This window comes from Anas acuta, chromosome 7 (assembly GCF_963932015.1).
Source record: "Anas acuta chromosome 7, bAnaAcu1.1, whole genome shotgun sequence".
Classification (NCBI taxonomy): Eukaryota; Metazoa; Chordata; class Aves; order Anseriformes; family Anatidae; genus Anas; species Anas acuta.
Window position 1 is genome coordinate 29,233,448 of NC_088985.1, and position 144,179 is coordinate 29,377,626.

Below are 144,179 nucleotides of genomic sequence, written 5' to 3' on the forward strand. Positions count from 1 at the left end.
CACTGTGTCTGGATGCCTCATCCACTGTGGGAACAAACTTCACCTCTAGCCATGTCCAACCATGAGAGGAAAGCAGAGGAAAGCAATGCAAAGGTCCAGGTTGTGTCTTGGTGACAGTGGGGTAGTGCCATGGCAGAAGTGGGACCTGGATATTGGTCTTCTTGCTGCCTCACCATTCCCTGCCATTCTGACCTACCGCTCATCAAAGCATTTCCTCAGACATGCACTTCTCTCCCAGCTTCTTTTGTCAGAGTTTTGACAATCCGCTTGGATATTTGTGTCCATGAGTCTTTAGCAAAAGTAAAATCCAAAGAGGAATGACCATTTTGGTGGCCATTCTCCTCCTCCCCTGCCTTCACAGCCTCCTCCTTTCCTTCTCTCCATGTCTTTGTTCACAGGAGCTGCGATTCTCTGCAGTCTGAACAATTTCACATTCTCCCTGTCAGTCCCTGCTCTTCCCACCAGTGCCTCAAAGACAAAATACTTCTGTCTCATGATCTTGAGTACTACCAGCTGGTAGACAAAGATGCACAGAGCTCGTTGTGGACAATACCTCTTGTTTATTAAAGTACCTCTGTGTCATCTTCTGAACATAAGGAATGTCTAGGGAGTTTTCTGGGTTTTAAGCTCAGGAATGGAATTTATAAGAGAGGAATAAAAATAAAGAAATCTCACTGTATTTCTGATAATTGTGCACGCTCTGCTTCACCATAGTCTGTCACCCCATTTTAAACCCTATTAGATAGAAAAAAGGACATTATATATCAACTATAGAAGATGTAATTCTTTATCCATTGCATGTTCCGTATTCTCAGAGTACTTTATTTGGACCAAGATGGCTCAAAGTCTGGGATAAGTGTAGGAATGTACAACAATAGCAAAAATCTTGCTTACTGGATCAGTTTAGCCATGGATTTTTTGTGGGAAGGTATTTTTAAGCCAAAAGGTTAGGCTAGATCCCATTCCCTGGAAATGTATAAACTTCACTGGGGGGTTTCTAAGGGACAGGCAGTAGCTCACTTCTGTTGTGCTTTCCTTATTCACTGCAAAACCTTTTTTTTTTTTTTTTTTTTTTTTTTGAAATAATTGAGGAATAATCATAAGTTGTTAATAATGCTTTTGACAAGTTTGTTAACTGCAGTTAAAAATTAGAAAGTCTGACTTATAGTGGTATGTTTATGCTGTGGCCCCAAATTAGATACATGAGAAGCATTGCCCATCTCTCTGAATCCAGTTGCAGGACTGGGGCCTGTCCCTGGATATGACCATAAAGCTGTCAACATTTTTTGTCTTTAGAAAAACTACTTTGTTATTTGACTTGAATTTAAGCCTTCCTAGGGTACCACAGTGGACCAAAATTGGCTTAATTCCACAATCTACCAAACTTCTGTTAAAGCAGCGTGGCTCAGGGATATATTAGACATAAATTACTATTTTCCTTTGCTCCATCAACAAAATGTAGCTAATGAGGCTTCTATCAGGATTATCAAAAACGCATCTAGATTGTGTTGGCATTAATATTTTATTTTGCTGTCAATATGCAACAAAAGATGTCATCCCAAATTCACGATGTGATTCAGCATGATAAAAATTGATTCCTTGGTTGCCACAGATAATTTCTCAGTAAAGAAATAGACCAGTGGATTTTCTTGCAGGTAGCTGAAATTCCACTTTCATCCCAAGTTCATTCAGTTGAATTTGCCTTTTGTTAAAGATGTTAAAAATCATGATGTCTCATGTCAGTAATGATAATGAAGGGGAAGATTGGCTTTAATGACATTAGAAGAGTCATTATGTTTAATTTATTGCTAATTAATGCTGCCAGCTTTCATATGCTTTGTCTAGCTGTCATGTGCTTGTTATATGCCTTTTTTTTTTTTTAATGTGTGTACACATCCCTCCCCATTCATTCATTTTTATTCTGACGATTTACACAGCTTTCTCTCCTCTAGGTTTCCTCCACACATGGTCCCGCCACACCATAGTTTACATACAACTGGAATCCCTCATCCGGCCATAGTCACACCAACAGTCAAACAAGAATCTTCCCAGAGCGACGTCGGCTCACTCCACAGCTCGTAAGTTTTTGCTTCTTGCGTGTTGCTTTTAGAACACCCAAAGTAGCAGCTTTGCAAGTGTAGCTTTGGAAAGGCTTGGGTTTGTGCGAATGTTTTTGCTGTAGAATATATAAATGTATATATTTTTTTAACATTTTAAGCATTTCAGTTCCCAGAGATGATGGGGTGTGATTATTTCCTCCACCATCACGCTCACAAGCCCTCCCCATAAAGCAAGAACCCATTTTCTGGCCATTTCTTTCTGAGGTTATTCAAGGGGCTGAGGATGTACTTGGTGATATTACATAAACATGAGACTGTTTTTTTTAATAATGCTGTTACAACTGTTCTCATGTAGCAGCTAGGGTAAAGACTCTAGAGAACCTTCTGTTCCTCTTTCTAGAGACTAATTTCTGAGGATTAATGTTAAGGGATTGAGGGGATTAATTTAATAAATTCACAAGAGTTCTCACTGTGAGGATTTTGTCTGTTGTATCTTTACCCTTCAGAAAACATCAGGACTCCAAAAAAGAAGAAGAGAAAAAGAAGCCACACATAAAGAAACCTCTTAATGCATTTATGTTGTATATGAAGGAAATGAGAGCAAAAGTTGTAGCAGAATGCACATTGAAAGAGAGCGCAGCCATCAACCAAATCCTCGGTCGGAGGGTAGGTAACAAGGGAGAAGCACAAACAGGGACTGACCCTCGGTAGGATTCGGACCGCTTGCAGAGAGAGGGAGTTGTGTCCTTCTGAATCGGTGTGTTTTCCTCTTATTTTGGTAATGGAAAGGGAAGTACTGTGTGTTCACAGAATCCAGCTATACCAAAGGCCTTTTTTTGGTTTGGTTTTCACAGACACTTTTTGCTGGTGGGGTCATTCATGGGGAGTGGGGAAAGTTAATTAGTAGCAGTATTATTTCAGTGTTATTTCCATGACTGGGAGATGGAGAAATCTCAGATTTCTTGTTTTGTTCAACAAATGGGCAGGAAAGTAAATGGGGGAGAGGGAGGTCTTTGGGAAGTGTGGTACAAGTATCATAAACTGTGCAAGCTGGAGGAAAAGAGGGGATGCTGGTGGAGAGGGGAAAGGGAGAACCTCTAAATCTGTAACTGAAATCTGACTTAGGACAAGTGCTCCAGCTTCTGGGTCCTCTCCCCTGTTCTTTGCTTTTGTTTAGTTTTCCTAATTGTCTCATCAGGAAAATGAAAGGGCTGAATGAATAGAAGCAATTAGTTTTGACTCGGCTGAGTTAACTGGAGTTATAATCTGGAGTTATACATAAAATATGAATGTCAGTGTGCCTGATCATCTGTTTTATCTATTTGTTTGGGAAAATCAATTCTAGCTGTATTTATGTATAAATAACATATTCTGCTGTTAACACACTTAAAAAACAACCAATCAACCAAACAAAACCCACACCACACTTGTGTTTTTTATTTTGTCTTTTTCTCTTTTCTTCACCTCAGTGGCATGCGTTATCCAGAGAAGAACAAGCGAAATACTATGAACTAGCAAGAAAGGAACGACAGCTTCATATGCAGCTGTACCCGGGCTGGTCCGCACGGGATAACTATGTAGGTTCCTATGTAGGTGGAAATTTTTTTAGTAGTAGAGCTTGTAGAAATGTATATGTGACCTGCTGAACTACGACCACACATTGCACACAAGCACTACTTGGAAAGCGTGCCTCAGGATCCCAATCTGGTAACAACAACGGACGCTTCCCTCTCTCTGATACTAAAACTATTGGGGATAATTCACAGCCCTCCACTTGGAAGAGGCTTCCTGGCTGGGTCTGGTAAAAGGTTAGAATTGGGGCATGACAGTAGAACTCTGTGAAGAAACTCTTTCCTTCACTTTTACTGGCATCTGGAGATGCTATTTGGCTTGCTGGTCATTTTAAATTTTATTTCATATATAGAAAAAAAAAATAAAATTCCCCTAGCATGGCTCCTCTCCTTTCCACCAAAAATATGAATAATTAGTGTCTTGTGCTTATCTGTGTGAGAGTATAGTGGAAAGTGGAAGAATGACTTATCCTAGCTTCAGAGAAGGACTGGCAAAACCAAAAGCATGACTTGTTTGAAAGTCTTACTCTCAAGTGGGGTTAAATGAATTATTCCACGCTCTACTGTTGTATATTTCGATTGTGTTCTGCTTTTTCATGGCCATATAATCTTTTTTTTTTTTCCCCTCATCTTTTTTTGAAGAGTATTTTGGAGTTTGTGATCAATTCATGGAGTGTTCTTAAGACTGATTCCCTCATCCACCTTTCAGAAAGCCCATTTTGTAGCTAGAAGTAGTAGAATTTTCTGTCTGTTAAAAATGTAAGGCCAGCATTGTAACCACTTACTGGTAGTATATAACCTCTTCTTCCATGAAGGGTAAGCAGTGCATCTGGTAATAAGTGTTTACAAGCCTAAACCTGTACATTTTTGACATATTTGTAGACTGGGGAGAACTCTAAACCCTCCTTAATAGGATTATAGCAACATCTTTTTTTTTTTTTTTTTTTTAACCACCTAAAGCGTTCAAGTTATCTGATTCTAGAATAAACCTTGCTCCCTACCTTGCAGATAGACTTCCATGCAGGTCTGGGGACAAGTATCTGTAAATTTGATGTTAGTTACGTATAGTGATACACGTTTTGTTTTTGCTGAAGTCTGTCTCTTCCATCATTGCCATCATCGCTGCCTATTTTACCATAAATACCATTTTGCCTAAGTCACATGAACCATGTGCTTTCTGTATGGCAGTGTTTACCTCTTTGAGCATTTGTGCTTTCACATGTATGTGTGTGAAACCAGGTCTCAGTCTGCAGCAAAGCCTAGAGCAGCAGCATCTCTCTGTGCTCTTCCAGCATTTCAGCAGTAGAGAATACTCATACACATGCTCACTTACTTAGCTACATTTCCTTAAGGACATTTTTTTGAAATACTTCTGTCTTTCTCGATCGTCTTTTCTTTCTGTTGGGCTCTGCCTTGCTCCCTCCTTTGCTTGTCGCTGGAGGTGTAGTGGTGTGTGTTCCTCAGAGACAGAGGAAACCTCTTTAAGCCCACCGAGGCACTGCTCCTGCTAAGAACACGTTTCCTTTCTTTTCGTTATAGTATGGCCTGAGACTGTCAGACCATAGGCTTGAGGTAGTTCCTCGGCACTGTGCAGTATTGTCATCTTGGGTGTTCAAAAGAGAGTTACAGGCTCGACTGAGGCTTCGGGAATGCTCATTCTGCGCGGTGACTGTGCCACTGACAGATGGGCATGTACAAAGCCTGAAGTGCTTAGGACCTTTACTTTTGTCCTCACCGTGTGAGCACTGAGAAACCCTTTCTTCTCGAGCTAAAAAGGACAGGATGAGAAAGCCGACGCTTTCCCAGCGGCTTGATGCTGTACCCCCAGGTGACCTTCAGGGGGAACCTTCCTGCCTGAGGAGAGCGCAGCAGCTTTGCATCACACGATTGCATCATCTGCAGGATTTTTTTTTTCCCCTCTCCCATCCGTTCAGAGCTCTCCAAGTTCCCCACCTCCCTCAGCATTTCATAGCGCCTTAAGACCTTCACACATCTAGAACGGGAGCGTGTTTGGGGTGCTTGAAATGGTTAAATCGTTAGGCATTTCCCATTAGGCATGAGGATGGGGCCAGCTGTAGCCCATGTCTTCAGAAATAGGAGCTCTGCATTCAAGAAATGCAGCTTTCAGCCTGCTCTTAAATAAGAGAAGAGGATTCAGTGAATCCCCTGTGGCTTGCTGGTGTCACAAGGCGCGCTCGTTCTTCCTGAGATCTAATAGGAGATGTTAAGCAGCGCTGAGTGCTGGACTCAGGTATATGTAAGGGTCTAGTCACTTTGCCTGCTGGTTGTCTGGAAAATTAGTACCAAAGAACTCTGCAGTCTTGTCAAAACCCATGTTGCTTTGGCCCTGTCGAGAGAGCTGCCAAAACATTTAGCAAGTATGTACATCCACATTTCCTTGCAGCCTTAGAATTTGTATAGGATGATGATGAGAAATGTTACAGACCATCTGCTCCTGTCTTAGGAGGGCAATCTGAAGCACAGACAAAACTGTCTTCTGCCGAGTGCTTGAAGAACTGCTGCTGTAATTCTTTCTTTAAGTCCACATATTAATTTAGCTATGCAATATCTTCTCTCAGTGCAAAAATTGAACAAGAGACCATGGTAGTTTTTCCCTATAAGCTTTGCAAAGAACATCAGAGAAGTCAGTGGGACCTTTTTCAGTTCTTTGTTAGGAAAGCGTGTGTTGAAGAGGAACCAAAAATTCCTGGTTCCTGGCTGACATTCCCGTATATCAGTCATTTTTAATAGATTGCTCCCTGAAGGGGTTATAGTATGTAAATACCTGGCTTGAAGAAGTCTGTAAAGGGCTGATGGCTCCTGACCTGTGTCCTGGCTGGCCATCAAGTGAAAAAGTGATGAGGTCTCAAGTTAGACCGGCCCTTCAATCCTCAAATGCACTGAGAAATGAATCAAGATGGCCACAAGATGCAGTCTGTTAATTATGCAAGTGGCCTCCTTGAGATTAAATAGAAATCAGGCTTACAATCCTTAGGCAATTGTCTGGTTTCAGTTACATTGTAAAGCTGGAAAAATTCACTGACTTTCACAGAATTACTGTCAATTTAGATTAATGTAGATGGAGCAGAGCCCGAGCCCCTTGTATTTCTGTGTGTTGTATGGACTTCAGGATCCATGTTTTCCCCTATTTTATTCTCAGGATTTTTAGGAGCAGTGCTTGTCTGTCTTGTCTTCCTGTCTTGTTCGACTAATGGGTGCTGTAGCAATTAACCCAGAGCTTTCAATATCTCCCCAAATGGCCTCAGACGTGTCCAAAATGTTTTTTCAGCAGCATTCAGGCTGCAGGATTATGTGCATGTTGCTTGAAAGACATTTAAAATCAACAGTGCACACTGCTTTTTCCATCACAAGAAGGCTTTCTCAGACAGGGCTGTACTTATCACAGCCTGGACAGCAGGGGGGCAGTTTACAAGCAAGGGGGAGCGAGTACAGAAGCCCCACGCCAGACAGCTGGCTTTTGGGGAGGAGAAACAAGACAACAACAGATCAGAATCCAGCATTCACACTGAGGGAATTTCTTACTGATATGTATCAGAGCGAGCCAAATGTTACAGTGGATGTGCCAAGCTGAAGCCGATCTTAACCCTGTAGTTGGGAGCCAGACCAACCTACTGAGAAGTTCGCTATGTGGGAGAACCCTTTGGCTTCCCCACAGATACGTCCAGCCCTTCAAAAGTGCTCTGAGATTCCTTCTTCCAAGACGTGTTTGTTCCCTCTTGCCCACAAGGGACTGCTGGTCTGGTGTCTGTTCACCAACTTCTCCTACCACCACATCTTCAAAAGCAGGAATCCCCACGCTGCTCACAGTCAACATTGCTGGCCCCAAAGTTGTTGCTTTTAGTAGCTGGCGAGCTATAAAAACAAAATGACTCTATCATCTTGCACTGGCCTTTTTGTACTCTGCAGACTCTGTAGTTCAGTGTTAGAAGAATTTTCTTAGAAAACAACTTCTCTTTTGAGCCATGCTTATCACTTTATAACTCCTCTTAGAAGACGGTTGTTGGGTTTCCCTAGAACTCAGGCTGGAGCTCCTGGTTGTGTCCTCTCCAAACTGAGGAGCGACCAGCTCCTGCTTACCCGACCTCGTCTGTTCCCTTCCTCCCTCCAGTTAGAGGCTGTGACAAATCACATCATCTCCTTGGGCAGTATTTGGAAAATAGACACAGTTTAGCAAAATACTGCTTGTTTTCTTTGCGCTCAAGCAAAATGTGGAAAGGGTCTTGGTTATATCTGTGTTTTTTCCTTTTCTTGGCCTTGTTCCCTAGGCTGTGAGTGCACTTACAGACCTGCAGGTTAGGTGTTGCTCATTATCACAGCTCCCTTGTCTGCTTTAACAGTCAACACTGGGTGCCAGGGCACTCCGAGGGCTCACTCTCACCTCACCCATGCATCCCCCATCTTTCAGTCTCCTCTGTTCCCATTTCTTCCCCACCCCGCCTCACACATACGGGGCCGCAAGTAACTTGTGAAACTTCCAGGTGCAGGATTGTGTGTGTCAAATGCGTGCCGTCATTACAATCTCATCTCAAAAGGAGCATCTTGCAAGCCTGCCAGCACCCCCTCCAGCTGCTCGTGGCTTTGGGGTGGGTGTTGGTATGGAGTGGGGGGCAGGCAGAGCCGTCCCCATGGCACAAGCATCCCCTTGGGACCCCTTGGCCCCGCTAGGATGGGGGGAGTGGGCTCAGCTCCTGGTGTCCTCCGGCCCCATCCCTATCGCTCTGTGCCGCCTCGCAGGATATGTGGCTTTGTCTCGGCTTGGTTTTAATCCTTCTCCTTTGTGTGTGTGTCATGCAGGGCAAGAAGAAGAAGAGGAAAAGGGATAAGCAACCAGGAGAGACCAACGGTAAGTAAAAATAAGTCTAAATATCTCGCTTAGTGGAAGTGTGGCAGTCCCGGTATGACGCTCCTAGGTTCGGGGGAGGTGGGCTCGAGTCTCCTGGCCTCACGGGGAGCCGGTCCCTATAGCAGGCAGCCTTTTTTTTAATGCACTCTAGTTATTTACACATTACTGCCCTTCTAAAACTAGTAACCAAGCCATTGCATGTAAGAGCCTCTTGTGACGTTAGCCAAATTTATTCCTAGTAATTACCCAGCCTTTAACTGCAGATCCATAGTGGTAATGCCTATGCTGTTGTTGATAAAGTTGTCTGCTTATTTTGCGCATATGTGTGTGCGTGTACGTACGTATGTATGTGTTTGGTATTAATTTGGGCTGTACCTGTATGTTCTGATGCATGCCTTACAGTGGTAAATCGCACCCATTTTAAATTAAGGAGGTTTGCCATTCTATATAGGAAATTAGAAATACTGCATAGGCAATCTCATAGTCAATTTTGAAGAAGCCCTGACTTAATTTTTTTGAAGCCTTTGTATAATTTGTTCTTTTTTTTCAGAACACAGCGAATGTTTCCTAAATCCTTGCCTTTCACTTCCTCCGATTACAGGTGCTAACGTCATTTTGAGTCATTTAAAATAGTTTATAAACTGCTTTTTAATTTTTTTTTCCTGCCATTATAGACTTTAACATTAAACACTTATGACATTAAGAAAAAAATACCATCCACACGTTTTTATATTTATTATCTATTTATCTTTATTATATGTTTGATAGTATTTTTTTAATTTTGTTTTCATCTTTTTGTAACAATTGCTATTAAAACGTAATACAGTAAAATAACGCAAGAGTTGTACTAACTGTGCAAATTGAATATGCAGTATTTCTTTAAAGAGACTGATAAAGAATGGAAGCAAGTCAGTAATGAACCTCCTTAATCTAATGGCATTTTTCATGGCTCCCACTAAGTCTTCTCACATTAGCATGCGTACGCATTTTTTTTATTATTATTTTAGTTTTGATTTTTTTTTTTTGCCTTTCTGCTCAAGCCTATTCATTGCAATTCACTAGCTCTACTAACTCAGCACCTTGCCATGCTTTACGTTTTATTTTCTGGCTGATACTAACATGCTCATTTCGCAATCTGCTTATTCTTATCCATTCTTTTAAATACAAATTAATAGAAAGAAATAAATTGAATGTTATTCCAAAAGCTGCATTATCCCAGGAGATATAATTTCCTTTTTTTTTTCTTTTTTTTCTCTTTTTTTATTTATTTTTATTTTGTATCTGAGTTGAAGAAAAAAGCATGTTCAGGATCTAACTTCCATACTCAGCTTCTTTTCTTCCTTTTTTCCCCTCTCAAAAAAGAGAATAAAAAAAAAAACAACCCAAATAAATCTCGCCTGAAACATCCTGTTAGACCAGCCACAATGACTTTCCTCTACCTGCTCTTTTAAAAGGGAAAGAAACAGTCCTTTATAAAGGGATACTGCAGCTTTAATTGCAACAGCTAATTTCAAGAGTTGAATAAAAATGTGATTATCACTTTTTTAACTTTTAAATCAAAAGTCAATATTTTGCAATTAATAACGAGGACATTGATTTTTATTCCCTTTTTTATTTTTATTTTTTCCTTATTTTTATCTTTCTCTTTTTTCTCCCCTTTTCTCTCTCTTTCTCTCTCTCTCTCTCCCCCTCTCCCCTTTCTTTTTCCTCTCCCCCTTTTCTGCTCGCTTTTCTTGAACTCATTCAGACCTGAGCGCTCCTAAGAAATGCCGAGCGCGCTTTGGCCTTGATCAACAGAATAACTGGTGCGGCCCCTGCAGGTGTGTATAGTTTTCCCAGACTCGCTATGGCTGATTTGCAGCTGGTTTATTTGGTACTTTCCCCTTTTTTTCCTGCCTTGTTGCTTTGTAGCTCTGTGTTGTGATCTAGAAGACACAAGGGAGTGGGACACTGCCATGAGTTATCGTCTCTCTGAAAAGGTTTTGCTTATTTTTTTTCGTTGGTTTTTCTTTTTTTTTTTTTTCCTTCCTCTTTGCTGCTGCTAGCCAAAAACCCACTGTAAAACAGCATCAGCCTTAAGCCTCTCTGATCCCTGGCTCAAACACAGCCCTGCCCTCCCGGCCTCCAATCCAGGAAAGTCACATTTTCGTGAGGCGCCCCCAAAGCCCTCGGTAGCGTGGCACCGAGTGCGGTGCCGACACCGGACACACGCACAGCGGTGTCGGAGATTTTTGGTTTTGTTTTGGCTCATTGTCAAAGTCCTGTTTATTCGTGCCCTTGGTATGAGGGGAGATTACCAAATAAAACGGAGGTGATTAAAACCTAAACGTAGCTGTAGCTAAGATTACACAGTCCAAATGAGCTCTATCCACCATTGTGTTGTATTTTTTGTGTTTACCTTATGCTAACAGATGCAAATACTCCAAAGAAGTGTCGGGCATTGTTCGGGCTTGACCGACAGAGTTTATGGTGCAAACCATGCAGGTATAATACTACCCATTAGGCCTTTGGGGAAATAAAAGCAATCTGTCCTCTTAGTGCATTTGTGTGATTTTATTTTTTTAATCTTTTTTCCCCACTCCCCACCTTTCTCTCTCCCACAGCATCAATTGCTAATAATCTTTGATCCTTGGAATTTCTTGCTAATTTAATGCCATTTTCTCTCTTTCTTTACCAATAACCTCTCCCTGGTGGTAGAACTGGGAACAAGAAAACTTGAAGTGCTTTTAGCTGGCAGTTGGTTTTGTCGTTGTTTTTTTTTTTTTTCCCTCCAGATTGTCAGCAAAAAAGATTTAGCTGGACATCTATATTTTGTCTTTTGTTTGGGTCTATGTCCACTGCCTCCAAAGGCTGTTCTGGGATCTGCAGCACTAGTATTTTTCAAATGATTATAGATATAAAAGCCAGTGTTTACAGCTTATATTGTAACACTTTTTTGGTGTTATTTGCAAAATTAAATCCCTACCTATGGGTTTATATGCCTTGGTAAGGCTTATATAGATAACACTTTTTTAAATGATCTGATGTCTTTATTTTTTTCTCCCTGAAATTATTTTTTTTTCTAAATTTTATCCCAGCATGTGAGCTGTAAACTCTTGAGCTCTAGAAAAAACTAATTCCAACTTTAGTAGGACAGTTTCCAGCATTAAAAGGAGGTGAAAGACATCAGAGAGCCCAAATTTCGACAGCCCATGTTCTACTGGAGTTTAATTTCATGTATAACTCAGTACATGCTTCTTTCTTGGTGGAGGGATACCGAGTAGTTCTTTTCTCATTCCTTTTTCCTTATATGATCGCATTTGGTTAAATTTGTTGTTTCTTTGTTCTGATACAAGCAGTCTTTGAATTTGGAATATTATGATGGTAGGTATTTCAACCCAAACCACACTCTATGTGTAGTGATTCCTCTCCCACATTTTCCCCTCTTACTCATGCCAGTCCCATGTGCTTCATCTCATTTAGAATGTAGATCAGATGTTCATCATATTTTGTGTATGCACGCAGTCTTGTTTGTGCTTAGTGTCGAGGAAAACATGAACCAGGGGTGGTACTGTATGTCAAAATACAAGATAAGGCACCAAAAACGTCCCATTTGAGTAATGCTAGTACTGGGTGTCGGGGTTGAGGTGTTAGATACCAGTATATATGTTAAATGGGTTTTGAAAGTTGTGGTTTCTTAAAGCTTAAGGAAAGGAAGGAAGAAGAGTTCAGACCAGAAAAGCTGAGTAAGCACTTTCCCTGTGTCAGGAGACTTATGCTGACTGAAGGCTTAAACGCCAATGCAGTGTTTAATTGGGCTTTATTCTGTGGTTAATTTACTACATGCTCTCAACAGATATTTGTGTAGTCTAGAGATACAATATCTGAAGCGTGGTAGGCTCAGTATGCCAAGCACTAGAATGGGGGCACATCTTGTTTGTGTTGCTTTATCTTTCCCTAGCAGTTTAAGGAAACGTCAGGCTTTTAAAACTACATTTTATCAGCAAGGGGACTTTTCCTGCAGTCTGTGCAGCACTTAGGTTACTCACCAAGCATAAACCCTCTCTTAACTTATGCCAGGTTTTGATCAGAAATCTTTGCTGCGCAATAGAGACCACTCCTTTAGATCTATTTCAGAATTAGTTAAGAGCAGTGCAGCACCTTTCAGCGGTGTAGTTGACAACTGGAGGCCTACCAATATAGCTTTTTTTGGTTTGTTTTGTTTTCTTGTTGTTTTAATGCATGGAGGCATTTTGTTACTGGGTAGATTTTAGAGCATTTCTTTCCTAGCTGTGGTCCTAACCATTAAAACATTGCATTTGATAGCATGGTAGTTTTTGTAGCGCATCCTAGGAAGGTGCAAAAGATGTGCAGTTTGCTAGTACAACAGAAACTGAGACATCTTTGCCCACAGCACACAAATAAACCCTTGTCGTCATCTGTGGCTTTCACTCATGGCAATTGCAGCATTATTGGCTTTTCTGATGCTGTCCTGGGGCTAGCTGCAACAGCAGCATGAGCTGGATCAGCTCTGTAGGTGTGTGCCATACCGATACAGTGGGTGACACTTTCAGAGTGGCACTCAAGTGAATAATCCTCCCCATGTGCTTCTAAGAGGGGATAGGTAGCACTTTTGTTTCTGCTTTAAAGATAGCGAAACTGAGGCACAAAATGTTCCCCAAATGGTGACTTACCCCTTTCACCAGGGTTGCCTGAAGCCATTTGCTTCTGGTAAAATTTGGCTTGCAGATTTTGGGGTTTTACCCATCTATTTATTCTGGCGCACCTAACCCTGTCCCATGCATGACCACATGGTGGGAATGGCACAGGCTGGGGATGGAGAAGTGTCCTCTCTGGAACCATCAAGATTTAAGTAAATGGCTTTTCAGACCAAAAGTGGCCACTATTTAAGAGTTTAACATAAAAAAAAAAAAAAAAAAAAAAAAAAAAGAAACAGAGGAAACATTCTGCTACCTTAATCCTAGTCAAAGGAAAATTATTTAAGGTAACAAACCAGTGTTTTTAGCTCTAAAAGAGTTGTTAACTCTGCAAACTCAGAAAGACAGCTCTGTGGTAACCTGATTTAAGTCTGCTTTGCCATGGGAAACCCCTTCTTTCAGGCCACAGAACTTAAAACAGTATTAGCAAAATCATTCTTAATTTTTGGCATACCAGATTCAAATTGCCTCCAGTGAAATAATTAACTGCCTTGTAGGTGCAGAGCAACCCAGCTGAATAACTTCTGGACCACCGTCAATGAGGTGGGCAGAGTTTGGGTCTCTGCTTGCAAATTATTTTAATTAGGGGGAGAAGGGGGAGATGACAAGCCCTGCAGTCTCCAAATTGTGAAAACCCACCTTTCCCCACAGGTGTTATCAGAGAAATTTGAGAACACCAGTGCTCAGCTTTGCCACTGGCAGCTGTACAGAAAGTCCCACCATGAATTTGGGGTCTGGCAGCATTGCACAGTTGAGGCTAGGAAGTGGTGAGGCAGAGGCAAGGAGCAGCAGAACTGTCCTTAGCCAAGTGCCAGAGGCTTCCCGCGCTGTTTGTTGATGGTAGAAGAATTAACAGGTTCTGTTTTGAGCCCACCAAGTTAATTTTTTTTCTTCTGTCTTTTAACGTTGCTCTAATAAAGCATGGTTTACAGCCTTCACTTGCTGTCTTCTATCTTTCTTCCTTTCTTTCTTTTTAACATTTAAGTTGCATGGATGTCTTTAGTTTTTTAGCATGTATTGATCTGCAGGCTAACGTGGTTATAACTCTAATAGCCCTAACCCCTTACCTTGCCATGGGGAGCGTGGAGCAGAGCCCCAGGCTGTTCCCCGATTCACTGGAGGAAGGGATGTCACAGCACTGATCCCCACTGCAGTAGGTGGAGAGATGGGGTGCTGGGGGAGCTCTTCCCTTCCTGACCATGGGAGATGAGATATCCCAGGCTCCAGCTGGTTAGATTTCCCCTGCAGTCTAGAAACATCTAGCCCTACTGCCTAGACAGAGGACCTTGGATTCATCCAAGTCAAATGCAGTCCCCATCCAGAGGGGAGCAAGTTGGCTACCAGAGACGGAGTTAGGGCACCTGAACGAGTGGGGAATTTCACCCAGCAATGTTCAGCTTCTGCGCCACACTCGGGCGCTTCTCCTGATGGAGTGGCTGAGCTAACATGAGGCATCCCCGACGGGGAGAGCAACATATTCCCTCGCATCAGCGGGTTTGTGCAGCCTGGCCGAGTGTCCAGAGTTTCTGCGGCAGAGCTGCTTTAGCCAGACGTGGTCAAGGACCCGGGGCTGTGTGGCAGTGGTCAGCACTTCCCATGGCAAGCATGCTTGTGAGTAGGAGGGCTGGAGAGCTGTCATTAGGAGGGTCAAGGTGGCCACTGAACGTCGTTTTGCCAGATGCTGTGGTTGTTTGCCTCATTATTTCTGTCCTGCTGCTAGAATTGTCTTGCATACACTTGGCAAGAGAGATGGTGTGAAACTGTCATCTGTTTTCATTGCTCCTTTACATTGTTAAGTGGACAGAGGGAGGAGAAAAGATCTCTGTCGGGTCACTTACTCATTTATTTGAAGATGAACGGCTCTTATGAGGCTCGTATTTCCCGGTATGAAATAAGTGCCATGTTGCTCCTCATCCTTGTGCCTGTCGTCGTGCTCTTCACCTACTGAAATTGGATCCCACTCTGAAGCTCCATGGATGGCCTCTCAGAGGAAAATTCCCCAAAACGCAGACAAGCAGCTTCCCAAATCTACCACTCTCCCTTGAAACAAAAAGTAAAACTGAGTCAATTTAAAGCCACAACCTGCAGGCCATACAACCAGTTATTCTTGTTATTTTGGATCATACTCTATTTATCCTGTTCTTTTTCTGTTTTGTTTTTGTTTTTGTTTTTTTCTTTCCTCTTCTGTTCGTTTTGTTTGTTCGTTTTGTTTTTATTTCCCCTCTCTCGTTCTCTCTATTATATACTCCTCCTGTCTGACTCTGACGTTTCTGGATTTGGTGTGGTTCCTAACAGAGGAGAAAGCAATGAGCAGTAGTTTGCAGCCGGCCTTGCCTCCCGGGGCAGAGCACCGTAAGAGACGCCAGGTGACGCAGGTGTAGAGATAGCCCCGCTGAGGTGGACAGCGCTGGGGGACGATCAACACACCCAGAATTCTTATTTTCTAAGGATATATACATAAATATTATTATTTTATTTTTTTCGTGAGGAAAGTAGAGTCTATAGATCAGCACAGTGGGCTCAGAAACCCCGTACCCGATTTTATTAGCCTGAAAGTAAATAAGTAGGGAAAGGAGGCGGCCTGCAGAGGAGGGGGACGAAGAGGCACTGGGCGATCCCTCAGCAGATGGTTAGCCCAGGGGGTCCCCGAGCGGATGGGGTGCCAAGGACGCCCCGGCAGCCCCCCAGGACGGCACGTAGGGCTGGGGCGCAGGCGCTCAGAGCCCCGCGAGCTGCCTGGTGGCTCTTTGCTCTAGCAAACTGTCTCCGTCTGCATCCCTGCCCTTCACTCACAGAGCGCTCTCTCCCTGTTTCTAGGAGAAAAAAAAAGTGCGTTCGCTACATACAAGGTGAAGGCAGCTGCGTCAGCCCACCCTCTTCAGATGGAAGCTTACTAGACTCTCCTCCGTCCTCCCCCGCCATGCTCGCCTCCCCCTCCAGAGACTCGAAACCACAGACTGAACAAACGCAACCCCTCTCGCTCTCCTTGAAGCCCGACCCGCTGGCGCACCTGGTCATGATGCCGCCGCCATCCTCGCTCGTCCTCGCCGAGAGCGCTGCGAGCAAGCCCGGCGCCCTGCCTGCCGCCAGCTGCCCCAACGGGGCCCTGGACCACGCGCCGGCCGCCCTCCCGCCGGCCGCCCCCCTCGCGCAGCCCTCCACCTCCTCCCTGCACCCCCACAGCTCGCTGCCAGGGCCGCAGCCCCAGCCGCTCTCCCTCGTAACCAAGTCCTTAGAATAGCTTTAGCCTCTGTCGCCCTTTCGGTTTCCTTCGGGGGGGTTGGATTCTGTTGGGAATTCTTTTTTTTTTTTTTTTCTTTCCATTTTTTTCTCTTTTTTTTTTTTTTTTTGCTTTCCTTCTCCTCCTCGTCGTCGTCTCCGCCGTTCGTCGTCGTTTCTCGGTTTCATTTCCAGTTCGTGCCACGTGGCTACATTAGTTGATGTTTTATCGAGTTCATTGGTCAATATTTGACCCATTCTTATTTCAATTTCTCCTTTTTAAATATGTAGATGAGAAAAGCCTCATGATTCTGCCAAAATTTTTATCAACAGCTGTTTAAAGTCTTTGTAGCGTTTAAAAAATATATATATATACATAATTGTTATGTAGTTCCAATAGCTTAGTTTTAAAGACTGATTTTAAAAATTTAAAAAAAAAAAAAAAAAAAAAGAAGCAATTTTGAAGCAGCCCTTGCCGGAGGCATTGGTTCTTTATTATTTGTATTAAATACGAGCTTGCGAACCAATCATTTTACATCTGGTTTTTAAACCTTTAAGGGCACAGTGAATGCAGTGCCGCTACTACTTCTTTTTTTTTTCTTCCTCGTGTGAAACAACCTTTATTGTGATGTTACTTGTTATTGTTTAAATGTACAGAAACAAAGGGTTAAAAAAAAATGTGTTAATATACCTTGTTCCATGGTGTTGTTCTTTTTGGGGGAGGGAACGCTACTCAACAATTAAAAGTATCACAACGCTATTGGACCAGTAGTATTTATTGCTTTAGAAATTGCTTGTTGTATCTGTATGTTGTCCCTTTTTAAATGTTTTTTTCCTCTTTTTTTTTTTTCTCAAAACATTGTATAAAGTTTTTTTCCCTTAGTGTAAGCATCTTATATATAACAACTCATTTGTACAAGGTTTTTAAGTTTATATATAAATGTGTATATATATATTTTTTCTGGGAATTTTGTTTTTTTGATTTCCTTTCGTGATTTTTGTTTTTTTTTTTTTTTTTCTGTATGAAACACAGTTGCCACCAAATGGACATTTGCAGATGCATTTTTCAAGGATCAATAGTGTAAAAAAAAATTGCTTTAAAAGCCATTACACGTGAAAAGACTTGAAAATTTAGCAAGGGAATTTTTAGCAACGCTGTTTGAAAAATAGCAAGGTCCAAGTGTCTCCCGTTCAGAACTGCAGCTGGATCCCCTGCGCCATTAGGACTGTAGGCTGTGTGCAAAATTTTTATGTGCCAAAATTCTCAGTGACTTTTAACTTTCTCCCGACAACTTTTATTATTTTTTTTAATGCTGTAATTTTTTTGTTCATCATGTTTTGCTGTGATGTTACATAGGTAGATATGTATGTAGTTTTAATGTCACCTATAACAGACGTGTTTGGTAGCAGATTGTCCGGAAAGCATTTAAAATGAAGAGGTATAAACCCTTAAGGGCCAAATTCTGTATATTAGATTATTCATAAAAGGAAAATCAGACTGCCACTTTTATGTACACTTACTACATACAGGTAGGTAGCAAACTTAAAACAAAAAAAAAACTAGGCATGTTGATGTTGCAAAAAACGCTGTATAAAGCTGAAAAATTGTTCATCTGTTCATTCAGTGCCATTGTAGTTGACATGAAGCGATTGTAAAACTGTCTCAGATTTTTCTCTGGTTTATTAAGATGCTAACTATAACATTTTTTGTGAATACTTTGAATGTTTCCTAACAGTTGTGATGTTACTGTTCCGTTTTATGCTCTTATTCCGATTTTCATTTTTAATGGTTTGGAAGCCATTTTTTGTAATGAATAAATGTTCATGCTGTACAGTATCTGTAGCATGCAGTTCTGGATTAATAAAAGCAACTTAGTATGTGCAGAGAACGACTTGTCAACTCATTTATGCGTTGACTGCATTTTATTCGGGCCAAAACAATTGACAGCCCGAGTGGAAAATTCCCTTGAAAAGCTGCTGCGAAAGCTGTGGTGACTCCCCAGCAGCTCAGCTCCGCTTGCACGAACAGCTCTGCCTCTCTCAACTTGTCCTGCTGCTGCCTCGCTGCAGCCGGGCACCCGTAAATCCACACTGCACGAGCCCTCTCCCCTCTCAGTAAGCTTTCGCATGAGCAGCAGCAGTTGAAAATGACTTTTATTTCAAGCAAATTGCACACGATTTGGCAAAAGGCAAAGAGCATGTGAGCTAAAGTGACGTCCTCCTGCCGTGACCCTGACTAGGGGACAGGGGACAAGGGCTGATGAGGACTTGTATTTTAAAGAAAGCCTGGTGATCCCACAGCAGGGCTGGTGCACTACAAAGGTCAGGCAGGAAAGCTTAGGTAACCCGGACCAGTCAGAGTCCTTGTGCTGGTCTCAGGGTTTGAGGATTTGTCCTCCTGGACAGATCTGAGCACATTTCTGCATTTATTTTTTCTTATGCAATGAGCTCTTGCAGCACAGATTGCTCTCAACACTGAACAGCCAGCAACCCCCAAACCACGCAGCATCCCCCAAACGCAGTAGTGCCCACAGATGCTGCACAATGAGAGTGAACACGCATGCCTCTGAGTATGTTATAAAACGGTTGGTTTGCTTGGTTGTTTTTGTTGTCTTTCTTTTTTTTTTTTTTGGACTGGGGACTTTGGCTTCATGATTTCCAGGAATCTCTCACAAGTGGATGTCACCATGGCCCCCAGTCATGGAAAATCTCAGCCGTAGTAATTTCTACAATGGCACTCAAGGGCAACTGAATGCAAAAGTCTGCCAACAGGCACGCTGTGCCGCCGCGCTCGAGTGTTGCTCTTGTAGTGTTGCTTTTCTTCAGCCGGTCTTGATGAGCTCTGCGGGAAGGGTAAGTATCCCTCCTCATATGGGCAAAGGGAGGCACTCCACAATATGGGAAAATCAGAGCAGTGAAGTGATTTTCTGCAAGGACCTGGGAGCGGGGCCGTGTCAGGCCATGTCCCGGTGCTGAGACCCTTCACCCTCTGTCCCCAGAGCAGCTGCAGGGGCTGGGTGCTGTGGCTGGGTGCTCCTGATGGGCAGAGGGAAGCCGGTCGGTTCTTCCCGAGGCAGAGGAGAGGGGAGCCACTTGGATGCTGGTGCTTTGGCTCCACTGGTGAAACCAAAACTGGACACAGAGTGATTGTACCTAGCAGGAGGGGCAAGGACGTACCAGGTGAAGTACTTCATGCTTAAACAGAATACTGAGTACTTTAAATTCCAGCAAGTCTTTATTATTATTATTTTTAAGGACTAGTCTCCAAAGCCAGCAGCATGTACATAAACCTGCAGGAGGTCCCAGGGTCCCCCCTGCCCACCGCTCAGGGCTCACACGCGGTGCAGGGGCAACGGGGCTGCCATGAGGTAAAGGATGTCGCTGGAAAGCCCTCGTACATTCGGAAATGAGGACGATGCTAAATCTTGCTGTTCTTGGTAGCCAGGAAATTGAACACGATGCTCAAATTACTCTCCCAGTACTTAAGGTTTCTGGGGAATATTTTTTTTCTTCTCCTAAACGTTTTGACTCTCCCTAGAACATGGCCATCCATCAGCCAGACACATGTGCTGCGTCTCTGCTGGGGATAACTGCTCTCTTCTAACGTAAAACATAGCGCTCCAGGGAGATCTTTGAATACCAGGATTCAAAGGAGACACCATCAAGGTATGATTCATGTGTTCAGCAAAACGGTGTGTTCTTTGCTCACTGCTTTATTAGCTAGCCTTTGGAAAGCAGAAACCAAAAACATCGTTCCTGGACAAATCGGTTTTCCGTCTGCACGTGCAGCGAGAGGCACTTGGTCAAAAGATGCACTGAGCAGAGCTCATGGGTCGGTGGGTAACTCACGCTGGAAGCCCTTGTGTGTGGAAAACAAGTGCATGTTCTTGGGAAAGGAACCAGTTGGGTTTCCAGCAGGTTGTGCCTTGGCTGTGTCCCTCGAGGGCCGTATGCCTCCAGAATTGCCTCCAAATTCCCCTGCACCCAAGCTGGGTTAGGGCTCCTGGGACAGAGTGGGGCCAGGGCTGGCTGCAGGGACATGGCCCCATCACCCCGCTGCCCCCAGACCCCCAGCAGCCTCCAGAGCAGCTCAGTGGCAAGCTGGCACGCTCTGTCCTTGCACGAGCTGCCACAGGACAGCATGGGGCCCTGCATACAGTAGGTAATTCACTGGAGCTATTGCTTCCATCTGTTTTTATGGGATAAGGCAAGGAAGCAAGTCAATGTATTTCATGTTTGGGAGACATTTATTTTCCATTAGCTTTGTAAATCTCATTTTTCACTTAGTGCATGGAATTTTAAAAAGTTTGAGCAATTGCTGACTCAATAAACCAGTGCCACATGGTTTTAAGCTTTGCTTAAAGGAAAGAAAGAAAGAAAAAAAAAAGGAAAGGGAAAAAAAGAGCAATCTACAGAGACCTATTCATTTCATTAGGCGGAAAAAAGATGTAAGGAGAATTCACAGTAAAATAGCTGCATGGGCCATTGCAACAATCACGAAAGCAAGCAATAACAATAACAAAAATGAATGCACGTGACAGCACCAGACAGCTGTGTCCTGCATACACCTAGGGATGCTTTACCACCTAAGAGTCTGCATAAAGACTTTGGATGCTGTGTTGGGAGATGCTGCAGCTGAAGAGCAGACTCAGAACTCGACAAACGCTGAGAGCTTCCATGGTCTGTGGTAGGAAGGAGAAAGCTCTCGGAGCCTTGAATATGCCAACATGCCCAGCGATTGTAGCAATTGCTGGATAATGAAAAGGGTGGACAGGTATTTTGGCATTCATTTTTAGATGTTCTTGGAAAACATCTTGAGACTTCTAAGGCAGACCAGCTACAACTGAATCCATCCCAGCAGCCCGTCATTGTTAATAATGTCACCAGCCCATTTTATGACTCTCAGAGGGCAGGACTCTGCCAGCCACTGAACTGATTTTCTCCAGGGATCAATTTAAAATATCGACTAATCGCTTGCACCCATGTTTGAGGAGTTGTGCTTTTTCTGAGGTTGGAATTGCATTTAATTCATCGGAGGTGCTAGCCTGGACCTCTAAGGTGGTGGAGATCATGAAGTCATGCTGTCTGTCCATCTGTTTGACCCTCGCCTGGTAACTCTTGAATCCTCTGGCATTTTGAACTAGATTTGACAGAAGCAGTCAAACTCTGGGAGATGATAAAGTCCCTGTGAGTTCCAGGGAAATCTCTGCCGGCACTGAGAAGAGAGGCTTTCCAGATCCACTGCTGAAGAACAGGCAGGGAGAGCTCAGCTGTTATCCATTCTCTCTGGCAGCGTCCAGATGGCTAATTATCACACGTCTACTTCTGGACCAGCATCTGCGCTCTCCTGCCCAGCTGGCAGGCCAAGAAGATTAGGAGACATGGAGAGTGTTGGGGTGCTGGAGGGAACAAGGGACACGGGAGAGAGTTAAGGGTATAGGGAAAACTGGAAATACTGCAGCTGGAAGATGCGATATTATGTAAGATTGCAGTGGGAAAGCGAGGGGAGGGGAAGGACAATGGGGAGATAGGAGGCACATCTGCAGGACACCAGGCCTTGCTAATGTTACTGCTCACAGAGCAAAGCCGCTCTGGAAAAATAGAAGCAATGATGTTACCAGCTCCTCGTATCCTTGCTTCACACTCATTGCTTACACGTGTTCCCCGAGAAGCACGGTGCCATTCAGGAGGTCCTTCCTGGCTGGAGTTCTGGCTGGGCAGGCTGCAATGTCCCTGGAAAAGTCTGCAGGGTAAGAAGGGCTCGAGGTGTTTCCATGGCCCTGTAATGGTAACAACAGAGTTGTGTCCATGTAGCAAAATGGCTTTTTCTTTTTTTCTTTTTTTTTAAAAAAAAAAAAAAAGAAGAAGAAGAGAAAAAATATTGTTTTCTTACTTGCAAACAAGCTCATTTGTAGTAGCTGGTTCCCAGGCGTTAGTAAACACTCCAGTTTTAATCTTCCTCAGAAAACCTCTCCTTTGCTCCTTTATTTTGTGTTCCCTTTTGAATATGCTGCTGGGGTATTTTTGGATCTAACTATATCTTTTTAATCTGTTCCCCTCTCCCAGCCCCCGCTGCCTCCCTGCCTGCTCCTCCTTCAAACTTATATAATGGCACATTATACAAAATAGCTAAGCAGGTGGTATTTTTAAAGACAGTGAGTGAGCATTTTTTTGGCCTAAATTTGGAAAGAAACAGATGGATTTTAAGACTCTGCTTTTTCTATGAATAGTAACCGTTGTTCTCCACTGCCTTAAACACCAGTTTCAAGACCACCTCCAGCAACCAATCAGCACTCTGTTATTTAATTATAACAAAATTCTTAGCTCTGTCTGCTGCTGCATGGGCAAGTGGGGGGCACTGGATCAACTTCTGGAGCCAGGCAGACTTGCCAACAATAATTTTCCTTTTCCCAGAGGGCCTAGGGGGCCTGGAGCGGGTTCCAAGTTCCTCCTAAACTGGCTGTTCAGTTTGGGCTCCCTGACAGAGTGCTTGAAAAGGGTTATAGAAAGGCAGATAAATGCACTTCTTGTTGCAAGCTTCCCTGACAAGCCAGGCCTCCAGAACAGTGATCTCATTCCTGCCTCATTATTAGTGGTGCCAGATTTTTTCCATTAACAGGTAATTGAGTCGAAACTAAAATAAGCAAAGTTTGTTTTATCCAGTGCGTTTTCTTGCTTGCTTGTGAAAGAAAAACACTTTAGAGAGGAGTTTGCTTTTAATGTTCATGGCAATGTATTTACATCTTAGAGATTCCTCCCTGCTCTAGTGTAATTAACCTGACTGGTCTTTTTGTTATTCCTGTTTTGATTTTAAAGCACAGACATTGGTGAGGATTAATTCTTCTTCTAATGGTTTGAGCTTCTCGGGAGCAGCAGGGCTGAATCTCACTCTCCGTGCAGGGCCACAGTTGTGCCCCCAGGGAGAGGCAGGAGGAGTAGCACGACCAAACGGGTGCTGCTGTGCACTACTGCCAGGCTCACAGGGAGCTTTCCCTTCCACAGAGGCTGTGGGGAGGCTGCCAGTACCAGCCAGTGTCTTCTCACCTGCCTGTGAAATGCTCGTGGTCTTGCTGAAGATCTAATGGAGGTCTGCATGTGGTTACGAGAGCAGAAGGGATGAGTGCAATGGCTGGGCCACACATGCTCCTGCTGCGGTGATGTTGCTGTAGATGAGGAGGGAAACTTCCCACCTGCCCAGGGTGTCAGCGTGCAGGGATTGCCCCGCTGCCTGCCTCCAAGCCAGGGCAGTGGCAGCAGCGTCCCAGCCAGAAAACCTGAGCAGGTTCTCAGCCAGAAGCTTCAGACTTCCCTTGGCAGCTGTCGGGCCTCCTCCTCCTCCTCCATTTCAGGAGAGCTGGGTGAAAGGCAATGCCCTCCAGAGCAACACGCGAAAGGTGACAAGTGTGTCCTGCAGGGAAATTACTTCCAGCATGGATGTCATCCCATTTTCCGAGGCTTGTCCTCCTCCTCTGGCCCTGCATTGCCCTAAGCCACTCTACCCACTGAGCAGGGAGCTCCCAGCAGCGATGCCCAGAAGTTGAGCTGTTTTTGGGCCTATGTTGGGCAGCTGCTGTCGTGTGGTCAGCTCTGACCCTGCAGGGCAGGGAACGCAGGGCCTCTTGTCCTCACCCCCTGCCTGTGTCCTGCAGCAAGTTAAGCACAGGGAGACTTTGCATCATTTCAGCTACCAGTTTAACAGGAAGCAGTTAATGGTGCTGACTAGCAGACAGCTCCGTGTTTGCACATTTGCTCTTTTGCAACTGTTTAGGGCTATTCATGGTGCCAGGCGCCTACTCCACCTTTGTGAAAGAAGCCGTGTTCATGGTGAGGCTACACTGTGAGTGCTTTCCCTGCAGACTGACATCTCTACAGGAACCATTTTGCTGTGTGCCCTCTTCTCCAGACCAGAGCGATGGGAGCCCAGCTGGGCTGAGGCTGAGGGACGCCTGGCGAGGACGGGAGGATGCTGAGAGCAGGACAGAGCTGAGGCCCCACAGATGGGGCAGAAGAAGTGGGGGAGCATGACAGCAGTGCCACGTGCTTCATGCGGCCTCAGCCTCCATCCCCTGGGCTCTAGAGGCCAATTACCAATTCACAGCCTGTTTCAGCACAAACAGGACCTTCAAAGAGTCGTGAGCCTTTCTGTTTTATATATATATTTTTTTATGCCCTACTAAAAAAAATAAAAGCAGAGAGACCCATTCTTTAAGGTCAAGTACATAATTGTTTCTAGCAGGAATTTCAAACATTGTCTCTTCCTCTGGGCAGGTATCACGGGGTCAATTACCCTGACTGCCCGATGACAGACTGAGACGCAAGAACCCCCATCTGCACTTGAACAGATCCTGTCAAAAGAAGAATTAAAAGGTGTTTTTTTGCTTTGTTTTGTTTTGTTTAAGTGCAGAACTTTGGGGGGTTTCCAGTTGCAGAATTTAGGTGGCTTTCATCTCCTGGATGCTGAGGCTTCTCTGGCAGCAAGGCTGCAGGAGGCATCGGGCAGGTGACACAGGAGCTGTGGCCAGGCCATAGCCCTTGTGTGGGCTGAGGAGGAGGGTCTGCGTGGGCAGGACGTACTGTGGACAAAACAGCATACAAGAAAATGCTTGGCAATGGCTGAAACAAGCAAACGTGAAGCAAGATGCCCAAATTACATTCCTGTCAGCCTGTGATGTGCATTGAAGTCCCTCAGTTTACCTGGCTCTAAAATGGCTGTAAAAAAGACGCAGTCATGAGGCGTGCTGACTTGCACAGTTCTTACTCACCATAATAAGCATGCTCAGAGCTTGCACATCAGATACAGTGTTGTCACAGCGGCAGGAGGTGACATTCCCTCTTCAGTCACCCGTTCCAATGTATTAGCTTCCCACTGCATTCTCTGGGGTTCTCCTCATTGCACCAACGATGTGCCTTATTTCCCTGTTCACTGCATGAATTTTGCTCAAGCAGCCAAGTGGCTTGCTTTTGTAAACTTCTTCCCTTTGTGAGAAGTGACAAAGAATTTGGATTACTGAAAAACCACTGAACAAAGTGGCTTCACATGAAATTCTTTTCTTTTAGGAGATTATCTTTATCTTTTCCCTATCCTCTTTAAATTTTTAAGTCAATACAAATTAGCACTCAGAGCGGATATCACTCAGGTCTAGGATACAATTTACTTTCTGGGCTGCAAGTGCAGATTGCTGTCTGATATCCAATTTTTCATCCTCCAGCATGGACAAGCAGCAGCAGGGCCGCTCCCTTGGGCATCCCATCTGAGGAGGAAGGCTGGTTTGCAGCAAGCCCTGGATTCCTTTCATTCCAGAGGAAAAGGAGTCAGTGTAAACTGCCTTACCTTTGACTCTAAAACTGAAGCCAAAACAATCAGTAGATACTACGACAAAAGCTACAGTGATCCTATTTTATTTTAATCTATAAGACACACTTAGTACATCTTATGTACTGCATGCAATAACAATATTTTTTTATGTCAGAGAAGGCAAAAGAGTATGAGTATAAATAATTATGTACATTAGTTGCATTTTAAAGTGCTCAGGTTTCCCTGTTTCCTGTAAGTCTTTTGGATTTGGTCCAACCTAAAAATCATATTTATCCAAAACTTAAATATTTTGGGGGGATGTTTTTTCTTCAGACTATACCTTTCTTTTTTTAGCGGCGATGTTGTTCTGGCTAGTTTTCTTTACTCTAGCAGAGGTGACTCCGCAGCACATTTCTTTTGACAAAAACACACAAAACCAACACGGATCAGTTAACACAGATGACATCTTTAAACTTGAATACATTTTTTCACTATAAACGCCACCAGTCAACTTTCGTGTAGGTAGGTTTCCATTGTTAGTTGTCAAAGTCTTCTTGAGTGGATTTCCCACTGTGTCACTTTTGTGTGAGTCAAATCAAGATTATAGGTAACAGAGAAGAAAAAGAAAAAGAAGAGAAGGTTAGACCCTCATTTTAGAGTTTAAGAAAAATCTACCAGCAGGTTGCAGTTCGAGTTGGTAATATACATGAAAGGGGGAGTCCAAGCCGTGTCACAGGTATCACTATATTAGGCTTTCAGGAAAAAGCATACAAAACACATATTGTAGCGGTCACACACAGAGACATAAATTTAGGAACAAGATCTGCCTTAGCTTGAACATAGTCAGCTCTGATAATAAGGAACAATGGACAGAAGCTATTATGAAACGAAACCCAGGTGCCTGAATTGAGGGAGCTTTTAGTTGAGTTCTCCTGGAATAAAAAAAAGTCTAACTTTTTTCACAGATGTATGTTGTCCTAATTTTTCTTCTGTTCTCACTTTGGAAGGGAGCTGATTTTATTTGTGATCTGATTAATGAGCATGATTAACATGTTCCATGCTGAAATTTCCTGGAGTAACTTTTAAACAAGATTTTTTGTTTCATCTTTTCATTGCCATTTTGAGTGTGCAAGGAAAATATGGTAAGATATCTCCTGTATCATATCCATGGAGTACTAGTCAGGACAGATTGCAGATGATTTGTAATAGTTCAGGTAGTTCCTAGTCTTGCACAAATGGTGTAAGAATGCTATATAAGTGTGATCCTCATTAATTCACTTAGTGAGTTTATCAGAAACATTCTCAAGGAGAAAAAGACAGTGAATATCTCAACCTGTGCAGAAGCTTGATTTATTTTTTTATTGCCAAAAAATCACTTGTTTGACAGTTTGTCTTGACATGTACGGGATGTCAATAGGCTGGTGAGTGGTGTCAAAGGAAGCTGAAAGACTGGGAGGACAGAAACCTGCAGCTGAATTTGAAGAGTCCCCCATGGACATAAGAAGGATGGAGGAAAAGTCCAGGTTGTTGTTGGTACCTGAATGATGTCAGACCTCTGGCTGTGGAATTTGCTGGTAAATTTGACTTTTCTGCCAGAAGGAGTATGGGTACATTGTATGTTTGAGAGATACGTTCATATGTCTTTCATCATGAAGATCAGCTTTCCTCCTTGCTAAGGTAATTTTCTCATATGCTATCCAATTTCTAACTGCTAGAGGTAAAACTGCTGATTGAGAGAAAAATTTACACCAGACCTTACCATGGGCCATTGGCATGCAACAGAAACCACTACACCTGGGCCTTAAAGTAAGCATGGTGGGTCTGTACCCTACGGCATCCCCAGAGTTTTGTCTAAGGGACTGGCCATTATGGGAGCCTGTCTTAGGGACTGAGTTGTGCAGAGTGGTGTCTTCTTGATTTGAAGGAGCAATCGGGATATCTGGGGAAGGAACACAAGGCTGAACTAGCCATGAATATGGGTCAAACCAGGCTTCTCTGCCCCACAGAATCAATGACAATTACTAGAGTTGCATCAAAATTTTAGTCAGCAAGAGGTTAATAGAATTAAGAAGGAATATTTTGGCCTACTGTGCAAAACATACAAATATTCAAGGGTGTTTGCACTCAGACATTTGGCTGGACCTCTATAAAGATACAAGAAGCAGCCAAACATATGTTCTGCTGTTCTAGGCTTTGATTCTTAATCATGTTCTGTGCTTGTGTTCAGAGGTTTGCTTTGGGACCATCTCCAGTGTGAGAAAATATGACGGAAAAATCAAACACAGAGGTTATGCATAGCAGCGCGGTGTTTGTATCTGAAGGGGAGCTTTTGTAAGCACTAACATTATTCTTCTTTTGACAGTAGTTGCACATTTTCACTTGGTTTATCTTAACTGGGAATAACCCCTAAGACAGGATGTCTCCGGGCACTTCAGACAAGTGCTTTTTGAAGGCAAAGGAAATAATATTACAGGGCTGTGCCTCACATCTCTTCAACTGCTAACAATTCTATAAATACCACTGCCGAGTGCAGTATGTGTCCATGGCTGGGCTCAAGTGTGGCTGCAGTGCCTGGCTCATAGCACAGGAATATTCTCTTGATCTAGGAGAATGTTCCCCGGCCTTACTAATGCTTGGCTCCCGACACAGACTTGACCAGATCTGACAGTCCATATAAGAAGCATTGGCTGGACTTGTAAACTAGGCACGGTGTCATGGGACAGAAAAAGTCAGATACCAGGTGTCACAAGTTTATGGAGTGAACTCTGAGAGATTGACGGTTTTTAACACTTTAAAATACCATCATGGAGAAAGTCAGTCAACATAAGGGGAAAAAAAGCATAAAAGTTAACCAAGAAGACCACTGTCTAATTCTAAAATGCACTTCACCTCCTTCATACTTTTTTGCACTTTGGTAATTAAGTAATTACAAAGGAACGTACTTCACTGTGTATATCTAATACCTGATGTATATTAGCAAGGGAAAAGACATGAAGCCAGAGGAAATATTTCAGTAACTAGAGGTCAGGCTGTAGTTTCCTGAAAAAATAGAAACTCAGTTTCATTTCTTCCAATCAGTCTTGTCATCTCTTCTTCCTCACATGTGCAACTTAATTTTTAAATGCATATTTTTGTCCTACAATTGCTGGGGCATGTGGCAGGTGTGAAAACCTGATCTCCCAGCTGTTGAAGTCAATAGATTCTGATTAAAGTTCACGTTGCATTGGGCTCTGAATGGTCCTTTCCATGGAAAATGTCACAAATATTGGTCCGGAACTTATAAAAGGAAAATGAGACTGAATTTAGAAAACACACCAACAGAGAACATTAAGAGTAGAAGAGTGGTAACAGGAAGAACATCATCCACTGCTGGCCAAACTGCAGGATAATTAAACCAGAAATAGCATGGGGCAAGAAAGAAGCCAATTAATTCCATCGCATGGATGTCATCTAGCAGTCCAAGACAAGAAGGAAGTACTGTATAAAGTGGAGATGAGCATGGCAGTCTGCCAATCTATCACAATCTTCTTTTATTTAAGATGCTTATTAGTATCTTATATTTTGAATTAAATATTTATAGTTCTGTTAGTAGCACGGGGGGAAGGGGACTATACCAGAGGTTAGTCTGTACTAGAAGCTGTTGACTGATGTAAATTAGATCACTGAAACTTGGGATGTTCATGCCTGAAGTCTTGCCATCATTTGTATTTTGGGGCTACAGGCTGGGGTGATATCTATGCTACCTCTGGGCACATTGCTCTCCGCTCCAACAATGTGTGTACCTCTTGCTTACCTGCAAGATTTTTGGCCATATCAACTGTCTGGGGCTTTAGCAAGTCTTTCACATGATTCTGTGTTGTAACCTTCATGGTTGGCAAGCCATTGTTGTTATTCCCATTCTCCCACATATTCCCATTCTCCTGCAGTTTTTAAAGGACTTGCCCAAGGACATACAGAGAATCAGTGCCAGCTTTGTGAATATACAGCCCCACCATTCTTATTAGATTCCATGAAAGATGAGAATAGGGCCTTTGATGCTTTCAGTAAGTGCTGAAGCCTTTTCCAATGTTATGAAAGGTCATTAGAGAAGAGCCGGGGGCCCAAATTCAACAGCTACACATGGGAATAGTCCTTGGGATGCAGAACTGGCCCAGGAGAAAATGTGAAAACAGAAGTGATTTATATTGAAGTGTGGGTTATGAAGACAGCAATGACCACTGAAAGACACACAGCAATAACTCAGAACAACCTCTCTCTGGCACACTCTGCTGTGCCATCTTTTTAACCCTGGAGGAGGAGACTGGGAAGAGAGATATAGAGCAGCTCTGTGGGACTGATATGTATGAACGAATCCGACTTCTATCTAGGTGCTTCTGCGGTTCTCATCAGCCCCTTTCAAGGTGTAAGGGAAACCATCTTGGTCCGCTGTGATCTGCTCCCTGGGATACAGATAGCAGGACAAAGCAGTCATTCTCTTTTTCTCCCATGGTAAGTGGTCTCTGCCCTTTTGATATTAAATATATGGGGTCTTTCCAGAAGGGTAGTGCAAAATGTCAAAGAGATAATGTATTTAAGCATTCCTCTGGTTTGCAACCATTTTATACCCACCACACAAAGACATAGAAGGCTTCTCACTCATTTCTCTGCACTCATGCTGCCATTGTGGGACCAGAAGATAATGAGATGAATAGGAAGCATTTCCACAGCATGAGCAATGTAGGAACATCATTATTAATGTTCTTACAAAATATCCCATCTCTACATGATGTCTACATATCTGAGATACAGCCCTCCGCCAGATATAAAAAACCATGACCATCCAACAGTGATCTGTTACTTAATGGAAAGTCTGCTCAAATTTCAGATTAAATTGCATTTATTATTTATGTCTCAAGTACAGAGTATGTCCACTGAGTATGTCTTCCCCTTATAGTGCTAGAGGATTAGTAGTTTCCATTTAAACAGGCAAATATAGACCCAGAAGGATGTTGAATAAGTCTATATTCAACATCCAAACACTGTAAAAATCCTTTGAAGTCAGTGCAAAAATTACAGCCAAGTAACCTCTAAATATACAGAGGTTCATGCAGCTGGGGCCAGCTACTTACAGCCTTGCTCACAATTAGTAGTCCCTTTCCCTCTGGCTTTGATAAAACTCCTGGTGGGTTTAAGGGAGCACTCCTGCTGGGTGAGTGTGCCAGCCTGAGGGCAGAATCTGTGAAGGTGGGGTCAAAGATCCCAGGGGTACAGTTAAATGTGTTGGAGGCAGAGCTTGCAAGGACGGTTGCGGGGGCATTACCTGTAGGTAAATGTCACACTGGATAATAATATTTTGGTTCTGGTCATCCTTCTCTCTTTGCACATTGACCACAAGCAGGGAGTGGTTTTCAAATGTAACCTTGAGGTGACATTTTAGAGGTTAATTCCTGACATTTGGGATCTGTGTCTTGTTCACAAGAGGCTCATTGCATGTGCTCACTGCTCAGCAGGCCATGTGTGGCTTCTCTTGACCTTGCTTGGTCTGGATGCATGCCACCAAGTAGGAATAGGTACCCAGAGCACCACGAATCTCACTGGCACAATGAATCTAGGTGCTGGAATAACTCATTGACAAGACATCCCCTCCTGCATTTTGATCTATCTGACACGTTTGTTTTTCTTTCTTTCTTTTTTTTGTTTTTTTTTCTTTCTAAACCTTGTAGCATTGCAGTTTATCTTCTCACAATAACTCATCCATATTCATATTTGCTGTAGTAGATGTTTTAATTGCTTTCCCTAAAGCTGCACCTACAAGTACACAGTGGAACAGATGGTTGAAAGAGCTAGGAATTTTCTTGATATTTTATGGGTTGGACAACAACCACAACCTGATCCAACAAATTTTCTTGTTCTCAAACATTTTGCTGTCAATACACTCCTCAAGAATGTACTCAGAGTTGTTTGGGGACATGGAAAAATATTTACCTCAGCCTTCCACAATTTATTACTTATTGTTTGAAAAAGTTGCTTCTTTTCTGTGCCAACATTTATCATCCTGGGAAAAATACTGGAATATAGCAGTGATATTAAACAATAATATGCTCTTTGCTGGGATAAAATAATATTGCTGGGCCACTGCAGAGGAAGCCAAAAACCACATGTGGAATGGTTCCCTTGGAAGGGCAAAAAGTCTCAAAGTTTGTTAGCAAATAATTTAGCTAGTGGTGCAGACATCAAATGGCATCGGCAGCACTTGCAAAGCTATTCTGCGTTTGCATTCCCCCTGGAGTGCAGGGGCACAAAGATACTGTAATGGAGGTTAGAACCATAATAATAAGATTTCCTCATCAGAAAGAAATAAAATAAAAAATAATAATAATAAAATAAAACAAAACAAAACAACAGAAGGGTTAGGGTAAAAAAGGACAGACAGACTGTGAGTCTTTCAGCAACTCATGTTAATTTAGCTTCTGTTTGCATGACCCTGAATTAGAGGCTGTCTTAATTCCTGAACTGGAGGCAGCACCTCAGAGGTCTTTTTTCCTTCCTCTCTCTGCCTGCAGAAGGAGAGGCTGCCATCACTCTTCTCCAGTCTTTCTTAGCTGGTATCACTGGTAGAGCGTTTCTTGCACACAAGTACATTTTCCTTGTTCCCACAAAACAATTTAATATTTTCTCTCATAAGCTTATGTTTGGTGAAGATTTCCCATACAAAACTGCACAGCTACAAATGCAACATTCTTTAAATATTTCCTTAAAATCCCTTCTTTGCTGATCGACCTATGAAACACTTGTTAAGAGCTGCACAGCGTGCTTGCATAGTAAAATGAATGTCCTCAAGGACTTCCCCACCATGTGGTTGTGCCTGCCTGCTACCTCTAGTTGTAGGGCACACAGTAAACTTAGGGGAGGAGAAACCATCTTGATTTTATGCTGGTGGCAGAGGGCCATTGAAGCTTCCTCCATAATCCATGAATCAGGTGAACGCAATAATGCAGCTAGTCTGAGAGGTGCCGTGAGTCACCGCTCTCGTCTGAATGGACTTCAGCTTGCTCAGTGGGGCACTAGGAGCTCTGTGTTCCTCAGCACCCCAACATGTTGTTGACACCTCCCCAAAGGGTCAGCTGCAGCAGGGTGCTCTGTGGGGACTTCTCTGCTGCCCCTAGAGCACATGGCCAAAGAACAAATACAAACTTTACTTTCCTTCTGATCTGCGCAAAGCGGCAAAAGGGGGAAACAGACCAGCGCTGTGCTCAGAAGCAGGAGGAGCAGAATTAGGACAGATGAGTAAGGTGAAAAGGATGGAGTGATTCTCTAAAAATATTAATAACTACTAATAAAGGCACATTTGAATGACGAGTTTTGTTGTGAAGGATCCAAAGAGCCCTGCGTGCGCTGGAATTGTCCTCTCCCACCTCTGAAGTGCTCCCACCTGAAGGGCAGGGTGCCCCAGTTTCTTGACAGTGCGCTCTGGACTCAACACAAGGCGTGAAACAAATCTTTGAACCCTGGGTGCTTTGCCCGATGCCTGTTCCTTTATTAGAAGCCCAGAAGCCAGCATGGAATAAGCAGGGTAGCAGTACAGCGCGGCACATTTTTATAGCAAGGCCAAATCTTTATTATGCTTCTTGGCCCAGTTTAGTGGAGAACACTGCTGGGCCTGATTTCAGTTTTGATATCATACACCGAGGCTGCAGACCCTTAAGAGTACAAGCTGGAGAAAAGAACATAGAAAATGTTAGGAATGAGAAAAGGCCATTCAACACATTGATGCTTGTCTCTTGTAATACAGCGTTTCCCCCAGGATAGCATCTAATTGCTTCTTGAACGAGCCCACTGTCTTTGCCTCAACAACCTTGCCCAGTAGGCCATTCCAAACATTTATTATTCTTTGAGTGACAAAGCACTTCCTTATGTCTCCTCTGAATTTGTTTTTTGAACTTCCATTTATGCCCCCGATCCTGTCATCTATGCAGTATCAAAAGTAGTAACATGCATTGATATTATCCATTCAGCTAAGATTTTTGTATACTTCAGTTAGACCCCCCTTAAGTGTCTTTTTATTTTTTTTTTAAAGTTGAATAGATTGAGGGTTTTTTTCACCTTTCAGTAACTTCTACAATTTTATCCTGGAACCAAGTTGAGAAAAAAATATTTGTTAAAGCCTGACTTACATTAGACTGCACTGAATGGATGTATAAAGTCTACTATAGAAACACATTTCAGTAAGTTTTTTTTTTTCCCCTCTTTTGGAGACTAAACTATCATTCAGTTTCCCTGATTCTTGTGTCTGGTTATTTTGACAAAAGTTAACTGAGAAGAGTGTAAGAATAAAAAGCTTGATATGAAATTTGGAAAAAGCTGATAATCCAAATTTTTCCATTTATGCTGTGGGCTTTCGACCCCCCTTTTCTCCTTCTCCAAGTAGTGTTGCTTTTCAAGACTTTTTTTTTATCATATGGGATTTTCCATGTGATGATGCTTTGCAGAATCTCTGTTAAGAAATGTCAAAAATCATCTGTGATCTCCCCCAAAGCCACAGAAATAGTCACAGTTTCAGACCTCATCCGCTGTCACAAAGGAGGTGAATAGTTCATTACCTTTTTGGATGAAATTCTACAGCATGTGTTATGCAGGAGGCCAGAACTGATGATCTAATGGTCCCTCCTGGCCCTAAAAAATATCTGTAAATAATGATTATGGATGAAACATATATGCCCTGCACAAAGTCAAAAACAGCACGCTTTGGGTGGGAACAAGAAATTAAAGAAAGGAATTTTGCCTTAGCCCCATCCCAGAAGCTGGACAAACAGCTACGAGCATTACCCTGACTGCAGCAGTGGCTGTTTATTCATTGTCTCTCCATTTTTTATTTTGTATGTTTTTGTTATAATAACAATGCGAGGTTTTTTAGTCATCTGTAAATCTTTTCGTTTTCTCTGAATTCCTTCCCAATGCATTTCTAGGAATGTGGGATCCGAGTAAAATGGGCAGATTGTCTCTGCAGCGCGTGGCTGAGCTGAGAGTATTTCCTCATGGGCTCCTTACAGATGTAAACACATGCTTTCCACAGCTTCACTGAGTTTTAGATCTGATAAATTAGTATCAGGACTAATTAGCTTAGGCAGAGCACTAATATCATTTATAGTTTGGAATTGAGTTTATGTAGGATCACCTTGTGTAGTTCCTGCACAGGTCTGCACTGTGGGATCGAGGTACGCTGCTGGATGCATCACAGTCAAGCAAGTAATTCTCCTGTCACCTGGCTGGGACTGTAGCTGTCAGTCAGCCTCACGCCAACTGTGCATTGGACTATACCTCATCATCTGGGGGTAATGAGCAAGTCAGCCCCATAGCTCTCAGGAAATTATTTGTGCTATTATACGACCAGGGAGAGAAAACTGACGTATGAGATGATAATTATTAGGATCACGCTTCAGTTCTCTGAAAAATCTGTACAATATTTGTTTTGCTCCAGGCCCTGGGAATCTCCCATGATTTGTCAAAAAATAATTGTTGGTAGTACAATAACTTTGGTATTCAATTCCCTAAGTGTCCCAGGATATATGCAATCTGGAAAGCTGGTTTGTTTATACTCATATTTTCTCTGTATTCCCTTACCCATTCTTTGTCATTATCTTTATTTTTACAGGTTTATTTTTCTCCAGTGTTTTCTAGTTGTTCAAACTTCATGTTTGTGTATTTATTTAAAGACAGATTTCAAAAGAGTTCAGTCTCATGGTTTACTGCAGGATAGAACTTCTCGCTAGTACTCCTCTCCCCTGGTATTTTTGTGAATGCTCTTGTTCTCCCTACCCATCTATCTAGCGCTAACCTCGTTGGTCTCTTTGATACTCATGTCTGTTGCTCACAGACCCCAGAGTCCTGTTTTAGAATCACAGGCCCCTTATATTCAGCACATTTTTGGACATTTTCTGCTGCTTGTTCCACACTTTTTTTTATTTTTTTTTCCTGGAGGAATTCTGATACTTCTCAAACTGAGGCGTTTTTAGAAGACCCCCAACATTTTTCTGCACAGATAGATTTACATTTTCTTGCCTAGGAGGGCTTCATGCCTACCCTATGTAATGCTGCTGCTGGGAGCCAAGGGCCTGGAAAATAATACCCAATGACCACATGCCATCTATAAGAGAAGCTACCTATATGTAAGATACCTTTTGCTGTGGTAAGTATACATCTGCTGAGGCTTCCCTGCTCTACAAGTCTCAGATGGCTGCTTAGGTCTGCCCCAGGGCTCTTTGCTCTGGAAATCGTTACCAGAGGAATGTGACTGTCAACAATGTTCAGTCAGAAGCTAGGCTCAAGGCCTTACGAAGCTCTTTGCATGGACATTCACTGGCTTTAATCTGGGCCTCGGGTACCTAGATGAAAACCTCTTTGCTCTTCAGTAGCTTTTCAGCCAAAAGCCCCCTCAGAACTGGATGAGGCCCTCAGCAGGTGAACCTGCAATGCAAAGGACAGCTGCTGTGTCCCTGGGATAAGGATAAGAACATCTCTAGGAGGACGGAGACTGTGATAACTCCATGTCCTGGTGGAGGAGATGAGAAAAGGGCTGTAAGGCTTTCGTTATCTTTGGCACATGTTTCCCTCCATTCTGTCCAGTGTTTCAGATTGTTAGGACTGCTTGTCCTGTTGGACCTACCAAATATAACTAGAGCATTCACTGGATTTAAACATTTTCAAGTGTTTACAACCACATCTCCTCCCTGGGGGAATCTCTGAACTGCGCTGCTTGCCTTATTGTCTTTGGCTGGGTCTTTAGAGTTCCTGAATTTATGCGCTTAAAAATCAATGAGCCTTGGTTAGACAAGAACCCAAACACTGTGACTTCTCATTTGGGTGACTCCACTCCTAGGATTTCACAGGGATTACGAGAGATATAAATAAACCTCAGCTTTGTAGTCCTCAGAGTTTCTATCAAAGTTTTATGTCGATTTGAAGTTGTAGGCCAGACACGCCACGTGAATCACACTTGAAACCGTAGTTTTTATGTAGCAAAGTCACAGAAGATATTTAAATATTAATCGAATTGTAAGTGAGCTTTCTTCAGCCTTCTCCAGCCAATGAGAGCTCATGACAAAGAAGTCTGTGGTAATGAAAAGCCTGTTTGTATAAATATTATCTCTCAGCTCCGGGCTCTTTTGCACTGTGTAGATCTCATGCACTGTGCTCCCAAGAGCAGCTGGGTGGCAACCGCAGGCGGGCAGACACATCCACAGCCAGACCTGTCCTCACCATGCATTGGGCTGCATGAATGCAAGCTTTCACTTCCCCTGGACTTCAGAGCTCCCCAAAGACCCGTCCAGGCTCTTTGAAAGTGAAATGAGCAGATTTGGGACCTTTGCTTAAAATACAACCTGGACATACCTAATGGAGCATACTGGGGCACCCTCACTTGGCTGTGGGCCACATGGCCAAAGCCCTCGCCACGGGTTCCCTCTCTGCTGTGGTATTTTGTCTTGAGGTGAAGCAACAAGTTTTTTTCCTTTTCCTTTGAAAGAATTATAAAAGAGGCAGGGAGAGATGGAAGACACAACCAACATCTTTAGTCCCAGAAACCAGGGAATTAAAAAAAAAAAAAAAAAAAGAGAGAGAGACAGAGAGAGACAGAGAAGGAGAGGGAGAAAGGGAAGAGAAATAACTTTGTCTCTCAACAGTCAAGGGAATAGGTGATGTGCCATCTCCTTCTCAGTATAAAGAGGATGTGTGGGAAGGGGGAGATGACAGATGATATATCAAAGGAAATGAATTGCAGTATTAAGATCCTGACGTTGCTTTGTCAAATTTGCAGGTGATTATTGTATAGCTCTCTGCAGCTTCTCTCAGTGATGGAAATGTTCTTCAGATCCTCAAGACATAGTACTACCGGCAAAAGCAACAGCTCTTCAGAGAGGTGCTTGCCTGAAGTACCAGAAGGCTTCTTCTTCTATCACTGTTAACCCATTCTGTATGTTTTCTATGTACTGAAGATATACTTTTGTCTCCTGATTGGCATTAAAATTAGAAACCTGAAATGGAGTGGGAATCTCTGAGGTAAAAATTAGTTCAAATTGATAATTTTCCTTGTGCTGTGATGATTCTTCACTTCAGAACTGTTGTTGTGATATCAAAACCCAAGGATAACTCCTATAACATAAATCAGTAAAAATAAGGCAGGCATGCTGGAGGAAGGCTTGACCAGTGGTCCACTGAATTAGGTCAGATGTGATCCCAAAACACAAATTAAGACAATGGCTAAGTTTTTACTGATAGGATTCATGAGCAAACCCTTTGACAATAGCCACTTTCACAGGTAGTTTCAAATTTGATAGATTTGAAAGCTGAAGGTTTTGCTGTGATGGGACAGCAAAGAAGGAGCTTGGCATGGTCAATGGTGTCAGAGCAGGCAGGAAAGTTTTCTGCCCGTGTAGAAAGGATACTGATGAGTGAAAGAGAAAGAATGCATTCTTAGACAGGAAACTCATATTCCAAAATATTGTGACCAAAAAAAAAAAAAAAAAAAAAAAAAAAAAAAAAGACCCCCAGTCCACAATGATTTAAAAAACAAAAACCTCACAAAACAACTCTTCAGGGAATTGTTTCAGTTTTTTGTTCAGTCCTCAGAAATCAAGTCAACCTTTCATTTATTTTTCTGTTTGATCATTTTTTTTCTTTCTCTTCTTCTACCTTCTACCTTTTCAGTGACCAAGGAAATATAGGGACTGATAGAAGAAGAGAGGAAAGGGACAAAAACAAGACAAACAAGTAATAATAATAATTTTAAAAAGGTAAATATTTCCAGGAGCTCTGACCATATTCCATGTCCTTTGGTATGGAAATGCCTTCAGTGTGCTTTGTGGGCTTTATGCCTTGTTTTTGAATGTTGGTAGAAATGGTTCATGGAGAACTGCTGGGCAAGCTGACATATCCTGTTGGTGAGAAAACCTGCATCGGTAAGGATTCATACTCAGAAATTCTTCGTCATCATTTTTTTTTTTTTTTTAATATGATCAGCTGATCAAATAAAGATATAAATGTCTTACAGATTAGGCATCTGTTATATCCTTATTCCATATTAGATACGCTATCCCAGATCCTCTGAGGTATCCTCAGACTTTCAGCTCCTAAAAATCAGTGCTTTGTCATGGTAGATAAAGTGAAAATACATGAAAAAATAATAATAAAAAATAAAAAAATAAAAAAAATTAAAAAAATCAAATGCCTGTGTCCAGTGTGACCTAACCCTCTCTGGGGTTGGGTGGGAGGACTGGAGGGAGGAGAATTTCTTGCTAACCAGTTTAAAGTGGTTCCCAAACACTGAAACACAGAACTCTAAAGGAAATTTATAACAACCTTACTCTCTTGGCTTTTCCCCGATCCTTATTGTTCATCATTCATGGCTTTAAAATGGTAAAAGAAAGAGAGAGATGTAAGTGGAAAACAAAATCAAATAAAAACAAACCTCTTAAAAACAAACTCAGATCCAAGAGATCACTCTTGCTGTCCGAATCAGGAAAATTCACACCTCATTGCCGTCAATGGGAATTCCAGACAAGGCATATCCAAATGGGAACAAAGTTACTTGAATGAAAAATTCAACCATCCTCCTTCCTCTGCCTCCTCTGTCGGCTGCCAGAACTGGCACACAGAAAGAGACCTCTTTGGCCTCATCATGTTTGAAGTGAAAGTTTTGGGTGAATACTGAAAGTCACTCACAGTCCCAGGGGGATGGTGAGCCATTTTTTCCTCTCTCCCCTCTTTGTAGTTTACTCTCCCCTATATACATTTTTCTTCTTATCGCAGCTTTTCTGATCACAGTATCAGAGTGACTTTACCACCATCACCTCCTTATTGTGAACCAGCCCATCCCTTGGAGGCACAGAGCCATTGTGGAAGTGGTAAGTCATTTGTTTTGTTCAATGGGTTTCTTGTTATGCATGCATGCAAAGCCCCTTTTATCTCACATTTAAATTTGTGTTTTCCCTCTTATGATTGGTTTTGCGACATCAAAAAGCTTTCAGCATCTTCAAAAATCAAGAAGAACAAACTCTTACAAAAATAAAATAAAAATAAAAAGAAATCCTTCCTAATACACCCAGCATTTCAGTGAAGCTTTAGAAACGAACAGATTCACATGGGATACTGGCTACTAACAACTATGGAAATAAGCCTGATTTTTTGATCTCTAGGCCCAAACATTATTCATATTTTTTTCCTTAGCCTCAAACAATGTCTTAGATAGCCCAGGTAAAAGCAAGCCAGAAACAAAACAACATCATAGAGGAATTGCTTTATGCAGATACTTTCAGCTACGCTACACAACTCACATTGTCTTTGAACCCAGTGTGATGAGAGAATGATTTGAGACTCCAGGGACGACTCCTGGATATGTTTTTACTTCAGCATATTGTAGTGAGACAGAAGTCTTTGGCTTAAGAAATGTGTTCAGCAATCTTCTGCATTTGGGGCGTTTTATTATTATTGCTATCGCTCTAATAACACTTTGGACATCGTTGAGAGCTGAGGTCAGGGAGCAGGCACACTGCACATATGAGGTTATGCAGACCCTCTTTAACCTTTCAGAAAAAAGGTTTGTCCACGCTTAATGGGAGGCTGAGAGCAGGAGTGTGAAAGTCTGGTGCTATCTACCCTCCTCAAAGCTAGAAGTGGCTATAACCTTTAGGCTGCTTTTCAGAAAAGGACCTATGTGTATCCTTTGATTTTCAGTCACCTGCCTGCTTTTTTAAGAACACTCATATCATATCTTTCTTAATTGATCTTTTTAGGAATTGGAAAGCATTTGCATAAGTACCTAAAATAAATTGAAATATTGTACTTCAATATAAGTTGTTGTTGCAAGTTGTTTGGGAAACTACGTCATCAGCTGCTTGGGGCATACTTTTATGTTTCTGTCTTGTTTCTTTGGCCCTGCCTTCCGGGCAGTCTGGCTCTCTAAGCCATAGTGGATAAGTGATGGAGGCTGGGAGATGTCTGCTTTTACCAAAATGTTATTTAGTGTGGAAAAAACAGAACCATGTCTTGCTGAAAATTTTCTGTTGGCGTCACATCGTTGGCCAAAATGGAGCAAAAATTGGGCGGGTCAGATTTAAGCATTAGTATGATCTTAATCTATAGAAAAGACCTGGAGTATAGAGGCTACTATCCTACATTTTTATAACAATCATTTGTCTTGGATTTTTCTTGGTACAGGGGACTTTCCCTGCCGCCCTGAGGTGAGAACTGTGGCAGGAGTGGGGAGCCAGGTTCACAGCTGTTTGTATGACCCTCCTGTACCTCTCACCATTTGACCCAACACGTGTGTTGCAGCTCACAAACACACAAGACACGAAGTCCGAAGCAGAGGTGTGACCTAAATTCAGCACTGTGCACCAGCCGTCCCATTTTTGATGAATTGTTCACCATATCCAAGACATCCACAGAAAAATAGAAGTCTCTGCACTAATCAACACCATCATTGGGCGTTAATTCCAATGCAAAGGTTTAAATTGACATGTAGGCTTTGTTACCCCTGCTATGTATGAATGCTGTTGGGAATCTGGACCCAGAGCCACATTCAGCGCCTAATTCTGGTCAAGATGTCTCCTTCTAGCTTCCCAGTGAAATTGTTTCCTTTCTCAACTATTTTGTGAATGTGGACTTATGTGTATTATTAATCTTGGACAAGGATTTTGGGTGCAGTGGGAGGCTTTCCACTGCCTTGAATGGAAGCAGGATCAAGCCTTTCATGCCCTATTAAAAAGGTGATTTGAGGCCATTTCTGGTAAAGGAAGGAGGAAGGAGGTCTTGTAGCAGGGCATGAAACCTTCTCCTTCCAGCCCCACACTCACTGCTGCCCTTGGATTTTAGGGGATTTTCATTCTGGCAAATGCATTTTATGAACCTGATGTACACTTAGCTAGAACAATCCCACACTGGGATCTAATTTCAGACCTACAAAGGTTGATTTATCCTTTTTCAGGCTATGTACTCATTTGAACTAAAATTACCCTGCTGCCAGCCTCCTTGATAGCAATTACATCTAAAGAGAGAGAACCACTGAACTTCATGTATTGGTAATGGTCTTTCCGTCTATATTTTTCCTTGGGGATAAAGTTGTATGGGAAAATTAGACACATTAGTCCAGGAAAAATAGTGAACAAAAATACATATTTTATACTTTTAAAAAGTATCCTCATGCTACCAATTAGAGACATTATTTAATGCAGGTATTTTAGCATTATGGTGCAAGTCTTTATATAAAGAAGAACAAAACCATTTCTGATAGTTATTTAAGGGCATCCTAAATACACTCAAGAATAGTACATTTTAATTTTCAATAATGCCAGCAGACTCGAGCATTCAGATTTTAGCATAACCAGCAGGAAAACTGTTTGATGTTTTAATTATGTCCCAGAAAATGCTGAATGTGTTATAAAAGAAATCTGAAGAGGGGAGGGGGGAAAAAAAAGGTTTTTATTACTGCTCAAGAGGAAGGACGTTTTACAACATAGCATTAAAAATGTAAAATGGAATAAAAAAGAACTTGGATAGTCAAAACTTTGTCTGAAACAAAGTAGGCCAGAGAAGCAAAATAATCTGTCTGTTAGAAGCAGTCGGCAGTGAGGAGGGGAGGGAAACATTTACATAGATAGGGCTGATGGAAAGGAAAAGCCTTAAAATAACCCCAAAGTCTTTTAAATTATGTTTAAGACTAGCCAGAACCATTCCCAACAAGGTATCTCGGAGGATTTCAGAGTTCCTGATTAATGTGGTGACCTACTGCTCTCTGATGCAATGCGTTCAAAACCCAGCTGGGTATTCGCAGTCGGGATGAGGCTGCTGGGACTTCCTGGGGCTCCATCCTGCTGGCACCAGGGTCAGTCTCCGCAGCAAGACTCAGGAAAGGTGTCCCCAAGGGAGGGGGAAAGCGAGAACCTGAATCATTCGCAATGAACTGAACCAGATGTACAAAGCTCCAGTAATTTAAGCAGCGATAGGAAGTGGAAAGGAAAAAAAAAATTACCGTGGTTTAACTCTTCCTTCCCTTAGCAGGTGTCGGAGCAGGCTGAGGGGGGACAGCATGGGGCTGGGACATGGGCTGTGAAGTCCCACCGTGCCACCCGGTGTCTGCAGTGCAGGGAGAGGTGCGAGGGGCTGGAGCCACAGTAGGAGGGGGAAGCTCCACAGGTCAGGGGCTGTAGAGCCCCAAAGCCTCTATTCCTCTCGTCACACCTGTGCCGAGTACTGCACATGTCACCATTCCTCACTCAGTTTAAGTCATTCCTGGCACTCGACTCTTTCACCATTCTGCTGTCCTTAAAAAAGCGACATCTCCAATTTGGTGCAGGTACATAATTTAGGCTGTGTCAATAGACTTGTTTCTCTTAAAACGGGCTCTTAAATAACTATCCAAGAGATGTTTACCTTTATTAAAACAAAACAAAATAAAACACATCAATAACTAATTTTGGATATGTATATTTATAACCATATACATACACAATTAACATGAAAGTGGGGTCCATGATTCTGCTTGATATATACACATCTTATAGTCACTGATGATTTAAAAAAAAAAAAAAAAAAAAAACAGCACAAAGCTTTCTGTGGCTATGGCTTGTTTAAAATATTTTTTTTTAATGATAAAATCATAAATTATGTATCTATTTTTTTAATTTTTTTTAAGTGAACTACTCTTTTATTATGTTGTTGATAATGTCAAAATGATAAAAGAATTTGGAGTCAGATGTCAATGAAACAGTGTTGTGAATCCTCCTTCAGCTGCTTGGCGTTTCAAAATGTTCAGTGTCAAGCCTGGGTGTTGTGATAGATGTTTCTTATTTAACATTATGGCTCTCAGAGTTCTCTATTTTGTTATTTGGTACCTTGGCTGTTTGCTTAAACTCCGTATGCAAATACTAAGCTCAAATACAAAGCTGGAGTGTTAAGATGGAAGAGCTAAAATTCCAAGATTAAAATGGGAGATGAATGTTTCCTGTAAATGTGTATAAATAGGTGTCCTTAGTCTGATTTTTAAAGGATGTTTAGCAATGATTTAAATAAACAAACAAACAAATAAATAAATAAACATTGTAAAGAAAATGTTCCAAAGTACTTTAAAAAGCATGTATGGCAGAAAAGCCTTTCTACAGCTGTAAATGAGCTGCGGTCTGACGCCCACAGCAAAAGTACTTGTTAGCAGAGCAGCTAAGCCCCAAGTGATGCCGTTTGGATCGTTTCCCCTTATAACACATCCCTCTCCTATCTGATGATAGCCTGAGCAAGCTGCAGAGGGTCTGTATTCCTGGTAGCACCTCAGAGCAGAGGCACAAGGGAGGCGAAGGCTCTTCCTCAAGGCCGGGCAGAGGCTCTGTGCCCAGCACCATCTCCTGCTCCCTCTCTCGCTGCAGAGCTGCTGCTCGGGGCCAACGCAGACATGGACACCTTCAGCTGCAGCTCTCAGGTACCCAAACCATCCTGCAGCGTGAAACATCAGGGTGCCGGCTTTTTTCCCCACCTTCTGCATGGTGGCGGCACTTGTTGCCAAGCTAGCAGCTGGCATTGTTATTCGAGCCTGTAAACTTTCACCTTGGGAATAGCATTTCTGTGCCTGCGTCAAGGCTGAAAGTCTGAGAGTTCAGGGAGAAAAAACTTGTTTGACAAGCAAAGCTTTTTTTGATAAAAAAAAAAAAAAAAAAAGGAGGAGGAGGGGGAAAAAAAAAATAAAGCTCCGAACTCTTGGGAATAGGTGAAAGCGACAGAGGCTGGAGACAAAGATGAGAAGTGATCCTTAACGTGCGAGCATCGGAGGCTGCTCGGAGAGCGCTCGGCAGCACTGCGGGTGCTGCTGCCCACCCCACAGAGGAGAAAATCAAAAACCTGTCAGCCACCGAGTGTGGTGGTGGGCGGGGGGCGTCAGCGAGGAAGCTAGACGATGGGAATGCTTTAGGTGAAATTGCATACCGCAGCCCTTTTGCTTCTTTCCTCTGCTTGGAGTTGCCTCCGGTGGCGATCGGAGAGTTGTGTTAACCCACCGACTGCGGCAGGGGTGGCGGGGGTGCACCCAGCGAGGCTCAGCGAGCCCCAGCTGCCAGGCACGGAAAGCAGCTGCAAATCAGAGGTCACTTGCAGACTGCTTCTCAGTTTCTGTGTTTTTCACCTTTTTTGCTTTGCGGGCCGTGAAGTGTTTTCCAGAGGAGTGGGTCCCTTTTGAAATGCACATTCTTGAATCGCTGCACAGCATAAATGGACTTGTTTTTCTTAGCCACCTCTCACAGACACCTTAGAAGTAGACCACAGAGCTCCCTAGAGGTCTGCAGACCCCCAGGTTGAAAAACTAGCACTCTAATGTTAATCCTTTCAGCTGTCCAGTCCAGGAAATGTGATTATTTTGCAATGGAGAGAGCAGAGACAAAGAAAGGTGATGCCAGAAAGCAAGAATTGTGAAAACACTGCTGTGATCCAGGAGCAGAGCAGCCACTGGAAGAGAGGGCTGGTTTTCCCAAGTGTCTTTCAGATGCTATCGAAATGACTCCCAAAGTGTTCTCCTTTCATTAGGTGTCTAAATTCACATCCATAGGTGCTAAGTGCTCACAGATCCCTCTGAACCCAGAGCGATGCATGCCTGCTCACCACCTATGAAATCAGACCATTTTTGTGATGTTTCTTTGGCGACAGACCTGTTTGAAGCAGCAGTCATGCCTAGGTCACGGAGGGAGTCAGTGTCAAGTTTTGGACAAGATACCAAGTTTTTGGAGCCCTGATTACTGCCCATAAACACTAGGAGCATGTCACCAGCTGCTCTCCTGGGATTCTTATCCCTTAAAGAAGAGCACACTTTGAGCACTTTGATTCCTGCAGATACGTTCAAATTACAGTTGGCATTCACAGATTTGTAGATTTTTGAGGCCAGGAGTGCATCTTTTTTTTCCCCACCCAATCTCCCCTGTATTCAGCCCAATAACTTGCACCTGACAAAAGTGTAGCTTTTGTTTGATTAAAGCACATCTGCCAGAAAAGCATTCAGACCTGATTTGAAGACATCAGGAGAGAGAAAATCTACCTCTTCCCTTGGTGGTTCATTCTAGTGGCTAATCACCTTCAATGTTAAATATTTGTGCCATTCTTGCTAGATTAAAGAGCATTTCAGTACGTGGCATTCCTATGAGATAATGCTTGCAATGAAATAACCTTTTAATCTTCTTTTTGATAAATTAAACAGTGTGAGATCTTTAGGTTTCTCACTGTCAAACATTATCTACAGTCAGTAAATCATTTCTGTGGCTCTTTTCTGAGCCTTCTCCAATTTTGTAATGTCTTTCTTTAACATGACAACCAGATCCCATAGTCTAGTATATGCTCGCCTGGGGTATAGTCTCTAGCCTGAATTCTCTTTGCTATGAGGGTGGGAAGCATCTCACCTGAGCTTAGCCAAAATAAAAGCTTGGCATCTAAAAGTTAGGCATCTAATAGTGTTAGGCATCTTCTAGGCTCCCTCAGTAGTCATCAGAGACGGATGGACACTTCTGAAGAGTTTGCCCATTTGTACAATGTTGCTCTGGGCTATATCAGGGCACCCTCTCTTTGAATTCATCCCACTTTCCCAAGTCTCAGTGTGCTGCCTGTGCCACCCTCACAGCAGCACTCTCTTTTGTCCCTCTGTCGGGCTCTGTTCTCACGTACTTGTTATCAGCAAAGACTTTAGAGAGCAGACCAGGAGGGTTTTCGATGAGAAAGTTCCCGAAAACAATTTGTGGTGTTGTAGACATAATTTTTATTGAGACTAATTCACAGTTATGCAGCTAATGATGTTTACAAACTGAATCCACTGAAGAAAACATCAGCTAGTTGTACACCAGTACTACTTGCTGCTAAATTTTGTTAGGGAAAAATCCCATTCAGTGATGGCTCTCTGTTGACAATTGTCTTTTGGAGATCTGCCAAGTAGCCAGCTCTTCACCCATTCATCCTGTGCCTTATCAGTATTGCAAATGCCATTTTTTCAATTGAAATCATATGTGAATTAAACTTAACAGCAATTCCATAATTATCTTGCTTAAGAAATTCATTATAAAGTACCTCTAATCTTCATTTGCATTTTTCTGTCTTTTTTCTTCTCCCTTCCAATTTATTTGTGATTAATTGGCTCTTTTGAGCCAACTACATATGTTATTTGCTTGGACTATCCTTTTTGTATCATTGGAATACTATAGGTGTCTAGTGACCACCATCTTTTGTGCCTGTAACTAATTAACTCCTGGCAGTCAGGAATGATGTAGTGTATCTACCTTTCTCATTAAAGGATTTATCCTCTACAATTCTCTCTCTCTCTCTCTTTTTTTTTTTTCTTTTTTTTTTTTTTTCTTCTTTTTTCCCCTCTCTCTGTCTTATTTTGTCAAGAGATCCAAGCAATACTTTGTTTACTGGCTGCATGAGACCTCCAGCATGTGCCTCCCAAACTGAGGAACCCCTAACAGTGCAGGCTTTCCCACTGATGTATTCCAGACAGGTCTTAAGGAGTAGCACAATCTCTTTTCTGGTTTGATTTAGTGGTCTACAAAGCCTCCTACCACTACCACCTCCTGAGCTTTCTGGGTCAGCTCAGTGATCGAAGAGTCACTCAAAGTCCTGGGGTTCAGTCTAAGCTCTCAATAACTAGAAAACTAGATAATGGTGTTTTTAATGTTCAGTGCCATACCTCACCTCTTTTACCTCATCTGTTGTTCCCAAAAAGGATGAGATGGCTCCAGGAAACAGCATCACAAAGTTAGCAGCATGAAGTGGATGATGAGATGGTGTCATTCCCAGAAAGACTTCTGCTGTTGGTATCTCGTGAAGCATCTTGACAGTGTGATGGCATCCCACAGCTCCTTGTGCTTCTTCAGGTAAGTGTGCAGTGTACCCACAGGGCAGCCAAATCATAGGATCAGAGGAGTTAAAGACAGGCAAGATCTGTCAGATCACAGAGCACATGCCCTTGCCAGTGAGTGCTGTCGTCCCTGATACAGCACGCGTCAGATCTCAGATACTACAATTGATCTCAGTCAAAAGGCCAAAGGGAGTTGGATGTATTTTTTTGTATCTGATATCTAATATGCACAACTGTTCAGAAAGCCTTCTGTTATGTGCTGGTGGATGGAAACCTGAGTTCAACTCTTGAGTCTGGTCATTATCCGGCCCCGACTAGTAGCAAGTCCATGTTTGCTCCAAATGGGGAGAAAATGTCACCAAGCAGTCCAATTTCTCCCAGGATGGACTTTCTCACAGGGTGAAGATGGGTAGGGGCTCTGGAAAGGTATAGTTCTGTGTGAGCTAAGCTACAGCTCACCTCCATTTCCCCCTGCTGCAGCTCGTTTGGTCAGAGCACAGCCCTCCACAAGGCTACATTGGGGGTGATGTCCAAAGCCTCATTTGTCTGGGCTGGGGGGTGTCTGGAGCCAGGGCTGCACTGGCTGATCAGGCTCCAGCATCTCCAACCTGCTAACTCTGGGGTCAGCAGCCTGCCAGATGTGCAGCTGAAGTGCTGTCATGTTGTCGTGCTATGCCAATGTAGCAGGACACATGCGTTCAGCTCTGGAAACACCATAACAACCCAGTCCTGAAAGTAATGCTTCATGTGGCTTGCTTCTCCTGTCTCCTCTCAATGCATTTTTTGGCATATAAATTTAATCTGGAGGGATGATTGTGACCAGATATTTTTCCTCTCCATCACTGGGATTGATTTAGGACCTACTCATGTCTGCTTAGCAGGTCCTTATCTCCACTGAATCGGCAATACTTCAGGTGAGACAGGCTTCTTGAAGAGCAAACTTTGCTTCATGTGACTACAAACCAGCCTTATGAAGCATGGTCTGTTCATTTATGGGCCAGCAGAAATACTTTGTGACCACAGGTACTGGTCAGAGCACTGGACTTCTCTGCCCCAGCTTGCAGCACAGCTGCTGTTTGGAACTGTTTGGAGTGACTTGTCCATCAGGAATGAGGACAGACACCCTTCAACAGCCAGTTTTGAGGAACTAGCAAATCAGGAAGAAAAAAACAAAAACAAAAAACAAACAAACAAAAAATCCACAGGGCTTAAGGTACAGAACTTGTCCCTCTGATCTGGGGGGGTGAATTTGGAAGGGTTTCTCCCCCAGCCTGAAATCCATTGAGCTGAGCAACCCCTGGCAATCATTGCAAAGTATGGAGGTTTAAGCTGCCTTCTCTTTACCTGTGCTAGGCCTGATTGTTTCTCCCTTTTGCCCCATATTATTTACTGTACAATTCTATTAGGATTGCTTTTTCTTGCTGCATCCAAGATACTGCAGTCTATCACTTGAGCTATTCACATGACATTTCATCCTTTCTTAGGAAGACAATCGTGTCTTCAATCAAAGACCTCTTGACAAAAGGAAATAGGAGCAAGAACTTGAGATGGCATAATGCAGCAAAGTGCTTTCTGTACACCTGCACAATACAACTCAATCTGCCATTACTTTCAAAATTATGCTGAAAGATTCCTCTTGTTTACACTTTTTTTGTGTGCCCCGACCCATTGCTCATTTGACCTTGAGGTTCCCTTCATTCCTCCTTCCCCCCACCCTCTCCTTGCCCTCTTCCCCCGCCTACACCTCCAGCAGTTATTATTTCCTTTGTTGGTTGCAGTTTGTATAATTATCTTGCAGCAGTCAACAAGCAAACATTTATTTAGCCTGATTTCACACCAAAGACACCAAGTGCAACAATCAGGCCCGTGTAAGTATTACAGGTGCTTTGTCAAACAGAATTTAGTAACTCATTTTTGGACATCCTCTTTTGGGCAATGATGAAAGGTTTTCTGTGGACTGAGGTTTCTTTATGCAGTGAATAAAAGGACATATTGGAGGGGAAAAAAAATCCTTAAAAGTCAAGGGTATGATGGGAATGACAGTGCAGTACTGGAGTTCCAGCAAGATCTGCAGCTGATTTCAGTTGAGTCACGTTGTCCTCTGAGAGGGTGCTGGATAGATTCCCAGTAGGAGGCCCAGGGAGACAGGAATTATTTCCTTCCTATGCAGAGGTAGCTCCCACAGGGTGGGTGGAAGTCATGCTGTGTTATTGACATTCCCCTCCTCAGGTTGCTCCTGTTACTGATCTTGCTTTGGGTTTTGCTGAGGAACATGCTGAGGCTTCATTTGCTATGTCCCAGCCGCCACAGCTCTGTTTTGGACTGTGCTGATTCTTCCATTTATTTCCCAGTGTGGTAAGTTTTTGCTTTCTCAGACTGCCCTGTGACAATTTACTTCCAATACTAATAAAAATCTACTTAATTTATCATTACTCTGCATATCAACAATATTTCAGGTACCCTTTTAGCAGCCCTTATACTAGTGTTTCTGTACTTTGAACTTTTCACTACATTAGTGCCATCCCACGGACAGTTTCTTCATCCTTTTCACAAAAGAAAAGCATAACAGAATTTAGTCAATCTCTCCCTCCATGCCTGTGCGTATAGGCACCACCTAGGCATGAAATCACCGTTATTAATAATGCAATGCAATTATCCCTTGGCTGTGATAGAAGGAGGCACTGGCTGGTTTTGTCTTGAGGTCTGGACAGGCTTTGACACGGCCAGTCCTTGGAAAGGGTTCACCCCAGCTTCCCTGGGAGATGTTAAAAGATATTAACTGGTAGAGGCCTCACAAGACCTCAAGACCTTCCTGTGCAGGGTGTTGTACAGGCAGGTCTGTTTTGTGAACGTGCAGCTTGGAAGACGGGGAGGCCTCGCGGCCTGTCACACAGTAGGGGTGGTGAGCGATCCAGCTGGGGCAAAGCACTTCTACAGCAGAAATTAGGCTGGCACGGGTGGTGAGGGATTTAAAAGCACGTTAGGAATTCAGATCCCTTTGTTGTTTAGGAGCCTGATGTAGCTTCAAACGTTGCAAAATTACTGCAGAACTAGGGCTGTGATGCGGGCAGATAACAGGCCTTCCCACTTTGTGGTAAATAGTACCTCCCCACCTTTTTCCTTCTGCTCCCTGTTTTGCAATTAATGCTGCTTCTTTTCAGTGAGAAGTTGTAAATTATGAGAACTATGTTTACCTAGCAGCAGGTAGTGCCTCTTCATCATTCACCAGGTCAAAAAGAAGAAGGTTACCCAATACTAATCAGAGGGAAACTGGGGTTTCAGTGCTAAAAAAGGTAAGCACCAACTTATTCTCTTAGTGTCTCTAAAACATTAGAAATCACCTGTTCTTTAAACAAAACATTTTTAGACCTGCTGTATGAAAAAGTAGAAAATGAGCTTAAGCTTGTCAGAAGCACTTCTTGCTGACCTTATGTGCTAACACGGCAATAATGAAGGATCAGCTTTTTGATACAACACACAACATTTCAATGTGGGTTCACAGAGATTTTTCTCACATTATGTTATTTCAAGCACTTAACCTGAAATTTCCTAGTGTTCAGTGCTGCCACTGTGCTGGTTTTCTTAGTCTGCTGAATCCCCTGCGTGACCAGGGGTAGCACTGATCCCAGTGTTTAGATGGAAACTTCAAATAACCTACAATTTTCAGTATCCTGTATGGTGAAATCTGTTCCAACTCACACAGTAATCAAGGTCAAGCCTGTTCAGTCACAGCTATTGGGAATATGGTAGAAGATTTATCAGCCCTGTTCACCCCTGATGATTGCCATAATCAGTGCTCCATATTTAATCTCAGGTGGTAATCTATGGCAGGAATTGTTCTCACAGTCAGAAAACAAAAGAAGAGGACGTGGTAACTGTGTCCACTAAAAATCTGAAGTAACTTTTGATTTACAGGACAGTTTTGTTCTTATCCATCACTTCTGTGTATATTCCTGTTCAATATAACCTGTGATTTTATAGGACATTCTTTCTACCTCAGAGACATTTGCATTTTGATAGTGAAACCAAGTCGTTTGTATACATGCACTATTTCTAAGACTGCATAGTCCCCTACAGTCTTTAATAGCTGCTACATGAGTGAATCACTAACGATGATATCCCTGTTTGAATGCAAAATCTGGCTACTGACATTTCCTCTGGCTTTGTGAGCACTGGTAAACCTGTGCTCTGTAAATTCACTGGAGTTATTTGGGCTGTGTTGATATGCACCAGTGGAGGACCTGACTCACTCTCTGGTGGCTGGAGTGTGAGCAATTCGTATCTTTTGCGTTAACGATCCTGGACTTTTATTCCTCCTTTCTTTCCTCTCACTTTTTTGGATATGCCACCTATAATGCCACCTCTTTCTCTGCGATCCACCGAATGCCACAGCACTTTGGATATACCTCCCTGGTATATACGTTTTGCTCCAGGTGGATGTACTATAGATCATTTCAAGAGACAGTTCACAGCATAATCAGGAAATCAGAGGATTTTTTTTTTCTTTCTCCGTCTTTGCTTCCGTAGCTAATTGTTTTTCTCTCTTTAAACTTACCCATAGACTTACATTGTCTCACCTCGGACTTGGGAGCCAGCATAAAAAGAGCTTACCCACCAGGTGGCATTTTCTCACAAGTGTCCAGCCCTAATTCTAACATGAACACTTTGTACATATAATTATAAAACTGAGGGCCACTAAAGTGCACCTGTAGAGCAGAAACTTGACTGTTCTCGATTCTGTTCTAATTATTGAGCCTTAGAGCAAAAACTAGGTTTCAAAGAAAACTTTCTGTACAGGCCTCAATAGAGTTAAAGGAGAAACATTTTAAGTTGATGAGCTGACACTTGTAGAAGCAAATATATTAAATAAATCATGATTCGTTTTGGGGCTAAATCTGACTTACATCAACTCTGGAAAAACTAGATCCTAATGAGTGACAGTTTGGTGTTTTCTGTCACTTCCTACAGTAATGGCCCCAAGCTGACACTGCTCTGTGGGAGTCTAATACTTCTGAACAAAAGTTTTTTTGGAGTGAGATAGACAAGGTAGAAATCCCAAGGTGACTGGAAGGAATGTCTAATGACTGGAAAGACATATTTACTGGCAGACTGTATGTAAGCTGTGACAGTTGACAGGGCTTGATTGTAATAAATATAGTTGATGAAGAGAAGCCTGACAGGTGAGGACAGAGAGAGAAAAAGAGTCAAAAGATCTGCATTGGCTGAACCCTATTAATGGTAAGTTGGTAACAAAGCCCAGAGTCATAAAAGAAAACAGATATCGCAAACTGATGTCTAAACACTGAAATGTGTAGGACTTCCAGGTTGCTGTAACAAGCTCTGATTTGTTGACCTTTCTTCTAGCTATTTTACAAGAGGTGTTTTTAGTTGTATTTCACACCAGCAGCAGGCAGGCACCTGACATTTTTAAATATCATGTATGATTAATCATGTAACAGAATAAACCCTGATCAAGGTCAAAATTATTGCTTCGATCTATAACTTTCATTGCTTTGATCAGGGGATTTGATGTTGGAAAATGTGCCTCCATATGCTGTGGAGGAAGTAATCTTTCTGGCGATCTGTTCTGCTCAAAACAAAATGAATTCCTGTAAAGGAAATTAAGCAACATAAAACCTGAAAATACTTCTTTAAATGCACAGGCTCACCACACATACGCACACACACACACACAGATGGAGTGATTGACCCTGAAAATGGAAACAACTCTGGCATATTAAATCATGACACTTTATAACTGACTGGTCAGAGTTTCAACAATAGGATTTCCAATGAGCTCTGCACTTTCTTCCCCCAGGCAAATGTCACACACTGAAACTAAACAGGATCTTTTTTTTCTTGTTCATCCCGACGTGCTGTTTTCTGTGCCCAAGATACGAATCTGTATTCGAGAATGCCTTAACCCTTTGGAAGGACAACCCTTCTTCTTCATGCCCCAGGAGGGAGGAGGGAGCTTTGTGGCAGTCGTGGGGGACGTCGCGCCTGCGTTGGCTCTGGGGTCATTCTGCACACTTACTGCACTCCCATGGCAAAAGGAAAGAAAGGAGAAAAACTGTCATAAGGGAGTATCTGGAGGAAAGCACTCAGGAATTGCACAAACTTAATGTAAAGGTTAATAAAGAGGAACATCCTATGTTGAGAATATCAAATGAAAGTTCCTCTAAACTCTGGAAATGGGCCCATTCAACAGCAAAGTCACAGTTAGCTTGCTTTCATCACTGCATAAACAGAGGTGAAAATTCCTTCACTTTCTTGCTTGTATGAAACACAGAAGTGTTGGTAAAATATTTAGACAACTTAAATATTGAGACAACTTTTCTTCTTAAAAGTTGCTGTTATTTTGAACAGCAACTCCTTCCCTCCCCACCAAATGCCACAGTCTCTTCAAGTCGCGCTGCCACTAAATGGGTTGCGGGGAGTGCCAAGAAAAAAACAACAAATGAGACCATATAGGCACACAACAAAGGCTCACAGAGTAGCACAATGCTTACGTGTCAATCACGTCGATGCTCCCTCTTTGCCGGCTGCTTGTCTCCCACAAGGCAGTGGATGCTGCCACTCTGCTTCTCAGAGCTGCCTCTCTGGAATCGCTGTGTCTCGTCAGCACCGGACTGTCAGCCTAATTGGCACATACACACACTTTATACACTCCTCTACTTGCCAGTGACTGCTTACACACACATGCACACTGTGTAGGTAGACATGAGTGTGTCCTTTCATACAGAAAGTTATTCGCACAATTACACTTACTGTTTATGGATTGATACCTACCAATATCCACGTATTTTGTATATTGGAATATTTGTATACAGTTGCATACCTGGACACACACACCCCTCACTTACTGTCCTGCCTGAATTTTCTATTAACTTGGCAAAGTTAGTCTATAATTATTATTTACTTCAGTGGAGGTCCTTTATGCCCAGACAGAAGGCAGGGCACCATTTAATTTAAATACAATGAATACATGTAAGTACATGTATGTTTTAATGAAAACATGCAGAGTTTCTGCTCTTCAGCCCAGCCCCATGCAGCCTGAATTCCATGTGAGCAAATTTCTTATTTACTGAAGCCTTGAGCCAGACAACAGGAAGCACGAGACAAAGGAGGTGGCATTTAAGCTATGATGTGACCCTTTTCTTTTTGTATGTTTGTGTATTTGTGTATGTATTTTTCACATTCCTTTGGTTTGACCTTTTGCAGAGACGTTACCACAACTTTGGGCTGATGAGAACATGCAAACTGTCTTCATGCAAAAATCAGCGTGTTAGAGCCAATGTATGTGGCTGTAGATTTCTTGACTGTGCTTTATCATCTTTTTTAGGTGAAGTCAGTTCCTTGTCAAAAAGATGTAAGTAGAGGACAAAGCAGGAACAAAAGTCTTCATAGAGTGTAACTTTTTTTGTATGGAAACTTGGCTGAAGTCAATGTGACTTTGACCATTGCCTGCACCACAGTCAGGCTTTCATTTCAGTATTGCTGGAAAGGTAAGGACACTAGTGGATGGCTTTTTGCTACTTTTTTTAATGTGAATATAAGATCAATGCAGGACACTATTTTTTTAAGTTTCATGGTCTAATCAAAATACTGTTAAAAGTAAAAACTGAAGCTGAATGTCAGAGAAAACTGTCTGAGGTGAAATTTATGAGGAAAGAGAATATTCTCCTCCAGGAAGCTGTGGATACTTTGTAGAGAGAACTGCCACTGCTGAGCCAGGGTTAATCTTGCATTAGTAGGAATTTTTAATAGAAGTTGTATAATAGTTCTGCCCCACATTTTGCATTTCTGAATCCACATTGGTTTTTGAAAGCTTCTGAGAAACAAGTTTCCCAGGAGGGTAATAATCTTCAATCCATCACATATAGTACAAGGACCCTAATAATGGTTCTGCAGTCTGTGAGTCTCACTTGAGATAAAACTTTTCTGAGCCCACACCTGAGACAAGACTGTTGAAAAGAGCAAAACCAACCTGATCTTGTGATTTCCAAAGCCTGAAGCAGGCTAGGTCCTGCATCACGGTGAGAACCATTTAAAAAAGTCTAAGCAAGCAGGATATGAAGGAGGATTTTTGATAACTCTTCTATGTAACCTTTGTTATGCACACTTGATCTGGTCCCAAATGAGGATAAGCACTCTGCTAGAAAAGAGGCATAGCTTTCCAGGTTTTGCATATTTTTTTTTCTGCAGAAATTGCTTGGTGTGTTCAGATGTTCTCCTTCAGTTTAGACCATCCCTGTAATTATTTTACAAGGTGAAAAAGAACAAACAAAAAGTCCCTTTTGTATCATGACTATAGAATTCATAATAACTCACACTATAGCTACAACTAGACGCACAGCTATGCATGACCCCAAACATAACATTAGGGACTAGCTAGTTGTGCTGACATAAGGTTTACAATTGTATTTAAGTTGTTAAGAGAAAAAAAGTGTTTTGGTTGTCACAGTAGGTGGAGGTTAATGCCCATAACTTCAGCTACAAAACTCCTGTTTTGCCTTTTGCTATTTGTTCATAAAAGCTTGACAAGTGCATGGACCCTCATTATATACCTTGTTGTTGTAATAACAGTGTGAGAACACCCTGCAAGTGCTTTGCTCCAGAGGAAGCTTCTGTGAGAAAGTGAATGAAATACATGATGCTGTACTTTAAACCGACACTATGAGAGCTATGTTTGGGGTCTGATTTGTCAGCTGCTCATCAGTACAGCCATAGTGTTGAATACAGAGGAAAGGAAGAAATAGAAAAATCATGGGAGCAGGAATAGTTTGCCTTTTTTCTTTTTTTTTTTTTCCCAGTATAGATGTGCTGAAGCAAATGTAGTTTCACCAAGGGGAAGTTTGCCCTGTTGTGTTCCAGGCTTCTCGTTTAGGTTGATTACATGGCAACACAGAATTGATTTCTTGAGCTTAGGACAGTTGGCAAACTTGACTAGACTTAAAATGAACCTCTTTGATTCTGTCTACAAAATTAGAGTAGATTTGATAAAGTAAAGATGTATCCTTTGAAGTATTCCCTATCAACATAAGTGCTAAGAACACTTGAGCGAAGGAATTTTAACAGTTTTGAAAAGAGTAGCAAAGGAACATCAATAAGGATTGCAGCTAAGGGCATGCCCACAAGGCACTATACTAACTGCATCTATCCTGCAGGCAATAAGCAATTGCTAAAGATTCCAGACTTTTTAAAGTTCATAGTTCATCTCATAAAAACTTTACATGTAACTTATGATAGGATTTTGCTGGGTAGGTTTGGCTTTCAATACCTGACTCCAAGAGGAAGGGTTTGTAAGTTGATCTGCATATAATGACATGAAGGAGGCTTTTTTTTTTTTTTTTTAAGCAAATGTTGATTGATGACAGGTCAATCCTGAAAGGTGTAAAGTATGCTCATGTCCTGTTATATCAGTCACATAAGCTATGCTTCTTCCAGGCACTCTGGCACACAAGGAAGAACACCATCCCAAATGCTTTGTTTATTCAAGCCCACATCATGAAGGGGAGCAGGGCTGTCCTTCACACCATAAATGTGTCGTGGGTGCTAGATATGAGGTGCCCATGGTACTGTAAATTCTTTTTCCTTGAGCAGGGAAACAATATGAAGGCCAACCAACAACTGAGTGGTAATTTTGGTTAGAACAGATACCTATTTGGCAACTCTGATTCCACTGGCCCATTAACATCAACACTACTACTGCTGTGGATAGCACTTGTGTTGGGCAGCTCATTGAGGCCTAGCAAATTTACCATTAGCAATGCAGAGCACTAGGGGAGGAATGAAAAGATCTGGACAGAAATGCAAAGGAAACCAAAATGGAAGTTTTGAGCAGCAAAGAAGATCTGAGTTACAGACGCTTGGAAATGAGTCACAAAATGAGTTGGATGTTTAATTTGGGAAGTAAAGGAGATTTAATTAAAAAGCTTTTACTTTTCTATGTGGATTTCATTCTGGTGGTACTTGATAGAATTCAGTGTGACCACAGTAAAACAGTGGCAACCACAGCAATGACAATTCGGATTCCTAAGCATGACCATGCTACTGTGGCTTAAGGAACTACCACGTGTCAGCTGAGCTGTGACATGTGTGTGTCCTTATCTGGCCACAAACATGAGTCAGTGTAAACCTCCTTCAGTGAAATTTAAGCAAACACCTTTCAGCTCATGCTTGCAATGGTTGAACAGCACGTACAGTTAGTTGCTGGTACTCAGCTGGTGAGTAGAAAGGATTCATTAGGTTGCAGTAATTCAGAAATGTCTGACTCCTTAAATTAAAAATGAGAGAAATGTGTGTGTGATGTTTTAGATCACCTAGCACATTTTCCTAAGTCATGTGGTTCCCAAATTCCGTTTGCAGTTCTTCCCCAAATTTGCTGTGAAGGTATTACTTCTACAGTGGTGCAGAAAGTAAAAGAATTAAGAGTGGCTGTGAACAGAGAGAAGCTGAAATGGATTCAAGAGTAGCAAAGCGTGAACAACTGTTCTCGCCATGAGCCTGATCCAAAGGCAAGGGACTCACCAGGGTAGTTTTCTCTGTTGACTTCAAGAAGTTTGGAATAATACCCAGTTTCCCATGGTTTAATGAAGAAAATGTAGGCTACAAAAACACTCTTTGTTCTGACTTAATTTTTCCTAGATGTCATTATAATAGGTGCTTTATAAATACCCACAATAATAATTAATAATATAAATTAATATTTTTTGACCTTTATGATTTTTCTACATGAAACTCGACTTTGCTCAATACCGAAGTTTTGCCACTGATTAGGTATCACTCTGAATTCATTGAAAGCTAATAAAAACTGGCTGATTAAACAACCCTAGGCAACACATCTTAAACAGTTATTAAACAATCATTATAGATAGAAACATCTACAACTGGCTTCTGTTGAAATGCCGCTTATTATTATATAATCCTTTTTCAAGTCAAAATGAATGCATAATTAAAGCACAAAGCAAACAGTTTGAAAGTTCTGAGCTGGCTGTGCAAAGCTATAATGCATCAACGAACCTCTAAATTAGTGCTTGAAACAGTGGATGATTGATGTACAGCAGAAAAAGTAACTGAGGAAGAAGTATGGATCGATGGGCATAGTCAAATTTAGAACTTCTGAAATCATCTCATGTAAAGCCCTACAGAAAACCATCGCCTTTGCAGCTTTAACCCAGAGACACTCCTCTGGGGTCAAGAAGAAAAGTTGAATGCACACTTCTAGTGTGTCATATTGCCATGGTAGATACTGTCTTTTGTGAACAGTCACATTAAAAGTTTGTAGCTGAAGACATACAAACTTTGAAATTAATTTGATTTGGGACTAAAACACTGAATTGACCCTTACATAATAACATTTCTGCTTTTAACAGACTCTTTAATGACAATTCATAAGAAACTCTCCAGATAAATAAGGATACATTCTGATCTTTATTGTACCAGTATAAATTTGGAGCAACTTCAATGAAACTAGCAGAATTGCTCTGGGTTTACTAATAGTGTAAATGAGAACAGAATGAAAACCAGAGACTAGGAAGACTTAAGCCAACGACTCAGCTTTCTGAATTGAGAAGTTTGCTTATTAAATTTATAGTACAAAACCTCTGTCTCCTACCCTCTTTGTAATAACATCTTTCTTAATAGTTCTGACTTAATCTGCATGAAATATACAGCATGAAATAAATGGTCAGGATGTTTAAGTTTCCACCCTGTACCACCTGCAAGTTACAGGCCAGATCCATTTGCTTGATTGAGGCAACGTAAGAGTCATTACCACATAGGTCAGCCGATTTTCCCCCCTTAAACACCTGCAAATGCAAGTCACCTGGGAGTTTGAACCTATTAAGGTTCTTATAATTGAAACAAGGGCAAAATAGTTTGTAAAATGGTACATGAACAGAAAGATGAGAGAGAGGGAGAGAGAAAGAGAAAGACACTCTGGTTGGATGACAGGAAATCATATAACCATATTTGCAACTGAGCTTTGGGAGCATGGTCTTTGTAATGGGGTTAGCTAATCTAGATAGTAATAAGGATAGGAAAGTCAGCAATCATAATCATATTTAATGGATTCCAGATGGAGAAATATAATTGTTCTCATTATCATTGTGAAAACTCCAAGGAAATACAATCCCAAGATACTTTACCTTGACAAGCAACCAGGAACAATATCGACATCAAGTCATGGGTTTTGTAGGTAGAGTTGTCAGTTATTTCCTTTTTGTAGCATTCCCTTCTAATGTAATGGTTTGATTAACCTAAGACATTTTGATGTGAGTATAAAAGCAATGTTAATGGAATGCCTGCTTAATTGACTGTGCATCCCTATACTATATGATGTGGTGACTTACTAAACACATTGTGGAGCTAAAAACCAAAACAAACCAAAACAAAAGCCTTGTATATCATGAGACTTTTTCTTTGTAATGTGGTTAAAATGAAATACGACTGTAAGTATAGGCCTTTTTGGGTGCAGCTGTTCTTTTTGTTTGGCTTGATAATTGGAACCAGTCCCATGGGCCTATTTGATGTTATCTCTTGTTTAAAACTAAACTGTCAAAGCTTATCCCCCCTGTGTACTCAACAGGGAGTAGTTCTGGGGAAACTTTCTTCTTAAGTATTTTTAACCCCTCCTCCCCGCACGCATTCCCTAAACTGAACCGGGGCAGTCATGAAATGATGTCTTCACAGGAACACTTGTACAGCCAAATATTTCTTTGTGGAAAATTGAGCCTTTTCATGTTATATAGCTTTGTAAGAGGGGCCTAAAACAAAATGATCCCATGGCAGAAGTCAGATGATCAGGGTGTGCTCTCTTAGCTTTATAACCACTTGCTGTATCTACAAAGGGTGTCCTGCACAGCATCCCCCTGGCATGAGAGGAGCTCAGGGTGTGAGGCAGAGACGCAGATGTCTCCCACAATATGAAACAATTTTTGATCCAGCAACAGAATAACTGTGTTTCCACGCAAGAATGACTTTAATGTGCCTGATCCCAAGCTAATGCATTCAGGCAGTGTTGCACTGTGGAGAACTACCAGTTGGGGTGACATTACCTCAGAGATTTATATAAGGGTAGGCATGCCCTGCACTTCATATTATTTAGATGTAACTTTAGAATATTAAGATTTGCTTCAGGAGAGATTAGATTCTGAGTTTTGGTTTAGCCCTGAATGGCAGATGGTAGCAAGGAGCATGCCTGCTGCAGCCAGGCGAGGAGACATTTTACTTTTGCTTTACACTGTTCATTTTATTTTGCAGTTTCTGACTTTACTAATGCAGAATTGAGACTACTCAACTGTGTGATCTCAGAACAGATAAAACACAAGAGAATGGTGTAAGGTTGTGCCAGGGGAGGTTCAGACTGAAAATTAAGAAAAATTTCTTTACCATGAGCGTGATCAAACACTGGAACAAGCTTCCTAGAGAGATGGTTGATGCCCCCATGCCTGTCAGTGTTCAAGGGGCACTTTGATAATGCCCTCAATAACATGCTTTAATTTTTGCTTGAAGTGACGGGGCAATTGGGTTACATGATCTTTGAAGGTCCCTTCCAACTGATCCATCCCATCCCATCCCATCCCATCCCATCCCATCCCATCCCATCCCATCCCAATCAACTGCAACTAAAATAGAGTTCTTCTGGTCATAGGACCAGTTCACCCTGTTTCCATTACATAAAAAAATAAATACATATTTTTTTAAAATAGACCTTCTTCTAGATATGACAAAGTTGTCAGTACAAACAAACAAACAAACAACAAACAGTTTTGAGAGAAAAGAATCACTGACAGGTGGCAGAATCATCTCCACTATTTTGGAAAAACAAAAGAGGGTCACAATTTGCTCGCTTGCTGAGACAGTGATAATCAGACACATTAGTACAGATAGTGGAACTGCCTTTCCTTTCCCAAAAACAAGCTTTATCCCATGTTCTCTCAGAACATAAGCACTGCAAAGACCTGAGACACAAGGTAATGGACTGATGCACAGCACAGGAGGCTTTCCCATGTTTCTTGTGGCTCTTGCATGTTCTGTGTCATGAATTGTTTTTTGTTTGTTTGTTTTGTTTTGTTTTGTTTTGAATGGCTTAATAAGAGAATAAGAGAACCTTTCAGTTATTAACCATAGCTCAATTATGTAGGTTATTCACGGTCACACTATTTTTGTAAAAGAATAGCATGCTGAAGTATTGGTTTCTCCTCCAGATGCCATGTCTACACTGTAGAGATGTGGCAGTGGCCTGCTATGATTGCAAGTTGTGTGCTGGTAGTATGTTTTCCTTTCTATCATGCACAGAACATTTATAATATGGGCAGAACATCCAGTGCAGGATGTGGTCTAATCTCCTGTCCTTTGTTGCATTAGATCTTGCCTTTATCTTAGCGCTCTTTGTTACTCTTGTTCCTTCTACTCTTTAAGACCAAATGCATCAGTGTCTCCTCATCTTCCACAAACAACTGTTTCTGTCCTATAGACTCATGCCAGGCCACCTGGAAGGGTCCTTCTGAGTAAAATCAGAAGTAAAAGCTGCTGATAGCTGTAAAAACAGCAGACAAGCTTCCTATCTTGCGTAGCACTCAACACAACTAAGAGACTTCTGATAAGCAACCTCTTTCCAGTGCACTTCAGAGAGCAACTGATTGGAACATCCAAGCACAGGTTGTAGGTTGCAGGTTGGTTATGTGCCCCAAGAGAACAAAGGTGTTTGTGATGCCCATTCATGGAAGAACAATGGCCAAGCTATGGTCCCTCTTGCCATCCCAAACCAATCTCCATAGAGCTGTCAAATGTGAGATAGGGAATGATTCTTATGTCCCTCAAGGGATGCCAGGACTCAGTACTTTGTAGATAAATATAAGTTTCTATTTAAAACCAGTACTACTGGGACTAGATGTAAGAGGGGCTGGAAAAAGCCAGTTCTAAAAATACAGGAAATAGCTATATGGTTACAGAAGTGAATTTCCAGCTGTGGGTAATCATGTAACTCACATATTAACAATGAGAATCCACTGTGTAAGGGGGAAAAACAACAATTCACAAAAGCTTGAAAGACAATGGGCCAATTCCTGATCAGAGTGTGGAAAAAGAAGGAGCACAGAGAATATATGGAGGGGGAGAAAAAACAGAGGAGTGGTGTTTCATTACCCAACAGTCAGAGAAGAAGGCAATTCTAGAAAGGCTGGTAAGAGCAAAGAGAAATGTTAATTTGCATTTAGGAGGCACCGTTTGCAAAGGTAAGGTTAGGAGCATGGAGATGAAACAGCCAGTTTGCTGACAGGCCTGTTTGCTGGCCTGTCCCATCTGTTCATAGATTCAGGTTGTGAAGCAGCAGCCCCAGAAATAAATCCAGTATAATCTCTGCAATACCTTGCATCCAAGGCTCTCCCAGCAATTTTGAACTGTTTCTAATAGCAGACTGTCTCACATTTGACAGAGAAATGATTAGCCCACACATTTTATAGATGGGAAAACTAAGGCATTCACCTTGTCAGTCACTGGAAGACTAGAAACAGAACTCATTTGTCTTTGCTCTATTTTCATCAGTTTTAATTAGTCATCCAAACTTCCATTTCCTGTCAGGCCTTTTAGCTGCAAAGACCCTATCCCTCTCTGTCTCTCTCTGTCTCTCTCTTTTTTTTTTTTTTCTTCTGGTGGATTTCTGGAAAAGTTCATTTTGTCATTTTTTTTTTGTCCTCAGTCCTTCTGTAGAGAACTTCAGCTTTCCCTTTTCCATTCTATAGGCCTTTCCAGTGCCTATTCCTTTAAAATCCCTTCCTAGTAATTGTCAGTGTTATTCTAAGCAATAGTAGATGGTTTTGATCTGTGGAGCTATGTAAAAACTGTGTTCTCAACCTGTCTCTCTATCTGTTTTTATTCTTCAGCGTTAGAGCTTAATTCTCATGGGCTTGATCAGAACAGTTGCTTTTGTGTAGTGGGACTAATTTTAACCAATCATCCAATTGTCAAGGGTTTTCTCCTCTCATTTCAAGGCGGCTTCTTTATAGTATTCTCTTTGGTTCTCCCCCCCGCCCCTTTACAGCAGAGGTTGTGCAATAACACTACAGAAGTATAGTTATTGCTGGAAGGCTTTTTAGGCTCTAACATGGATTCCTCCCTAGAGGAGGGGGGCATATTTGTCTTAATAGAATCATTGTGGCTCATTTCAGTGGTGCAGGCTGCTCCCAGGTCCTCCTGCTGAACTGGGGGTTTACATCTGGTTTATGATTTTCTACTCTGCCATGGGAAGCAGAATCCTTCCCTCTACTAATTTGCAAGCTTGAGTAAATCATTTAGTTTTATCCATTGACAAAGGATGTCATTCAAACCTGCAGGTAGTCAGTGGAATTACCTTACATGTTTATGTGAACAATAATCCCCCCAAAGTCAGCCAGTTATGTCTACATTTAGTAGTTTCTTCTCCTCCCACTCCACTTTCCGTAACTTTGTCATTACAGTGCATTGCAAAAGCTGTTGTACACGTGAAAATCTCTCCTCTCCCTCTCTTTTCCTTCTCCTCTCCCTCTCCAAAAAATCTGATAGTGATATTTGTGCTCAGGCAGGAGCACAAATTCTTTATGCTATATGAACAGCCTCCAGAGAGGCACATCTGATTACATCTCATGTCCTGCAATGACTGCCTGCAGATAAGAGTCATCATACTTACAGAATTACTTGAATCTCAACAGAGTTAAGATATTGTCCTTGTGCAATATAAAACAAAACAATTTTTTTTTTTTTTAAACCTATAGGCAAGATGGACAATATATGTCTGTTCTGGGCTTCTACTTTTATGTTTCAGTAAGACCCTGAAATGTAATTAGAGTGTTCAGGTAAAACGATTTCAGCATGTTTTACAAGAAAAATAACTTTCACAACAAATTGGCAGGCTAATTTTTACTTATACGGTTTCTCTCATATCTGTGTCTCACTGATAGTATGCTAGGATATATACTGTTACATTCCATGTTTAAAAAAAGGGAAAAACACAAAACAGAGATGAATAGAGCAATTACTCTACATATTTTTGCTAAATCTTTTTTTTTTTTTTTTTTTTTTTAGTTTTGTTTTCTAAGAGCTATGTAATCCTTTATGCTTCACAGTTAGATAACTGTAAGAACTCAAGAGGAATGAATGATCAGGCATAAACTTCAGCCCCGTGAGGGCCACTGGCTGCCCTGCAGTGCTGAAAATTTTGGGTACTTTATTTTGGGTATCCAAACAGAAAGGTAGGAGCCAAACACTAGCTTTTGCCTTTTATAAATTTCGTCTTCCCAATTAGCTATCCTCACACACTGAGCAAACAGCTCCACTTGCAGAGCTGCCAGCTCCAGTTTCTCAACAAGGAGGGTTCAAGTTTGTCTCCTTTGGACAAAACAGCAGCTCTTTCTGTTCTCTAAATTTGCCCAATTGCTTTTGGAGCTTCAGGATTTGATCAGCCCTTATTTTCAGGGTTTTCAGTCCAACCACACAGCTGAAAGCATAGTTAGAGAAAAGTGAGCTTGGTGGTTTACGGACTGAAAGCAGCGCACCCAGTGCTGCAAGGCCTAGCGAGAAACTGGACAGCTGGCAGCCCTGGACAGCAGTGAGAGCATGTTCATGCCTTCATAAGGCAGCAAAGGGAGCCTTCGTGGAGCCCTGTCTCCTTGATGTGGAGTTCAGCTTGAAAAAGCAAAATTGATGCTCATTTCATAATAAAATTGTTTGTTAGTTTTAGAGGGGTAGCAGCTAAGGGCCTGGTCAGAAACGGTAGGCCACGCACGCACAAACAAAAGACAGAATTGAGAAACAGGCTGTGGCAAGACACCAAACTGAGCTCGTTTGCCAGGGTTTTTTTTGCCAGCTCATTTTCCAGTTTTTACAAACATTTCTTTCTCCCAAGTTGTTGTGTGGAAGAGCTGCACACGGAGGCGGGAGCAGCCCAGGGGAAGCACATGGCAAGTGGTCACATGCACCGTGTGGGCACGTCCCCTGTCACTGTACTCCTGCATATGTCTGTGTTTTCCAACCTGCTGACAGGTCGTGTAAGCTTGGATTACCTGCAGAAAGAAGTAATTAAAAAAGAAACAGTGAGGTGGATGTGGTGTTTTTTAATCTGGTGGTGTGTTTCTGAAGCTGAAAGGGAGGAGCTCTGCTGGGGCTCACTTTCATTAGGACCCCGGGGAAAGCCGAGGTGACCATGGTGAAGTTGACAATAGTTTCTGTGGCCAACAGTGGGGCTTGGGCTGCGTGACCAGAACAAAAGAGGGCTATGAAAGTGTCTGCTGAGCTCTGGCTTTAATGTGACACAGCACAAATGCCAGGAGTGCCCCCACAGCTGGATGAGCTGCTGCCAGCAGGACTGGAGGTTTCTGAAGAGTCTGTCTTTGGGATCTCACAGAAGATCCTGGTTGTCCTCTGGAGGCCCCTGTCTTCCATCCATACAGGCTTTCAAGGGATAAGAGGAAAGCTGAAGAAAAATACTGGTGTAAACAAGGCCTTAAGGTTTCTCAGACACATTTTAATGTCTGTTACATATCTGGTGTGTTAGCAGGACTTTTTGTTGGAGCTGTTGAGGCGTACCAATAAAATCTGTGCTTAGGGACTTTAAAAAAAGTTGCTTTTTGACCCAACAGACCATAATGAGCCTTTTGGCTGTATTTACAGAGGCAAACAAGTATTCAGGGACTCCTAAATGGGCCTATTATGTAGCTACCAGGAATGTATGTGAGGGCTCTGGGTACACCCTAAAATTGCAGTGTGAGGCAAAATGCAGAGGACCCCAGATGCATATGCACTCTCTGGCATGGAAGGTATTGCAGACAGACCTGCGTGTTACCAATACCTGCTTCGCCCAGCGTATGGGCTGGACATTCCTCCGTGGCTGTTTGTGAACGTGGTCATGCAGAAGAGCACAGCGAGAGATGCCACTCCTGGTCCTTGGTGCACCTTGGATGCCCATGTTGGCCCTGGTGGAGCCCCCACCTCCTGCCTGAACCAGAGTTTGCGTTTTCTGAGGAAGGACAATACCAGGAAAACCTGGGCCTTCCTGAGAGAGCAGCCACACATAAATAGTGTTGCCTCCATGTCTGCTAGGACAGGCTTTGAACGAACTGAAGGCTGAGAGGGATATTAGTCTGAAGGGTTTTTATTCTGTTTTTGTTTGGTTTTAATTTATGTTCAATTATTACTCATAGCAAGCACTCAGAAGCCAGTTCAAGAGCCATACTTGAGCTGCAGCTTGGCCTTTCTTTCCTGTCTTCTCTGGTTCTGTTGTACAGAGCATATTGGAGGTTAAAGCAGGTCAAATATAACATTTGCCTGTGCTGTTTTTGTTTGCGTGTGTGTGTGTGTGTTTCACTACTGTTTACTGGATCTGACCAAGTGCAGAGAGTAATTGTAAAGTTGAAATGAAACGGAAATCATCTGGGAGGCAAAAAGGCTTGCAAAAGCTGCTAAAACCAAATGAATCCCTCTCAAAGGAGCCGAAAGCATGCAAGATAATGCAGGAAACATTAACATAATATTATCTTAACCTTGTAGATAAGATTATCTGATGCGTGAAAATGGTCATCTTTTGTATTGATTCTACCGTGCCATGCAGCAGTTCTTAGGAAAATGAATGGGTCATTAAATGTTCATTACTTGATAGGCTCTAAAGCAGAAAAGATGTATTAGCAAATGAATTAACTGCTTTGTTACAGTTTGAATATATCATTAATGTGTATGTTTTTCTCACGAAGGAAGTGAATTGTATGCATCTGTACGGCAGCAGTGTCTGTAGGCTGCTGCAGAGCAATATTTACTTTATACCTGAGGGACATTGACACATCTAGAAAATCCAGGTAAGCACTGGTCATTTGCCTGATAACTCGGAAGGGAAAATTTGGTGAATTATTTATCCGTTAATGAAAACGATCATAGGAGAGTTACATCTAATGTGATTAGGACACCCTCTTGGAGAGTAGAGAGCCATCCCCCCATTACTCTCATGGCGATGTGCACACTGCAGTACTGCTGCCTCAGCCCTGCCTCTGCCTGTGGGGAGCACTGCTGCTCCCCAGGGACATCCTACTGAAACTGGGGGGAGATGCCCCTGCTAGCACAGAAACAGCATCTGAAATGTTTCATTCCCTGGGTGAAGGGTTGCTAGAGGGCTTAGCAAACCTTATGCAAACAGTGGAGCCAGCAGGTGTGCATACCCTTGGAGCAATGGCACTCATGAGCAATGACCATTGTTTTGGAGGACACTCGCCTCTGACCCCTCTTTCCCCAAGGGGCAGTGACAACAGGCTGGGTTTTCAGGGCTGGTCATTGGCAGTGCAGGCAGCAGAGTTCTGGCTGTTTCAGTGCTCCAGGGGGCCTGTTGCCTTTGGATGCTGCACGCTTCCTGCAGCCCACGGCTGACCCTCATGAGAGCCACAGGGCAGAGGCTGCTTCCAGCAGCCGAGGGTCTCAGAAACACAGCATCACCTAACCTTGCTCAGGGCTGCCCAGCAGAGAAAATGCTAGTTACACACTGCCTGGAACAACGACCTGGTGTAGCAGTAAAAATGCCAAAGGCCTTTCTTGCCCTGTCTATAGGATCACTTTCACCAGTGCAAGCAACAGAGGGTTGTTTTCTTTTTTTTTTTTTTTTTTTTTTTCCCCTCTCTTTCTTTTAAAAGCCAATAAGGCTTATAATTGCATTTGAAGCTGCTTTTCAAAGCCATTTGTGTCCACGCCCGCTACGACTTTAAGCGATATTATAAACGTATTAACCAATTATGTGACATATTACCCAGAGGGACAGTCAAGAGCATGGTTTCAGCTCGCACAATTGTTAGAGAAATCCCAGGCTGCAAAGCTGGATAGCAAAACTGTGCCAGGAAACCTCTGCTGATGGTTCTGAACACAGCACAGCTGCGAGTGCGAGTGCGGCTCAAGCTGTAGCTTGGACGGGGCCTCAGAGACTAATAGCTCTGGTTAGAGCCAGACATTGTGCAGTCAAGAGCTGAGCAAAACTGCTTTGTAGCTCACTCCTAACCTGCAACACCACCTGCTGTTTCAATGCACGGTCTCTCCTCAACAGCAGAGATTCTTGGCTCTGCTCAGTGCTACAGATATGCTGAGAGAGGCAAAGTGACTTTCTCCACTAACCCCAAGTAGGACTTTCTTAGAAAACGTGAATAAGAGTGTTAACTGAAAAGTTGGTAGGGCTGAAAAGCAAGCACAGAAAAATATGTATAAAATGACTGCTGCTTTCTTTTCTCCATTCCCTTCTTCTCTCCCCTCATTTTGTTAAGTGCTAAACTGAACTGTGGGGCTCCTGCTGGTTACCTACAGGGAGGCTTTAACCATATTATCCATCATATATGGAGTAAAGTAAGGTGGCAGCCCCCCTTTTTAAGCCCTTTCCAGAGGAAGTTCTTGGATCCTCCTAAAGCACCTATCTCCCTCAGTTCCCATTGTGCACCCATGTGCTCCTTCAGTAGAAGTTGCACAGCTGCGAGCCCTCAACTTGTCTGGAGCAGGTAGACAGTGAGCAGAGGGAGCTTTGGCTCTCTCCCTGACTTTGTTTGCAACACACATCTAAACAAACATGACTGGGAGTCAGGGTAGACCGAGGTGGTATTTTCTTCCCACTCTACTCCGGCAGTCAGTGACCATCCCTTTGTGGGCCAGCTGAATGTCAGCAGGGAACTCCATCTTAGATGAGCATCCCCATGACTTAATGCCTCCACCGTTCCGCTCCTGGGGTGATACCATTTATGGACTTTTCTCAGGACAGGGCCTAACATCTCAGCCAAGTGCTAAATAAGTAACAGAAAGATGATTTCATTCTTCTGTTTAATTTAGGTTTCACAATCTGCAAGAATATCACCCTGAGCCTTCTCCCCCCACTTCCCAAGCTGATTTTTATTGCTCTCCCATCACTTTTGCTCTGGGAAGCTGGGCGATGATCCTGCAGGAGTAAAAGAGCTCTGTACCCATGCAAAGCCCCTTTTCTTGGCACTATCGGGAGCTAAGTTGTTTGTCCACATTCAGCATTAGATTTACAGGGGACAAGAGGAGCTGTGTTTTACAAAACAATGTTTTCACCAGAAGTCTGAGGAGTTTCCAACTTTGGGCTTTATTTGTATTTTAAATTTAGCATTTGCAGATGTTTTATAGGCATCCAACTATTTCAACAAAATGATCACTTGACAATATTATATTGCTGAGCCTTGAACTCTGTCCAGATTGCTTTGTTTACATAAGACCACCTGCAGCCATGGTATATTTTGTGACCTTCTATGGCGAAACAAAATTGTGAGTAGGGGAGCATTACTCAGGTCTTTTTCGGTTCATGAATGAAGCCCACTACAACATGTACAGCAGGGTACTGGGAGGAGATGAATTAATCATGACATGCTACAGAGAACGAAGTGCTTGCCATTCATTTAGCAGTCAATCAAGTATCTGAGAAACTATAGGCCCCTTTGTGGCACGGGAGCACACGACTCCGTCCTGGTCCTACCAGCAGTGACTCAGTGGTGGGAGGCATAATGTCATGGGTTATTCCTGTTCATTTGGCCTATTTCAAATTTCCATGAAACAGCAATGGAGAAAAAAAAAAAAAAAAAGGCCCACTCCTGGGATGAGCAAGGGTGAGGTGTGCCTTGCCAAATGCTACGTGTAATGTCAATGCACGAGTACATCTGCCCACCTTATGTTCCTTTACCTTTGTGCAGAAATTAAGCACTGTCAAACAGGCAGGGTGCTGCAGGAAAAAAAAAAATAAATAAAAAAAAATGTAGAAACATTTATCAGAATTTCAAGGAAAATGTCCTTTCCTCTTGCAAAGGTACCAAACACACTACCTTGTAATAGAAGTACAAGGTGAAATGTTAAATGCTGGTATTCCTTAATCAACAATTTATGACCTTGTTTCTGAACAGCTGAACTATGGGTAGAGTAGAAGCAGCTCTTTTGCTGTCAGAACCTCTGTAGGAGGTGATTACTCTCAGAAGCAACCAAATAAATAAAAAAATAAATAAACAGGTAAAATTTGAGGCTTCAGTTCTTATTGCCATCTGGCCGATGCAACCAGTTTGCTTCTATTAAAGTTCATGAAGAGAAAGGGAAAAAGTTCTTGATTACAATTGGTTCACAATGAGAAGTTATTCAGCAGCTCTAGTTTTGTATTTTTATGGTTCAGATTAAATAGATTATACCCAATCTAAATTTTTCTCAAATTTTGTTTTGCCTAACCAGTTCGTAATCACTGAGAAAAAAAATAAAGCACACTGGTTAGCACATTTTAATGTGAGGCAATGCTGAAACCATTTATCAGAATTTCCACTCTGCTTTAGAGGGATGCTTGATAGGCCTGTAAACTCAAACCACAGCAGTTTGTTTATTTTTCATGAAAACACAATATGTCATCTTTACTGCATGTCTGATCTTCACTACTTCAGCACAGCATTGGCCCTGATCCTGCAACCCTTATGTATATGAGCAGCTTGGTGGGACCAGAGCAAAACTTCCCACAGGGTTGTTCATGAAGAACTGTTCACTAGGAAATGTGGTGAGAACAGCTCTTGCTCTTGCTTTTGCCTCTGTGGAGGACTTCATGCTGCCAATACGTGACCACGATGTTTGGGTCTGGTTGGGAGACCTCATTCCTTGGTGTTCCCTTCCAGTCAGTTACACCAGTGTGAAACACAGGAGTCCTGTGCTCTTTGCAGCCCCATTTGGTGCACCAGGGAATTTAGATAAAGGCTTAACAAGGTAGCCAAAATTTATCTCCAGGCCTTGAGGGTATTTTAGCTCTGAATCTTGGCTGCCGGAACGCCTTGGGTACCACACAGAGAGTCCAGGCTGAGTTAATTGGGTAAATCCATTTGAGTGGCTGGACAACACTTTGCAGACACAACACATGCCAGTGCCACCCTGTTTTTCTCAGGAAAATCATTGCTCCTCAGCCCACCAGGCTCCTTCAGCTGAAATGATTGTTCCTTTAATTCGTGATGTCAGTTTACTCTTTCCTTGATCCTTCTACAAATATCTTCCTTACACCCCTTTCGTTTCCTTTGTCATCTTAGCCTGGAAATTGGCCTTGATTGTTTCAGCCACACAATCTAAGCAGAGATGAGCTGCAGCCAAATCTCAAGTCTTGGGCTAATTAATGACACAGTAGCACAGTTTCCCTGAAGAAAAGCCTGTCGCATTCTCCAGGTTCACATGTTAGCCCTTGAACAATTTGAGAAGTGACAAAGCACTACCCCAAACCTGTCTCTCCATCTCTCGTGTTTCCCATTTAATCTGTTTCTCCTTCCTCTCTAAACTCTTTTCTCTGTCTTTCAGCAAGTGTGAAACAATTTCCTCTTTTCACAGGGGCCTAGTGGCAAGTAGATTAATGAACCCTTAACACAACACGGAACGCCGCTGCCAAAAAATGTATGAAATGCATTCAGCAGTCCCCACAGTGCACTGTGTGAGGGACAATTATAGAAAACAAAAGCTGCAGAGCAGTTCACTTATGTTTCCAGCAGTCTGAAGGGCTTGGATCAGACCTAGGGAACTACAAAAATGACCCTGACTTTTAATTTTTATTAGTCAGCACCAGGTATCTTTTATGACTTCAAATGTAGCAGGAGTCAGCTCCAGTGATAGGAACCTGCAGCATCCTTCGTTCCTGGTATGGCTGCACCCAAGCTGATGATTTTACATCAGGGACAAATTTGACTTGCACTATCCCCTGATGTTAATGTGCTTCTGCTTCAGCTCTCTGTATTGTTCTGAACTGGAACTGAACATCTTATATTTCAGAAGGGTTTTTAGGGGGGGAGATCCTTTGGTTTCTTACTGGCCTTTGCAGCTCCATGCTAACCCTACCCAGTGACTCTGTATGCAATATTTGGAAAATAGCTTTCTTTCTGTCTTCCTTTCCTTTTTTTTTTTCTTCTTTAATGAGCCTTTGTTGGTCCAGCTTGCTCTCTTGGTCTCTTAACACACTTGTGTGTGGAACACTAACTCCTTGAAATGCGAAACAGATGGATGAAGTGTGGGACTTGGAGATATTTGTTTTGGAACAGCACTGCACATCAGTGTCTGTGGAAGAATTTCCAGCAGCTGGGTAAGCCCGCTGAGAGTTCCCCAGTTTCAGTACAAAAGAGAGTCCCCCGAAGAACTTTTGGCGGTCCCTAGATCTCCCCCGGGGAGTTTTTGCAGCTCATGAAATGCAGATTTTGCACTCCCAGGTTGACATCTGGTACTTCCAAGTTCAAGTGCTAAAGGTGAAGGTTTTTTTTTTATTATTATTTGGGGGAGCTTCAGGCATTTTGTTTGCTTGTTTGTAAAATGCTCAAGAAATTATGTGATTTAAAAAGCTGCATTAACAACATTTTGCATTTCAACAGCTTCTACCCTAAGAAATAAAATTATGCTTTGTAGGCACAATTGAATATAGCCTTTCAATACTCCAGTGGAAAAGGTAGTCTGGTTAAGGCAGAGAAATACTCCTGTGAAAAAGACAGTCACATTTAGTAGGTGGGGACACAGGAGGTGAAATCCAGGTCCCAGCTGAAGTCAAAGGGAAAATTCCCTTGATTTCAGTAGGGCCAGGATTCCACTGGCTGTGATTAGGAGGCTGAGTCCGCAAATCCTTACTCAGAGTCTGGCCATTACACAGACAAGCAGTTCATTGTAGCTGCACATTCGCATAAACAAGACTGAGTGGGAACGGGTTCCCAAACCTACATTTTTGTTTTCAAAAGTGGTCACTGATTTGGGATGCCTGGCTTGAGACACCTGAAAAGGCTTTTTCACTGTCAGGGAACTTTTGTGCATGAAATCCATCTGAGCTGGAACCTAAGTCAGTACCTCCAACAAGTCAATCTCGGTTTAGCAACCACTCTCCTAAAAAATTGTCTTTTTTATGTCACCGTGAAAGGCCAAGAATAACAGACTTAGGATCTGGGATTCTTGGTCCTTGGGGCTGTATCCAAATTCCTTACACTTAACGTGTAACTTGCAGATACAGGGAGTACCTCTCAGGATGGAGATCCTTATCTACCGTGAGCTGGGGCATTCCCCCACTGAGGCTGGTAGCTGGGTCTCTGGGCTGGAATGTGCCCACAGACACAAGTCACCATGAAGCAACACAAGCGGAGGTGGCTTGAGGTTTCTCAACTCTGCAAACAAAAATGTACCATGCAGCCAGCATCCTCAGGCACTGCTGTCCCCACAGAGCTCCCAGAAGGATAGGGGGAGGAGGTAACTGGAGTCTGGGGATGCAGAGATGGGCACAGGTGGAGATCATGGGGTCATGTGAGTAGGGGAAGAGTTCATAGTGCTGCAGAGTGAGGCACAGGGTAGCTGTGGGAGGCAGACCTGCTTTCTTTCCACATTGGATTCCCTGCCACTCCTTCACAGCACATCTGAGCTCAACCAGACCTTGGTGGCTCCATCCTGCAATGAGGTCTACTTTCTGGTGGCTCCTGTTCTGCGTGGGAGGCTGAATGCCTGGCCTTCACAGCACGGAGAAACCCCCCCAGAAGGTGCAGAAGCACCCAGTGCCCCCAACACAGGCCTGGGCTGTGAGCAGGGAGCCCAGCACAGATCTCGTTGCCCTCCTCACCCTCCTGCCCAGCAGCTGCCTGTCTCTAAAGCAGGCTGTGATATACGGCGCAAACTTACAGCACATCGGCTAGGCCGCGGTAACTCACACTCGCGCTCGGCCCCGTGGGGTAGCTGTGGTAAGCCCTTGCATTAAATATGAAGTAGTTTAGCTGTCAAAGAGCGGGGGCTGAGCTGCCTTGCACTCGCTGTGGCTCGTGAGCTCAGACAGTCACCGCCGAGCAGCTGACGCACTGCAAATTTGCACCTTAGCATGACTTGTGGTGAGCTGCTCATGCGGCCAGAGCCATGGGGAAGGTATGTGGGCTAAAGTCGGGCTATTGAAACCGAGTAGGGCAACAGCTTGAGGGGAATCTCACTCTCACGCACGCACACACATATATATCATTTTCTTTTCTGTGGGTTTCTACTTTCCAGGAGATTAAGGTCAGCTGAACCAAAGCTGACAGTGAAACACTGCCAAAACTGGCAAATCTTACCTGCTTTAGGTTTGAAGACGGACAAAAGTCAGTTATTGGCTCTGGTTCCTGGATCTCGGTGAATAACTGTGCTTATTTCCCTAGCACCTTTACTGTACAGATATCAGAGGGCCTCACAAAGTATTACGAGCACATTTTACACATGAATGCAACAGATTTAACACTGTTGTCTGTAACTCAGACCGCAGTCTGGCCTAGCATGATTGTAATTTTCTCAGGGCCACACAGAGAGCGAGAAGCAATGGTAGGAGGAGATCTCCGGTCCCCCCACCCCGCTCTCTGCTGGCTCCAACCTGGGGCTGAACCTGGTCAAAGTTTCAAGCCTATGCTGCCTGGTCTGACTTTGCTAGGCAAATATTACACAGACGACAAGGCTGGATTGATACAGGTTATTTATGATGAACTGGCTAAAGAATGATTAGAAAGTATAATTGGCAAAGGAATGAACAGGCAACTGGTTTAAGCAACGCACTGATGAACAGCCATGTGGTGGGGACGTGTTTCTCCCTACCAAGGTACCTAAATGAATTCTTCCCCAGGGACTGCTAATTTTACACTGGAGCCCACTGGACCAAACAAGGGCCCCAAGAGCAGAGCTTACTGACTGGGAGATCCATATTTCCCTGCCTGCCTCCAGACCCCATCAGTCTTTCATTTCCTCACCAAGGCAGGTGGAGGGAGGCTTGTGGGGACCTGGCCCATCGCATGTTTCACTGCAGCTCCCTGGCTAGAGTGGGTCTGAATATGGGCTGAACAGGGCACTGTCCTTGTGCCAGCACTAAGCAGCAGCTCTGTTAGATATTAGATACATTTTAAAAAATAAAAAATAAAAATTGAAGGTGATTCCTATTGATTTCCTCTCACAGATCCTTGGTACTCCAGACCCTGAGGCACCACAGTGATCTGGGTGCTAAGGTTTTGGAGAGGGTGGCAGGGTCTGGGCTGGCTGTAGGCACTTCACTGCCCTATGCCAGGAGCCAGAACTCTGAAGGGAGCTGTGCTGAATCACCCAGCTAGAGCCTTCTTTTCTCTTGGCATTTCAAAACCTAAGCCGGCTTCCTAAGGGAGGCATGCCTGGTCTCACACCGTGCTCCAGCAGCAAGGTCCAGAGAGCTTTGTTCTGCGAGGCAAAGCGTATGTGCTCAACACATTGTCTTTCATGGCTATCTGATGGAATCAGGTCAGTTATATTTTCATAGCCTAGTTTAGATTCGTGGAGGTGAGCCACGTTTAATAGATGCTGTATCTTTTTGCCAGCTTCAAACTGGGCTGTTATTTATGATGTTAGCCTGTTAACATAAACTTATTTATAAGTCCAAAGAATGTGAGTCTTTTATGGGAGATGGAAAAAATCGTTGGATCGGAATCAGTTTGTTTTTGCTGCTTCTTTCTCTCTTTTTCTCTCTCTCTTTTAATAAGGAAAGATAAGAAAAGTTATCCGTTTATTACTTACACACTGAGCCAAGGCTGAGATGCTGGAGAGCTAGGAGAATGACACTGAGTGGTTTTGTGAAGCCCCTCCGAGGATGATGAATGTGAAGTACTGCATAGAGCCCAGCCCTATAATTTTGTTCTCTCTTGAATGTTGTTGGTTTCCATGCATTACAACAATAGTGGGTTTGGTATTTTCACAATGTATTCATCTCTGATCTCCCTGAAATGTTGGGCCTGAGTTAGGGAAGTAGGCATGGACAGGACTGTCAACTTCTCTCCTTCATGCAAAGTTATCCACCAGAGAGAGGGAATAACTGGGATGTTCAAACCCTCTGAATGGTGGGTTGCATGAGCTGTCAGTGCAATGGTCATGGCCACATTACTTACCAGATACTATCTTAATAATAATGTTTTTATTCAAAGATCCTTGTGTACTTTAAAAAAAAAAAAAAAAAAAAAAAAAAAAAGAATGAATGAATTAGTGTCTGAGCACAATGGATTTGATATTACTCCTTATTCTATTTATATTGATTTACCTACTGATGGGTAGCTCTTCACAGGTTGCCCTTGTTCAGTCTGGATGCCTAAGAGAAAATAATTGAAGGCTGGAGCATTGTCTCCTTAGATCCATCTCGAATGTTAATGCAGGGAGAATCTTGTTTTTCACTGATTCAAAGATGTGCTTCCACCCAGGACTGCCACAAGTGCAGGTCCTCTCGTGATTTCGTTATGCAGAATTCTAGCAACAGGCCAAAGCTAAAGTCTCTGAGGCAGAGCTTTTCTGAAAGAGTAGTTTCCTATCCAACAAGTGTGGCTTCATCACTATGAAATATTTTGCAGGAATGTGTCAACTCTGATGAGGTTTTCAAAGATAAGAAGTTGAAACAAATAATTGTGACACTATAATTTTATTTTAGTAATGCTGAAACATTTTGTTACAGTAAGACAAAATCTTTCTTACCTTCAAAGATAAAAAGGTTTGCTATGTAGTTGGCATTTCAATTCATTTTATTTAGACTCCTAGGTCATATTAACATTTCCTAATCCTGTGCTATTTAACAGCCCTACGCTTGGTATTATTCAGATGAAAAATTTTAGTAGTGCTCATTATTTTTTTAATAATTTATTTTCTGTTAGAAATATATGCTTTTGGTTCCAAAAGAGAAAATCACAGCAGCAGGATTTCCCAAAGGATGGAAATTCTGGTCCATCATTATCATCCCATGAGAGACCCTCATTGATGACTAGGAGATGTGGACTTGATCCAAGTGCAATACAGGCTCCAAAAGTCCCAAACTCCCAAAAGCTCCAAAAGCCCCAAGAGCTTGCAATCAAAGTAAAAGGCAAGGGTCAACAGATGGACAGAGACAGATGGAGAACCGCAAAGAAACCAGGAGACACAACAGGTCAGCCTGATGACAACCGTCTCAGTGGTTTCCTCTTCAGCTCACATTCAGATCTTGCAGACCTGTCTTCCTTATGGCGCCTTAACACTTTTGTGTCTGGCCATGACCAGAAATGCTCATCCGACCATCTTAAAAGTTGCTGTGCACCTTACACCTCAGTCTTCCAGAAGTTCTGGATAAGATTTTGATTCACCTTTGTCTTTACCTCTGGTGAGGCTGGAAGCTGTTGGTATTAGTCCCCATGTGTAAATGCCCCCTCACATGGCTTGTCTATGGGATGGGAGAGGTTAAGTCAGAAAAAGTATTGCATACTTACAGAGATTAGTAGTAGTTGTCTGAAAAATGCCAGAATATACATTATTTTTTAAAGGAAAGACTGAACTAAAGATCTGTGTTTTATATAGATGTGGCATGCATGGCTGGCTAGTATATAACCCATGACCAAAAGTTCTGGGCCCTCAGAGTAGATTGAGGATGTAGCATTGGTTGATACCATTAAACACTTTCATTTTCCTATGACAAATGACCATGGGGAGCTAGAGATTGTGTTGCCTTACAAGACACAAAGGTAATTTTTATGCTTGTAAACTTCATTCTCTAGAAGGAATTATTATCAACATTATTTGGTCAACAGTGAGCAAAAACACTTATGATGGAAGAAAACAAAAATGTGCTTTAAAATTGTAAAAGGTTCTATGGAGAACAACAGGGGTGATGATGGCAGAACTGCTGGCAGCACAGGACACTTGACCAGCAGGAAAATCCTTACTAATTTCCTCATTAAGTGGATGAACCAGGTCAAACACCAGTGCAGACTCTAGGAATCACAGAGTATTCACCAATGCTGTGTGTGTGGTTTGATGGGATTTCAAGTGACATTTCTGCAGGTAACAGTAGATTTGTTTCCTGAAACACTGTGCTAAAGGCACAGATCCACACATCTTGGCTAATAGTTCATTAGCAGATGGGATCTGCTGAAGGGTGTCCTATGGAACGGAGAGAGAAAAGCTCTGAATTTCACTGGTGTTGGCTTTGCCGCTGTGTGCAGCAGCTTTCCTAAGAAGCTGAATTAAGACTGATGAAGTATCTGGTGACGACACCAGACTGGAGGTATTTCTTTGGTATCTCTTAAGCTTTCGTGCCATGTGACTTCAGTGGGGGCTCTGTGTGTGTAAAGGCTTGAGTATCACGATCCAAACAAAATATACCATGGTAAAGTCAGCTCTGGAATTCAGTTAGCCATGGTTATAGTCTATTGTGTAGAGACAAAGAGAAATGTATCCATCCACAGACTGGAACTGCTGCTGCGATTTTATGAAACAGCTGCATTCAGAGTGCCAGCAGAAGCTGCTGTTTGAGTGTTTTATTGGGATTAAATGTTAAGAATAAATTACAGATTGCTTCATTTTAAATGCACTACAGGAACTTGGCAGGTTGAAAAAAATCATTTTGTCACCAGAGATCTCTCTTAAGTCAGTTGTGATGAGAAGATGAGCACTTCTACATCCTTACATCAACAAAAGGAATAAATTATTCCAATAGCTGGAGTTAGAATTTCAACATTTTTTAGTGGAGCAATAATATGTAGCCATCAGCTGACTTGAGAGTGCATTTTTCAATAAGAAACACGAAGAGCTGTTGAAGTTAATCTTGGCAATAAAGATATAGTCTGTTTTATTGTATGTTGGCACTTGGATTTCATGCCATATCACTTGATCGGGAAAAGTTAGATGAGCTATGTAATTACATGCAAATGTTCCTCAGGATGGAAGTTTCATTCTGTCAGACTGAGAAAGAAAGATATGTCTTGTTCTTCAGATGTGTTCATTAGAGAAATAACAACTTCATATTTTTTTAGGGGGTTGTTTTGGGGAACTCCGTCCTCTGAAAACTGAAATCAGCCCTTGAGATTTGCACATTTTCTTTGAATGATTGCCTCCTCCAAAGCGCACATACATGCCAGCATTTGAAAGCAATTATCAGAGACATTTTAAGAGGAAATCAGGGACATGTTTGTGGGAATGAAGGAAGATATTTCTCATTCCTCTTTACTTCTCGGGTTATACTGCACAGACAGATCTCACATGGAATGAAATTCACCCCTAAGCAGAAAGTCAGCACAAGGCAAATAGGTTTTGCTTAAGCTTGAGGGCTTAGGTGAAAGTTAAGTGGTGAACAGGTCCAATGATGGCCCTCAGTACAAGTGTGAATTTTATTAATCAAAGATTTTCATTGTTCTGAGCCAGCACTATCCCACTTTAATTGTTCTGAGCCAGCACTATCCCTCTAATATATCCAATACAACACTCAGAACAGTTTGAGGGGGTCCCAGTTTTGAAAGCCAGGAGCATTAAATGGGGATGTTTCTCTTGTCTTTTGTTACAAAGGTAAGGTCCAGTTTTGGAGGAGATTCAGATTTTAATTTTTCTTAAATTTGATTGAAAAATAATGAATCTGGGAGTTGGGCTTTTGATTGCATCGTATTAGAAGCTACTTTTGTCCCTGCTCCTCACAGGAGGTGTTCCTGCTTTCATCCACATTTTTTGTTGTCTTTCAGTCCAAATATACCCTTCTCAGTCAAAGTACATTCTCTACAAATATAAGAGAAGGATAATAGAGTTCTGTTCTTTGTATTAAAGGATTATTTACAGAGCTTCATGGCCTAGTTCACTGCTTTTTAAGTTAAAGAAATGGGGCTTCAATGTTGTTGATTTCATTTTTGTTTCTTATTTTTTGCAGAGGCAAAACTGTGGAGACACGGATACCAGAATACAGTTAAATGTGAATTTAGGTTTATTTACAAATAATACCTATTGCAGTAAAGGTTACTAGCTCAACCTACCTAGTAAGACTTCTCCCAGTTTGGTTTTCAGTGAGCGATAGTAGACTATGGTAGACTCCAAAGTTGAAGGTGGCTGTAAAGCCTTTCTGTGTCTTTAGATTTACTGAGAAACTCTGTAAAACTAAGGTGCAAGCATCAGCTCTTCTCCGGGAGAAGGTAAAGGGAATTAGATCAGCTACAGCAGATGCAATGCCAAGCTCCATCAGCATGCCAGGGCTCAGCCTTTTGAGTTGTAGTCATCTCAGTCAGGCACTTTCTAAGCCACCGGCAGTGCTGGAGCCTATTGATGCTGAAAACCTTGTAATTTAAGTGCTCCCTCTCAGCCCCTCTGGGATCTAGATGTGACAAGGGGAAAACACAACAGCCTTGCAAATCTGCCACTTGGGACAGAAACCTTCCAGACTTCAGACCTGATGGCAGGCCCCGTCCCTACTGGCTCTGCAGCCCCAAGATGCAAAACCTCCACTCAGCAAGAGAAAGCCTGGACTGGGGCTAGGAGCCTAAGCTGGCTCTGTGCAAATGGAGCAAGTTGTGCTGCTGTTCCCCTGCCAGGGGGACCTGGCCACTGGTGTCACCAGCATCACCAACAGAGGCAGAGCAGCAGGGCATCTGTGACACAGTTCAGTGGGGGACCCAAATGGAGGAAGAGCCTTCATGGCTAAGACCTGTGTCTGCCATCACTGGGGCTGCTGTGCAAGCATTAACAGCAGTGGGAGACTTTTACCAGCTGAGGTAAGTTCTAAAAACAGGTAAGATTCAGGGATAAGAAAGCATCAGAAGGAGCACTGCATAGCTTTGGCTACATTCCCCCCAAGCAGCACTGTCTGATTCAGAGGCAGCCAACCATGTGGGGAACCATGGGCTTGTGAGTGCTTTGATGTGCTCCCATCGTGCTGATACGCCTCCTTCCAGTCATCCCAGGCTGGGCTGGCAGGGCCAAACATGGTCCAGATAAGACTATTTTAAAAATATCTCCATTAGCTTCAGCAATAATAGCATGCGAATAAAGAAATCAGTTTCCCGTGGTGAAGAAAAGAGTTTTTCTGGGAAGTCAGGGTGAGGAGGAAATAACCTCAATGAACCAATTGATCAGGCCTAAGATAACAGGCATTTCAGTCTAGAGCACTTCCATTTGCTTTGCTAATTTGTTCTCATATCCAATAAAGAGATGGATAATTCAGCAATGAGTCATTATTAGGCATAACAAAGCCAGATATGTATTTGCAGGCAATTTTTAGGCAGTTAACAGTCATTTGGAATGCTGCTCTCCCAGCAGATGCCCTCTCTATTTGTGTGATTTGTGGAAATCCCAGTAGATAAAAAATAAAATAAATTAAATTAAAAGTACTTATGAGGTGAAATCCTCTGTAGGAAGACTGAATATTTCCATTCTAGTAGCATTATTACTTTTTTTCTATTTGCTTTTCCAGGTATATGCATTGCTTTTAAGACAGAACTTGCAGAAAGACTGAACTATGTACCTTTAAGATAAACCACAGGGAATTAGTATCTAATCAAGCAATGGATTGTCCGTGCACTGTTTGTCCAAGCATTACACAGACAACATGTAACCTCTCAAGACATTTTTTTTCCCCATTAAAAGATTGTGATTTCTTTCAGTAGTCAAGTCCAAAACATTTCATATGATCAAATTAAGAAAATGTGAGATTTTGTGCAACGGGGAGGAAAAAAAGAAGAATTGCTACACAGACAAATTGTTTTAAAGCTTTCTAGGGACTACACAATAGCTCTGGGATCCCTTGGGTAAAAATGAAATAGCTACACCTTAGGAATATAATGGAAAGATATTATCAACCGTGGTTTACAAGGGATAGAAAGAGGATCCAGCCAGACTTCCCACAGAATATGTGAATAATCTATGAGAAAGACTGAGCCCATTAAGGGTAACTACACAGTATATGCTAAACCTTGATAGATGTTATACCCTATTGGAAGTCATCTACTTTTCCTTTTGGATAGCCTTTTAATTTATGCTTTAATATAATCTTTTAAAAATAATTCTGACTGTACTGGCACTTCTGACACACAGACCATCATTTTAAATCCTTTTATCAGCACACGTATCATTTTGTCTCATACTAGTAATAGGATGGGAGTCAAGGAATATCTATAATTTCACCTCATGCCTCTTAGCAATAATGGAGTTATGTGTTGCAATGAAATACTGTATAACGTGCTATTCACTGAAAGATGCTGAGGTATTGAGGAAATTTGCTCAGTGACTGTTTCCTACAAAGAACATAAACAGTTCTGGGATCAAAGGAAGGGCTCCCATGGCTTGCTGAGCTCCCAGACCCATAGGCTGTAGTCCTGTCTCTTCTTGTGTTTTCCTTCTGCCCCATAAGCAGTGAATCTCTGCTACATATCTGGGGCTGGACCACACCCCCACATGGAAAACACGCATTCAGTACACTGCAGGATGAAGGGGAACCTGAGTGTGGGTCTCCAAAGTCTTGGCCAGGCTCTGTAAGCTGTAGCTTTTCAAAGACCCACAATGGAGTCAGATTTGGGTGGGTTTCCATCTGCAACAAAATAGCCTAAACCTACCCAACCTTCACTACTAAGAGAAGACATGGTGTTATGAGTTCATAACCCCACCTGAATATACTTGTTCCCATGGAAGACCCAGAACAGCTTCCTGAAGGAAAAGTATCCAGCAATCCATTTACTACAATGGCAAAAAAAACCTGTACATCCATGTACGGCCATTCAGGAAAATGAGTAGACCACTTTGGTCAAACCTGTGCACAAGAAAGATCAGTATAAGGTGGGCATTTGTTGAATATAATCCCCCCCAATCAGCCACAATTTGGGGAATATAAAAGATATGAAATCAGGGGTTTATGAAAAGTTCAGCAAAACTTAGCTATCGACTATACCAACTGTACCAGCAGTGTTGTATCACAGTTCTCACAGATTCCATCTAAAAGTCCTTGCTCTAGAAAATCTTAAATCAGACATACTAATAAACCTGCAAAAAGTCAGGTCTGTGCAAGATATTGAATATCTTCAGTAGAAATTAAAAGTCAGGGGCTTGTGGTCAGCACCAGGGTTTGGTCTTGTTTGATAATCAGAGTTTGATCAAAGCTGATTTTCTGATCCGGTGCTTTGCAAATCAGCCTTTGCCCCATGGTGGCGCTGAGGATTCTGTGAAGAAACAAATTGGTCATGTAATATTGGCTTGTCCTCATTTCCAACCGACAAAATGTATTAAAAGAGACTAAAAATATGCAGCACACTTTCTTAAGACCTTGTTCCTTGGGGCTCTTTCTACAGGCCTCTTACACTATTACGAATGAAGTCTAAGAGTTTCTTATTTAACCAAATGTAGGGCACGTGATGGTCTACAGTAATATGCTGGTAGTAGCTAGGTGGGAAAAATAATGGTTTATTGCATTCAAAACAATCCATGAAACCCACCAGATGTGAAGATTAGGGCAGAAATCTCCACCAGGGAATACAACATGATGCGTTGTGTAAAGAGGTCCCTACTAAAGTCCATTGCTGGTCAGTGTGTTCTGGAGCTGTGTGCAAATGTACAAACAGGTGCCAGCAAAAAGAAAGGGAAAGCTGGCCAGCTAACAAAGGCAACAGCAATCGGACAAGGAGAGCCCCAGTAACCTACAGGAACAGAGGCAAAGGGCATTAGAAAAGTGTTGCTGAAAAGTGTTACTGTGAAGTGGGAAGTACGCGAGCCAGCTTAGAGCCACTTCTTCCCACAGGAAGCTTTAATTTGATTACTCAATTATTAGCAGTGGGAGTAAATGGTTTTAGGAAGTGGATGGAAATGCAGACCCAGGGGTTTCTGATTTTTAACAGTGCTTGAATGCAAAACATTATTTTTTACTTTGACATCATGGCACTTGGATAAGAAGAGGGAGTGTAGGCGGCCTCTCATATTTGAGGAAAACCAAATAAATTGTGCTTCTGCTTGTCAGGACAAAATTTATCAATGCTATGTGTAATGCATGCCCCACTGAAGCAGGTAGATGCTTGGCAGAAGGACAACAGAGCTGAGGAATAGGTTCCTTCTGACAGAAACTAGTATCTGCCAGGCAGGTAAGACCTAAACCAATCAAGTGGTGTGAACCACAGATACCAGTGTATAATTCTCATCTTTGTACAGTAATAAGATTTCGTGATTACTGCTTTGAAGGTTGCACTCTGGTCAAGCAAGATAAGTACTGGCAATTTCCCTGAGCCTGAATTCAGTAAGATATCACATGTCACTTTCAACAGTGCTCTCTGTATGCTGTGTTGAGATCAAAACCTGGACTAGAGTGTATCAAACAGATCACACAGTTTGTTAGGTGATGCTGCAGTCAGGATAGCACAGCCTATTTCAATATTAGAAATATTCAGGCTGAGGAGTTTTGGGGGTGTGCAGCTATAATTGCAGTGAGGTTTTGAAGAAGTTGCAAAACCAGGTTTTTGCTTGGTGTAAACTGATGGGGAGGGTGAGGGGGTCAGCGTTCATTCTGCTTACATATGGCAGAAAGTTTTAAGGAGCAGGAGCAAAGGTTTAAGTTTCCAGGAGGAAACTGCATTTAGAATAAAAAATAATAATAATAAAAAAAAATAAGCAGCAAATGAATAGGTCAAGCCCATGTGAACACTATCCTGTGTTCTGCATCCTCAGTGCTGCTTGACTGCCACCAAGCTGAGGACCATCTCCTTGTCATATTTTCAGTGCGGACATGATGTATAGCTGGATTTGGTATCGGATATGTCTGAATGCTCAAAGAACAAGGTTGTGTTTGGACAGCAACATGGGAGTAGGCACTTTAATATGCTTACTCGATTCTGTATTAAGCCTCTGGAACATGACAGAAATCAGCCGATGGACCACACTCAAGAACAAAGCCTATTGCCAGCAAGGAGTTAAGGTGTCCTACTATTGCAGGGGATTCTCTTGTAGTTAAAACACTGTAAAAGTATCCTCGTTTCCAGACTTTACGACAACTTTCCAAGCAAATTGAGGCAAGTTGCTTCACAACTTTGTGCTGTTTTGGTAAAATTGGGGTCTTACATGTTTATCTCTCCATTGCTTCTTGCTCTGGAGAACAGGGAAGCAGAGGCTTCTCTTATAAAAACTAGGAAAAGGGAATGATCTGTATTGAGACTGATAGTTATTGCCATAATACAAACAGTAAGTACTAAAGCCTCATGAAAAATGCTACTGTGTTCAGTTGCAATAAATTAGCACTAGTTATTGAAATGTTAGGAAGGTTTTTCTTTGCACTGCAGTGATTAAAGCAGATAAATAAGAAGCTGGACAATTTTTGTGTGTGGCTACTGTGTCTTAGGGCTGCCTCTAATAGCCCCAGTGATCTTTTCTTCGTTGTTAATGGGTATTTAATTGGGATTTATTTCCATGGAATTTTTGTACCTTCAGATCATTACAGCACGGAGGGAATTTTATAGCCATGGGGATCAACATGGTCTCTCTAGAGGTTCTGTTTGATGAATGAAGTTGGAAAGAGTTGACATATAGTTAGAGACCATTACCATTTAGAAACACAGGAGTGAGAGGAATCCTTTTCAAAAGGATCCTCTTTGTCCTATGCTGTCTGCCAGTCGTGACTTAAAAAAACAGTACAATGAATGCATCTAATCTTTTCTTCTGTTGTTAACTGATCTTTCCTCAAAATCCTATATGCTTTCTTTATTTCAGAACACTGAAACTAAATGGAACCACCCAGCTGTGGAGGAGATAGCTATTGCATTTTGCCCCTATCTTTCCACAGCTTATATGAGAAAACACTGATCACAGAGAAGAGGAGTAGGTTGGAAATGGCAGCACTGCCATGTGATTCAGGAGATGTGAAATCAATTCTTCCCATGCCACAGACTTCCTGTATGACCTTGGCAAGTCACCTGTTTCTCAGAACAGGAGAAAAAATCTGTGCTTTTTCCACTTTGCTTGGTAGAAGATCAAGTCAATATTTAAGACTCTGGATAAATGATGTGTGCTATAAAATAACAAAGGCACAATAAGTATATATATTTTTTGTCCTGTGGCTTCTGCAATAAGATTTTGTGAGATACTCACCGTATTTCAACAAAATTAACCTGTGTGGATGAGCTATTGCCAGCTATGCACAAGTTTGGTGTCTGTAATATTTTAAAATATTTGAAATTAATACTGCAGCCTTTATGACAAATCTGCATCTTGGTAATGCAGTGTTTTCCTCTCATTTAGCCTTCAGCTATCACTTAGTAGAATTGAGCCAGCTTGCCTGGGTCAACATCTTTTCTCTTGGTCCCTTCCCATCTTCAGAGGGCTTTCCATCTAGTTTCTCTTGTGGTTCCTGCCTTGTTTGTGTGTGCATGCTTGAGCATTTGCAAAGCTTACAGGAAAGACCCTCTTGTCATGAGCAGCCACTTTGAAGCATCCCCCTGCTTCTCAACACCTTGCTTGACATGTAGCTAAACATAAACTTCTACTTGTCAACTGTTCCTTTTTCTTTTTATTTTTTATTTTATTTTATTTTTTTTTGGTCCTATGGGTGAGCACTCAAGACAGATTTAATTTCTTTTAATTGGTCCCAACCTATACCTCCCACTGCAATTGGGCCTGAGGAAAGGCATTTAAGGCAGCAATCTCCAGGCCTTTAAAGTTACCCATTACTAAAGGGTAATATCTTCATATTAAACCTTGGGTTCTATGCACAGGGGTTGTGGCATTTGGAAACCCACCACCTGATGTGAATTTTGCTATGGCAGGATGGGGTCCCAAGCCACTGTCTGCACTTGCATGTACATATTTTAACTCTCAAAATGTCAATGCATTATTATGGGCCTGGAAATGAATATGCTCACTGCTGCCTCTTTTCTTACTTGTGATATCTACAGTATTTCCTTGCTTTATCCTCTGCTTTTACGTGAGATCCCCTCAGGTCTCCTCCCCTTCAGTGCATCTTCCACTGGGACCTGCATTCCAAAAGCCTTCAATAGCCACTGTGACTCCCCAGGCAGATCTAACCCCCAAACCTCAACTGTACTTCAGGCCATCTTAATTCTAAACTACCACGAGGGGAATCAACCTGATTTGGCATTTCCTCCTTAGGCACAAAGACATGGTCCCACATCCATTGATACAAGGTGTGCTTTAGGAACACCACAGTCTTGGCAAGGAACTGTCTCCATTTACCGTGGATACACAAAGACCAGTTTTACCTGAAAATCTTTCCTTGGGGAGCAAAACAAGACCACAGCCTGGCAAATGGTGTCCATGCCAAGGCATGGGACAGTCACCAAGAAATTTGTTTCTGGGTTCAAGATGGTAGGAAACCTGGAAACTACCTCTTTCTTTCTCAAAGATCCAAATGATAGCTATGTGCAAATTGCAATGGCAGGTATGTTGTATACTGATGCCATTTCACAACCTGGTTTTGGTGCATATCCATACCACAACTCGGGCAGACTAGAGAGTTGCCCATGACTCAGTTACCTCTGTCTCCTCCTTTCTGTAGGAGTAAATTATCTGTCATGCTTTAATGCAGCAGTGGCCACCCTATTGTTCTGTGCAGTCCCTGGCTCACAGACCGGAGTATCAGCAAAACAGCCTCTCCTGCAAAGCTGTATCCCCAGCTCAGCAGAACCATGCAGAGGACAAGCAGCCATTTCTTGAAGCGTCCCAGCAGCTCTGGGATAGAGACAAGATAAAATATGGGCTAGGTCACAGGTGGCTGAATTAGGTCTGCATGAATCACAGAATCATCTAGGTTGGAAGAGACCTTCAAGATCACCTAGTCCAACCTCTGACCTAACACTAACCAGTCCTCCACTAAACCATATCACTAAGCACTACATCTAAATGTCTTTTAAGACCTCCAGGGATGGTGACTCTACCACTTCCCTGGGCAGCCCATTCTGATGCCTAACAAGCCTTTCGGTAAAGAAATTCTTCCTAACATCCAACCTAAACCTCCCCTGGTGCAACTTTAGCCCATTCCCCCTCGTCCTGTCACCAGGCACGTGGGAGAGTAGACCAACCCCACCTCACTAAGAGCAGTCACTCAGCTAAGAGCAGTCACTCAGGAAGGCTGCAGGCAGCAGAGAAACGCACAGGTTCAGCCTTGTGTCTTCACCACCACCAGCATTCACCTGTTCTCTTGGTCTGGCTTCCCACAGTTGGGAAGATCAGCTGGAAAGAGTTGTAAGTTACCTGTTTCTTGGCTTGTGGGGTGCAATTCCTGTACTGGAAGAATCATTCAAAATTCTTGATGCTTAGCCTGAGAAGAAAACTCTTCTCATGAGGGAAGTCTTCATTCTTACTCCTGGGGCTGAGAAGAAGGTAAAAGGGAGAAGGACACTTCGTCTCCCTTCCCTGGGCAGATGGGAAAGGATGCAGAAAACCATCTAGTCAGGTGAATGGAAAACATAAGCTGTACAGGCAGAGATACAAGGAAGAAAGGTTTAAGTATTTCTTTGCTTAAAATTATGTTCTTGTTTGTGGGATAAAATGGATTTTTAAAGAATCTGTTTACAATTGGATGAATTATATAAGTATCCATTATGTAATTGAATAATAGCATAATCTTCCATAATGACAGGCAGAAGCCTTCTAATGTTTGGGACAGGACTGCTATTTTCTTCTTACTTGGATATCTTTCAGATCCATTGTTATGCAGTTCTTTACATGATACTTCCTTTCTTCCCTCTTTGAAATTCATCCATGCTAACTGGCTGTATTTACTCTATTATTATGCTTCCTTGAAAATGCCTCTCCTTTATTACTTATGTCTTGATAGCATTCCAAGCATACCATGCTGTGATGCTCTTTTTTTTCTTGCTATTGCAAGTCTCTGGATCCAGTCTTGTACCTCTACACCTGTTCGAGCTCAGTCCAAAAAAGGAATAAAACTTTCCCCATGCAAGGTGAAACAAAAGTCTTTAAAGGACATTAAAAAGCTTTATTGAGGCTGGTTATAGGCTTCGAATGTATTTTTCCCTTCTGTGGTTTGAAAGGACAAGAAGGCAACTCACACAAGTAAGCATTTGTTAGTTCAGTTCCTGAATCAAATACGCCATTGGTTTTAGTATCATTTGATGCAAAACAGTTATGTTTTTCATTTGAACTTTTCTGCTGGAAATTTTGCTGTTAGTGTGGATTTTCTTGTTTCTTTTTGTTTGTTTGTTCCTTGGTAATATGGCATTGTGTTCAGATTTAAAAAAAAAATAAAAATAAATCAGTGAATTAGCAATATGTTTAATGCTGAAGGCATTTTTCATCTGCCTTTCAAACACCAGTATATGGAGTTCATCTGTAGAAGGGCAGCCTTGTGGATGGGCATTATGGGGGGAGGGGGATGCTTCTCTTTTCAAAATTATGAAAAAACATCTCATTTTATGAAAAAACCACAACCCCCTTGGGAAGTAGAGAGGCTTTCATTTCAGTACTGAACTGCTTCTGTCCACTTTTCTTGGAAAATCTTCAAGGAGTCTCCAGATTTTGAATGTTGATGTTTGCAATCTCCTGTAAAAGAAAATACCCCTACCCCCAATCTTTTCAAACACTGAATTATATACACATTTGAATATTCACATTTTGGTGAATTGCTGACCACAATGACATTTCTGTGCCCTGCAAGAAATTACGAGCCTTTTCCCAACTTCTGTATCACAAAGCCACGTTAAACATTTTCTCACAGCACTCGTTAATAGCACAAGCAGGTTTATTCCATGATTGGGGATTTGTTTAGCTATAGGCTAAATTAGATTGGCCACATGTGGTGTTCAGAGTGCCACAGTGGGGTCTGCGTAACACTCCCTACGAGTAACACCGCGCTGCTGAAAAACAAGGGAGGGAGAAGAGGGGAGGTTTGGCAGAGTAGATAATTTTGCAGTTTAGCTGGGTTTCTGGTGGCCGTGGTGGTGGTTGTTGTTGTTTTGAGTTGTGTGTACTACGTTTGAAGAGAAAGCTAGAACTGGTTGGAGCCTTAATAAGAAATAAAAAAAATTGGAGGTGAAAGGGCTCACTGATAAAAGAGCTGCTTTCATTTACTGCTCCAGGCATCTGCTGTAAAGGAGCCAAAGCGAATGTGCAAGCATCAGAGACAGTCACAGGAGGGAGGAGGCAACAGTCAGAGCTGTGAGTAACTGTACATAAACATAATTTAAATCAAAACAGCTGAATAACAATTTAGGACATAAAAGGGAAGAGAAAAGGTGGAATGAAGTAAAGAAAAACAAACCCCACAAATCGACCACAGTCAAACGAGTGAGGAACGCAGAGGAGCAGCAAATGGGAGACAAAAAATCAAGCAAAGCCATCAGGGTCCAGTGGTTCATTCCTGTGGTACCCTGTGGTTCCCAGCTCATTTACTCAATAAGGTCTCATGCTTTCGAGGCCAAGAGGAGCCCTGAAGTACCAAATCTCTCCTTCAGGCTCCTCGTCTTCAAACACGGGGCTCTTTGCAGCTCAGCCCCTCCACACTTGCCTCTTTATTCTGCTTTCTGTGCCACCCCCCAGCCCTTCTGCTCCCAGGAGCACAGTGCTGCCCACAGCAAAGTCCCAGTGCACTAGCACTCATCATCTCACCATCTTATGTCACTGCTGTTGTCTCTTTCTGTGTTAGCACAGCTCTTTACAAAGGGGTTTTCATCCACAATTAAGTCTCCTAACACAACAGCAGTTGATGCTCTACAGCCACTGGGACCTTTGTGTCTTCTGCAGTTTCTCAATCCCGCCCAGTGTCACTGGCTGGTGTCCTTACAAACAAGTAAATACAAATCTGGGTTTCTAATCCTATTAAGTATTTGGCCTTGATGCTACCATGTGGCAATGAGTGCCACTGATGACTCAGTTTTAAATGTGTTTTCCTGGCATTCTTATTAAACAGGGAGAGCAAGAAGAGCATTGCCAGGTCGATGTGGCTAATGGAGAATGTTGTTGATGGGCTTCACAAAGACTAATTGCCCACTCCTTCAAATCCAAAAGATTTTGTTGCGATGGAACAAAGACCTATCTTTGTTCAGTGGCTGGAGAAGAATGGCAAGAGCAGAAGAAAACAGTGGGATAAAAAGTGTCTCAAGCAGAGGCTGTTACCCCATACTTCTGAGGATGTTATTAAAAGCTCTGCAGTAGACTTTTTGGGAAATGCGTCCCTGACCCCAGTGCTGAAGCCTCCTTTGTGCCTGGAAGAATGAGGGTTTAAGCCCTTTCCAAAATTCTTGTTTTTTGTTTTTTTTTTGCTTCTCATTAGTGCAACCTTAGCTTTGTTTGCATGTTGGGCATGTTCCTCAGGTTTAAAAATATGAGAAAATGCTAAGAAACAAAATAATCCTCCCTTTTTTAGGAAAGACACAGTTATTTCCCTCACTGATCTGTATGTCCAATTAGTCCATAGAAGTTCCTCTCAGCTAATTTGATGTACCATTTTTCCAGCTTTACCAGCATCTGAACCATCTGATGTGTGTGTGAGCACATAGCAGGATGAGGATGGGTGGCAATACTTTTTCTACAGCAGAAATGTGTGTATTTCTTCATGCATACATAATTAAAAATGGTTGGAAGTGACTTTGATTAAGCTTCCTCAAGAACTCAAACTAATGTTAATCATATTTCAGGAGAGATCATACAACAATATTTTCAGCCAGAAAAAGGAGACTGCTTGTCTTGTGGCTGGAAATTGGCTTGGGACTGGAAACATTTTTCAGTCTTTGCTTCAGCTTCTACTAACAAGTGACCACTGTCAGGCAGTTACTAGGATAAATAATGCATAATAGCAAGGACGGAGAGAAATGAAGAGTCACAGAAAAGGGAGGAGAATATTGTTTCATCTCACATTTGAAATGAAACAGAGGCCAAAACCAGCAGGGTGGGAAGTCTGTTCCAGATGGCAGGAGCTGCAGAAGCTATTGCACCAACAGTAGCCAGCTTGTAGGAAGAGGCAGAGAGAAATAAGCGTGTTTCATCCAACAAAGTATCAGGTAATGTAAGAGGGGGACTAGCCGGTGCCAGAGCTCTGACTGATGCTTCCTGAAGGGGATAGTCCTGCAATAATTGGGAGGGTCACTGTGACTCAGAAACCACGCGCTGCAGGGGAGACGGGGGCGGTAAGGGGGTTAACACTTTTTTCCTAGATGCAGCACTGAGTCATAAAGCCTTTTCCTTTTTTTTTCTTTTTCTTTTTTTTTTTTCCCCCTTGGCTCTTCTGTTAAGCAAAAATGATCTGGCATGTTCTTTTTCCAGAAGATTTTGAAGAAGACATTTTGGAGAGGCATTTCACAGTGCCCAGCAGACATGAGGAGGCAGCTCCACTTCTCCCAGGCCAGGTTCCCTGTGTCCCCCCCCCCATCATACTGATGGCAACAGAATGCCACGATCCTGCCCACAGACTGATGGGATCCGAATAATACAAAAGAAAGGAGGCAAGGTTGATCATTGGCATCCCTTTGCGTGGAAGGGGGGCACAAAGAATGTGCAGCCTGGCAGTCAGACATGGGGCTGTTCTTCCCCTCCTGTGTCCCACTGAGCAGAACTCACTCTTGGTATCCACTAGTCAAGGGGTCAAATTTGTAAAGAAAATCAGAAATATCTTCTTAGTACTTATATAAAAATATATTTTAAACAACAACAAAATTTCTTTAGCTGGTTATATCCCCTCTTGTTTGCTCTGTTCTTGTACAGAGGATGCCAAGAGTAACTGAGAGGCTCCCACACATCTCACAGGCTGCCAGCACAGAACAAAGTGGAGGATTTCTCATGGTCCTTGATGCAAATGATTGAAATGCAACAAACTTAAGGTTTTCCAAGGTCCATACTCCCAGACCGAGCTGGAACTGCTCAGGCTCTCAGCCAAGCCTGGCATTTTGTAGGGATGATCATCACCCTGAAGCTTATGGACGAGCACGGTGCAAGTAGGGCTGATGTGGAGAGACCCTGCTCACATTTGACTTAGGGCAAGGTTTGGGCTTGGAACTAGCAATTCAGGAGTCGCCATTCAATGATTTCAACTGCAAGATGTCAAAATCCTTCGTGTTCAGCTCCTCACCAATACTTTGCCATGTTTCTGTCTTAGAAACCAGCTTGAATGTTGGAACCAAACCAGTTAAGTCATTTGGGGTTTGCTGATTTGACTGACTTCACATAATTTAAAGAAACTTGGATATAAACACTAGTTTTTAAAGATGCCAGGTCTAAACAGTTGGTTTAAAAACTGAACAATAAACACACTTATTAACTTGCCACAGAAGATACACACATTGAATCTGCGTTAGTTATTTGGCAACATCATGAATGCTTTCTTCAAACTGATTTTGTGACTAAACACTGCCTACAATAGCAAATGATCCTTCTGAGAAAAAATATCTTTTAGAACTTTGGGATTCTTATTGTTCATTCTTCCCTGAAATTCTGTTCAGCTTTTGCTCTAATTTTTTCATGGAAAACAAACAAACAAACACACTGTTTTTGGATGATGCTGAGATCTTATGAGATTCTGCTAAACTCTTTGTTTTATTTTTATTTTTTAATCTGAAAATTATTCTGATTTTTAATTCAGAGCTCAAATCACCTGACCAAAAATCTAAGTTTTGACACATTCAAACAGTTTCAATCAGTGTGAGATGATACTTTTGGACTAATCAGTGAATTGCAAGTATCATTTTTCTTATGCCCAACAGGAAGAAATAGAACAAAAGCTCAAAATGTTCAATGACCTGAAAAAATCTATTTTGTGCCAGCTCTGTTGATCGAGCTTTAAAACCAGGGCTGGCAGTAGGAGGACCCTGAAGGAGCCTCACCCCATTGAACTGAATGGACCACTGTGTTCTTAAGGGGCCAGTAGTTTTCCAAGCAGATTTTTTGCATTTCACCCCCAATTTAGAAAGCAAGCAAACATGCAGCTGATATCAATTTTTGACTAAATTGTCTGTAGGAAAGAAGCAGAAACCTCGCTGCTCTTGATCAGATATCTTTTCAAGGCCACAGTGTATTTTTCAATAGTTGGGTTGTGTTGAGTTTAGTGCTGCCATCTCAGGGAAATCTGAGAGGAACAAGGTTATTTAAAAAAAACCATAGAAATAGCAAGTACTATATTTCGGCAAAATGTGACAATAAACAAACAGCAAAAGTCAAAAGATAAATCACAGTTGCTGAAGGGACCTCCAAGACTTTATAAGCCTTTCTACTTACTATTTACCTCCTCAGCTCTACCTTATTTTGCCAGAAATGATATTTTGCTGATTTATTTTTTTTTACTATTGTGGGCAGGAGGTCTATAAATTGATCTTTATAAGTCCTGGTAGAGTATCTATATTATATCCTGTAGGTATTTCTAGGTTTGTATATAACACCAGTGCAGTCTACGATGGCAGGCAAACCACCTTGAAACCTAACATTCATGCCACTGGGCTTCTAGTCACTGAATGAGTGACTAGTCACAAATCTTTGAAGAGAAATAGTACTGATGACACCAGGTGACACATTGAAATGGGCCCCTAAGCAGAGCTTTGCATGCCAGGGTTGGGTGCACTCTCTCTTTTTTGAATCATTGCTAACCTGAGAGAAATGTTCATCCTTCTTGTTGCCTCAAAACGAATGAGAAACATCAAACAAGAAGAGGAATTCAATTCAGGTGGGGAAAACAAAACAAACAAACAAACAAACAAACAAAAACAAACAAACAAAAACAACAACAAAAAAAAACTTTTTTAGCTGCTGTTGTTGTTTTTAACCCTTCAGTAATTTAATTCAGAAATGTAATTTGATTTCTGAATTAAATGCTTTTTCAGAATGAAAAATCCAAACATTAATTTCACAAAAGTCAAAGGGAAAAGCACTAAACATTCATTTCTAATTTGACCTAGGATGATCTGCTGAACCTAGCAGTGATTCATGAACACCTTTGCTTGGAATGGAGCTGTTCCCAGCATGCTGGGCAGAGCGGCGGTGGGGATGCTGAAATGTCAACTTGTGCTCAGCCCGATGCTCCCCGTGCCATCTCACGCTCACCAGTGAATGGTGATTGATGGCATGCATCAGGTGTCAGGGGACACAAGGCGTCACGGGTGACAAGCACATGGCCGGGGTGTTTTGCTACTGTGGCGGCCCCAGAGCATTCCTGTGCAGTCACCAACCACAGCACCTGTTATGAGGTCCTTCCTTGGCTCGTGCTGAACCTCCTTGGCGCTCCTTCATTCCTGATGGTGCCAATGAGCTTCTGCTGGGCTCCAGGAGCTCCAGTTCTATCGTACACAAGGGAGTCATAGCAGTGCAAGGCCCCTCTGTCTTCTGACTCTCCTCATCCTGCAGCACCACTCTCCTCACCTGCTCAAGAGCAACTCTTGCAAGCGGGCTTCTGACATTTGTCACACATAAAACATCAGCAGAACCATTCAAGAGGTGCAAATTTTGCCCCAACCGACTCTCCTAGGATGTAACTCAAGACATAGAGGTGGCTCAATCTACCTGTCAGCCTCCACCCCCTGCCATGCATTTTTTACTGTTGACTCTCCTATTTTTTGTCATGCTCTCTGCTTGTTGTCTGAGACGAGATGAAAGATTTTTAATAGTGATGGCATACAGCTCTAGAGACAAAAGGGCCTATTCTTTTCTTATCTTGGATGTGTTAAAAACACTCTACCTTCATCCTGCTACGTTCAAAAGGAGACAAAAAGTGAAACGAACTGAACGATTTTTCAGCACCATTAATAAAACAACCCCAAATGATATAAAATAGCCTTGCTTTCCAGCCCCTTGTTTCACATGACAAACACTGTACCCATGAGCTTTGGCTTCTCTCATGAAGAGAGAGAAAACCTTCAGAACTTTTTCTGGGCTCTCAAACTTCCAGCGTGGTTCGTAGGGGCTGTAATTTAGCCCCAGGCATTTGAGAATCTACTTTGTGTGTTTTGGCAATGACATGAAAATGCAGAGAGAACTGTACATCTTGCAGTTGTATGCTGAGCTAGGCGATCTGAGGGGCCTGTCTATAATAGAGGAATCATCTTTTCTTCAATGAAGTGCTACTATTGTTGTGATCTTCAATAAAGGATATAATGGACGCATTCATGTGGTGGCTGTTGTTTGTGTGTCATTCTTTCAGCGTACGGCTAAGCGCACAAGAGTCTTTTAAACTCTTCTCTACTCAGATCCAGTAGTGCTAGCATTTTGTGCCAAACTAGGTTGGTTTTCCCCCTGCAAGCTTTTTTTCCTATTATTTTTGGATAAAGCCAATTGACCATGAAATACCTCTTTTTTGCAAAATGATACCTCCAAGCGCTCACTGTGGGATCATGGGTCAAAACAGCAGTGTAATGCACATTTGCGTGGAGGTGCTATTGGTTTAAATATCCCTCTTTCTAGAAGTAGTCAGTTTGGCCCCTTGTAGGCACTATAAGAAGCTGATATTTATTTTGGGGTCAGAAGTAATATTCAAAGCTTTACTTGCTTCTGGGTGCCGTAATCATATCAATAGCCCTTTTTTATATAAGTCCAAACTGAAGCTTTCAAGTGAGTAAACAGCATCCCCAGGACTTAATAGGGTGACCTGAATAAAGTTATTTCCTTCTGTTTGATTACAGCATGGGGCAGGGGAGAGATTTTTCAAAGACAAAAGGCAACAGTTGTGTCTGCGAAGACAGAAATTTGCATAAATCCACAGAGTAATGGCACGAGCAAAGAACATTTCAGCATGCAACTGTGTGCATGCACTTAACTTACCACAGATGCAATCACAAATGTGTGGTCAGATAGTTGGCCCCAAAGTAGGGTCCAAGCTGTGTAAAAGGGTGCTGAGCAAGGGTGTAGCCAGCAGCTGATGGCTCTCATGGGCCATGAGACGATGCTAATTTTTCAACCATACAACAAGACTTTTAAAAGAGGGGTAGGGGAGGAAATGTTACCTTGAATCAACTCTAAAGAATTTAGTTGAATCAATAGGCCTACATTTAAATAAGTTTAGATGTAATTATCCGTTACAAATCTGGTTTTCTGCCTTGTTAGCTGGAGATCCTAGGCACTTTCATTTAAAATTTGTACCAATCTCAACCTCATTTAACTACACAATGTGAACAGTTTAGGGGAAGAGAAAAAAAAAAAAAAGAAAAAAGAAAAAAAAAAAAAGAAAAACACAAAACCTTCCAACATCTCAACATCTTTTCTTTTTAGGTGAGTTGAAAAGGATGAGCACCTAGCAAGGTTTTTTCTCAAGTCATTTTTTAAAGATTGTTATTATCTTTTCATATTAAAGTTAACATTACCATATGCTGTTGAGCTTTTGTTGATGGCGATGCTTAAACTGGGATGTTGTTTCCTTTGGAGATTCTTACTGCCAGTCATTAATTTACATTTTTTTGAAATCGTACAGCGAGTGCTTTGTTGATGCCTGTTTTCATTTTGTTTCTCTCTCTTTTCAGGTCACACATGAGGAGTTTTTTCAAACAGCAAGTTAAGGCGATGGAATGAAATCAGTGACATCTGCCACTCACACTCTCTCCCACCATCCTGTTTACCCATAGCCCCCCTTTTTTCCTTTTCTTTTTCTAATGCTCATGGTTTTCATCCCATTCAATAGCCACCCCCAATTCCACTCCTGACCCCCCAGTTTCCCCAGTAATTACTCTGGGGAATGCATTTGAATCTGAATCTCTCTCCTCCATTCTTTGGTCTTTTTTGCCTGTTGATTTGGAGATGTCTTAATGTTCCATTTGAGCTGAGTTGTCTCCCTTCATAAACTTCAGTCATGTCCATTTTTATTTAGTCTCCAAGGAAATCAAAGATCATGTCATGAAAATGATGTGTCCAGCATTTAACATGATCCCATGCTGATTGTCACAGGCTTCTAGGAATTGTCATACTCTGTGCTTCTCCCTTCCCTATTGTGGTTGACCATCTCCATAACAATTTAAATAAATGAAATCTAATTAAAAAGAAAAAGAACAAAACTGCCTCCCCACTCCCTCTTTAAAAGCTGAATGAATAACATTGAATCCTCTCCAGTAGAAAATTTATGAGGCTGAGAGTTAGGGTCCTGATCCTGAAATCTTTACTCATGCACTAATCCTCACACACTTGATTTATCCTTTCAGCTTCAGTTCACACAATGACTCATAAAAATAAGTGATGTAGGATCGGTCAGAAACTTCAGAAACTTGAAAATGACACAGTTTTCCCAGTGTTTTCTTTCATTATTATGATTTTTAACTACTGCCTATGCAGGCAGAGAAAATATATTCAGCATAGAGTCCTTTCCTCAATCCTTACTCCAAGAAGTAAAGAGAGTAGGAAGAGATGGATTCGATGTGACAAGCACACAGCTATACCTTTTAGATTTCTTCAGCAATAGAATTCTTTGCCTTGTACAAGATTGGGACTGTTGCCAAATGGACCATCCCATCGTGCATCCCTTTTAGAGCATGGAAGTTCTCTATCACAATGCTTTAAACTATCTATTTAGGACAAGCTGCTTCAACAACAAAACAGCAACAACAACAAAAGAGGAAGAGAAAAGGAAACCTGCATGCTTGTTTGCTAGTATTGCAAACTGTTTGCAATAAAGATCACTACCAAGAAGGAAACAAAGGAAATTTGAGACTATAGTAAAGCCTGATCTGTTTAATATATGCCCCTAAAACTTAATGTGCACAGTTAGGATCAACTTAAGTGAAGTACTCTGTCACTAAAACTCGAATCGAAACAATCCTGCTGTAAAGTTTCTTTCCTGATGTCATTTTGAAGTGAGAAGAGGAAAGAAGAGAAACAAATTGACACGTACTGTGATAAATTCCTGTAATGGATTAGAAACAGTGCATTGCTGACACTGAAGTCAGAAGAACAGAACAGTTTGGGAAATGGTTCAGAGATGCTGGCTCTGGTTATTTCTTCCAGTGGAGTAATAAGAATGCTGGAAATTTGCCTTGTGTGTGTGTGATCTGAACTCAAGTCCCTCTGGAAATGCATTAAAAAAAAGGGAGGTCTCGTTGCTAAAGGGTATTGTTTGGAAAATTACACAAAACAACAACCAGCAGAAGAAATGGCTTTTGTACACGATGGGAAATATCAGGAATGGATAAAGTTATTCATACTAGGCTGAATTCTCATGTCTTCCTTCCTATCTGAAACTTAATAAGAAGTAAAGGGAACTTAGGATTCGTCCTGCTGCTGCCTCCCAGGTATTCAGCTCAGAAGGTCCCATCAGGATTTCAGGAAGGTCAGCTATGAAGACCACTGGAGAGGTGGAAGATTGCTTGCTGACTGCTCAGAATCACATTTATCCTTTTTCCTTCCTCTACTGTTTTGGGTAGTAAATTGTGGTACACTTAGGAGGTTACCCTCCAACATCTGGGAATCATTTTCACACCAAATGATGGAAAGACAGCCCTCAATTACACCACTGAATCCCTCCCCACTGTTGAAAACAGCACGTCCACATGTGTGTACCCCACTTGCTGCACGATCAGGGGCAAACTACCGAGAGGCTCCCCTTCTTTGCTGCAAGCCCACATGAGGGAATCTAACTTCCCTGGACTCTACCCACTGAGCAGCTCCTGTCCTGCAGGAACATGCACTTTTGTGCCCCCTTCCCTGCTTGCCCAACTTAGGAGGAGATTTGTGGATGCTCTACCTCTCCTGGAGTCTGGTTGCTGCTTCCTTGCCCTCCCCAGAGCATCATCTCACCTCTGTGAGGGAACTGAAAAGAGCTGTTGCCTCTGTTGGATTGAAATACAGACATTTTGCCCCAAATGAGCAGTGTGTTTCAAAGCAGGAGGAAGCAATGGAAAGAGGAAGAGAAGGCTTTTCAAGAGATATGTCTGGCTGGTGGCTCTTAATGGAGGTGTAAAACTATACAAGTGTGAAATGTTATTATTATTATTTATGAACTACCCTGCACCCTGTCTGACACTACCCAAGATATCGTTTTACTGGCACATGCAAAGCAGTGCAATTCTTTGGCTTCTTTCCCTGCTGCAAGCGTACCCACAGCCTCAATGGGGTGTCCAGGGACCTGATGCCAGCACAGGGATCTGACTGACCAAAATGTGCAGTGAAGAACCGGAGGTCTGTCCTGAACAGGGTGAGCATGCAGAGCAGCATTCCTGGTGAGGGGTTTTTAGGCTGGTTCATAACCAGGGAGAGTTTGGTGTGTGAGACACACACAATAATGACGGAGCAGGAGATACCATCACTGGAAAAGCAATGCATAGTTTCATGCAATAACAGACACCCCTTTAAAATAACCTTCTAAGCGATGTGAACCTTGTGCTACCACATAACTCTACATAACCACCAAAATGGGGCAGAAGGGCAGGGGAAGAATCTCAGGCAGAACATGAATCTACACTTAGAATAGGGGAATATCCAGGGAAAAGCAGGACCATGGTGAGGAGGCCCTGTGGGGCAGGAGAGGAGGGGAATGAGAAGTTAACTCTGGGCTGCTCTTGCTTTTTTTATTATCTGCATGCATGTATTCAGCACGCTGAGGTTGAACTATGGGAAACCGGAGGACTTGGACAACCTGTGAGCTAGTCACAGGGGGTTTCCAACCAGCAGCAGAAATTTCAGAGCTAGAAGGTGTTATTTAGGGGCCAGAGGCACAGGCTCTCTGGAACAGACAGCCGAGGGGCTGATCAGCAGCCCCCTCCCACCCGTGGCTCTCCGTCCTGGCTTCTGTGTATGGGAAGGGGTCACCAGCTCCCCGCTGACCTGGGAACGGTTTGCCTTAGATCTGGTGTCTCCAGCAGCAATGACTTAAGTACTTTTAGTGGAAGAACTGCTCTGATGATCCTTGCTCTCCCCACTTCGGCAGTATAGAGGAGCTGTCATCAGGATTCATCAAACCTACTATTGTCCTCCCCCTCCCGCTTCAAAATGCTAAGATTTCCTGCTGCTTTCCTGTAGCTAAATACCAGGGATTTAGGATGAGCAGAGCAGCAAATCATCTGCTGGCTCTTGCTTCCTTTCTCTCCCTGTAAGCAGCGTTTCCTCTACCAGTGATTTATGTTTGGTTCCGCAGGAAAAGGAGCTGCCAGGGGAGGGTTCAGCCTTTGACACCGCAGTCACCAGAGGCCTGAAGCTGAGCTTGTGCCTTGCAAGAGCAGTTGCATGGATGCCCAAAGCAACCAAGCCTACCTCCCTGTCCTCACTCCCAGCCCATTGCTCAAGGACTTTGTTGTTTTGTGCCCACTGGTTGTCCTGATGGATATGAAGGGAGTGTGACCATAATGTCTGTGAATGTCCAAGGCACTGCCACTGCATTGTGGTGCTGACAGAGGTGCAAAGCTCCTAAAACCAAACCCTTTGCCTTTGGCTGCAGTGGCTGAGTGCAGAACATGGAAGTCCAGAGTTTTCTTGCAGACTCTGCCATTGCTTCCAACCCTCACCATGCTGAAGTACTTCTTATGCTGAGCTTCCTAACTGTCTGAAAAATCCTTTGAGACCTTCAAACAGAAGAGCATGTTGCTCTTAACTTCATGTGTCCTCCCAGAGGGAACGCAGTGAGCTCGGACTGTATTCTGTGGTTTCAAGAGGAGCCCCTAGCATTTGGGAGTGGTTGTTGGTTTTTCCATCGGTGATGGCTAATGACCTTGCCACCAAAGAAGAAGTTCTGATTTGTCCGTCCAAGCAGATAACTACATCATTACATATGTTGATCGTGCTCTTTTATTTTGACGAGGTGATTCAAATATTCACATATGCCCAGCCAGCTGGCAGTTTGCTAGTGCCTATGCCCGAGTGCTGGGTGGAGCCGGTAAGTGATCAGCAGGGGTGGACCACTTGCAGCTCTAGATTTTCATGCAGGACTTTTGTGTCCCACCCTGAGAGTTTACAGGTGACCTGCAAGGTGCTGTGCTTGCCCAGGAGATGTTTGTTGGGGGATGAGGCCTTTAAGATGATGCAAAGCAGCTGCTGCCAGCCTCACATGCTCTACAGCACTCTTTTCAAGCACCAGCTCCTGCCTTTGGGGCCATCTACCCCCAAGAAGCATCACCTCCCCCTGGTTCCCCCCAGGCTGTAGGATGTACCCCACTGCCTTGGCTGCATAGTATAGGATTGCTGAGTAAGCAGCTCAAGCTGGCTTTTGTTCATTTTTGTAATGCCTCTCCCCCACATGCCACACTGGTCAGGAAAAGACCCCATTGACTAGCTCAGCTTTCCTTGGACTTGAAAGTTTTCAGCCAAGTATTTCACCTAACATAGCTCTGTGTAGGGTACACAGATACTTCTGCTTGTCTGCTCCGACAGGTGGTCTTGAAAAAAAAAAAAAATGTTTCCTAGCTGAACTTTTATTCTGACTTGGGGAAAAAAAAAAAAAAAAAAAAAAAAAGAGTCTTAACTTGACTCTCCTAGGGTCTGTTTTATTTCAATAGGGAAACAACTTACTAATTAGGGTAAGACTCTTTAAGAAAATATGTTTTCTATTCCACTGATAGTCAGTTACAAGCGATAACACTGTTAAATGTAGTGCCTAATAAATCTAGAAAAACTACCCAATAAATGTAAGTAATAACAATGATTAACAATAAATTAAATGCAGAGAACTAGGAATGTACCACATTATTTTTAACTAGTCTGGTCCATCGGGTTCTTATTATTCAGTTTGTCCTCCACACCTGGAGTTTATTAGAGTGTAATACAAACTAAACAGTCCCTCAGAGAGGCCATTGGAAGGGCTTAGTATAAAACAATATACAAGTTTAATAGTGGTAACTGACCTTTTTTTCTTTTGCAAAAAAAGTATCTTGGTAACTTGATGCACAAGGAAATGTGGTGCTTTTTTACATAATCCTAATGGGTAATTTTCTTTTTTTGCTTAATTCAGATTATTTTTATTCACAAGACAGCAAGACCTATGGCCAGCAGTCAGTGATCTCTTCTAGACATAAAATAGTTTCTCGAGAGTATTTTTCTTTCTTCACCCGTTTAAAGATCAAGCAAGAAAAAGGGTTAATGCTATATGCTCTTCAAATGATGATAGCATATAGTTAGAAATGGCTAAACTACACCACATTCATGCCTGGCAAAAGGTTTCAAGCAGCTTAAAGTTCAGGGTTGTTCAGACTCAAGTGGCTTTTGTTTGGCACAGTGCAGAGATAAGGTTCATTTGCTGCAATATGAGTCCAGGCCTGACCTTTAAACACCTCTAAAGTTGGACTAGGGGCTTTGGCTCAAATCAGTGTATGTTTTTTTTTTTTTTTTTAAATACATACATATGAGTAACAACCTAATATTCACAATGATGCACGTTGTTTGGAGCTGGGATTTTTAGTTAGTTTTTCAGGTTTTCAGTCAAAAATGTTGGAAAATTATCATTGTCTTTTTCTTTCTCTCTTCCTCCTCCTCCCTCCCATTTCTCTTTTAAAACCACAAGCTATGGGCAATAGTAAATCCGCAAGACAAAAGATTCTTCTCTAATTTATTTCCCTGGATTTCCATTGTTACACTTATGCCATCTAATGGACTACAGTGATTTTCTGTCCTGTTCTGACTTTTTCAAATAAATACAGTTTAATCTTTCTGAGGTTTTTAACTGTTTTAAAAATTTTAAATTGCTGTTGATAAGATACATTTTCCCTACACAATGACCTGAAATATTCTGTGCTCCGTGTATTCAGTATTGCACTATTACTGCACACATACCCATGCATACCCAGACTAAAAATCCCTTTGTTTGGATGCCTTTATATGCTCTGAAACAGAATGGCTTGCAGACATTGACACTGCAAATTAGCCTATTAAAAAAAAAAAAAAAAAAAAAAAAAAGCTCTGAGACAATTAAGGAAAATGTTAAATTCAGTGCTGTTTGGAGGTGCAAATAAGTCAACTAACATATGGAATTTGGAGCAGCGACAGAAATATTTCTTTATAGTCTACATTATCTTCAGACCTACTCATCTTGCAGGATTGGCTCCAATTCTTACTCACTCAAACAGTGATGCCAAAAACCACATACAGTTTGCTCACTGTAAGCCTTCATTTTATAATCAAAACCATTTTTATTTTGATTCACTCCCCCTTCAATTCAAGGGATGAGAAACTATTCCTTGGTTCTGCGAAGTTCATTTTTGCTTCAAACACAGAACTTGTTTCACTGCTTGATCAAATGACCAGGAAAACACTACAAAAAATAACTAATATTTTTGGTACAAATAAAAGACAAGCACAATGGACTATGATTTTTCAGGTGGGGTTTTGTTTTGTTTTTCCTAAGTATCTCTGGCAGGAAAAAAAGCCCTCAGAAGGAATATTTTTTCTGGATCCTTTTGCAAATGCAGCCAGGAAAAAAGGAATTTGCTGTTGCACCAAGAGGATTTCACTTAATGGATTATAAAGCCATTGGCCAATAAAGTTGGATCCATGTCCCCAGTTCTCTGTATGCGATCTGCTCCATATTCCTAAAAAGTTACAATGTGATGCAAGGCGTTGGCTTTGCAGAGGGTTTTGGGTTGTCCCAGCTCCGGGGTGGGCAGGGGCTCCCTGCCGTGGATGTGGCCACCGCTGCTTTTGGCCAGCCAGCACAAGGGTCCCCGGGGGCCAGGTGGAAGCATGCAGCCACCTCTTACAGCAATGTCCAGCCCATTGGTGTCCTTGGGACTGCTGCTTGCACCAGGACGCCTGCTGTGGGCCTTGCCGGCGCTAATGAAATATTCACCAAAACCAGGAGAAACTTGAAGGTCCCTCATTGCTTTTGTTGTCACTTCTCCTACCAGTAGGGAAAACATGCTGGTTTTGTAGTACATGGGTCTGCTCTCATTTACACTGATGTACCTTTATTCAAAAAGGAAATCCTGGGTTACTCCGACTTAAGGTCTGCCCCTGGGAGCCATCCTGAGTTGTTTTAACAAAGCTGTGCTCTCCGGGCTATCATTTACATAACCGGATGTCTGTCCTGCTTGATCCGTGCCCTCATCAATATGCTTAGTGCGAGAGTTATTTGATTTGAGTTATTCTGCTTTCTTTGGAATCATGGATTGATCCCGCATAAAAATTTCTGGGGAAATCAGGCAGTTCCTGTGTAGCGCTTGATTTCCACTGCACTGCAGCCCCCTAAAAACTGCAGTCTGAAGAGGAAAGGTACAGAGGCTGAGAATCAAAGAAGGTTTCCACAATAAGCTGAGACTCGAATAAAAATGCATAGACATAGGTAATGATGGCTTGGAGAGGAACTGTTCTTTTGCAATTGAATGTATCGAGCATCCAAACAAACAGTAGATTGTTTTTGGATTTCTGATTTTTTTTATTTTTTTTTCCACATAACATATCTTTTGGGAGTCAAAGCCCTATACATAATTAAGGAAGTTTCTTTTTTAACCAGATGCATTGTGATGTGTGCTCTCTAAACAAAATAAATAACCATTACAATATGAGAACCGCAGGAGCATTTTATCCCTCCCCCTCTCCCTCCGCTTTGAATTTTCTCTATGGAAAATCAGACGCCATACCCACTGCCTCCTAAGAGCAGACTGTGATCTTGCAGTCTCCTGCATCCCAGGAGCCGGGGTGCTGGCAGGCAGGCAGCAGAGAAGCCCAGCTCTGGAAGGAACAAAGAGTGCACGGAGGCAGGAGGGTGGGCTGGGGACTGGGAAGCCCGAGCATCCCTGGGTGCCCTCCTCCCCGGTCCGTGTGTTGGCACAGGAATGATTTCTCCTTATTGATTCCTGCCCTCGTTCACGTGCGTGTCTCGTGGGGATGGTTTTGCTCTGCTCGTGTTTATGCTTTTCTTTGGGGATCTGTTGGAGAAAAGTGAGAGCCAGGAGGGAAATGTAGTTATTGTGTGACTGGGTTGGCATTTAGGAGGCATAAGCACGAGAGAATCTGTCTTAGAGGCACAACCCTACCCAGGCCGAGGACTTTCAGTGCCCTAACTACTCTTTGAAATCACTGGCTCTCAAAAAGTGATTTAATGGTGAAAGCAACAGGCTCTGATAAAGGTACAGGGTGGCAGGTCCGACACTGGTAAGGAGAAAGAGAAGTGCTACTATGACACTGGTTGTGCAGGAGTGATTCTAGCCGTGCTAATGGGAAAACCGTCTAGCTGTGCACTTCTGTTGCTGTGCTCCGGCACAATCTGTGGGTCTGAGGAATAAATATGACATTTTAGAGAGAGATGCAAAGCCTGGAAACAAATTGCTGCTGATACAAATGAACAAAAAACCTACACAGGTTGAACGGGGACTGCCTAGAGGCAAAGCACTTCTGAAAATCAAGCTATTTGCTCAGGCGTTTTGGAAAATCCTGCTGTCCTTCATGTGTCAGAGGCTGGGAGAAGGCGGGTGGCTAAGGAATGCAGGGCCCCCGGGATTCCCTTCTCCGTGTAGGCAATGTCAAATTGTATTTTTTTTTCTTGAGGTATTTACATGGAGAGTTCCTACCCCATGTTTAAGGAAGAAAAATCCACAAAAGTTTAAATTCACCCTGGGGCAAAGACTCTGCTCTTGGACTTGCCAGACGTCTGGCTCCCATCCAGGTAGTCTGACTTGCAGGCCAGGCTTTTAGGGAAGAAAACAACCCTTGGGAGCGAGCAGGTAGGCGGGCTGCTCACAGCCTCTCCTCTGGGGCAAGGGGGTGACAGGGGCAGATGGATATTTTTGGTTGTATCAGGGAGGCACTTCTGCCAAAGCCTCAGCATGGGTGCAGTGCTCTGGTAGCTGGGGTAGCTGGTGGCCACCAGGGAGCAGTCCATGGGGTGGAGTGAGGAAAGTCCATTTCCTTCCACGGCATTCATTTATCAAGATTAATTTTTCATGTCAGGAGTGCTCCGCCCTCACAGAGCGGGATGTCCGCATCCTACCACGCTGACCCAATGCCCTCATCCTTCTCTTTGGTTGAAAACAGTGAGAAGCCCAGCTGCAGCTAGACAAGATGTGCAGATGTCCCTACGTTTCACATTCACAAGAGCTGGAGAGTGTCAGGAAAGAGTGGTGGTGTCAGGACTTCAGTGTTTCCCATCCCCAGTCTGGTCTCTTGGTTTTCTGGTGGTCTCAGCTGGACCAGAGAGCTCCAGAGCCCTCTCAGCTATAGCAGACTTGCTGGTGATGCTCCTTATCCTTTTTCTGAATGACATTATTTCAGCGTCTGGGCTACAGAACCTCTCTGGAAGCTGTGTCCAAGGCCTGCGCTGTGGGGCTGGCATGATCTGCTAGGAAATACTAGGAACCTTCCAGCTTTGGAGCAATGAGAAGGTGAAGGAACACCTCTTCCAACCCTTTTCCCCACACTTTTTCATAAAAGTGTCAGGGTGACATCAGGGCCAGCGTGAGCCAATCTCCTCATTCCTGCCAAGCCAGGAGACTCTCAACTCTACCAGCTTTGAGGCTTTTTGAGGGACAGAGAGATCCTCAGATGAAATCCTATAGTTCAAGATGATTATTGTTATAGCTAATGGGAAAGCAGTTTATATGAAACACTCTGTTCTCTCTGTGTCCCGCACTTCTACGGGACATGCTGGATAAATGGTACCATAAAAGTGTGCTTTTGGCAGGATTCAGACGGCAATAAAGTTATGCACTTTAGATTGCAGCTAGAAGAGAGAAGGGGGAGAAAGGAAATTCCTTTGAAAATTATAATTTCAACATGATAAAGTTGGCTGAAGAAGTGCAGCAACAGATAAAAATCAGCTTTGGTAAAAGGCTGTGACCATTCAATAAAACAATGAAACATTGAAATGTGCAGAAAGTGTTTTACCATGAATTAAAAGTGCAGAGAGTCCATCAGTGAGCAGCAGTTAGCTAATGAGAAAAGCAGATGCATGCATTTAGGAAATGTAAAGAAAATGTAAACCTTGTAAATTTTTATGTATTGCCCCTTGCACCAAAATATGAAAACCAGTTTAAAAAAAAAAAAAATCAAAAAATGCAACCACCATGTATGTCCATAAAAGAACTAGGAGAGCTAGCAAAAATATAAACAAAAAATTCTTAAATAAAAAAAAAAAGGAGAAGAAAAAAAAAAAAAAAAAAAAAAAGCTATTGATATATTGAGAAAAGAAATACTGAGACATAGAAAAATACTCATTTTTGATTCTCCTGAACATATTTTTTTTATTCCCCAGTTATAAAACAGATTTTTTTCCAACTCCTTTTGGCAAGCTCAATCTGCTGGAAATATTGAATAATGGATATGTTCTATAGGTACATCCTCAGAAGGACACCTAGACATGATGAAGACAGTTTTATCAACTAGCTATTGAAGTCTACAGGTAAATGTTTGCCCTAGAGCCACCCAAAAATCCAGAGTGGCCCCTCGAAGAGTGAAAATCTAGGGTCCTAGATTTTCATAGCTTGTTCATCATTTTAAGAAAATTCCCTTGGAAGGTACAATGCTAGAAAATCCAATCTACAAATATGCCTTCAGGATAGACAAAGAGAGTACTTTTAAATCTAAGTCAGCAGTTGGCTAGACTGATTTAAAAGAAAAATACATGTGCTGTGTGGAGGCAATATTAATACAATTCAGCTTATGAATGTCTTGGTCTGTGAGGTAATTTTGCAGGATATCAACTTTTTGAAAAATCCATCCAATTCTTTCCTTCTTAATGGTGATTATTAGCACCAGTGCTCCCCATTTTTGGGAAACCAAAATTATCTTTCCTCAGTGCAGGCGAGAACATCCTTGAGGTGGGCACACCAATGTGCTCAGCAGAGCATGAACACCATCTGAGCTGAGGCACTGGCTCGAGCACTGGTGTGCAACATGCTTGAATGTTTGACTGGGTGAAAAGGTTTGAAACGTGCCTGGCCAGACTCATTGTCAGCCTCTTGCTTGTCAAGATCTCCCTGTTACTAAAGCACATTCATCTCTGAGGTGCCCTTAGGTGGGCTCCCATGGAGGTTGGCTTGAAGGAACAGCAAGACTGGCCAATGGAACCCCTGTTTTGCCAGCTTGGGTGCCTTCAAACAGCCCCTTCGCTATAAAACAGTTATCACCCCCAGACACACTCTGCTCTGCCAAGTTCCCCACAGAGGCCATAAGACATGAAGAGCTTTCAGCCCCTCCTGACCGACCTCCAGGTCTTCCCGGGGTGCTGGGGGTTGCTGGCTGGGCAGCTGTGTGGGAGAGGATTGGGTTTGCTGGTCGTCTTGCAGGAACCACTTAATACTCCCAGGTCTGCAGAGATCTCAACTTAAAAAGCAGGGGGCTAGTGTGATCGAGATCACTTTTAATTTGAAGCAGGCATCTGTAAATCACATAACTCTGTGGATGTCAAATCCAGCCTAGAGGACATACATCTACCTCCCTTTCTATATAATATACAGTAGCAGTTAACTGTAATGAGTGGTAATATAACTCAAGTGCCAAAGGGATTAGACATAGAGGGTTCTGCATAAAACACGATACTCAGGGTTTATCCTTTTTTTTTCTCTTTTTTATTTTTTTTTATTTTTAATTTTAATGTGGAGGGCTGGGGCGTTTACATTTAATCCCGTTGTTGTATATAAATTGCATTATTTTCAGTCTATAAAATTTATATTCCTCTTCAATTAGATTACAGCTGGACCAAAAAGAGGGGATTCTGCTCTGTGAATGCCATTCCAGTTCCTACACAGCACAAGCAATTGTCACCTCCTTCCTTCCTTTCCCCCTGCCCCCCGTGCCTTTCCTTAACTCGGCTGTGCTGTAGCACTTGATCAATTGCAACAGCACTAAAAAAAAAAGTTAGTCATACATGATCAGCAAAATGGCCCAAATGATGTCATCCATCAAGATGGACATCGCAATTTGCCAACTATTTTCTCATAAATCAAATCATAGTCCCTCAAGGAAGAAGAGCAGCTCATGAAGAGCCAACATGGCAGCAGTTATCGGCAGACTGAGAGAAATGCTCCCTCAAGTATACAGTAATTATTTTTACTCGATGGGAAATAAAGAGGGGAGAGATGGTAGTGCAGAACTGGAGAGTGTCTGCCTCACTTCATTACTATTCCCTAGGCAAGGGGCGCAACATATGCTTTTCATTGTGAAGCCAATAATTTTGAATCTTGGGACAGGTGAAAACTTAAATGACATTTGCAAACCTTGATTTATTTCCCTGCTTAACTCTGGAACATGCTTTAGATTTAGCTCTATAAGTTTCCATAGATTAGTGGCCAGTGTCACTGTATTTGCAGTGACCTTTAGCAAGTCTTTCCCTTTCTGTATCAGTTAATTAAATATTTTGTGTACTAATAATGCCTTACTGAAACCATCCCTGCTTTCTTTTTGTGTACATGTATGAAACAACAGGGGGATAGCATGAACATTTTAATTTTTTATTGAGATTCTCTCTTGCATGTTTTTTCCTCTCTTCCCTTCTCTCTCCCTGCTTTTCCCCTCCCATGTGCGATTTTACTTGCTGGAAATCTCATTAAAAGTTATTTATGAGCTGCTAGTGATCCCGTAAGGATTACACCTAATTCAGTCTGTAAAGCTTTTGAGTTACATTGCTTCCCAGGAACAGTCCCTACAGCAAGAAGGACCACCTTTCCCATTGTTTGACTTTTGTTATCATCAGTATAAATACTTCATGAGAGGTTCCTTGCAATTGCAGAATGGATCACTGACAGGACTTAGGCATGAAGTGCCATTTGGTGTGTTATGATTTTGCTTCCTAATTCTTTGGTTCATCCCATTTTACAGGTGGGGAAACTAATGATTCATAAAGGTGACATCATTTGTGCAAGACTCACAGAAAGTGTCAAGAAAAGGCTGTGTTTCCTTGAAAACAGCCAGAGGTTAATAATATTAGGGTCTAGAGTTGTATTTGCTAATCAAATTAAATCTGCTAGTGAAACATCAGAGGAGCCACAGATCCAAGAAAAACATTCTTCATCTCTCTAAAAATGAAGACTTTCCTCCTTTCTTAGCCTCTAATTTTATTTGCAGGCTGTATTTTTTTGAATTATTTCAGTGACAGTGAAAATGTGACTAATATGTTCAGAAAATCATATACAGCATCAGATATCTTTTTTTTTTCCTTTTTTTTTTTTTTTCTGAAGACTTGGGACTTGATGCTTCTTTGTCTTAGTTCATTTTACTACTTAGATTACTAGCATTACAATAATAAAAAGAAAATGAATATTGGCTTCTTATTTCCCTCCAGTAGGTGGATAAGATAAGGAAAAAGAAGCTATTAAACGACCTGTCCAGTGTCAAAATTATCAGAATTAGTAAAATCAATGAGAATTGATACTGTTTCCCACAGGACCACACAGCCACCTCATTGTGCTGAGATGCTGGAAAGGGAACATGCAGCAGTGAGGGCAGAAGAGCCCTCACTTGGGATTAGGATCTGGCCACAGAGGCATCAGAGTGTTTGGGCATCCGATTCATTTCATTGTGAATAAGTATCTGCTAAACTTCAGCATTTACAGCTCTCCAGCCAAACTGGGCTGGTTTATGGTTCTAGAGACTGCAAGCACAGTAAGAGATGGTCTCTGCTCCAATGAGGGAGGAAGCAGGAGCAAAAGGGGAGTGTTATCCTCTTCCTTTACAGATTTCAAGTGAAGAGGCTATAAATACCCTAACTAAAGTAAGCGAAGTTATCTGCCATGGAGCTGAGAACTGAACCTCTGTCTCAAATCCAAGTCCTGACCTGTAGCCACATAAAGCCTGTCCTTCCTCCTACCTCTGCTAATTGGTTTACCCTGACCACCTGGTGAACATCAAAACCCTCCCCAGGTCAGCTGTTCAATAAAGGGAGAAATTTCAAGGCGGGGGAAATAGCTCACTTGGGATGTAGCAGGTTTTGTTTCATCAGCTGTCAGGCAGAACTGCTGCTTTTGTTTGAAGGAGGGGTGAAGAAAGGAAGTAAGCGAGATGAAATCCATGTTATTTCCCAACTGGTCAGGGCAAAGTAGGAGGCGGACAAAGACTGAGATGACCTGGTCCATTCACTTTGCTTTTGAAGGTGGTCCTCTGCTGATCTCTGCTGTGCAGTCCTGGGGCTCCTCTCTTGCTGGTCCTTACCCAGCCGATGTCCAGGAATTACTGTGAGATGCAGAGAACGGTGTGTAACACCTTAAGCAAACAAAAAACAGCGACGACAAACACCAAAAAAAGCACAGAAAACCCTTGTTTTTCTCAAGGCATTAAGGAAGACAAGGAAGGGAGAAGACAGAAAGTAGACCCTTAATTGGGGATTCGCAATCCAGTTGATAGAAGCCATGAAACAATGCTATAAAAAGTCTCTCTAGGGAATTGCTAATAAAAGAATAAATATTTTAAAACATGTCTTGAGCTTAATTAATTGTATAACTCAAGAACAAAGACTACATTTCTTCAAAGTTCTCAGTTTTCCCTCTCATGTAGTACAAAATCAGCACTCAGACTCGTAGTTCACTCTTACTGGAGTACCACTTGGCGCCATTCCACTTGTAATTGGATTTCCAACTTTTCAAAATAATTTGCCTTAAAAAAATAATGTTTATTTTCCTCTAGGCTAGCAGGAGCTAATAAAAAGAGAATATTTCCCCCGTTCTCTCCAAATTGCTTCAAAATCACACACATTTGATTAAGCAAACAAGCAAAATGATTAACTGTATCTTTGCAAAAGCCACTGAGCAGTGCCTGTGACTGGCTTTATGATCCAGGTTTGAGGGCAGCAAAATGTTTGTTCTCACCAAGGGAGAGGCTGTCTTGTCTAGTGGTTGAGGCAGGACACTGGGAACTCCTCCTCCCAGGTTCTCTGCAGCTCTTGTCTTTGATTTGCCATGGAAAGCTCACTTTGGCATTGACTTTGTAGACCCTTAAGCAGCTAGGAAGAAGAGACTCAGGTGAGGCTGAGTGCGACCTGGACTGACTAAATGGTGATGGTCTCAGGCTGAGGAAGGAGGCAAGGGAGATGCAGGGGTGAGCTTTGGTGTCCCCCCACCAGGAATTACATAATGGGGCACATTAGATTTATGCTGGTACCTATGGTGGTCCCCACTGCCATGGTAGCTAAGGTCTTAGTTTTTGATTGTAGGGAAATCTGCATGGAAAGCTGCCTCTTTCCATAAACATAGCAGGCTGTGTAACTGCAACTCTGCTCTACCTCTCCGAGTAACAAATAGTGCCTGGCAGAAAATAACAGTCTTTATTTCAGGAAAGTGACTGGTTTTTACCTATTCCTCCATTGCTTCCTTGAGCAGGCACCGGAGACTGTAGCTGAAGCACATGAAAGCCACCTCACTCCGTCTCTCTGAGCATCACATTTTGCCTGCCATGCCGGATACACAGTGAACAGCTTCACCTGCCTCGGGACCAGCCACCAGCAAACTGACATAGCCACCAGCACTGCTAGGAAGTCATAATGCTCAGACAAGGGAAACAGCTTGTAAGGCTAAAGAGGAATTGTCACCTGTGCAAGCTGCCTACCAAGGGCAGCGTCAAGCAGAAACAAATAAAAATTCGCCACTGCTGCAGAAACAGTGCTATTAAAACAGGGATGGCATTTTGTTTAGGTTAATGCATTTTTTTCTTGTGGTTTCGAGGGCCTGTCAAATGATAAACATATCACTTCGCGTTATCTGGTGTGACATACATGTAAACCTTTCACCTCAAGGGAACATTATTACCAGTTTTACCAACAACACTTTTTTGAGGCCATAGTGGAGATGTGGTTGGCTCCATACAAGACTAGGTATCCTTCTTGGTTCTGGGCATATCTACGGGAGAATTAGAGTAAATGCTCCTGCTGCAATAGCTCAGCCTGGAGCTTGCCACCTACCCCAGAAGCACTGCTCCAGCTGGGTCTGTGGGCTCCCAGCAGTAAGGCAGAAGCCCAAAGTCCTTGAATTACGTCCAGATACAATTAGCAGCTGGAAAAAAAGTGAGCATGCCAAGAATATACAGAGGTGTGGAAGCTACTAAAAACAAGGGGGGAAAAGGATCAAAAAGGGAAAAAGTTCTATTTCCGAAAAAAATATATATATATATATATATATATATATATATATAAAAAGCAGGTAAGAGGTTTTCATGTGAATAACACCCGCTAGTTCTGCGTGCTACAGACGTCTCTCCCAGTTTCCTGAGAGTCCTGCATGGCCTGGAGCACATTTCCTGGTTCTGGTCCAGTCAAGTTCCAAACGAGTCAGGCTGAAATCTGCTTAAAATTTCCCTTTTCTCATTTCCTATGGCTCCACAAGAGTCTGCTCTCCACAAGATATCTTCAGTAATTCCAGTCCCTCCTGCCTACCCCACGCATGCTCTGCTCAAATTAATGCAAGCGTTGGGGGAGGCAGTAAGAGGAGAAAATTTCCTTCAGTATCTGTAATTCATCTCCCTTTTAGCCAAGTGAAACACAAATGATAATCCCCTACATTTCGTTTATAAAATGGGTTTCCACAGCTATGGAAAGCTGAAGTTGCTATTGTTGTTGCTTTTCATCTCATTTCCACCAGGTCTTCAGTCTCTCCTGCCGACTTGACACCCTAAAATGAATGTGTAATTTGATTGCAGTCAGGCTAGTCATGGATAAGAACTTCCTCCCTGTGCTAAGATTTCTTTGCATTTATGTTCCTAACGTCTATTTGCCAATTTTTTTATTCAGTGCCATGTTCTGTGGCAACTACTCTTAGTTTTCTGCCTATTATCACTCCTAAACTTCTTTTATCTCTCTTGGCTTCTTCTTTCCATTAAATATTACTAGCACTGGAATATTTTTCTTTCAGATCTTGCATTTCTTCTACTTGAATCTAATTGTGCTGTGGTTTTAATATTTGGCTTGACAGGAACACAATTTCCTCAGTTCACAGGATGAAATTGGTTTTGTTTTATTGATAACTCAGTTCTTTTCTACTATCAAATAATTGTTGTGCTTTCTTGTTTGGTACAAATGCTCAACCACTTTGCATTGGCAATAACTAACAGTGAGAAAGCACTGGTAAATGAAGTGGAAAAATAGTGGTTAAAAAGTCACCTTGCCAATCAATTCTCAAATATATATATATATATTTAAGTTTGTATCTATATTCACATTAATTAAGGTGTGCTAAAGACAAAAGTCAAGTATGCAATCGTTTAGTTTCTTTAGCTTTTAAAAATGCAATTATTTATTTATTTTTAATTTAGATGGTTCTAGCCTTAAAAATCCCTTTTTTTTGTCAAAAACTTCAAATTTTCAGGGGGCAGAAGAAAAAACTCAGGGTTATAAACATAGGTTCTGTACACAAGTGTACACCTATCCACATACACACGTATATTTACTCTGGGCATAGTTTTCTGAGCATCTGTTGCAGTGCAGCAGGGCCAATTACGCTCCGGTTCTGCCTGGGCGGAGAGGGGCTGCGCACAGTATGTTTTTCCAGTGGCCGTGCCAGTTAGCACACAGGATTCCTCTGCTTTTCTCCTACCTCTGTTTGTTTTTTATCAAGCTGAACAACAATTGTATTCAGCTGCTGTTTTGCATGTAAAATAATCTTTGCACGGATGACTGCAGGTCAGTCTTTTCCTTTTGCCATAAATTTAACATTACGTGGTAAGCGTGCATTTCATCACCCCAGCGTGTTCTGCTCTCTGAAATATTTTCCACTCACCCAGGGTGGAGGACACAAGCTTTGCTGTCACTTAGTGCCATGATTAGGATTTCACTAATGAACCCCTCTCTTTGCAAAGAGGATTTTTTTGGGGGCGGGTGGGTTCAGCTCGATGCTGTGGGACCTGCTGTGGCCCTAAGCTGGTGAAGAGGTTCCCTTGTGTTCAGGCAGCAGATGTTCATGTGCTGGGATGCAGTGGCTGTAGGCATCACCCCAGGCCTCATCCTGGAGGATCTGAGCTTTGTGCATTCTCACAAGTGATGGCAAGGCACTCACAGATCTGGGTATTTTGGGTGGAGGGACACAACACTCTAATACGCACGTGTGTGTGTCTGCATCTCTGAAGGGACAGCAAGCAAACAGCAGGTGGGCGAAGGAAAACGGGCATTTTCAGGCAGGAAACCATTCCTCAGGGGCTTCTGTGCCCACACCAGCTCCAGCGGTGGCTGAGGGAGACTTGGAGCTGGCCATTGCCACCTCTGCTTACTGCGGAGGGTCACTGAGCTTGAGTCCTGGCCAAGGTTACTGTACCCCTCACACCTCCTTCATGGTCAGAAGAGGAGACTCACGTGTGGAAAGAACAGCAGAGTTCTGCAAAAAAAATTAAATGTTTAGGGCAGTGGAAACCTCTTAATTCCTTTATTTGCATGACTAATCAGCTGTGCTTTCCACTCGCTCCCCACGCAGCTAAGCTTATACTATTTATTTTCCACATCGCCGCGTTTAAATTCGAGTGTGGGAGAGGGGAACGTGGGCCCTTTCATTTGTTCAGCACATTTATAAAAGGCGCAGGAATGAACATGTGGCATCCGAGGAACACCTGGCAGTGCAAGCAGGGAGAGCCAGCTGTTGCCTGTGCGATCGGAATTACAAATTCACACCACCCAGCCTCTTCCTACCATGCCTGTGCCGCTCAGGGAAGCAGGGAAGTTAGCTCTGGGTGCATGTGCTGGAGAAGAATCAGCCAAAGACGATGCTGGTACTGTCTGCTAAAAAAAGAAATCTCCTTGCCTTTTCCTGTAAGAAGTGGTGGTTTTTAGACCAGCTGTGCCTGCAGCTCCCGGTTGCTACAGAATTCTGTCTGCGCCAGACGAGTCTTTCCTGCAGGGCATGCGACTTTCAACAACTTTGCGCTTCCAAGTTGAACCCTCTTCGTTCCTGCCTTCCCTCCAGCTGATCCATGTGGAATCCTTCTTGCTCGAGTTCATAGGTCTCTCTTCTTCTCCTCTGGCTTGTTTAGCTGCTGAGTTATTGAAGACCATGGGTAATAAAAGATGCCTGTGTTACCTTCCCCTTGCACAACCGGTACTTGAAGGCATCGGTCAGGAATCCTGTGCATTAAAAAAAATAGGGAAGCTGCAGACCAAAGGCAGCTTGAACATACATATTGTACCTAAATGAAAATAGAGTCAGAGCCACCACTTGAGAATGTGCGAGTCAATAAAGTTTTATAAAAGAAGCCCATAAAGCTGCCATGGAAGTTTAACCATTGCGGAGAGCTGGGTGAGTGCAACTCACTGGAGCTGGAGGAGGACCTCGAGCAGTGTTCCTTTTATCTCCCACACCAAGATCCTTTATTTAAAACACATGGAAGAGGCTAAGGTTTGTGCTGAGGGACTGTGGTGCAAATATAAAAAAAAAAAAGGCTCACATGCACACACACACACACACACACACATATGAATCCAAACAGATGTGGATAAATTAAGACAGACTGACAGACAGGGTTGCACTTGTGATAAAGCACATTTCAAGAAGAGAAGGACAGAGGGGCCTGGCTCCCCTGTGGCAGCTGATGGACACGAGCACTTGAGCAGCTCACAGCCGCTCGGCTATCCCCATCGTGAGACTTGCAGGGCTCTTCCAGCCAGCCACCGGGCTCACTGGTCAGGGGTCGTGACCCGGTGATTTACCAAAGCATGATCAACTCACACGAATTATCGGTGTAAGAGAGCCCTGACAGCTTCAATATGATGAGCAATGAGAGCAATCGTCTGCGACGTGTGAGGCCGGGGACAGCATCGCTCCATGCTGCAGCAGCAGCGGCAGTGGCAGTGTCCCCACAGCCAGCACCACCTTCCTCTCCCTGTGGCTGGGGACAAACCAGGCCCAGGGTAACATGGGGCAGAGCATCTTCTCAGGGCAGGTGCAGACAAGTGGGTTAAAAAGCATTTGAAAGGATATATATATATCCCTTCAAATATATATATTATTTTTTTTTCTCTCTGTTGTTGTACTCAGGGCTTGTGTGAAGAAATGTTGATGAATGGGGGCTTTAAATGAGATGGGATGCACTGGGGAATTCAGAGCTAGGAAAATCCTGGAGCTGGTGGTGTCTGTGTGGTTTAATCAAATGGACGAACCAGCCTCTTTCAGTCATCTGTGGGGGCCGTTGTCAAAATGTTTTTTGTTTTTTTTTTCCCATTTTTTTTTCCTAGCTTCATTCACATAGGAAAAAATTTGCCTGGGGTGAGATGGGAAAATTATAGCTGCTGGGCATTTTGCCTTGATCCATCAATTCCCCGTAATGGCCCATGCTATTCAGATGGGGACAGAGGCAGCAGAAAAGATGCGTCCCTTCAGCGGAGTCTGCTGAGGGGCTGGAGGATGCAAATCTGAGTGTGTGTGTGTGTGTGTGTGTGTGTGTGTGTGTGTGTGTGTGTGTGTGTGTGCATGTGCAGGGGGAGGATGGGAGCCCCTCAGATGGTGACCTTCCATGTGAGTGCTGTCCTGGCTGTGGCACAGCCACGGAGCCACCCAGGCTGCAACAAATGCATGGACCAGGAGCATCGCGACCACTTCCCCGGGTGTTTTATTTACAGTGGGCATGTTTCTGCCAGCCTGCTGCCGTGTTCATTTGAGTCCATTTGTTCTGCTTTTGGGAAGGAGAGGCTCAAAATAAGTGTAATGCCAACCAGTTCTAATTTCTTACTAAAAAAACTTCAGAACATTTATTTCACAGCCACCGCATTGACCACGACGTATGAGCTAGCAGAGATGAAATGTCGTTTTTTTTCATCTGTCTTTACTATAATAACCTTTTTAATATATCTTCTATATATATGAAAGGGGCAGAGAAAGATGATGTTTTAAAATATATATGTCTAACCTTGGGTTTAAACCAAACAAAATAGTATTTAAAGAAACATTGAATAAATTATTTATTACCCTGGTCAATGGTTGCAGAAATACAGTTTATATAAACACATTACAATCCCAGCCATTCTAAGTACTGGGTTTAGAAAAAACACAAACCTCTTAATGCAATTTTAATAAACCTTAAAAAAAAATAAAAAATAAAAAAAAAATCATGCTCTTGTTTCAAGCTGAATAGTTTGCTGTTTCTGAATAATAATCATTCAAGACCTAAATCTAACCACAAGAGTTTAGAGCACAGATGAAATATACTTGCTGGAAAACCCTTAAGAAATAGATGTTTGATTCAGGATCTGAGTCAGTAAAACAAGATGTGATGGTTTAGTGGGACTGGTGCTAAATAATAGAAAATGAGGACAACCAATCTAGAGAGAAGAGGTGTGACTTTTAGGAGGATTAATTAATAAATTAATAGCTGTGCACACGGATGGAGTGCAAACAAGTCAACAGCAGATCATTATTCCCTTAAATGAATATGATGAGCAGAGCCCTCCAAATGGAAGCTGAGCTGTTTGTGCTGTCGTAACGGCAGCGTGTGAGTGGATGGATGGACAGACGATGGGTGGATGGATGGATGGACGGACAGATGGACGGACAGACGGATGGGGAGAAAGATACGTGTGGGGGGTGAACAGGCAAACACACATGCGTGCAGGCACACACACATTTATATAAAGTGAATTCTTCAAATGTATCTTTTATTGCTCTCCAAGGGTCAGACTAATACTCTAGCATTTAATCGTATTTTTGCCTCACATAAAATCTTATTGTGTTTTAGTGAGTGAGTCATGGTATATGAAATCGTACTAGATTCAGCTATGCTACATCAGGAATAGTTAAAGATCACTTCTCTTCCACACAGCATTTTTATTGCTGGAGGTAGTCATGGCTTGTTCTAAAATAAATTAAACAACCCTTTTGTCAAAAACTGCTGATTTCTTGCCATCAAGGCTTTCTACGGAAAATGTTTATGGTTTTGCATTTTTAATTAAATAGTTTTTTTAATTGTTGGAACATAAGTTTCAAAACAAAAAAAATCCAGTTTTTCAGTTCAAAACAAGATTGTTTGAAATGTACGTTAATTAGCATACAAAAATAACAATCTGAGTACCAAAATGAAATGTCTTGGAATGATCAAAACATAAACAGGTTTCCACAGCCCTGAAGTGATATTTTTTTTCTTTACAGAAGTTTTCAGGCTTTTCATTATTTGTCAAAAATATATATATATATATATATATATATATATATATATATATATATATATTTTAAATACACAGGAGATTAGGGGAACAATATTTTGCCCAATTTGAGAGTACTGCTCATAATAAGTAAGAGTATCAGAGTCTGACCAGAATAAATGAATAAATGCATTAAAAATAATAGATCAAAGCAATCTGGTTGTGAGCAAGAAAGCAGTTCCAATTTAAGGGTCAGCAATTTTGACACAGATATACAAATATTCATGTGTGTATTCAAATAAAATGGTAGGATATATAAATCTATACACACATGCATATCCACCTCCTCTAATCACTTTATTTGATTTTCTATTTGACTTTATCTTTTCCATGCTAACATGCTGCACAAATTTCACGTCGAAACTTCATAGATAAAACAATCGCCACGAAAACCTGGATTAATGATTAACTCTGAATCAAGAGTTATAAGCACTCATCAAGGTAATAGATGATACAACTTAGCCATTTCCTTTCTCTTTTCAGTTTTTCAAAAGGGGCAAGGGAGCATGAAGAATAAAGCCAGGCATCCTTATTTGGTTGAAATAATAGCCAGTATACCAGAACTTCAGACAAATCCTTCTTGCTTTCTTTCAGTGGCCTTAACCATTTTGATCTCATTTCATCATTGAATGGACCCCTTAACAGAGAGTGACCCCATATTTTAGGACTGAAAACATACACCTTGTTAGTGTGAGTTTATTTTTTTGTTGTTTGAAAAGTGGGCAAATGTAGTCAAAGCTCTCACAAAACATCACAAGAGGCCCTTTCTTCTTTCATGGCACATTGAACATGTAAAGTAATCATTGTTTACAATACAGAGGCAGATAGCAAAGACGTGTTTGTTGTCTCATGCTGTATCTAATTATGCATTAGATTTTGATTTCGGTTGCTTTGCCTTTCCATGTTATTTTAATTTTGAATGATGATCACTGAAGGAAAAAAAAAAAAAAAAAGGGAAGGGAAAAGAAGAGAGGGGGATGTGTCAGCAAGGCAGCATCACCCTCTGTGGAGCAGGCGCAGGCTGGACCCGATCACTGTGCTTGGCAAATTGGAGGAGTCAGGGACAGCTGTGAGCACGATGAAGGGGCTGCTAGGGCTGGCCTGGGGAGAAAGATTAAAAGGCTAAAACACGGATGGAGTGGGCAAGCGAGGAGGCAGCCCCCTCCCCATGCACCCAAAGGAGGGGAGTCCTTTGCTGCAAGCCCCAGGGACTGCATGATAGAGGATCCTGAGCAGAAAGGAGGCACAAGAATTATCTCAGGAGCTTCTGGTTTTAGCTGTGAGACAACTGCATATGGAATGGCCTCCCCTAGGGTGTTGAAATGGGGCTGGGCTGAGCACAGCGAATTTCCCTCTGGGAGCAATCCTGGCAATGCCCAGGGCACAGGGGCATACCATTTCCACTCCTGTCATTTGTTTTTCTCTCCCTCCTTGTCAGTTCATTGCTTATTTACTCAAAATGTTCACATAATTTGAAACTTCCTAATGCTATAATCCTAATGCCTTTCATCTGCTCTGAAGGGCTTTCACACCCAGCCAGGGAGCTCGCAGCCTCCCAGCCCCATCAGTTCTGCTCACCATGCCAAGGCAAGGATCATAACCACTTGAGATATTTGGGGAAATTTGGAGTTGGGTGCTGTGAGCAGTGCTAACCCACCCCCTGCCTTCCCTCTTGTCCGGGAAAGATCTAGCTCAAGCAGTGACGAAGTTTAAAGGTGGGTCCCCATGCCCAGCTCCCACACTGACTTTTGTCTGACCCGCAGACAAGAGCGTGCCATGGGTTTTCCTGGAAATGGAAAGTCACAGTCCTGCCAAGGATGCTGCTAGGCACAGCCAGCAGTGACAGTGATGTGTTTACATATGCAGTGACATGGGTAGTCTTAGGATACAGGCAGAGATTAGAACTGGGTTCATCTGGGCAGGACAAGGGTAAAAATGGATCCTTTTGTGTTTAAAAAAAAAAAAAAAAAATCCTGAAAAAGTTGGAATGTTACAGATTTTTTTTCTCTAAAAACTTCCAACTTTCTTCAACCATCTCTTGTGAGCATATTAAATGAAGAGGATTAGCATAAGAAATCCTGCTCAATGCAAAACTTGTAAATATTGAACAAAAACTGACAATTAGCCAGGAATGAAAAGGCAAAATATAACTACAGAGAAAAAAAGCAGTTAAAAATTAATTGAAATTACCCCCAAAATAAGGACATTCACTGATGTAAAGCCCAAATATTTTGAGATAGTGGAGAGATCAGACATCTCTGCACAGACGCCAATAAACAGATAGAAAAATAAATGAGAGTTGTGTGTGAGTGAGCCAAGGGCCTTGATTCAAAAAATGTCAGAGGAAAGACTCATACAGATGTCAGCAGACGGTGGATCAGGCCCCAAGCCCTACATGGACGATATGGAATATTACAAATCACTCCTGGGATCACGTTGCATCCATGTCATCTAATTACAGATAAAACTACAGAGCATTTAATATCTCGTTAATTTAAATACCTGGGGCCATATCATGACATCAATTTTTAAGTAGATGTCCCCACTGATATCAAAGACGAGTTCACACAATACAGCCCACGTAGCTGAACGTGAAGGGACGACGAAGACAAAGAGAAGGAGAGAAGATGTGACAAAGATGTGACTCTTTATTACACTCCCTTTCTCAAGCTCCTTCTTTTTTCAATTATCGGTTTGGTTGTCTGCATATTTTGTTAGCTGGTCCCCCAGTGTGATTTCTGTGCTACCAGAGATGATGCTGAACTGTGCCTGCACAAGGAGGATCCTCAGGTTCAGTTTTATGTCCCCTTACCAAAAGCAGGGCTTCAGTTGCAGAAGGGTTATCATGTTTTTCTTTCAAGCTGTCAGAGACTGTCAGAAAGATTACAGATTTTAACATTTCTGTTTTGTCTGGTTTTGTTTCTAATCCTGACTAGAAAAATGAGAGAAAATGCAGATACTGACATTAGATGTGTCAGAGAATATTTTGCAGTTTTCTTGTCAAAAAGAAGGTACATTATAAAAACAATTTTTAAAAATGAGTTTTTAAATATTTTAAAAAAATCTTTCCCATTTTCTTCAGAATGATCTGAAATGAAACGTAACAAAAATAATATTTTTTGTTTATTTTTAGAGTCAGAACATTTCAAACAACTAGGATTTTGATTTTTGCCACTTCTGCTTTATTTCTTTGTGGCTTCCAAGCAGTACAGACTTATACTGTGATGATAATGGTTACAGTTTTCCCCTCATTCTCCATTCGTACTAGTTTCAATTGTGCACCCAGAAAATAAATCTCTTTTAAAAAGTTTTAAATTGTCAAGATGAGGGAAACAAAATATGACAAAGTGTCGCTGTTGCTTTTGGAAAGTTTACATTTCTCTTCATAATCAAGTTTTAAAAAAATAAATAAATATAAAGGTGAGAAGAAAGATTATGGAGGGATTCAATTATTTTTTACATATTTTTTGCAATTTTTGTCCAACTTCTGCTGGTAACTTTGTGATAATGACAGAACAGGTGCTCAGATCCTGTAAATCTGTTACCTTGTGTTTCAGTGGAGCCTTTCACACTTCTACCAATGGAAAACCTGTTCACACACTATTTATTATAATAGTGATACTGCCCACTGCACCTGAGAAACTCTTTCAAGATTTTTTGAGATGGTTACCCTTTTCTTTGCCCTTAAAAAATGCTCATGAATACACATTAGATTGTGACTGTGAGTTCCCCTGCTTAGTTCAGTGACTGTAGACATGAAATTAAACCCAGGTTGATGTCCCTTGCTAATCAAACTTTAAAATCAATATAAACACATATATTTGATTCAACTTCCATTTTAGCTGGAATCAGACACCAAAATAAGTTGTATAAGGCTGAGAGTGTTATAAAAGATGGAACTTGGTTTTTGTCAAGAAACACAAAAAACTTTTTTGTTATTTAGCTCTTTACTTCAGAAGGACAAAATGAAGAAAGTTCAGTTAGGTGTACCACGTCCTCCTCTTGAAGAATCTCTACCTAAGAACTTGCAGAGGTTACAGTACTGTGTGCTGAAACACCCTTTCTCTCCAAATTGGAATTTATTCCAGGGCCTTCATTAAAGTTTGAGGATTCAGTTCTTATCACATAATAATACAGGTGTCACTAACAAAGTATTCAATGGAGAAGATGGTGGCAGAAAGGCCAAACTGCAAGAAGATGACATTTCTTTTGACTCTCTAGACTTCTGCTTTGCAAGTAAAATTTCCTCAGTAACTCAGATGCCACACTTTTTTTCTTTTTTTGATATTAAAAATGTTTCACCATTATTATGATAAAACTCACTGCCTCTACCAGGTAGTTAGCAGGAATAAGCCTCCTCTGGCTATTTTAGGAGAGCTTCATGTTCTCAAGCTTCTGTGTTTCATCAATTTTGGACTTTTGCTTTCTGCAGAGACCAAAATGACAGACCTGAAGCAGAGCCACTGCAAGGTGAATCAGAACTGCTGGGCTGCAATGAGGTGTAAAGTGACTTTTTCACCCAACTCTGAAGTGTTTCTGAACTTCTCAAATGTTTCTGAAGCTAGTTTTGAAACTTTAATCATGAGAATATTTTTCACTTTCATAACACCACCACTAATATTGAACTAAAGAACAAAATGCATTGGTGTAAAGATTCAAAAACATATAATGATTTGGTGCTTGTAGTTTAGAGCATCAAGATATTCAGCACGCATTAGGAGTTTCAATAAGTGCTCAGCACCTGCAGAAAACATACCCTTTTGGAAGTCTCTAGGGTTACTTTCAAATTTGTTAGGGAAAAGAAATGAATGATGCCATTATATTGGGAAGAAAAAATACCCAAGGGCACAAGCCTTTTTCAGGAAGTTTCAGGAAGCCAGTCTGTCCTCCAGAACACAAAGACTCACATCCAAAGTGAAATTCTTGTTTAATAATACCTCCCTATTCTTGATTCAAATTTTTATTTTGTTCTTAAAATAATCTCCCCGCTCCCCTACCTCACCACCCCCCCACATACACACATTTTTCCTTTACACAATTCTACAAGGTTTTGAGAACTGAGTCCCAAATATTTTGCAATGTGAAAATCACAGTTTAGAAATAGCAACCGTGTGCATGTGCACAAGAAAATATCAGAAAGTTGCGTAAATCAGACCAAATCTTTGGAAGCTGATGGAGTCTTTCCATTGACTTCATCAGCTTTGGATCAGGACCTACGTAGGAGGTTTTTACTTTTATGGGACGTTTAAGGCTTATTTTGGAACATGTCACTAAGAGGTAGGATGGAATTAATTTGAACAAAAAGAAAACCAACGTACCACCAGAAACAACTCCGCAGAGAAAAGTGTTTAAAGAAATGGGCAGAAGGGTGAGGCCAAGCTTTCTGTTCAGCAGGGACAGAGACCATGAGAGAGGAAGAGGTTGCTGAAGTAAACACTTGGACAACAGGGGAAAAAATCTTAAGTGATGATACAAATAATGCAAGATCCACAGAGAAGAAAAAAAAGTGCAGAGAGAACATTAAGTGAAAAACTCAGGAAATGGAACAAAGGAAGAAAGACAGACATTCAAAGGTCACCTAGGAAAGTTTCTGAGTTGTCTGTATACAAATGTGAGAAGTGTAACAAAGGAACCAGGGGAAACAGAGAGACCAAGACGTAACTCAGATAGGATGTGATTGATCACTCCTTCCAGGAACTTTTCTAGGCATTTATGGTATGGCACTTAAGTGCATGAGTAGCTGCAGACACATAAAATTATAAATCTTCAATTATAAAATAAATTATTAAATTATAAATTAAATTATTAAATTATAAAATAAAAAATCTAAAATTATACATGGGTTTACACCATCTGCTGAACATCCCTTCACTGCAGCCTGCAGCACCAGTGGCAGTGGAAAAGGATGCTGAGTACCTGAATTTGGGAAGACCTGCAGAAGCTTATGATTAAGGGTATCAGGGTGGGAGATGTGCTGAGGACCAATTTCTGCTGTCGTGAGCTTCTTCTGGGATGCTCAGCATGCCAGATAGCCCAGCATTTTCTATGGATACACTTTATTTCCTACCCCCTCTCCTCTACAATAACTAGCTTTGATTTAGACATAGTCCCAGGCTTTCTTTGTTGTGAGTGGAGAAACCTGTCAAGGCATTAAGAACTTTCTTTCCTAGTCCTCATTACTAGGATGTCAGTCATTATCTATAAAAATGAGGTAATTAGGCACAACTGGGCTGGGTGGTGGTAGTGGTATCTGTGGCTCCTGTATATAAGAGAGGCAGTTTCCCTCTTGGGGCTTTCATATTGGAAAATTTGTGGTTTGTTGTGGGAAGTCATCTCTTAACTCTACTTGAATGCGACAGCAGCTAGTGATGAACCTTGAAAGACAGGCACTAGAGTACCACATATCAGAGAGCCCTTTGCCAGGGGTAGCAATATAGCTTCCCTGAGCAGAAGCAGGGTTCCTATCAAAGGGAATACATGCGACTGCTTCTATGGAGCAACAAACCCTGTGAGCCCAGGTATTGTTCTGAATTTTTGTACTTCTTTAGGTGTAAGTGCTACATTAATTTTAGCTTACAAAAAAACAGAGAAGTGGATTTGATTATTTCCCTTTGAGATGGGCCTTATATCATGAAAGGGGGCTCTTGGACTGGTGAGGAGTCAAGGATTTTCTGTCCTCAGATTATGTTGTTTAGTGATGCACATCTAAAACCTGCTGAAGTCTCTCCTTCCCTAAGGGGATCCCAGCTGTTCTCAAAGCTTTCCATATAAGTTCTCCTTTAAATATTTTCCTACCTATGTTTGGGGCATTCACTGATCAAATACTCACTAAATCAATGTGGTACATGGCATGTCCCCAAAATACCAGGGCTGTCTTAGTTGTATTGCTTCTCTGCTGTCCCCTTCTTTGCTGGAAGGGGTTGGTGCAAAGTCCTAGGAAACTAAATACTAGTAATGCATAGAGACTGCACTGTGTACCTACCTGTAATCCTATTTCTTGTACCATGGAGTTCTAGAGGGAAAAGATGGGATAAGCAGATAGGCCAAGCAGCCTCTTAACCTGGAATGTTAACCTGGAAATTTTGTCCACAAAACTTCAGGTATAGACGAGCCTGATTGTCAGTTGTCTCACAGTGAAGACAGGATTTTATAAGGGTGATTCCAGTAGGAATAAGGTTTGGGCTGGGAGATTTCATCTTACAGAATATTTGAAGGAGCAATTCAGGAGCTGTACTTCCCCTTTTTCTCCACCCTGCCTAACCAGGTTATATCTACTTGAGGCATAATGCTATGAAAATGGTTGTCCTCTCCTCTCATCCGCCTTGTGCATCATGCTTAAAGTCTAATCACATTGCATTGCTTGTTCTCAGCAGCACAGCCCAGTGCAGGAGTCTGACAAATACTGCCATCAGGCTTCAGTAAGTGTGAGCATTAATTCAGGGGTGGTATATTCCCCTTGCTTCAATACTGCATGACTGTCTTTGCTTAAAGGTGGAGGAATTCATGCTGGAGGCATCCTTTGATTGACACACAACCAAAATCTTATTGTTTCACCTGGGAGTTTTAGAAGTGCTTACCATTGACTTCTCTTTTGTTACCTTTCCTATTAACAGGAGCAGATGTAGGTTAATACACAGGACTTTGAAAATGTTTTGAGGAGAAAAAAAAAAAAAAAAAAAAAAACACCACTTGAAATATGTAAGATGTTTGTGCCACTTCCAGCAAAGTTGAAGATGCAGTGACCAAAGTCCCAGTTGGGGTATTATGCTTTGCTTATGTAAATTCTTCCCGTGCTTTCAATAAATGTGGTGAATGGTGCATTTACTGGAAAGTAGTAGACCATTAAGATACTGCTAAATTTCATCCTAAAATGATGCAATTCAGGTAGAGAATAAATAGGAGGAAAAAAACTCACTAAAACAATGGAGATATGAGGCTCTGCGTGGCCCTGAGCTTCTTGTTATGACTTACTGTTTTAACACAATTAATAAGAAGGCAAGGGGGAATAGCTGCTGTAGCTGCAGAAGCACCACGACAGCTTTGCTTTCCAGCATGGCACTGTCAATGGCTTCTTGTGTTGCTGTTTCTTGAACGTGCTGTCATTAGACATACCTGCCTCTACTGGAAGATCTCAGAGCTGCCTGTGGGTGTGATGGAAACAATGTCAAAAGTGCTCACCTTTTCCACTTAGGGTATACTGCTGATACAAACCTTCCCAGCACAACCCCTCTGCTGGAAATTCAGCTCATGCTTTTGCTTTTACATTAAAGACCTGTAACCTTGGTCCCTAAGCCACGGTATGCTCAAAACAGCCCCTAGTTCCTGAAGCACTGGGAGCTCTTAGGATTATTAATTTGAATCCTAGATTCCTTCACTCTGTCTAGGAACCAATAAAGTAAAGGAAATACTTCAGCTCTTCCCAACCTGCTTTGGTTTTTTAAATCTGAGAAAGACAAAAGACCCAGTTTTTATTTGATAACTGTGCATCCCTTTCTTAGCTGGATATAAAATACTTACAGTAAAGTTTTGCTTTTGTTTCCTGATGAGATGGCACACACCTTAATTTAGTGATTGTTAATTTTGGAGCAAAATTTGTTGCTGACCTCATTTTGAGTAAAGTAGTCGCCTTTAATTTGAAAAAGCCTCCTCTGCAGCTAATGCCTTTGATCCTGACTATCTGTAGTTCTTGAAAAGTAATTGGAGTCCAAGCAACTGTCTATTTTTGTTTTGGTCTTGAACCCTGCTGAACCTTTCTGTAAATGGACTGTACTTTTAACATTTCTAGAGCATCTAGAAAGTGAGTTTTTTTTAACTGTATAATGAATCTGAATATGCAAATATAGGTTTAGATTCCTCCTTCACTTCTAAATACAATAGTTTTTAAACCAGAGGAAGTGAGAGACGTTGCTGACATGGGTATGAGTGCATGAGCTCTCTCCACTAACATAATTAAGAGTTCTTAGTAAACGTGCTGCACACAGTAGTTCGGTTTTCAAAAAATATATTTAAAAGAACATGTATTCTTTCTGTACAATATCTTTTTGAGAGTAACAATGAATGTATTTGGGGATAGAAGTTTGGCAGTAGTCCACATTGATCTGTGGAATATCATGCCTTGATTTTTTTTCTAATGGGTCCTGGAAGCAAGAAAGTAAAATCTTTTGAATGGGTCAAATACAAGAGAAGCAAGACTCGCCCAGCAGCCCACCCCAAGAAAAAAAAAAAAGACAAAAAAAAAAAAACAAAACACATCAGAATAACTGAGATGAGGTGATTCTGACCTCTTGATGTTGGGATATTAACTGTAGACAGACTGCACTAGCACATAGGGTGTTTTGAAACAACATCAAGGCTGTTAAAATTTATGATGATTCAGACATCAATGAAATCTGATTATATTCACCAACTGCAGAAACCCACCAGCCATCACCTGACAAGGACCCTAATGTGTCCCAAGGCTTGCCTGCAAGGAGCTGTATCACAAAGCAAGGAAACTGATAATATTTTAATGAGTCTGGCTGATCTCACATTGCACTTGAACGAGAAATAGGAGCTGGAACAATCCTGTTAATTCAGGTGCTCTTCAAAATTGCTTTTTGGTGTAAAGGGCAACTTCCTAGGAGAGAAATGAGACAGCAAAGGTTTTGGGTAGACTTGAGGGTGTGTGCAGGTGGAGGGAGAAGGGGACCCTGCACCTCATATGGGAGATTGTGTGGCCTTCTCCATGCTCAACACTGGAGAAGGTGCTTCTGTGTGCTTTAACCACAGGAAAATGCCATCAACCTCTTGCTTACTGTAGGATGTTGTCCTGCAACTCAAACCAGTTGTGAACACTTCAACTCTCCTTCTTCTAAAGCTGTTTGCACTGATTGCATTGGAATGAATATTGTTTCTGTCCTTGACATGTGTTTGGCACAAACAGCTCTGGAGAAAACTGCTTTGTCTTAATGCTGCAGCTCCTTTGGTCTGCTGGTAATTGCCATTCTCACCCCCCTGAACTCAAGTTCATGTAAAAAGGATTGCACTAAGAGGGAAAGACAGGTTCCCCAGTGAGGAAGATGAGCTGAGCTCGAAGATAGTGCAGCGTATCCACCCCAACCACCAAAGCAAGTATGGCAGACACAGGAAAGGGCTGTTTTGGAGATGCCAATATTCTAAACTGCAGAATCTTGCCTTGAACCAACTTGTTGCACTTTCCATGAGTTTCCATGGTACCTTCATCCCATACCTGGGCATGCCACAGTAGTCTTGAAACAGCAGGGAAACTTAGTTTGCTGAACCATTGAAAAGAGCTCAGCAGTAAGTTTTCCTGTCCTCACCTATAGTAAAAGAAAACTAATTTAGAAAAAAAAAAAATAAGGATAACACAAGGAATTGCAGGAAGCCCATGATTGTGATGACAGATTTTACAGCTATTTCTGACAACAATCTTTCCTCATGTCAAACCAGAAATCCCACTAGCTGCTTGGTGGAAATGACAACGCTTCCCAGCGACATGGCTCAGCCTGGAGGTGCTCCACTGCCACCTAAGCAAATGTATGTCCATGTGCTGCCATCATGGATCAGCGTGGCTCCTTTTCACCCCCATACCAGAGCAGGAATATTTCTCACCTTCCTTTGTACAAAATCTCTTCTAATCCTGGAACTTGATCTTTTCATCCACGTATCAGAGTTTGATAGGGTACTAAATTTCTGTGAAAGTTCATTTGCTTTTGCTTTTTGCTGTTGTGTTTGTTTCAAAAATCTCTTGTCATCATTTTCACATTCTGTTTCCATTCAAACAAAGAGCAGCTTTACATGGGGAAAGAAAAGGTCAGAGGTTATTTAGAGCATGCCAAAGAAAATAAAAGGGTAGCACATATACAAATGTTTTCATCATTCTGGCCTGATTTTGCAATCTGGGACTGTGCTCAGCTTTCACTAACATCACATCTTAGGGCATGCGTCCCACTTGCAATTGCTTTCAATAGAAGAGAAGGGCAGTAAGTTCCTTGAGATACTGGATCCTTTACAGATGCTTTGCAGGGCCATGGTAACCACAAAAAGTCCATATCCAAACTCCACGCTGTTTTGTCACAGATTAGAGCAGACGTGTAATTTTTCATAGAATGTTGATGTGTTGCTGTGAATCCCCCCATGGGGGCAGGACCCCACTCCACACCCCAGAACAGAGATCTGCTGACACCAATGAACAGGCAGCATTTCCCAGACTTTCAGCACTGGGTACCAGTATGAATTGTGCTGCCCCAGCTCAACTCAAGAACTCTGCTTTCAAGGACCAATGACTTTCACATGCAATAAAGTTGAATGTTTTATTAAACAAAACCTACATACAAGGCCATATATGTTCAATATCCCCTTTGGCAGTGACTCAATGGCATATGTCTGTGTTTAGGGACTGAAAAAGACCTTTGGAAAGACTTTGATAGGTTCCTTTATTTTACAAAAAAAGCAAAATATGGCCTCCATAAACCTGGCATTTTCAGACCTCTTATCTCTGCGTGCTGAGGTTTTATTTTGTTTCATTTTTCAGGGTGTGACCGCCTGTGGAGGTGCGGGATCATGGCAGGATGCTGGGAAACAGTCTTTCCCATAGACCCAGAGAAATTCCAGGTTCACAAGTTGTCCCAGCAAGATCCTGTTTAGGAAGTTGTCAAATTATTGCACCTGAACCCCATGGCTCAGTACACTCATTTAAAATGCTTCTTATTTGATACTGCAGTATTAAATGCAAGATCCAGATCAAAGACCTCTTACATTTGGTCTAAGAAATGATATTCTTGAAAGCTGTGCAAAGTCCTAGATCTGTATTAAATTCCTCCGAAGGCTTAAAATCCGGTCCTCATGAAATCCGATCTAAAAAAGTTCATACGTCTTGTGACTGGCTACCATACATAATCACTCATGGCAAATTACTCACCGTGCAGATATATGCAGATGAATTCCCACCAGTTAATCCAGGGCCACAGATACGGCTGAAAGTGTGCCTTACTGAACAATGAGTAGGAAGGAGCAGTGGCTATCTTGCTTAGATTAACTGTACATGCCAGGCACAGTTTGTTCGTTGGATTAATATTGTTTTGCGACACAAAAATGAGTGGGTCGTGGAGCATCCGTGATCCCTGTTTTATTTATTTATTTTTCAAGGTCCCATAGTTTCTGCTTCTTTCATTTGCTGGTATTTTTAGTGTGCTCAGGAATTATTTGGTAAGATATTCAAGATTTCTAGTGGGATTTCTTGATAATGGACAGATTCTTTCTCTTCATAATGATAGCTGAGCTTCTTGAGAGCAAAGAGACACTTTGTTCTTTGTTCTCAAGGAGACAAACTGTTATTTCTTTCCCTGAAGAAGCTTCTAATATGATGGGTGAAATATCAGGAATAATTAGACCAAATGGTGATGTAAATCCCACTAGAAATAATGCATCCGTTATTTCATTTTATGCCTATCGCTCTAGTTTCTGCCTTATTTAAGTCCATGTGAAGAAAGCTGTGGGTATTCCCTTTATAAGAACTACAATAAATTTCTTCATTGAATATTTACTAGTCCTGAGTTGCTCCTTTTTTGTTGGACCATCATTGCACAATTAAAAAATATGAAGGTAATTTAGCTGTTCCAAGGGCTGGTATTGCTTAATTTCAGAGGAGAGGGGCTGACAGTTGAAAGGTTAATGTATTTCACTGGTTGGGCCCCTGGGGTTCATTTTCTGGAGAGAGAGAAAAAAAGAAAGAACACACTCTTTCGGTTTTTATTAAGAAACCTGTGTAATGAAAAGGGGAAAAGCATCTTTTACTTGGCACAGGCAAGGCAACGGCTGCAGGATCCCACAGTTCTCTCCCTGTCTCAGTGCACCACTGTCCTGTTTGCCTTACTCCCCGCAACAGGGACAATGAGGATGCCACCCAGGTCCGGTATGGGCTTTGTGATGTCACGTCCAATCAGTACAATGTCCTCGTGGAGGGACAAAATCCTGTTTGGTTTTCTCTTCACTGTTCCTGGGGTGAGAGGAGTGAGGGGACCTGAGCATTGCTGAATTAAGTGAAGTTGTGTGCTGTAAGGATGACCTGGGTACCCATCGGTGACCAAAACCAGCACAAAGCCAGCTCTTTCAGCCCAGGGAGAGCAGCCCCGAAGGCAACACCCCATAGCTTCGTGGTCTGCACCCGCTGTTATGAGGCCCCTGTTTGTCCATGCGGGGAACCACTTGACCAAGTCGATCATGTTTTGGTTGGCCAACCCCATGTCAATGACCAGGAGAAAGCCTTCTGCCCACCAGCAGCTCCAAGGCTTGTCTGAGCTCGGGCCTGCAATGTAATAAGCAGTGCTCTTTGGGGAACAAGAAATTAAACCATGAGAAAATATTGCCAGTGTTTTTCCTAAAATTGTGCCATTGAACCAATCCCAGATCCCTTCCCAGTGATATTCCCCTTTTGTGCTCCTGCTTGCTGCTTGTTTCCTACTATGATTGTGACTGACAATTGACAAACAGAGGGCTGCTATGCTAAGGTTTAGAGAAATGCTGGGAAATACCCTCTTCATGCAATTAGATGCATTCATGCTAAGACAGCCTTATGATTCACACATCCACTGAAAAAGCCGATAACCTCCGCAGCATATTAGGAGACAGCAGCACTTCATACCAGGTTGGCATACACGTGCTAACTATTAGTAGGGAGACAAGATATTGGTAATATAAATTAGTTGGTGTGGGTTATTTCTCACTGCAGTTTAGCAAAGTGAAATTTCTTGAGCTAAAATATTATTAGTGACAATGCGCTAAGTCTTTCCCATTAGGTAAGTTAGCATGCGAGTGATATTACTTGACATAATTTAACTTGCTTGATTTTAATGTCTGCATCAGAAGATTTTAATCCATTATTAGAAGAATTCTCTAAAACTTCCCCAGTGCTGATGTCTCTGGCTGATATTTGTATTATTATGAAATCCCTTAAATTCAACATTTATAGGCACGACGAGGCAGTAAAAATATAAAATAGAAATAAAATAGTTTTCTTGGGCTGGAGAATCCTGAACACTGGAGAAAAGGCTAACAAAATAAAACAAAAATGTCTCAGTCTTCAATTCATCTAGAAGAATTGTAAGAATGTCCCTTTATTGTCTTTTTTTTTCACCCCCTATAAAAATCATTTCCCTCTAAGCCTTTAATGAGATGTTTTTAGCAGTGGTTGTCTATCCCAAATTGCCATCTGAGATGAGCGTCAGGAGCAATGTGGTTTTGGTTTGGGGAGCTGTGCTCAGGATGAAGCCTCTGTGCTCGCTGCGGAGCGCGGCGGGGCCGGGAGCACCGCGTCCCGCTGCAGGGACCGTCTGTCTGCGGGCTTCTGCGCTGCTCCTCGGCATGCTCCGGGGCTGGAATGGCTCGGGAAAAGGGGGGAAAAGTTCTGCCTCCCTTTGTAATAAAGAATTAATTCTCCTTTATTTTAACAAAATCAAACTGCTTAGAAATGAATGAGAAAAATGATCTTTTATTGGAGAGAGAAAAAAATGATGAGTTAAACATAATACTAAGCAGGAAAATAGGAGAATGGACATTTCTAGACATCTGGTTGAAAATCAATTTCAGAATTCATGCAAGTATTCTGAAGTAAAATACCTTTCTGAGTCCTGGTTTAGCTGCACTAGATTCATGGAAATAAAATGCCTTTGTTTTCTGTAGCCCGAGCTTCAGAAAAGGATTGCAGCTACAAGGAGAAATTCCCTATCCTGCTTATCTCTCTTCCCTTAGATGTGATGGCCTGCTAAAAATAAATATGCAAAATTCAACATATCCATAATCCTGAAAAATTGGTTGTAACTAACAGATAATGATGGCTTGGTTAATTAATGGAATAAACAGAGGAGAACCAAGATAAAGCTGTGGTAGATTTTGGTAATGAGCCACATTCATAGAAACCAGATGCCTATATGCACAGTGTAATAGAAGGGAGTGTTTTTTTACAGTTGTTGGTGTTAATTTTAGAAACTGTTAAACACACTGAATTGGATGACTGAAGAAATGCTCGTTTCCAGCAGTTAACAGTCGTTCCCTGCTCTCATCTCCGTACCCAGAGATCAGAACATAGGACGAAACTCGGTTTTAAAATCAAGCTGAAGATATTCCCCCTTCTTCTACAGATATCCACTTACGGTCTCAGTATACTAATTTTCTTGCACATCTGTAGAAAAGCTTGTTTTTCAAGGTATTGTAAAACCATTTTCCTTAGAAATAATTTGCTTTTTTTTTTTTTTTTTGTAAAAAATAAAAATGAAAGAAACACTGGCTTCAGGGTTTTGAAATGAACGTACAGCAAAAATATAGCTTTCATTCATATTTTTAGATACAGCCTAAGTAATGTCTGAAGAAATAGTTACTTCAACTTTAAATATTGGTTGCCAAATGGTAATTATATTGTTTAATTTTAAATCATACAATAGTCATACCATCTGACACTGTAAGCATGATGCACAAATACTTTTTGTTATCGCGAGGGAATGATATTTTAAAATGCACAAAAACATCTTTAAAAGCAAAGTAAAAATCTATTTTTATTACGAATGTGAACTTTTCCTATCTACTTTTCCGAAAGTTACAGAGCTCTGGAGAGCGTTGCCAACTCGTTGTGGTGAATAGCCCCTAAATTTAGCCCTATGTTGTAAAATACGCTTATATAAACATTTTGCTCTGTTGACACAAATCTATATATGTTTTTAATGTATTATACTTAAATCAACTATCACTTCTCTTCTAGGGAACTTCTGGTAGGAGAGGAGCTTCACAAGGAATAATCTTATTGCAAACCTGCAAAGCCAGCAATTAGTTAAGACTGCAGCGTTATTTAAGAATGGTAAACGTTTGCTTAAAATAAAATGAAAATCCCCAATAATCTAAAAGGCTGGCATGCTAATAGTGCTTGAAATAGCTGATAATCTGAAACGTAGATATTCATTATTCTGCCCTTCCCTCCTGGTTACGGAGCTGTTGTTTACAGAGTGCCAAGGGCATTTCTGTCTCATTATCAAATACATAAATAGAAGAATATGCATTTAGTGTGGGATCTATTTTATTGTCAGGCCTCCCCACCCCCCCACCCCCCACCCCATGCACACTCATGATATTTCTTGATGTTTTCTCCTCCCTTCTGCAGCCTGGATATTTCCAAGAAACTGTAAAAAAGCCTAAAACAAATAACAGCTTCAGCCAAGAGGTGCAATTTCTAAAGCAAAAGCGACTTACTTTAAGCTTTGGAGAAACATCCACACTTAAGACCTTTCTCTCTTTTTTTCCCCTCTATGTGAAGCATTTTTATGTAAGCTTATAATTTTAATACTTCCCCTTTTTATTCGGATACATTCTGTATATCCTCATGCTAAGGGTACCTTCATGCTAAGCTGTGCGGGCTTTTTTTTTAGGAACTCGGCTCCAGCTCCCGTTTGCTCAATGCTGAGGTTCCTGTGGCAGGCAGTGAAGCTGAGAGTCCACTCCCTTTTCTTTGCCCCAGGTGCCACCGATGTCACCCCGGTGTCCCCAGGGAGCTTTGAACCAGGCTGGTGGGGCCCAGTCAGCCCCAGAACCTCCTCTGCCTGGGGGCCTCTGGCTCTTCCCCCAATTCCTCCACCGTTGAAATCTGTACCCTGGTAAATGCCTGAGGGTCAGGGGAAAATATGTTGGGGAACAGCTTTTCTCTGAGGAAAGGCTAACGGGATCAGGCCCTAAATTATTATCCTCGTGATATCTCATAGATCAAATAACAGAGAATGTGGAAGTATAATTATACTCTCTCTATATGTTTTTAAGTTTAGAAAGTTAATGTCCCCTGTTCTTTTTTAAAGCAGCTTTTATGATTATTGAATGCTATAAACTGAATACAAAATAAAAGTCTGAGTTCTTTTCTTTTCTTTTTTTTCTTTTTCTTTTTTTTTTTTTGGTGAAGGATAGGATTTTTTTTTTTTTATCACTGGAGGTTTTTTTGGGAAGTTGAAAACTAATGAAAAATCATTCTCTTTCTGGTGGGTCATGTATTTAATTGGATCACAGTAGGAAGCAAACGGAGTCAAGAATGTTTTTCTTCATTACTCGGAACGTGTACGGTCCGTTATTTGTGAAAGAAAATATACAGATGCTGTAACACAGTATTCGGGAGGGAGGGACTACAACACAACAAAAACAATAACAGGAAAACAACATTGAAAGGGTTTTCTGAATAATGACAAATGTGGAAAGAATGCATCAGTGTCAAAGTAGCCTATGGAAATTTTTATTCCTACATTTAAAATATTTTTTTGAACATTTCAGAAAAAAAATACTGCGTGTATAGGTATGAGAATCAATACAACAATGTGTGGGAATTCTTGCATTTTCAGCTGATGTCGATGGAACGTTTCCTCCTCCTTTAGGTTTTCTGTGCCTGCATAAAACCGACCACATCTATATTTGTATTCCTCGTTGCTGTTTTCGTAAACGATTTGCCCGCTTTTCCCTTAATTTCAGCTTGCTCTACGCAATAAAAGAAAAAAAGAAGAAAAAAAAAAGAAAAAAAAAAAAAAAGCATTTTTATACGGTTAAACTTGTTAGCCCAGACCTCAGGAATTACAAACAAACGCTAAGTGCGGTACTTTATCTAGGCAGCCCCGCTCGGCGTGGCGGCTCAGCGTTGTGCAGCACTGCCACCTTCCGTCGCGCAGCCCCCGCCGCCACGCTCCGCGCCCACCCGCGCAGCCCCCGCGCCCACCCGCGCAGTGCCACGGCCGGGCTGGAAGGAGCTCGCCGGGTTATTGCTGCGGGCAGCGGGTTTTGGTCCTCGCAGGCTGTTGGCTTGCTTGTCCGAAAACCCAATCCCACCGTCGTTATGGCAGGGAAATGAGGAGTGGAGGGGAAAAGCTGCTCACGGGTGGGAGATGTCGGCCACCCAGAGCCCCCAAACTGCCCCTTGGGCTCTGTGAGCATCAAGGGCGAGCTGGCAGTGCCAGGACATGGACCCATAAAGTTTCACCAGCCATCAGTCTGTAATTCTGTGTCTGTACTGGCAGCCTGCTTATAAATCGTTCCTTACCAGTCTCTGCATTAGATGCATCCCGTTAGAACGTGTTTTCTTTTTCCTTACGGTAATTCTTATTTGTGAGGTTTTTAAAACATTTGGCCTGAAGCTATTTATTCCCCTCAGACAGCAATGCCGAAAGTTTGATCGCTGCTATTTATATTCTAAAAGAAAGAATTGATGTCGGGTTGTTCCCTTTCCCTAAATCCAAGCCCCAGGCAGAAGGAAAAGCATCAGGCACGATGGAAATTGCCACCACGAGGGCCACAACTTCAGCTGGGAAGCAAAATCTTCCCTTCAACACACAGGTCACAGGCGGGAGGTGGTTTGGAATCGGGCAGAGGCATGCTGCCAAACCCATGACAGGCAAGGCCAGAGCAACCTTTGCTCTGTGTATTTTCTGAGTGGTGACCCCTCACACATGCTCCCCCCTCCAAGCCATGGGGGTGATGCTTGTGGGGGCTCCCCAGCCATAGGGTGCTGTGTGATGAGGGGTGCAGGACGAGGAGGCCCCCACCAGCTGCTGTCCTGGCTCCCCTCTGGCCTCGGCTCTTGGTTTGCTGACTCCCCCCGCCTCAGCTCGCTGCTTTCAGGAGGCTGAGGGGAGGGCTGGGGAGGGACGGGAACTCTTCTGCACAGGAGGTGGACCGTGTTCCTTTCATCCTTACCAAAGGGGAAGGGAAAAGCCTCAGGAGGGTATTCCCAGGGAGGAAGTAATTCCCTTTTCTTCCACCCAGCGGGAGGGCGCATCCTGCCTTCGGCATGCTGCTCTCCAGCTCCCAGGCTGGCAGGGCCACAGCGAGACACGGTGCCCACACCTGCCTGCTTTAAAGGTCCTCACAACTGCTTCGGGGCTTGTCAAAGCTCATCTCTGTCTGCAGGTTCTTTTAGTACGGGCTGGAGACACTCACTTGTGGGCTCCAACATGGCTGGGCACGCTCATTTTTGGTGCTCAGACCCTTCCCAGTGCTGTTACCTTCATTTTCTGGGCAGGACAAGGAAGCACCGATATCCCCATGCCCAAAAGTGACAGAGCCTGGTGTGCCACCAGTGGCCTGCTGCCCTCTGTCCCCCTTTTTGCCATAAAACATTTTGTTCCTTGCACCTCCAGCATCACAGGCATGGAGGACAGAGGGGATGCTGGAAGGGATGACACGGGAGGTGGCCGGGGGCAAGCCACCCCTCCCCGCCAGCAGTAGCAAGTGTCAAGTGGGGCCGGGAGTTCTCTGCTGCTTAGAGAAACATTATTGTTAAGTACTGACTTCACATGAAAGGGCTCTTGCTTGGGCAGGCAAAGCACCAGACAAAAATTAAAGAGAAAACCAACAACTCGGAGATGGCTCCCTTGCCTGTTAGATGTCTACAACCTTGCTTTGGCTACTACTGTTGGGAACCCAGGATTTTTTTAACACCCAATTAAATTAGTGTAATTGGGATAGAGTTGCAATTTCTTTGCCTCCAGCTGTGAGTCATAATCTGTTTAGCACCTGAGTGTTATTTCACTTTATTTTTAGTGCCTAGCCCATAGTTTGGAAGGGAGAAAGCGAACCCACCAGTCAGTCAGGATTTTTTGGAGGTGTAGATTACTTATCGTTAATTTAAATGTGGCATTTAAATGACTGTTCACAGGTGGTTTTAATGCTGTTATTAACTTCTTTTTTGGATGGTGTAAAGGATACATTTGAAAAAAAAATAATAATGCCAATGACCTTGAACTACAGGCCATGCCAATAATACATTACCATTACTATGTCATGGGGAAAACTAAAACAAGAGTTTCTGGTGAGGGGAAAAGAGAGCTTTATTATATATAAAAAAACGAATAATAACAAAAAAAGGAGGAAAAAACGATCAAAACCTAGTCCTGTTTGGGCTACCAGTTCAGCCTAAAGTACATTTTGAAATGATGAATCAGCTGGAGAGAAAAACATATTCCAGATGTTTTCTGTGTTTGTCTCCGGTATTTACTTCATCATGTTTTATCCAGAGGGGTTATTCCATGGAAATAAATGATATATCAAGTGTGATCGGTGAGGAAAAAATATTGATTGTAGCAAGTTTAAAAGAGAAGCTAGCACTGGGCAAATAGCTCAGAATAAAACACAGACCAAAACTTTGTCTGCAGTTCAGACCCTAGGTTATAACTCAAACCAACCCATCCACCAGCCTCAAAAAAATCCTTCTGAGTTGTGGCTGATGAAAACTGTGGACACAAATAAGTGTGATGGATGGGCAAAGCAAGACCCCAGCAGTGCTGGGCTTTGGTGGAGACAGGACAGGCTGAACCCCACGGGCACTGGTTTGTCCCACTGGTAAGATCAGGCCAGTGATGCTCGTGCGTATTAGAAAGCGCTTTGGGATGCTCAAACAAAAGTGGCCACAGAAACGTAGGTGTTTGTCAGCTGGGAGTTTGTTTCCTTTCTGGGTTGCTTTGGGGCACATATGAAAGCACTGCTGGCTGCCTGCCTGCTGGCTGTCCCTTCTCCTCTCCCACGTCTCCCTTTTGGGTTCAGCCTTCTTCTGTCTCTGCCCCACCGTCATGATCAGAGAGCTTTGTGCCAGATCCTGTGCTGCAACCCCAGCCTCAAGGGAATCACTTGGAAAGGTAAAAGGTGTGTGGCCATCAGAGATGGAGTGAATCGCTAAGGTTACCAGCAACTAGAAGGGCAGGTCTGATAGCGCCCCTATAGCCCATGCCCTTGCTGTCGGTCCTAAATGAATAACAAAATTGACTTCTCTCCAGGCAGAATAAATATCTCTAATGGGATATTTATTTTGCAAACCAAGACTGAATGTCTTAAAAAAGAAACCCATCTCATCTTATCCATCTATCTATACTTGCTGTGTTGAGGCTGTCTTTAAAAACAAAATAGCCAGCAGCTAATTGCAAGTAAGTTTAGACCTGAGATATTTTTGTGACGCTTAGAAGGTGGGGAACAAAAACCCCATCACTAAACTGACGTCTCTAAAATATCTGCCAAAACAGCTCTTTAAAAAGATATTTGCACCTTTATTTAGTTCCCTCTTGTGAAGGATGTTTACTGCCGTCCGTAGATGTGGTTATGTCATGTTTCCACTGTGTTTTCATTCAGTGCTGCTCTGTATTTGTGGTTTTCTCATTTGTGACAGTCTAGTAACTGGAGCCATTTGTACCTGAGCAAATAATATCAAATCTGAATACTTTATAAATATTTACAATATTTGGTGTGTCTCCCACTCACATCAAATGCAAAGTATAAAAAGCAAAAACAAACAGAAACAAACAGAACCTGTGTTACGTTATAATAAATATTTACTGTATGTACTATTGACTAAAGAGTCCCATACAGCTATTTAAGAGGCATTGTTTCTGTCAGGCTGTTCTATATTAAAACAAGCTAAATGAAGTTGTTTGAGAATAAAAATGTGCATGTTATGGAGTGATTGATGCCTATGACTTATTTAATTTTTCTGGCAACAGGAAGTTGTTTTTTTTCTGCACATGTGGGTAGTGAATTAGGCAGGGGCCTGGGATTTTCTGGCACAGCTGCAGAAGTCATTGCAGCAAGGTCCCACTGCAAGACATGGAGGCGAAGTGGCCCTCAGACCCTCTGGCTTTTTAGCACGGATTCTGGTTGCAGTCGTCTGCCCCTTGGCAGGGCAGCAGCACGTGCCTGGTGCACCAAAGCCAACCTAAGGTAGGGAGGAAAAAATGCAAGGGTCCAATGGGCAGAGGGGACTTGCAAAGCAAGGAGAAGGAAGCCCTTCAAACCATAGGCTTTGTATGGTTTTGAGGAGCAGCCTCACCCAGCCTTGGACACCCTGGACATGGGTCTCCCCTGCAGACCCTTGGGCTCTCCTCACAGCACCACCAGGTCTTGCTGCAGCAGGAGCCCTGAGTTGCACCTGCGGTCAACGTGCTGCAAGGTACCTCCCAGGCTCTTTGACTCACTCAGTGTAGGCCCACTTGTGTTCTTGCTTATTCTTACAAGCCTGCTATACCCCTTTTTACCCAAAGTGATGTATTGCAGATCACTTGAAGCCTGTGACATCCATTTCTTTTCGATCACCTACAAACCGGGCTGTATTCTCAGCCACCTGTCTGTGAAGGCTTACAGGCTTCCCAGACTTTAAATACCCTTACTGAACTCAGCAGCAGTAAGTTTCAACCCATATTTTGCCCCAGTTCAGCTTCAGAGCCAGGTATTTTCTGTGGTAGGAGCCTGATTCTGCACAGAGACTCTAAGCAGACGTGGTGCTCTGTAGTGTTTGAGCCTCTCCTGAGTTGTCCCAGTCAGGAATACTCAGGGGGGCTTTCCCTTGCTCCAGCTGGGTCCCCTGATGGGCACAGGGGCATGTTTGCAGCCCTTATCATGATAGATGTTACAGAAGTGACCTTACAAGTTGTGCTCTTTGCTCAAATTGCGTTGCACTTAACCACAGATGCAGCTAAACATTTTTCTAGGACAGGATTTTCCAGGTCTGTTCCTTTGCTCACCAACTCAACCCTCTCACACTGAATGAAATCCCAATTCTTCCAGCACAGGCTGTAACCAGGTACTCTGTGTGGCATTGTGCTGAAATCTGTGTCTTGAGTGAAAGAGAAGTACTTTAGAAAAATAAATAGATTTGGTCTGAGCAAAACCTTGTAAAAACATCAAGATTTGACTTGGTCTATTTGTAAAATATACGGCAGATCCCCTGCCTGAGAACAACTTAAATCATCAATATAGAAGTTAAAAAGCTCATTTCAATTGGAAATTCCAGCTAAATTGTTCCCAGTTAGCACCAGAAAGGAATGCTTTAGACTAAGACAAAACAGATGCAGTCTGTTAGGTTCCCATTGTATTAGCAGACTTCCCTTGCAGGGAGGTAGGTAGCTTTGCACAAAAGCCCCCCTCGACTTGTAAACAGAGATAGAGCCGGCTGCCTGCACACCAACACTGCAGTTTCTTCCTGGGACTCTTCCAAAAAAGCCATGGCAGGGAAGGAAAAAAACAACCTCCCAAGCACCACCATCCAGGAGCAGATGAACCCAGCATGCTTCAGACGCTGGAAAAAAAACCCTCCCCGTAACAACGGGCTTGTTCCTTAGCCAGGCACAGGCTTCGGTGGCCATTTCGAGCAATATGCCGCCAGCCACCACCCGGCTGGAAAATCAGAGGCAGCTCTCGGTTATGCTGGGGCCCTCCCTGCAGCACTTCTGGCAGTGGAAGGCAGCCGGCAGCTGAGCATGCCTCTTGTAAGGGCTGCCCCACAGCCTCGCCAGGCATGGCTGTTTTTTTCTGCAGGACCTCCACATTATCCCTTCTCCTCAGCCCCAGATAGCCAGGTGATGCAATTAGAGTGTCTTTTGCAGAGCACGTTGGGTACTGGAGGAAACAGCTGCTGCTCAAGCTCCCCTTCAGTCACGTTGAGGGCTGGATAGAGCTGCAGCAGAGTACAGGGAGTAGGGGAAAAGGGAATTAAAGATACTTCACAGCCTTCCCCCCAACCCAGTATTTGTCACATTCCCAGGAAGGGGAGTTGCCTACCCATGGCATCATTCCAGATTAACTACTGATGAATTAATTCCTTGTGTGCATGCTCATATGTGCCAGAATAAGAGCACGTTATTCCAGATCTCTCACCCCTAGATCATGTGGTGTTGGAGTGAGGAGTTTTAAAGTCAGCAGTAAGAGCAATAGTAGCAATTATAGCATGTGGCAAAATGTGCTTAATCTGGATTAAGCCACTTGGCATAATGAGGTCTCCTTCACACCAGCTCCCTGTATGGATGCTGTCATTCCCAGATGGGGTATAGCCAAGAGAAGCTTCAGGTGGACACCGTCTTTTACTCTGCTTTATTTCCCCCACCTCCTTCAGATAATTTTCCACATCAAGTGGAAATATTTGTGGAGCTTCAGTTGTTAACAAGGCTTCATTTGGTTATCAGCTCTTGCACGCTGTGCCCATCCAGAGCATAAGGCTGTCCACCACCCTGCTGCCCTCACCTCATGTGGG

General features: G+C 42.3%; 1 protein-coding gene and 3 long non-coding RNA genes across 37 annotated transcripts in view; 3 read left to right on the plus strand and 1 right to left on the minus strand.

Annotated features, from left to right (window-relative positions):
• Positions 1-18,300, plus strand: part of TCF7L2 (transcription factor 7 like 2) — a 177,561-nt gene extending 159,261 nt beyond the window's left edge. For 6 of the 33 annotated variants that reach the window (XM_068688576.1, XM_068688587.1, XM_068688574.1 and 3 more), the window contains 7 exons: positions 1,938-2,078; positions 2,567-2,726; positions 3,530-3,649; positions 8,447-8,495; positions 9,046-9,096; positions 10,243-10,315; positions 16,010-18,300. In XM_068688576.1, coding sequence (XP_068544677.1) covers positions 1,938-2,078; positions 2,567-2,726; positions 3,530-3,649; positions 8,447-8,495; positions 9,046-9,096; positions 10,243-10,315; positions 16,010-16,433 — 1,018 coding nt within the window. In that variant the 3' untranslated portion in view covers positions 16,434-18,300. Of the gene's footprint in view, positions 1-1,937; positions 2,079-2,566; positions 2,727-3,529; positions 3,650-8,446; positions 8,496-9,045; positions 9,097-10,242; positions 10,320-10,906; positions 10,981-11,833; positions 11,859-16,009 lie in introns of those variants that run through there. The other 27 variants (XM_068688588.1, XM_068688580.1, XM_068688578.1 and 24 more) reach the window with 20 other exon arrangements.
• A 1,417-nt stretch (positions 18,301-19,717) lies between these two features.
• On the minus strand, positions 19,718-22,952 carry LOC137859423 (uncharacterized). The gene is made up of 3 exons (XR_011098268.1): positions 22,305-22,952; positions 22,067-22,191; positions 19,718-21,810 (listed from the first exon to the last, which is right to left on the minus strand). It is a non-coding gene; the product is annotated as an uncharacterized lncRNA (long non-coding RNA).
• Positions 22,953-43,903: 20,951 nt separating this feature from the next.
• On the plus strand, positions 43,904-99,669 carry LOC137859674 (uncharacterized). The gene is made up of 3 exons (XR_011098456.1): positions 43,904-44,148; positions 47,419-47,569; positions 97,689-99,669. It is a non-coding gene; the product is annotated as an uncharacterized lncRNA (long non-coding RNA).
• A 26,799-nt stretch (positions 99,670-126,468) lies between these two features.
• Positions 126,469-137,651, plus strand: LOC137859897 (uncharacterized). 2 transcript variants are annotated; one of them, XR_011098637.1, is made up of 4 exons: positions 126,469-126,678; positions 135,143-135,362; positions 135,912-136,007; positions 136,573-137,651. It is a non-coding gene; the product is annotated as an uncharacterized lncRNA (long non-coding RNA). The 2 variants fall into 2 exon arrangements; XR_011098636.1 differs by lacking the exon at positions 135,143-135,362.
• The last annotated feature ends 6,528 nt before the right edge of the window (positions 137,652-144,179 follow it).